The following is a 135,370-nucleotide window of genomic DNA, read 5'->3' as shown; positions in this document are numbered from 1 at the left end:
GTCAGAAAGACAATTGCTGTGAATGCAACTAGCAAGGGATGGGGCAAATCCACCATGCTATCTGCAGCCCACAGGTCTGGTGACAGAACCCTCAGAGATGATCATCAGAGATCCTCTGGACAAATTAAATCTGGCAGCTGTGAATCTCAGGTGCTAGAAGGTCTGACATCTGAAAGGGAAGAAATCAATGTGGTTTTATTCCCCCTATCTATAAAAACGGATGACATTTTATTTTTATGAGCAGATAGTTCTGTTTATTTGAAGGGCAACAAAGACACACTTTTTCCAGTACTTTATTCTATTTGGATGGAAACACAGATTTCCCATCTATTAACATATTGCTCTTTTTATGTCCATGGAAACATAATCTTCTACCTCCCTTTTCTTTCCTTGCACAAATGGACCTCTGCGTTTCCACATACTCACCAATGATCCGGAACAGTGATATGGCAAAATCTGTAGCTGATACAAACTTACTCAAGATAGTTTAGTCCAAAGCTGATTGCAAAGATATATAAAGGGATCTCACAAAACTGGGTGACTGGGTCACAAAATGGCAGATGACCTTCAGGGTTGATAAGTACAAAGTAATGCACACGGGAAAAAAATAATCCCATCTATATATACAAAATGATATAATTAATTAATAGGCTGCAGGTTTAACACAAACAAAAGGAAGTACTTCTTCATACACCTCACAGTCAACTGTGGAATTCACTGTCAGGGGATGTTGTAAAAGACTAGTTCCTCTTGACTTACCTGTTCTTAAAATCAGAAGAAATCTGTTTTTAGACGATCATTAAAAGGTGTTATACAATTCACTTAGAAACTCACACGTCCCGTTGGTCTTCTCACTTTGCAAACTTAATGCACGCTCCAATATTTTGGTATTGTCTCCATCTACAAGTCCTTTCTGGAGTGGACTAGTCCTGTGTGGTCGCTTTGCTGTAGCGAACTAGTGTTATGGGGCTACCAACCTCCTCCACAGAAAACTTGGGTCTGAAAATAGGTTTTATAGCAGGTTGTCAATTTCCTTTGGGTCTGAGGCACTGAAACTGTGTCCAAAGAAGGTTGGAAAATTCCACTTGTAAACCTTGCTTTTCCTCTCCAGAGCAAGCTGCCAAAAGGACATTTTTCTAGCATTATTTTTTCAATTATGCTAATTAACAAACCTGACCCTGAACCCTGCTGTTCTCATACTTATCCGATTAAATTGAGGTCTGATCTGAGATTAATCCTAACCTTGGAGGTTTTTAGTTCCATTATGTATTTTCCCCATGTCTTTGGGTTCCCATTAATTTTCCAATGTCTATATTTTTATATGGGGGTATAAGATAGGAAAATGCATTTTTTTCACTGAGCCTGTTTAGAATTTGAGACCCTGATCCTCCTGCAGCCACATGCACATGTGCTTTACTTTACTCACATGGGCAATCTCATTCAAGTTTGCAGGATCCAGGACCACAAGTGCAAATAATTGCTCTGATGCTGAAACCACTACTAACTATTCTGTTCTATGCTGTATAGGTTCGTATACCATGATCAGCATTGTAGTGTCTTGAGTGCCTTCCAATAGTGCATTCAGCCACATGATGCTCAGATGCTGTTTGTTCTCTCATCCTTTCCCCAGGAGGAGAAGTGTGTGCAGTGGAGTGTGTTGGTTTGGAACTGATTTTTTTGATGTATATACACAGAGGTTGCTCTGTGTTTATTGGAGAAGGCAAAGTCAAAAAAATGCACCCTTACATTTGGAGTGGAAGGTGGTGAGCTTTGTGACAGTTTTTAGTTCCTGCGGGAGTTCATTCCATAATCTCGGACCAGCTCCTGAGAATGCTCTGTCTCTTGCACAGATGAGTTTTACCATTATGGTAGGAAGTTTCATTGTGCTTGAGGAGCAGAGTTGTTGAATGCACTTTTTAATCCCAAAACTTTAGGTGATCTTTTGGATACTCTGGTGCCAGGCCATTGAGCACCTGAAGAAAAGTCCCAAGCCTAGACTAGGGTCTAGTCTTTGTACTTGTTTTGTCACAGAATTCTTTAATATATCAAGGTGCCATTTATGGACCCAAAGTAAACATGAGATCAGGCTCCCCTCACAGTATTTCAGTTCCTGGCTGGAGTATATATTAGAAGAAGACCACATGGATCTCATGCTATTTTGGCTCCACCCGTGACTCCCTGTAGAATTAAAAATGCCCCATGAAAAACATAACCACAAGCAAATATAACCAAGATATTTGGGTTAATTGACTGCTGCTGTGATTGGCTTGAATGAGCATAAGTCCTATTTTCAAAACTGATTTAGGCAATTAGGAACCTAAAGACCAGATTGTTAAAGGTATTTAGGTGCCTAAAGATGCAGATAGATGCTTGATTTCAATGGATGTTAAGCACATAGGTGCTTCTGAAAATTCCACTAAGTATTTATCTGCATTTAGGCTCCTAACTACCTTTAAAAATCTAGCCCTAAGTCTCTTTGAAAATAAACAAGGACTTAGGCTCCTAAATCAGTTAGGCACTTTTGAAAGGTTTACCCTATTGGTTTTTAATATTAAATCCTCAAGCCAGGCTAAAGTATTTATAATAAGAAGGGAGGGTTTTAATAAACTGAAAATATAAATTCTGGAACCCGTCTCAAAATACGTGAGCAGCACATTCATGTTTACTGCGCTCTTAACCACACTACTTTTTGCAGTGGCTGACCTCTGAGTTCAAGAAAGCTAGATATTATTGTATAGCCAGCATGTTTCAGCACCCATGTTTTAGCGGTCCTTGTGTATAAATTGCATATCCGTGTATTTAGCTTATTTTTTGTAATGCATTGGCATCAAAGACACTGTGTAGATATGCGGCCCGAGTCCAGGCTGCTTCAGCAGCAGCAGCAGTAGCAGTGGGAACTACAAGTTATGGACTACAAGTTGTGGCATGTTGGGAGAACTTCCTGCCAGGAAGCACCCTCTGCCCTCCCCAGCAAGGCGTTCCAGCTGGGCGCACGTGGCAGACAAGTAGAGAGGAGGCCAATGGACTGTAATCCTGTTCTATGTTTCCTTGCAGAATAAAACCCTCTTCCTGGTGGTTGCTCCCAGTGGGTCTGGTCTGCGATGAATACACATAATGCAGAGCACACAGAGGAGCCTCAGGCCCAGTTTCCCAAAGCTGTGTAAAAAGTCACAAGGCAGACGACTTTCCCTATCTTGAACACCGTCATGCTGAGCTAGTAGACAGGAGGGGCTACACATAGAATCATAGGACTGGAAGGGACCCCGAGAGGTCATCTAGTCCAGTCCCCTGCATTCCAGGCATGACTAAGTATTATTTAAATCATCCCTGACAAGTGTTTCTCTAGCCTGTTCATAAAAATCTCCAGTGATGGAGATTCCACAACCTCCCTAGGCAATTTATTCCCTGAGAGTTAGGAAGTTTTTCCTAATGTCCAATCTAAGCCACCCTTGCTGCAATTTAAGCCCATTGCTTCTTGTCCTATCCTCAGAGGTTAACGAGAACATTTTTTCTCCCTCCTTCTTATAAAACCCTTTATGTGTAAGCAGGGTCTGAATGAGCTCTCCCCTGGCATCTAGTGAGGAGTGGGGAAGAGGACTTCAGAAGCCAACCTTGTTTACATGGGTACACCCACCCTGCCTAGGTGCTCAGCAGGATGGGACTGCTCTGCCCAAAAGACCACTTTTGGCTGGGGTGGGATCACAAGTCACTCGGGCAGAGGTACTAAAGGGTCGTTATCCTTATTGTGTGAATCAAGGGCAACAGAAATGTGCTTAGCCTACCCTGACTGCGGGACTCACCCTCAACTAGACAGCACTCGCCAAAGTTCAGTCAGTGGAGTTGAGAGAGGGTGGAGACAGGTACTTGTACCTGGTTGTGTGGGCTCTGCCCAAGGGTCCCAGGCATCACTTGACTCTATCTCTCTCCAGTGTGTATTAACAGAGTTGATTAAGACTCAATTGGGAGCCTTGTTACATATCCCAGAGCTGCAACCACTGATAACCAGGTCTAGGCATTAGCTGTGTGTTGGAACAGTGTCTTGGACGCCCAGTGTGTATCAGCGGTGAGGCTCCCCCACTAAGAGCTGAAATCACTGGGAGCTGTGTTAAGTGGTGGGACCTCAATACACTCAGCCGGAAGAACAGAGTACTGTCGGCAGGGGAGAGCAAGGAGCCGTCTCTCCCTCGTCCCCAGCCAGGGTGGGAGCTGAACACCACAGGTGCGGCTGTGAACTCTGAGTCGTCTCTGACCAAGGACAACCATTGTGAGTGGGATGCGATGAAGGGAGGAGCACATTAAAGGAATGTCTGGCTGCCGGTCTTCAGAACCCGAGACAAAAGGAACATACTCCCAACACACCCTCAGGTGGGTGTTTTGCTCGAGTTTTTATGCTTATGGACCCTGCTTGGGGGGCATTTTCCCGAGTTAATGCCGAGTTACTTTCCCCTTTTATTAAAAGTTTCTTTCCTATATTGAGTCTCTGTGCGTGCGAGAAGGGACGTATTGCCTCTAGAGGCACCCAGGGGTGGTGTGTAATTGTCCCTGGTTATTGGGTGAGGGCTCAAGCCAGTTTTGTGTTGTACTGTTGAAAAGGAACCCCTAGATATTGAACCCAGCCCTTGTTCCTGCCGACTCCAACTGGCAGAAGGGTTACATATATACCTGAAAACTGTTACCATGTCCCCTCTGAGTCTTCTCTTCTTCAGAGTAAATAAACCTAGCTTTTTCAATCTTCCCTCATAGGGCATGGTTTCTAGACTTTTAATCATTTTTGTTGCTCTTCTATGAACTTTAACCAATTTGTCCACATCGTTCCTGAAAGGTGACACTAAGAACTGGATACAATACTCCAGTTGAGGTCTAATCAGCGCAGAGTAGAGTGAAAGAATTACTTCATGTGTCTTGATTACAATACTCCCGCTAATTGATCCAGGAGTGATATTTGCTTTTTTTCCAACAATATTACCCTATTGACTCATACTTAGCTTGTGATTCACTATGACGCCCAGATCCCTTTCTGCAGTACTCCTCCCTAGACTGTCATTTCCCAGTCTGTATGTGTGCAACTGATTGTTCCTTCCTAAGTGGGGTACTTTGCATTAGTCCTTATTGAATTTCATCCTATTTACTTCAGACATTTCTCCAGTTTGTGAAGATCATTTTGAATTTTAATCCTATCCTTCAAAGCACTTGCAACCCTGCCCAGCTTGGTATTGTCCACAAACTTTATAAGAGTACTCTCTCTGTCATTATCTAAATCATTATGAAGATATTGAACAGAACCGGGCTAAGAACTGATCCCCACGGGACCCTATTTGATATGCCTTTCCAGCCTGACTGTGAACCACTGATAACCACTCTCTGGGAAGGCTTTTTTCCAACCAGTTATGCACCCACCTTATAGTAGCTCCATCGCACTTGTATTTCTTCTTCTTCAATGCTTAGCCAAACAGTTGGCTGTAGTGATCATTCACCATTTGGTCCGTTCCTGTGCGGCTGCAAGGGCTTGACGGGCCGAGAGTCCAACATCAGAACAGACTTAATGAACCCAGGTAAAGTAGGTTTGCCTCTCGGTCGCCTCCATCCCGTGTTTGGTGAAATTTTATCCCAGCTGTTACCAGTCACCCAGAGAACGTCTGGGTGACATGTCTAAAAAGCATAAGACACCATCTACAGACAATGGTTCCAACTTGTATTTCCCTAGTTTGTGTTTGAGAAGGTCACGCGAGACAGTATCAGAAGTCAAGATATACCACTTCCTCCCTATCCACAAGGCTTGTTACGCTGTCAAAGACAGATATTAGGTGCATTAATATTATTATTATCTTCTTCACAGAGTTTAGTTAAACAGTGTCTAAGATCATCTGAGCTCGTTGTATGAAAATAAGTGCACTTTATGGCTCTGATTCTGCAACCCTCACTCAGGGGAGTCGTATTTCTTCACCTGACTAGCCCCACTGACTTTAAGGGATATCAAGCTGACAGGCATCTTATAAATAGCTAAATTAGATGGATTATTTTTGGTACAGAGCTGTAGTGCCCATAGGTCCTACCCACATTACAATTGCAGGAGGCAGGACTTAGATTGCTCCTCAAGGCATGGAGAGGGACCATGTCTTCCTGTCTGTTTGTACAGCTGTTTTTATTGCACAGTAGAGCAATACCACTACAAAGCCTCAGTTGCCCAGCCTTGTTCCTCTGCTCAATTACCTCCCTCACATCAGCCCTTTACCCATTCTCCTCCCTTACTCCAACAATCCCTTACACATCCTCACCTTAACTCTAAATATCCACCCAGCACTCTCCCTCACCTTTCAACTCCCCAAACCACATAGTTTAACAAGTATGTCTCACATACCAAGACTTTAAAGGATGATGCCTTGTGCCTAACTCCCCTGGGCACTGTGCTAGTTTGTTGTAGCCTCTTCTGTCACCCCTTCTTCAGCAGAGACTTTTCAGATTGCAGGTTCTAAAGGGCAGGGACCATGTCTTCATAGGTGTTTATACAGCACCTAGCACAGTGGGGCTTCAACCCTGACACGGCCTAGCATTAAGGCTGCAAGTCTGTCACGGTGGTCATGGACTTTCTGCCACCTCCATGATTTCCACAGCTGCAGCAGCTGGTGTGGCTGACTTCAGAGCTGCATGAACAGCTGGCCCTGGTGCCAGCCGCTGAGGAAGTTCTGGGGCCAGCCATACCAGCTGCTGCTGGAACAACTGGTCCCGGGGACTGCCTGAACAGTGGGCTCAGAGACGACCCCGGTGACCACTGGGACAGCAGTGGTCTTGAGGGTGGTCGGAGCAGCAGCTGGCCCTGGGGTGGCCCCAGTGGCCGTCAGAGAGTGGTCCCTGGGGGGGCCTCAGGGCAGCCGTTAGCCAAGGGCGGTCAGCCCCCGATGCCAGAGCAGGGGCCAGCTGTCAGCCTCCGGACCCACCAGAGCAGAAATGCTCAGCTAGGATTTAGTCAGGGGTATTTATAGTAAAAGTCACACACCGTGAATTTTTGTTTATTGCCTGTGACCCATCTGTGACTTTTACTACAAATACCCCTGATGAAATGTTAGCCTTAACTGCCATGCACGCTGTCTCTCGACAATAACAATCGCTTGTTACCACACAAGCAAAGCCAGTGTTGTCATGAGTGACGTTTCAGGAGTCCCATTTCTGCCCCACGCTGTCATCGCTCTGCAGTATTCCTACCTCTTATTTCCCCATTCTTGTAGCTCCTACTTCCCCCCCCCCCCGCCCCACTTTTTTGCTCTTTGCTTATAGCTTCATTGGTTTTTTTTTTTTTAAGTCCAGAAGGGACCAGTCTGATCATCTCGTCTGAGCACCTGAACAACGAACCACAGCACTTCCCTGATACAGTTCCTGCTTGACCAAGAGCAGAGCGTTTAGAAAACACCTCCACCTTGAGTTAAAGTTCTCCATTAATGGAGGTCCTGCTAACCTCCTTCAGTGACAGCTCTGTGTCCCGCCAGTGACTGCATGGGCCAGCAATGATGTCCTGGTTGGTGGCCGCTCGCTGAACCAGGCCCTTTGTTTGGTTAGCTGACTTTATTGGCGTAAGTAATGTGAAACCGCCTGGGCTGCCAGGGCAGTCCCCGTGGCCTTTCCTCTACAGCCTTTCTCAGGAATGAACTGAGTGATCAGTTCCTCGGTAACAGGTGTGACTTTCCTGCAAGACTTTAATGCCACAATAGGTCAAATCAGAGGTGACGTTCGCTTGGGGGGGGGAGGGGAGGGGTACACAGGGCACGTGATATTTCTCTGCCCACTCTCCCCCCCGAGTTGCTGCTTGGCTGGTACTGAGCATGCTTGCATGGACTGGGCAGGCTCAGTAACATCTGCAGCTGCTACCCTCATCCGCCACTACTGGCAGCTAAGGGTCATCTCTGGGTCAAATCAAAATCCCTGCCGCAAACAGCCACGAGCTCTGGGGACCGGTGTGATCTGGCTCGACACGCAGTGGCTTGGGCAGATGGCTAATGAATCAGGGTCTGTGCTTTAGCCGCCAAAGCCGTGTGTCAACACAGAACCCAGGCTAAGAGGCAGGGATGGTGCGTCTTAAACCATGTTTGTGTTGTGTCGAGTCTCACACCTCTGCCTTTTTTCCAGCGGTTCAGCACTTGGGATGTTCGAGGAAGCCTCATTGGTTTAGACGTTCTGGTGGCCTTGTATTATGAACTCATGCCCCCCCCCTCTGGATTAAATCCACCCCCCCCCAACTGATGGGGAGCGTGTACGCCACCCCTGTCCATCCAGCAGAGCCTCCGTGGTACCTGGGCACTGAGTAGCCATGTAGGCTATGCAAGGACCCAGGAGACTGGGGGGAAGGAATGTCTCCACTGGAGCATTCCTTACACAACTCCAGTGCCCGGGAACCACCTGATAACTGGAACAAAGCAGCAGCTACTTCATCTCTCCGGCTGGAATAGCCGTCCTCAAGGGCTGCACTGTCAAAGACCATGTCTGCATTGCACCCACGTTTCATCATCCCAGCCTTCTGAGTCCTTGCGCTCGGTGCAGGAGTTGCATGTGCCTCCCCTTTTCAGTAGTGCTGCGAAGAGCCCGTTATGCCCTGAGTATTTCAGCTGTGCTTTTACTGGGCGTTTTGCACCAGGAGGCGCTGCAGGATCAGGCCCACATGGGCTGGTTGATAAAGCTGGGGCAATGGGTGGACTACAGGTAAGAACCACGTTGAGCTTGCGCAAAGGAACTGGGTTGTAGCCCGACCAATACTGCTTCCTCTGTCGGTCTGCGGGGGGGGTGTCCATCCATCTCTGGAGAAATTGCTGCCCTCCCCCCCATAATCCTACAGTGGAGTGGCTACAATACAGACGGGTCAGCTCTGGCCCCAGCCGCCTGGCCTGGTGAGGGAGTGGGCAAACAGGGGCGCTGGGACGAGAGAGGATAGGAAAGCAATACCACTCCCCGAGGTCTTGCTGCCCCTTAGCGGGGAGAAATGGCTCGCCAAGACAAGGCGAGGGCACTAGCTGGGTTAATTGGCTGGGTCCGGGAGTGGGCTAGCGCGTGAACATGGATGCGAAGGCCTGAGACCCCTGCAGCGAGGAGATGGGCCGAGGGAACAGGCCAGGGGCACGGCTGCAACACAGGCATCCTGACCCCCAGGTGACCATGGGGGGAGGAGGACAGTCAATGCAGCATGGCCCAGGCCTCAGCACACTGAGCAAGCACCACCCGGGCTGCTGGCCTGCGCCGTTGTATCGCGAGAGACACGGTTTTGGTTGGGGCCTATCTTGCGATGACATGAGCGGCTCCAGTCCACTGGCGACTCTGAGCCCGCTGATTGGCTGCCCACCCTGCTGGCCTGCCTCCAGGGGCAGAGGCTGTGAGCAGAGCTGCGGGAGGAAGGGCTGGCGCCCCACAGAAATTCGAAGTCACGCTCAGAGGAGGGAGCAGAAATTGCCTCGCAGCTGAGCGGGTCTGCTCCTCCCCCCTTGAGCACCAGGGATAGGACGGTTCTTCTGCTCCTGCCCCTCACTGCAACACCCACCCAGGAAGGGGGGTGATGACCCTTGGAGCTGCCCCCTGCCTGGACGGGGAGAGGGGGCCCTACTGCACCTGAGAAAAGGGGCTGAAGAACATCCGGAGGAGCAGAGGCGGGGAGGGGGGGACTGGATGGCTATGGTGGGGCCTATGCCTGAGCTTATCTGGATGGAGGCAGAGTTATTTGCTGGGTAAGGGATGGGCAGAGGTGGGGGGGTCAGCGCACCTTCAGCAGGAGCTGAAAAATGCCTTGACTCATACAGCTGGGGCCTGGGCACCATGACTGGCAGCCAAACCCTTCAGGCCGGGGCAGAGGGGAGGGTAAAAATGAAAAGCCAGACGGAAACAAATGCAAGTTCTTTTCTTTTTTGTTTAACCCAAACTCAGGATTTGTGGGGTCTGGCTCATGAGTTTTGAGTGCTTGAGGTTGCCAACACTGCGTCCGTGGTCAGTGCCAGGGCAAACGTTAGAGACTCAGAGACACTGAGGTCAGAGGGGCCCTATATGATCATTTTGTCTGACCTCCGGCACAACGCAGGCCACAGCACCTCACCCACCCACTCCTGTAATAGACCCCCCCAACCTGTCACTGAAGTCCTCATATCATGGTTTAAAGTACAGAGAGTCTACCAGCAAGTGACCCCCATGCCCCATGCTGCAGAGGATGGTGAAAAACTCCCAGCGCCTCTGCCAATCTGCCCTGGGGGAAAATTCCTTCCTGACCCCAAATAGAGCCATCAGCTAAACCCTGAGCATGTGGGGAAGATTCACCAGCCAGACACCCAAGAAAGCATTCTCTGTAATAACTCAGCACCCACCCCATCAAACATTCCCATCACAAGCCATTGGCGTATCTACCATGCGTAGTCAAAGATCAGTCACTAGGCTGTCCATCATGCCATACATTTATCAAGCTCCATGTTGAAGCCAGTTAGGTTTTTTTTGCCCCCACTGCTCCTCTTGGAAGGCTATTCCAGAAACTCACTCCTCTGATGGTTAGAAACCTGCATCTCATTTCAAGGCTAAACTTCCTGCTGGTCAGTCTTGTGTCCACATTGGCCCTGAACTTAAATAATTCCTCTCTCTCCCTGGTATTTATCCCTCTGATGTATTAGTTGCCCTGTTTGGGGCTGAAAGGCTGGGCTGATGGCAATATGGACTCCTGTGACAATCAGGGTCCAGACATCCCAAAGAAAGAACCCCAGGAATAAACAGTTAAAGCAGCGGATTACATGTGGTGCTATTGTGTTATAAAAATACATCAAGTAAGGTCCTTTGTGAAAGCTTGCAATGTTCTGACCTGGCTGGTCCGGCTGAGTACAGCCCATGGTTAGGAACTGTTGAGAGAGCATTAAACCTGTGTATTTAGGCACTGGAGACTGGGTGCATTGCGCTATCTCTGGAGGGGGTGTGTGTGCGCCTCCCCATAGGGGATCCCTGAATCATCCCTCACCTCATCTCTGTTCCGATGAAACTGTTATTTTATTATTGAGGGCAGCTTTTGTTTCTAGGGTTTATTCCTGCCTCCCCACGGGAGGGGACTGTGGAAGGGACTTACTGGGTTTCAGCCTACTCGGAGGGCAGTGGAGTTTTCTCAGGATCTGGGAACCGCTTAACTAACCTGGGAGATTATGCATTTGCCAAGGGGTAGATTCTTCCCTCCGCAGGCAGAACGAGCTGCTACCTCCCACCTCCCTCAGCATGCAAAGGGCTGGAACGCTACCGCAACACTGGTCCCTGTGTTTTCAGGTTAAGCCACGTTCCCTGCCGACTGTGTACCCACTCATGCTTATCATAGAATATTAGAGTTGGAAGGGACCTCAGGAGGTCAAAGCAGGACTAACCTCAGCTATATCATCCCAGCCAGGGCTTTGTCTAGGCCTAGGTAACCCATTCCAGTGCTTCACCACCCTCCTAGTGAAAAACTTTTTCCTAATGTCCAACCTAGACCTCCCGCCCTGCAACTTGAGACCGTTGCTCCTTGTTCTGTCATCTGCCACCACCGAGAACAGCCTAGTCCCATCCTCCCTGGAACCCCCTTTCAGGTAGTTAAAGGCCGCTATCAAATCCCCCCTCATTCTTCTCTTTTGCAGACTAAACAAGCCCAGTTCCCTCAGCCTCTCCTCATAAGTCCTGTGCTCCAGCCCCTTAATCATTTTGGTTGCCCTCCGCTGGACTCTCTCCAACTTGTCCACATCCTTTTGGTAGTGGGGGGCCCAAAACTGGACACAATATTCTAAATGCGGCCTCACCAATGCCAAATAGAGGGGAATAATCACTTCCCGTGACCTGCTGGCACTGCCCCTCCTAATGCAGCCCAATATGCTATTAGCCTTCTTGACAACCAGGGCACACTGCTGACTCATATCCAGTCACTGTTTTATCCACTGTTACCCCCAGGTCCTTTTCTGCTTGATGACTCGCAACACCTTCCCCTTCCTCTTGAGCTTCGGAGTAAAGGAAGAAGTATCTCCCCCTCTCCTCAGGGAGATGGAGGGTTGTTGAAGAACCAGCAACTCGCAGAAGGAACAGCGACTCTGCAGGTGACAGATGCAGGTTGGGGTGGGGGGGGGGGGGTGTCACAAATTTAATTGATGTGCGGCCATTGTCCAGGAGACGCAGAGGTACTTGATGTGGGGTTGGGTACAGCCTGAGGGCACAGCGGTTACTCATCGGATAGTGCAGGGGTGCAGAATTAAACCGTTGTAGGACTAGAGCCAGAGAAACCTATGAGTGAGGTGAGATATTCATTAATTTGCATCTTTTTTTTTTCCAGGAGACGGGAATTCTTGTGTCATCAAGCAGAACTTTAAGTTAAAATTAGAGCTTTAAAAACTGCTGGTGTTTTTGTGACATAATGTTGACGCTAGGAGGGGGATGTGTAAGAAAAAGGACAGAAAATGCTGAATGAGGAGCTTCCTCATACTGGAGACATTTCTCATCATCCCCGAATTTCTCCTATTTCAGTGTCAAAAATGAGAATGTAAAAGGAAGGTAGAAAAGACACACTATTGGTGAACTCCGACTGTAGTGTATTTGGTATAAACGACACAGAGAAATGTAACAATGTAGCTTCAATAATAAGGTAAGTTACTTCTGTAAGCAAGGATGGAGCAGTTTACTATCTTGGCAAACATTGATAAAATTTGTACAGGTAGATACAAAAATAAATGGCAGAGATATTGGGATGATATTTCTGTGTTAACTTATCTGAAATTAAAGTCTATCTAATATGTACAGTGAGGAATAGATGACTTAGAGGGACATAGTAAGACAAGTACCAGTGCTGTATTTGAGATCTTGTCTAAAGGCACAATTCACTGTAAGTTACATACAGAATCTTATGAATGACTTCAGATGCACTTGATTTCTATTTTTTTCTGATTGACTTGCTTCAATATTGTTATAATGACCCTGATTTTCAGCTGGTGTAAATTCAGATAACTCCATCAAAGTCAATACAACTATGCTGATTTCTATTAGCCAAGGAGAGGGACTTAAAATGTATACTCCATAGAACTCTGTGGATTTTGCAATTTAAATGAAATCTGGTCTTTGCCTTTCCTCTGTGGCTTTTACCTTCTCTGGGAAACAGATTCCCTTGACAAGGTAGATTTCAGTTCAAACAGTGAAAGCTAACACTTCCCATAGGAATATAGATATACAGAGATACATAAACATATGTATCCTGAGGACAAAATAGGAGCCAATCCAATACTCATTGAAGGGACCTGTTGACTTCAAAGAGAATTGGATTGGACTCTTGCGATTGGATTTTAAGGATGTCATCCTGGCCTCCAGGTCTGCATCCACAATACTGTGCCTTCAGCTAACAGTGATCATAGCTGCAGATGTGAATGCTAGCCCTTGTGCATCTAATTGATTGATCTGTGTAGCATTGCTGTAATTTAGATGCAATTAATTGCACATGCAAATGTGCACAAGCAAAAATAGATGTGGAGTTGTAAAATCAAACCCTAAATACTGCTTCAGACTTGGGTTAGTCTCCTAAAAATCTGGAAAGTCACTGATTTTACTGTTGTTTATCTTCACATATAACTTACTTTTCCAATCTCTTTTTAATCTATTGCTATATTTAAGATTACTTAAACATGCGTCTTTGAAAAAACTCTGACTAAACAGAGAAGGAAAATGTATATATGACACCCAAAAACCTACACGTGCTATTATTTATTACCACCACCAAATGCTGTGAAGAACATTAACAAGTAAAACATGGCAAATGGTATCATATTCAAGTGATTTTTGAGGCATTGTTCATATTTAAATACTGCGGTTTAAAAAAAATCAACAAGAAATGTGCAGGAAAATACTGCCTGGTCACCCTGAATGTTTCTCTTTTGATGCTTGACTTGTGGAAGACTTCTTTTTCTTCCCCAATATAATGAATCAAGAGTGTATTTATTTAATCTTTATTGTAAGAGGCCCAGATTCTGATACCTTTACCTGATAGATGATACCCCACTGAGATATTTATCTTACTGATTTCAGTGGGATAAATCATAGATTAAGGTACCATTATATTAATTGAAAGGGTATCAGATTCTGGCCTTGATTCAACCATTTCTATAAAAGTCTCTTAAATGTGAGATCCCTTATCTGGAATTGCCATGGGTCCAGTCTCATCTCCTAATGTACAGGGATACATGGCTCTGTTCCTGTCACTGGACAGTGGGAGATTGCTATTTATAGCAGGGAATCTACATTGCAGTAATCCACCAGCCATACTTACTGGCATAGAGGTTGGAGTAGCAGCCAAGTTGTAGCTTTCTTTGGGGACTGGCAGGGGTGACTGGAGGGGACAGAAGATTCTTTCCTCCAGTCTGGGAGAAAGCTTGATGGGTGAAATAATTTAAATAATGTAATTACTGCTGTTGAGGACATGGACGGAAGAGAAGCACCCTATCAAATTGCAAAGGGGAAATAATGTTTCTGCTAGTTCCCTTCTCTCTAATCCACAATTGCTAACCCTGAATGTTCAAAAATCATGTCAGGATCCCCCCCAAAAAAAACAAAAAACACCCAAGAGATTGGCTTCAAAAATCAGGAGATTAACAATATAAACTTGGGGGTTTTTTAATTTGCTTTCTGGTTTGTGAGCCTTGGGACAAGTTTTTAAGCTTTTCTCTCAAACGGTGACATTTACTCGATTCTGCTACAAATGCTTATTTTTCAGTGAAAGCTGAGAACCTCATGCAATCACTTAACTCCAGTAGCTGGGGATTTCAGAAAAACCCTCTGTCTCTGGAGTTATTCGTAAGTGAGGGGTTGGTGACACAGCAAGCCATTAGCTCATACCAGGACTGCAAGATGACATCTCTTTGTGGATGTTGATATTGAAGCTTAACATGACTAAAACAGCTCTCAATCTCCTCCCAAGCCCTCCCTGCTACCTCTTTTCTTGATCACTATGGACACCACCATTATTCTGCTTGTCACTCGAGTCTGTAACCTGGGTGTCAACTTTGACTTGGACCACTCTCTAGATCCTCACATGTGGACTGTGTCTAAGTCTTGTAGATTCTTTCTGCATAACATCGGTAAGATATGGCCTTTCCTGTCCATCCACACAGCTAAAATTTTCATCCAGGTTGTAATCATCGTGTCATGATTCCTGTAACATCCCTTCCTCCGGCCTTGACAAATGTAGTTGTGTCCCATTCATAGTCATTCAGAATGAGGCTGCAGAGACCCTTTTCCTAGCCTGCTGCTTTGACCGTCACCCCTCTGAGGCCTGGTCTACTTTACCGAGTTTTGTCGGCCAAAGTCAGCTTTGGTCAACAAAACAGGAGAGGAATACACACTACAACGCTCTTCCCGCTGACAAAACTCTATTCCTTTGCCGACACAATAAAACCACCTCAATGAGAGATGTAGAGATTTTTTTGCAGCAAAGTTAGATCAATACAGCATCAGTGTAGACACGGCGTTCATTACATCTCTGTAAATGGCCTCTAGGAGGTACTCCGCACTGCCCACTATAACCACTGTGCTCAGTTTGAACTCTGCTGCCCTGCATCCAGCTACACAGGCACGAACCCCGCTTCTTTCAAAGGCCCAGGAAGTTCTGAAATTGCTCGACCTGGAGAGGTGACACAGCTACTGCCCAGCTGAGTAGGCCGGCTCCTGGCAGCAAAGGTGCTCCTGCCTGGACTACAGGGGTAGGGGTGGACCTCCTTGGTCTGTGGGGAGAGGAGGCTGTGGGGGAACTCGGACGGAATCAGAGAATCAAAACAACGCGGACTCCTGCTCTCCCCGGCACTAGGACCGTAGGGGCAGGTAGGCAGGGTGCGCTTCTGCTGGGGGTGGGTGGAAGAGACTCCTGATGTGCTGCACAGTGCCAGGGAGGGAGGTGGGGGTTGATTTTGGGGTGTCCCCCTCCCCTCGCTTGTTTACTGGTCTCCACTGAGCTGGAGGTGGGAAGACGGGGGGACACCAGCTATCTGTGCACCCGCTTCTGCCTCAGGATTGGTTGCTTCCGGCTGCTGGCTGAACTAAGAGAGACCGTGTGCGGACACACTCGTTCCTCTTCTCCCCTGCCCCCACACACCTCTGTGGGCCTCTTGTGTCAGTGTTCAGCAATGCCAGCTTGGTCATATGACCAAATGCTATTTTAAAAAGTGATTTAACATGTTTGTTACTTTTCGGGAACAGCCAGCAATCATTACAAGGTTCACAGCATGGTGCAAACAAACAATGCCCATCTCAGCACACACCACAGCAACACACCGTATTGTGGTTCAATGTTAATATGCTCCTTCGAGGAGCCAAATAGCCTCTTATAGCTGTGTGTTCAACACACACGGCCCAATACTGAGCAGCAGTGCAGGATCCAGGCTTTCTGACAGAGATGCAGGGTTGAAGGTTATCAGGGCAATTGAGAAGCAGCTGGCAATCTCGTAGGATGCCCATGGAACGAGGAGATTGAGCAACCCGCATCACGTGCTGCTATACCTGCCCCATGAAACATTCCCAAAGCGCCCTGCCAAAGGTTGCACAGTGGGATAGCTACCCTCAATGCGCTGCTTTGTGGATGCACTCCACTCACACAAGGAGCACAGCGTGGTCATGCAGCTGCAGTTTAATTACAGCGGTGGCTGTACGTCGGTGTGACGTCATCAAAACATCAACAAAGCTCTAGTGTAGACCAGGTCTTAGCATCCCTCCACTGGCTCCCCCTTCTCTACTGTACCAAACATAAGCTACTTGTGTTCACTTTCAAAGCCCTTCCCAGCGTATCTCCACCCTACCTACCATCTTTCATTCAGTTCCAAGAAGCTGACTCTTGCCTGCAATCAGCCCAAAGTCGAAGCCTCCATGGCTCTCTTCTTACATTTTCAAACAATCTTCATGCTCTCTCCCATGGTGCCCCTCACATTGGGGAGAAGCTCCTTATAAACATCCACAAAACTAACTCATACTCCTCCTGAAAACTCAGCTTTGCTGTGTGACCTACAAACAAACCAACCTTGACAATGGCTAGACTCTTGGTGCTTGGAGACCATTGCTGATCACGCTGACCATTACCGTCTCCTTGTTGCCTTTACTCCCCTGTCAGTCTGTCTGTATCCATCTCTCATTTCATGTCTTATACTTAGACCGTAAGATGTTTGGGCAGAGCCTCACGCCATGCTTTCTGGTCCATGACTGGGGCTCCTAGGTGATATGGGAATACAAAGCTTTTTATTTTATTTTTTTTAAACAATAATATAAATAATAAGGGTGGAACCCATAAACCTGGATACCTTGCAAATTGTCCCATCACTGTGGTATCTGGGCACCTGGCCCATTATTAGGAATCCCATAATGGACCCACAAGGACTCTTCTCTTCTGTGCTCTGGATTCAGCTGCCATTATTTGGATTTTATGACTACATTTCCTTCTCCCAAGCCATCTTCTAAATCATCCTACCCGATTTCAAAGTCAGCCATGTTTTCAAGCATACGCATTCTTAAGTTCGGTATGGATAGGGGGCTGTTGAGGGTTCTTCTAACACAGCATAATACTTATGGAGGATAGACTAAACATACAAAATGGAGGAAAAGTTTCTTTGTTCAAAAGCAATTGACTAATTTTCTTTTAGCATTATTGCACAACTGTTTACCTCTGCTGGGAATCATACTGTGCAGCTACCTTATTAGGCACGAAGTATATCTTTGCCTTCTTCTTTACAACTCACAGCTGGTCATATGCTGCTTTGTTGTGAGGTAATACAGTCGGTTGGCTTCTGGGTAAGTGACTTTGGAGAGAGGTAACTTGTAGATGGCAGAGTTGTTTGTGGTTAGTAGTAGAAAGGTTAGTGCAGACAAGCAGAAAGGCCAGGTAAATGACGGTAATCCGAACTGAAAAAAAGAGAATATTCCTCATTTTAATTGGGCTGTGATCCTCCTTCACTTAATCCTCCAGCCTTAAATGTAATTCAAAGCTAGAAGGCCTGCGATGAGCCTTCTCAAAGTAGTCTGAACGTGTTTCTCAAGTGTGTAGCTGCCTCTTTCCTCTTCACCAAAGCAGAGCCATTTGCTTGTGGGATGGTAACAACATTATATGGATCTGTCACATACAATCAGTACAGGCTGCACAGAGAACGGTATATGGCTAAATCCTTTCCTCTATTACACCTAAGCAACTACCATGAGGTCAAGTATGAAGCAAGGCACAATTTGGCCACTCAGCTATCGAGTTGAATGCAGGAGCAGAAGGCAGAAATGTTTTAGTTCTGCCCCAGGTTCTTGCACTGACACCCTTTGGGGAGCTGGGCAAGTTGTTGTCGTCATTAAGACAAAACCCAAAGGGACTTGGCCTCCTTGCAAATCCAGTGGCACCTGGATCAATCTCTGGCTAAGTTCTGAACGTGGTCTACCTGGGCAAGTCACTTAGGCTTATATCCTCAAAGGCATTCAGGTGCTTAACGGTGGGAGTTAAGTGCCTAAATACTTTTGACGAGTGGGGCCTTAACGTCTTCAGCTGTAATATGGCTAATGACCCCTACCTTGTAGCAGTACTGAGGGATGATTATTTAAGGTAAGGCCTGCACTTTGAAGAGGAAAGGTTCTAAGTGATTAACAATGTATTTTAATGAGCACTGCAACTGTCCCAGGTGGCAAAACCTGTTCCAACTCTGGAGGGGTTGAGGGATGCTCTCTCAATGGGATGGCTCTGTAAGTATAACCCGTTTACGTCACACTGGAGATTAGGACACTAAATATCAAGTATTTCAATCTGTCTTCAGAAACACATCCTCCTTCCCTGTTTAGTTGACCCTGAGTTGGAAAGAAACAAAAGCACCACCAAAAATACTTACCACAGAAAAGATATTGGCCACAGTTGCTCCCAGATAGGCACAGAAAAGTGCTGTGGAAAGACAGACAGACAATTCTTGGTAAATAAGATTACTCACATTTCTGAGAAAATGAATAAGAACAGCGGTCTTGGGCAAACCCTACCACTGCACTGTCCAGTCCCCTCCTCCTGTCCTAGCCTCGTCATTCGTGACAGTATAAGGATTATTTCCATTTTGAACTCTCCTTTTCCCAGAGTGCGTGCTCCTTCCCACCATATAGAAGGCGGACCAAAATGTGCATCGCACTAGAAATGAAACCATGAAGAGCTCTACTCTACCTGGATTTCAGTAAAGCAATTCCACATGGGGAAATATTAGCTAAATTGGAGAAAATGGGGATTAATAGGAGAATTGAAAGGTGGGTAAGGAACTGGTTAAATGGGAGTCTACAACAGGTCATGCTGAATAGTGAAATTGAGGCTGGAGGGAGGATACTAGTGGAGTTCCTCAGGGATCGGATTTGGCTAATTTTCATTAATGACCTTGGATCAGGGTCTAACTATTCACTGTATTTGGGATCGGGAAGGAATCTCCCCCTCACTCCCAGGTCAGGGACACCGGGGCTTTGTGCCTTCCTCTGCAGCGTGGGTCACTTGCTGGTTTGAACTACTGTAAATGGTGGTGTCTCTGTCATGATGTCTTTCAATCAAGATTTGAGGACTTCAGTCACTCAGCCATAGGTTACGGGCCTATTACAGGAGTGGGTGGGTGAAGTTCATGAGATGTGCAGAGGTCAGACTAGATGATCATGACCCTTTTGGCCTTACAGTCTATGAGTCTAAGAGTGTGACTGTGGAAACAGTCTTTGGAAATGTGTCTGCTGAAATTGCAAGGCTGCAGCTCGAAGGCTGGCATGAAATGGAAAGCTCCGTTTCCCTCGTATCTGTCGTCTGTCTCCAGGACTCAGCCAGACTAGAACGGGATCCAGCGAAGAAATCAATCTTATTTATGTGCTTATTGAATGAGCAAAGGTTCCACTCAGAGATCACGAAACCTGACACAGAATTGCTTTATAACGCATGTGTGAAAGAACTCTGTGCTGTCTAACTCACAATTCCGCTATCCATTGAAATAGGGATAGTAAGTTGTGCAATGTAGTTTCAGGTAGAAATGGAGCTGGAGCAGTCTGGTTCGGATTGTTTCCAGAGTTTAGGCATGTTCATATCTGGGGAAATAGTCTGGGTCCATGCCTAGTTTCAGCTATACCAACATGACATGTTGAAGAGCATTGAATAGATACATTTTATACATCAAATACAAAGAGTCCTGTAGCACCTTAAAGACTAACAAATTTCTGCGGGCATAAGCTTTCATGGGCTGCAACCCACTTTGTGATGTATACAGACTAACATGGCTACCCCTCTGGAATTTTATACATCAAAACATCTATCCATAAGTCATGGAGTCATTTGACAAATAGCTCTTGAAAGGTGTTTCCTTCGGCTTGGCTGAAGACAAATGTATTCTTTTCATTTTGGCAGCATAAATTAGAGGGATGGCCCATAATCAACCCCTCTGGCTGAAATAATTCTCAGCCTTGCCTAAGTTCATCCGCAGACCTAGATGGGACCTTTGTGGCTTCACGCCTCTCTAGTGTAAATGCCTCCTGTATTTTCATGTTCAGAAGGAGTCACTCCAGTAATGGACACCCATCAGGTACATACCACAGGCAATTGCTAGCAGGTGGGTCTGCCAGGTCAGAGCGTAGAACATGCCCCCGATGGCGATGCATGCGAGGCAGCTGTTGTAGCTCCACAAGCCAGCGTAGATACTGCCAAAAGGGGCTGCTAGGCTCAGTGCTGTAAAAGAAGTCAGAGAAATGTCACCGCTGGGCTTAAGGGATAAAAAGCAGAGAACTGGAATGAATCAGATTTGTAAAGGGCTCAGTTCTGCCTTCAGGATAGCAGGCATCACTCCCAGTGGGCCAAGCTTTATTTTCACTCACACTGGTGCAAATCCAGAGCAACCCCACCAAAGCCAGTGGAGTTACACTGGACTTTCCCTGGGGTGGCAGAGGACCTCACTGGAAGTTGACGAATGAAGGCAGATTTGGACTGTAAGACCCAGATTCACAAAGGTATTTAGGTACCTAACTCCCATTGATTTCAGGGGAAGTTACCCATCTATGTACCTTTGTGAATCTGGGCCTAAATGCTTTCTCAGCACCCCCACATTTCAGAACCACAGAAATCTCTCATTCTTCGTAGAGCTGGTCAAAAAGGTCAGAATATTTTTTTGTTTTAATTGGACCTTTATCAGGGAATAACACTCATGTTTTGAATGAAAGAATTGTTCTAAACAAAATTAAAAAAAGAAATTTGAAAAAATTTGTTTCGTTTTGGTGGGAAAAAATCATTTGCTTTCTCTCTCTCTACTGTTTGCTGGGGAAGATGGGAACTAAAAAAAATATGAAAGTGGCTTCCCTTCCCCTCCCCCACTGCAATGAAATGATATTTTTAAAAAAAGAAAGAACTCTTGAAATTTTTCATCACAAAAGGAAAACTTTAACCTAAATGTTTTTTCATTTTTTGTCCAAAAAGCCATTTTCACCAGAAAAAACTGATTATAGATTGCAAATGTGTCCACCGCCTTTAATTCTTTTCATTCAAAGTGATCATATAGGATATCTCTGAGAGAGAAATAGTTTGTAATACCTGCCAGCATCCCCACCGCTGATCCGATTGCAGCGTGCAAACAAATGAGAGGAGAGGAGATGACTAAAGCAATCAAGAAGATGCCACCGGTCCAGGGGTTATCACAGCCATACACCTGACCGACGCCGACTGGAATGGATTGTAGTAGCTACAGACATTTTTAAAAGACAGGTTAGCATATATTGTTTGCAATGGTGTGGTAGCCATGTTGATCCCAGACTCTGAAAGAGACAATGTGGGTGAGGTAATATCTTTTGCTGGACCAAGTTCTGTCGAGGTGTTAATGCCCACTTCATTTTAAATAGTTTCTTGCAACGTGTGTTAACATCTTATGCTTAACAATCAGTTCTACCTTGTATTTAGCTGTGATGCTTGGTATGTCTACATTTCAATTAAACACCCCTGGCTGGCCTGGGTCAGCTGGCTTGGGTTTGTGGGGCTGTAAAAATGCAGTGCAGATGTTCAGGCTTTGGCTGGAATCCGAGCTCCGGGATCCTGTGAGCTGGGAGGATTTCAGAGCCCAAACGTCTACACGGCAATTAAACAGCCCTGCAGCCTGAATCAGCTGGCTGGGGTCAGCCATAGGTGGTTAATTAAGGTGTAGACATAGCCTCTGATTACCTTTCCCAGATCTGAGGAAGAGCATGGTGGAGCTTGAAAGCTTCTCTCTTTTACCAACAGAAATTGATTCAATACAATATATTATCTCACTCGTCTTGTCTCACAGCTTGTTATATAATTTATTTTATTTTTCTGAGCATACAAACAAAATGGGGATATCCCACTGTAATTACACAGGTGTTAGGAGGAAATTCTCACTTCTAGGGCCTCATGCATCTGTGAGGATGGCATTACTAGTGCTTATGGAATGGAGTAGCAGATATGGTCCACTCTCATTTGGTGGTTCCATGAATCCACAGTGGACTTGTACCCCCACTTATGGAAAGGTCCTGTGCAATTCAACAGGGATGAAGCCAATGGGATTCAGTAGAAAGCCCTCCAAATACCTATAGAATTTAATAAAAATGCCAAGCTGTTTCTATGCTGTGTAGCTGTAACCATGTTGGGTCACAAGATATTAGAAAGACAAGTCGGGTGAGGAAGAAGCTGCTCTGTGTGGCTCGAAAGCTCGTGTCTTTCACAAACCGAAGTTGGCCCAATAAAAGATATTATCTCATGCAACTTGTCTAATAACCTGTTTATAGTTTGCTTAAAAAAAAATCAGCCTACAAAAATCTATAGCCTGGATATAGTTTTCTACTGAATTCCATAGTAGGATCCAAAACACCTGTAAAAATGTATCTTAAATTCTACAGGGATTTTCCATAGTGAACGGCAACACGCCTCCCCCATCTTCTTCCTTTAATCCCTGTGATGAGCCGTGTTAATTGCACCACTGAAATTTTTAATCAGGAGGCACAGACGATCAGATTTTGAGTCTGTGATGGGTCTTCCTTTATGCAGCAGATCTTCATAGAGCCATAGATTTTAAGACCAGAAGGGACCATTATATCATCTAGTCTGCAATCCTCTCTTTCACAGGCCATAGAATTTCATCCAGTTACTGCTGTATTGAGCCCATTAACTTGTGTTTGACTAAACACGGTCTTTAGGAAAGGCCTCCACTCATGATCTGAAGCACTTTCCTTAGTAGTTTGTTGCAATGATCAATCAACCTCACTGTTAAGAATTTGTGCCTCATTTGTAAGTTGAATTTGTCTAGGTTTAACTTCCCGCCATTGATTCTTATTATGCCTTTCTCCCTGTTAAAGAGCCCTTTATTATCTGACATTTTCTCCCCGGGAAGTGACATACATCACAATCAAGCCATCTCTGGATTTTCTTTTTGATGAGCTAGATGGAGTGAGTTTCCTAAGTCTCACTGCAAGGCATGTTTCCCAGGTAGGTCACCTGCTGCTCTCAGTCCTAATGCAACTGCTTAAATACACACTGTGCTGTTGTAGAAAAAACACCAGAAATACACAAATTCCATGTAAAAGTCTATGGAAGAGTTTAATCAAAGTGGAGCTAAACAGTGGAGTATTTCAAAGCCGGTCTCAGGCTTTTCCAGTGCTTACCACCAGTGTGTGTTCTGAGGTGGTCATCCCCTGGCTCTCTCAGGGATTTTAAATTGCATCTGGTAGCCTGGGGCCTGATCTAAATCCCATTCAAGTCCATGGGCGTCTTTCCATTGACCACGATGGGAGTCGGATCATGCCCAGGGTCCCTAGAGTTGAACAAGGCTGTTTGTTGTTAATCCCTCCCCTGCCCTTGCATTTCAACATTCTGGATCAGCATCTCAACATTCTTTGGCCTTTTGTTTCACCTGCACAGGAGAGAAATTAGCCTAGAGTATATAACCCAAAGCTCCTTTCAGACCCCCTGTCAACTTCAGGCTCTGCAACTTCATACTTATCAGCCTCCTTTCACTTTGCGACAATGCAATTATTTGAGGAATTCTATTCAAGATTCAGCCTTCTGGCGTGTCTTGACACTGCTGATCATAACTCTCCCTCACTTACTCATGTTCCTCTTATTATCCCACAGCGTCTTTTGCTCCGTGCAAACCTAATCAAGGGAAGTGTTAATAAGTAATCCAGAAGCAAGCCACACAGATGGTGAGCTTTGGTAGTCACTGGTTCAAAAGCACTGACAACTTTCACGTTTTTCTGCTTCAGTCTCCGGATTTCCTTTTATGTATTAGATATTGTAAGGCAAAGTCTCCAGCCTAACACTTTTTCCACGGCTGATATCATGTTCAGATATTGATAACAGAATCAACTGAAATCTGATACTTTGGCCTAAAAAAAAAAAAAAAGCGGGGGGGGGGCGGGGGGGGAGGCACCTCATTTTAATGAACATTAGTTCTATGGAAACTATTCTTTCAGTCTGTTGGCAGAAAGTTTATAGTTTTGGGTAGCCAGCAGGCATTTCCAGATGATCTTCTCTTTCACCTTGCAAGTCACGTTGTGAAGATAAGAAAATGCTTCTAATTCCTTCCTTTAAAATTAATAAATCTCCACTGAAGTAGGGTTTATGTGGTCTCTAATGAAGATATTTTCCAAGTAAAGGCCCCAGGCCAAATTTCCGGCTGTGGTAAATGGGCCTCAGGCCATTCACTTCAAAGGAGCTTTGCTCATTTCCATCAGCAGAGAATCTGTCCCTACTCTTATCGTCCTTGTGCACCCCGAACTCTCTTTGGAGTCAATAGGTGTTTGAAGGGTGCAGGGAATGCAGTGTTGGGGAGGTAACTAGCCACGTAGTGTAATTTGCAGTTTAGATCTGGTTCCATGGCTCTCATTTGATAATGTGCCCTGACGTGTACTTCATTTTATTACTCCACATATATTTTACATTCTTGTTAGTTAGAAGCTTATAAATACCATCTATTATCATTGGGTTATTTTTTTCTTCTCCACTTGACAAAAGGTTGATTTCCTTCTCCCATCTGTCCTAACTTTAAAATTGAAATGGCCATTTCTACAAACTTTTTTTGTACATTGGCATTAATTAATGATGGCAGCACAACTTTGAAAAGAGCACTTGGTTAATAGTAGAGAGACCACAAGAGTATAAAACATTGTTTTTGTGTATTGTCTATAAAAATATCTGCATATTTGCCTGTATATGAGCTTCTAATGATCCCATCATGGTTATGTCTGTGCCAATTTCTTAACAGAAAGGTGATTTTTTTAAACTTAATACATTATATCAATCATACTCAATACAGAGGTTTAATCCTTGCATTACATGAAAATTTGAACATAACTATGGAGCCATGACCAGTGTCTCCATGGAAAAGGATAATTAGAATCCAGAGAGTTTCACTGACGATTATAGCACATACATTCAGGTCCAATTGTAGCCTAAAATACTTGGCAACTTATGAAAACAGAGAGTTGCCATAGTACAGTACTGCATATCTGTTACTTGTTACCATATAAATACAGAGTTGTATTATGGGGCTGTGTCTTTGTCACGTAAAATAGAAGGAGAAGGCTCTTTATTGGCTTACAGTGTAAGTGGAGTGGAATGTTTCTTTAGTGATTCTTACCTTTGGCACATCAATGTTGGACCAGGTGATATTAGGCACGGATGTTGCAGGTTGAAAGAGGATTGTAGGGAAGAAGAGATTGTAGTGTCCAGTGGCAGCCGAGTATAAAGTCAGTGCCAAGTTGAAAGGCAGGGTGAAAACAGGAAGATCCCACCTACTGAAGATTGAGCCTAAAGCACTGGCGAAAACCGGGCTGAAAGAGAAGAACAAAATGATCTCATTAGAGGCTTCTGAAGACGAATTCCTCAGATCACTCAGCGGAGCAAAAACTATCCATTATTCTGACAAATAATTTAGGAAATGCAGAGTCTTCATGCCCTGTGGTTTTTGTTAGGAACTGTTTGAGTTCCAGAGGTCCTTCTGATACAAATCGGATTTATTTTAGGTGACCTTGCATGTCCCACATCCATACCGGTACATTGCAATCAGCAGTATACAGATTTCCTCCCCACTTTCATTCCCCTAAAAATATTTAGGGACAGCTCTTCAGTTTGTGTGAACTGGCAAAGCTCTGTTGACTTTGATGAAGCTGATTTACACCGGCTGAGGAAGTGTCCCTTAATTTATTAGATCTAGGGAGAGGCCCATATCAGACCAGACCCAAAACTTGAGCTGTGAGAAAGCTTGGATTCTATCCAAGCTTATGCGTTGGGATCTATAATTAAAACAGACAAAGCCTATGACTATTTGAGTTACAACAACAAAACAGGTTATAATTCTCCACCTGATCTTCTTTTCACAAGAAAATCTAGGTGTTTCTGCTCTTTCCAGCAAAATGTTCTGGGTTCAAAAGACTGATTACCAATTTGCCTGGGCAGTTCATTGTTTGACAGGCAGGTAAAATATCATTAATCATTTTCATTATCGTCAGTCATCATGGCTAAAGGCAGGTGAGTAAATTTTGTGCCTGGGCTGGTAAATTTTTTATACCATTTTTACAATTCCCATTTATACGAGTAAAATAATAAATGAAACAATTGTGGTTTACAACGCCAGGCAAAGGGTGAAAAATGATATTGCTGTTCACATTACAAGGAGCAATTGACATACAACCATATGGTTAACATTAGGACATTGAATTCATTTCAGTTAAACATGAAATTTACATGTAAATTGTGAATTTATTTTTAAAAGGATTAATTTAAAATGTATAAGGATAAATGATGGTAAAAATGCATAGCTTTGGAAGACAATACATGTGTACTATACTCCTAAGGGAATTCTGTGCCAAACCCCTCCCTCCTTCCCCCCAAAAAACAACAAACAAACAAAAAACCCCAACAAAATTCTGAACACAATATTTTAAAATTCTGCAAATGTTGTCAGTAAATAAATGTGGAGGCTCCAGGGGAGCACAGGCCACTGGCCACATGGAGGTGGGAGATCATCCTGCAGCTCCCCCACCTTGGATGTGGACTCAGCAGTGAGGCTGCAGCTGACATGCCTGACCCAGAAACACCCCGGGACCCTGCCCCAGGCACACCAGGTGCAGGCTCCGCCTGGCAGGATCCAAGTGTGGAGGGATCCAGGCGTGGGGTGAGACGGTTCTGGATGGGGCAATATGAATGTGGCTGGCTCAGTAGGGGATCTGGTGCAGGGGGGATCTGGATGCAAGGGCAATGGGGCTCTGCAGGGGAGTCTGGGTGTGGGGGGAGTGGAACTTGGTGGGCTGGGTGCAGGTGACTTGTCGGCACGGTCCAGGTGCAGAGAGGGAGAGGCTGGGTGGGGTTGGGGTCCAGCACTGATGACTGGACAATAAAAATCTGCCATAGAGAAGTGGGAAGAGCAGCAGGTACTGCTGGAACCTGAAAGAGCACTCAGGAATGGCTCTGGGGGAAAACGGTACTGGTGGCTCCCCCACCCTGCCCCAGTCACCCCTTGAAGTGTGGCCCCCCCGTCCCCCAGTCAGCCTCCCAACCTTGAATCCCTGCTCAGCTGGCAAGGGGATGGAGGTGGAGAGAGCAGCAAAGCAAAGCAATCCGCAGGGGACATGAATTCTGCATGCTCACAGTGATGCAGAATTCCCCCAGGAGTAGTAGTTGTAGTGTGATTTTATAAGTTTAAAATCTATGCAAGACAAAATATAAACAATCAATGTCTCTGGAAGAGAAGGAATCAGAATCGAAGGTGCACCTCAGTTCCTTGTATTCTGCCTGGGGCACATAGGAGTCTAGTCTCCTGGGGTGGAATACCTTGGTTTCATTTCCGTTGTTGGGCTAGTGTGTGGGTGTTGGCAGCCAGTGATATGCAGGAGGTCAGACTAGATGACCTGGTGGTCCCTTCTGGCCTTAAACTCTAGGACACAGAACCGTTTAGCTTTTCAGAGAAGACTAAAAGTGTGTGACTTACCACGTCATGGATACAAGAGCAACAGGCAGTAGAAGCCACCAATAGAAGTTTCCTTTGTCAGAGAATACTGCTATGAGCAATCCCACCAGGACCCCGTTATAGCCATGCAGTCCTGCTGCTATGGCCGATCTGTGGGAGAAAGACAATAGATTTGAAGGGTTTTTTGGGGGGTGAAGACCTTGTAAATGCATCACCACCTAACCCTGTCCCTTCACCTGCAGTGAATTGCTGCTCCCTGTGCCGGAATGTAACTTCCAGGTGTGCTGTGGAATTATACCAATGTAAAACCAGCGTGAGAATCATCAGGCCCTAAAAGTCCTGGTTCCCAGGCCCTTACTATAATCGCTTTAGTCTTGTGGTTAAGGTACTGGACTGATTCTTGGGAGACCTGGATTCAAGTCCCATCTACGATACAGGCTTGCAGGTGACTAGGGGGAAGTCAAATAACTTCCCTGGGCTTCTACTTCCCCATTTGTAAAGGGGAAAGTGATACTTTCTTTCTCCCACCCTTTGATGGTCATGTTGAGTGAGAACATAAGCTCTTTGGGGCACAGATTGTCTCTTATTATGTACAATGCCTAGCACAACAGGCACTTGATCTTGATTGGAGCCTTAGGTGCTACTTGTGATGGATTGGCTGAGCAGTGATAGGGCAGCGTTGTGACTTTTCCCCCTCCTGTTGAGGAGAGGGGTACGTCATCAGCAGGGAAAGATTCTGCAGTCGTGAGAAGGGGTGGGTCACAGAGGCATTGGGAGGAGCCTGCTGCTGGAGGCACTTAGGGAGAGGTATTGAGACCCACCAGGTGTTAGGGCCCAGAGTATGAGCAGCTGAAGTGCCTATAGTATGAGCTGCAGTGCAAGTACAGCTTTGGTACCCCAGCACTCCAAGCCTTCACTGGGGGCCAGCATTGCCATCTGCTCACACATACTATTCAATAATAGCGGCAGCCCTTTGGTACAGTTGTGAGCAACCACAAAGAATAAGTTAGGACAGATCCTTAAAGTATATTCATTTCTTTAGAGCTCATTAATCCCCAATGCAATAAAATCAAAAGATGCATACCGCGTAGCACCTGCAAAACCAAATACAGACTAAAACAAGATTTGCCCCAAATAATAACCCCCCCTTCCCCTCTTAGGCTGAACAGCCCCATGCTTTTCAAAGCTTCCCTGTAGTAAAACCCCAAGAAGTGCTGTTCCCTGGGTGAACATATCAGGTCTCTGTCACATTGAACATGCATCTGCGCTGAGACAGGACTAGCTAACACGGACCACAACAGCAGTGAAGCCATAGCAACATGGCTCGTACAGCCCCACCCAGAACTCTGAAGCCAGAGCAGTTAGTTTTTTACTGTTAGTTATTCAAGCTGGCTAGATCAACGCTAGAATTATCGAAGATTAGGGTTGGAAGGGACCTCAGGAGGTCATCTAGTCCAACCCCCTGTTCAAAGCAGGACCAACCCCAACTAAATCACCCCAGCCAGGGTTTTGTCAAGCCAGGATTTAAAAACCTCTAAGGATGGAGGTTCCACCACCTCCCTAGATAACCCATCCCAGTGCTTTACCATCCTTATTGAAAAGGTTTTTCCTAATATCCAACCTAGACCTCCCCCACTGCAACTTGAGACCATTGCTCCTTGTTCTGTCATCTGCCACCACTGAGAACAGCCTAGCTCCATCCTCCCTGGAACCCCTCTTCAGGTAGTTGAAGGCTGCTACAAGTCCCCCTTCATTCTTCTCTTCTGCAGACTAAACAAGCCTAGTTCCCTCAGCCTCTCCTTGTAAGTCATGTGCTCCAGCCCCCTAATCATTTTCATGGCCCACTGCAGGACTCTTTCCAATTTGTCCACACCCTTTCTGTAATGGGGGGCCCAAAACTGGATACAGTAATGTGGCCTCACCAATGCTGAAGAGAGGAGAATACTAATGCTCCTGCTAATGCATCTCAATATTCTGTTAGCCTTCTTGGCAAGAAGGGCACATGGTTGACTCATATCCAGGTTCTTGTCCATTGTAATCCCCAGGTCCTTTTCTGCAGAACTGCTGCCATCTAGCTAGTCAGACCCCAGTCTGTAGCTGTGCATGGGATTTTTCCGTCCTAAGTGCAGGACTCTGCACTTGTCCTTGCTGAACCTCATCAGATTTCTTTTGGCCCAATCCTCCAATTTGTCTGGGTTACTTTGTATCCTATCCCTACCCTCCAGCTTATCTACCACTTCCTCCATTTTAGTGTCATCTGCAAACTTGCTGAGGGTGCAATCCATCCTCCAGATCATTAATGAAGATGTTGAACAAAACCAGCCCCAGCACCGACCCTTGGGGCACTCTGCTTGTTACTGGCTGCCAACTAGACATCAAGGCGTTGATCACTACCTGTTGAATCTGATGATCTAGCCAGCTCTCTATCCATATTATAGTCCATTCATCCCACCCCTACTTTGACTTGCTGGCAGCTAGCTCAGGTTTGTCTCTACGTGCTGCAGTCATGGCTCTGATTGCAGTGTGCACATATCCTAACTCCAGGGCTTGTTTTGCCTCAGTCAGGATTTCAGGAGCACGGGCCCTGAAGTTGTAGGAAAAAAATTATATCTTGGTAAAGACAGCATTCTCCAGAGGTTATGTTTTAGAGTATAAGAACCTATATAAGAATAGATTAGGATACACATTTTTCTTTCTATGGATACGTTAAGCAAAGACAGTACTAGCTACTGAGCACATCAAAAGGGCAAATGTTTGAATGTAGATCTTATTTCTCACTTACCACAATATTTTAAATATCAATTGATTTTCAGGGGACACAGGCCCAACCTACCTGTCCTGGCTCAGAAGAAGCGCTGTTAATGTTGAGACAGCTGTTCCTAAACAGCCTGTGAGAGTCCACCAAGTATTCTGGACAAGGAACCCAACGATCATGATAAGCCCACTGAGTGGGTTATTGACGAACATCACCTGGGATGTCCCTCGCAGGACCCAGTCGACAAACTGAAACGGGAGCGGCTTATCTGAAAGAGATCACATTGTAAACACTTGGTGAATGAGATGTTCTGTCCAGGGTGGTTTTCTTGAAACACGGAGAAATGCAAGGACATCACACTGCTTGGCAGCAAAACTGAGGCATGCATCAGCGAGGTTGCAAAACCTGACTCAGATTTTATGATTGACTGTACAATGGGTTGCAGCTGGAAAGCTAATGGATGAGTAGTGCAGCTGGTAGCATTCCCTATTCTAAAGCATATGAGGCCAGATTCATGCAAACTGGCTTACTTATGATTTCTACATCTTGGGTGGCAGATTAGATATCTCACTGCTGATTTTTCGAGGGATATAAACCCATGGATGCAGGATTTAACTTCACACAGGTATTTAGGCATGATCAACATTAGTCTGTGGAAAGGAAGAGGAGCATGATAAGGAATTATCCAACATTGAAATAAACATCCTATGTTAGGCTCACAGGATGATAGGCACTTCTCTGTAGAGGGGCCAGCACAAGGGGATGAATTTCAGCTTATGCACCCTCTGGACTTGGGTGGTGGATGAGCCTCCTGCTGGCTCTTTGCACCAGGGTGCATTTTCCCTACATTGTAGGAATGGTTCAGTATTATCATTTCTGTTCTGCGGTTTGTTGAACCAGATCATCCTTGAATTGCTTAACACAAGTGGAACATGCTGGTCGCTGTTTATTAGCTACAGTGCTTTTCTGATGTACTCGGATTGGCTCAGCTGAAACGGGCTTACCTTGAAGCCACTCTCCAAATTCTTTCATGTCTCCTGTGAGATATCCAAGGGCTTTGCACACTCGCCTCCCACTTTTCCTTACTGGATTCTGCTTTTTTGTCTTCTTTTCCTCCTTCGGGTCTACCTTAACTTCAACACTGTGCTCCATGGTTGCTTTCAGAGCCTTTGGAAGAATTCAGGAAAGATAACAATACATTATAATGCCCCAGTATGTCTGTTGTTTATTCCTTTTGCTACATAGTATTTACTGCGCACTGACACTGGGAACATTTAGAGAGAAGGTGGCCTGTTATGGAAATATCTGCTCTTCATTAAAGTATCGCTATACATTGGATGAGAAGGTCATCTCCTTTTTCCTTGTTAGGTTCTCTGCGGTGTCCCCCACCACAATACCTGAAGTTAAGGTTTTCATAGATTCATAAATTTGAAGGTCAGAAGGAGCCATGGTCACCTACAATGACCGGAGGTGTAATCCAGGCCATAGGTTGTAGCTGAACCATAGATTACTCCTGAGTGAAATACTATATTCTAGAAAGAAATCAATTCTTGATTTAAAAGGGTGAAATCATGGCCCTATTGAAGCCAATGGGAGTTTTACCACTGACATCCATGGAGCCAAGATTTCATCCAAAGACTCCATGGGATGGGGAAATCCTCCACATTCCCGGGGAAGCCGTTCCAATGGATATGTACACTCACTGTTAAACGTTTTTTCCACCTTATTTCTGGTTTGAATTGGTCTAGCTGTTTCTTCCAGGCATCAAAAGTGAGTGCTTAAAGTTAGGCGCACATGTCCGTATTTAATCACTTAAATGAAGTCAAATTCAGCGAAGCACAAAACACATGCTTAACTTTAAACATGGGCATAGTCCCTCACTCTACTACTCCCTTGCTTAAATATCAGCTTGTGCTTATCTGATTGGCTGAATTAGGGTTTTAGGTGCAGATTCTCAAAGATACGTAGGTGCCCAATTCCCATGGAGATCAACGGGAGTTAGACATCTAAATACTGGTGTGTTCTGGGCCTGAGTGCCTGCTCAGCACTTAAAGAGCCCAGGGGCTGAAGTCGTTGGATCCTAACCACACACACCATTTTTGAAAATCTTGGCTGAAGTGCTTAGGGAGCAATTCCCCATTTAGCACCATGGGCTCAAAATCCGCAGCGCTTTCACTGGAATTCTCTCACTGTTTGGAGGGATAGGACCAATCCAGGCCAATTGAATAGACATTGGCAAACTAAAGCAATATCTGTTCCGTTCACGCAATTGGTGAATTATTGCCTACCTAGGAAGCAAAATGTAGTAGTGCACCCTTAGTGGTGAGACTGAGTAGATTGCATCATATTTAAACTATATTTCACACACAAATATTGTAATGAATCCATAGACACTTGGGGCTGAACAGTCAGCGTTATGTTACACTTGGTACTTCATGGCCACAGCGGGGATAGAACTAACGCTTCAAAAAGTACAGGCCCCTATTAGTTCTGCTAAAGGAGAATCTCCCTTAGCTGTAGCGGTTTGGGGCCTATAATACACAGTTGAGCAATTCTGACACAGTCTGGAGGAACACACGGTTACATGCGCACACTGGCCGTTTACTGCCATATGCTACTGCACAACTTTGAAAAAAATATGAACATCAATTTTTGCAGACAAAAATTTGCTTTATTTAAAAAAAAAAAAAATCAAAGCTATGCTAGCGTAGGTGCCTCTCCAAAACAAGTGCAGACGTGATCCCTGCCCAGAAGAGCGTACAATCTTTCTTCAGGTGCATGGCCCAGTAAATAAGGGGTATCAACAAACAAGTAGGGAGAATGAAAAGGAAGAAAAACGATGACAATAAGATGATCTGGTTGCTCAGTGCAGCGCGGCCTGTACATACATATCTCCATGGTTCCATTACTCTTTTTTGTTTAGCCTTCCTCACTTTCTTAGGCATAACAACTGCAGCAAATGCTTTATGTGTATTTAAATCTTTCACTTCAGAATGGGGGGTGTATATATAAATAAAGTATCAGAATTTTCCACCCGAGAAAAGCGCTTGTCTGCCCTGGTTGAATGTACTGGCAAATGACTCAGCATTTAAAACAAAAGAATGATTTTTTTCCTGTTAATTATTATGAAAAAAATTGGCTAATTCATAAAACCAATAGAAAGTGTGTTTTGGGTTTGGCAGAAAAATGTAATCTGTATTCAGTGCTTAGCATTCCTCAAATGCTTCCTTGCATTCTGATTGAGTAACTAGGTATTTGCTTATATGATAAACCTACTGATAGGGTTATTGATGAACATCACCTGGGATGTCCCTTGCAGGACCCAGTCCACAAACTGAAACGCGAGAGGCTTATCTGAAAGAGATCATCTCATTTACAAAGTGTTTACAACGTGATCTGTACAGGACGGCTTTCTTGAAACACATGGAGAAATGCAAAGACGCGACACTGCTTGGCAGCAAAACCGAGGCATATATCAACGAGGCTGTAAAACCTGACTCGGATTTTATGATTGCCTATCCAATGGTTTGCAGCTGGAAAGTTAACTGAGACGTAATCTGGAGATGTTACACAGTAGGGAACCTGGTCAGGTAAGTTGTACAGTATAGATGAAAACAGTACATGCTTAAGACCTTAATTCAGCAGATCACATGCTCAACTCTCTGTACATGCACAAGTCCATTCCTATTCAGTAAGGAATTTAAGAATGGGCTTATTCCATTTAAGTCCCTTTTTTTGGCTTCAGTGTTTTGCTGAATAGGGGCCTAAATTAATTGTGAAATTTAAAACGTTATTGGTGCTTACAGTCTATGCAGAACCTACCCCATGATGAAAAACATGAGCGGAACAGCTTCCACTAGTTCAGCAATGTTTCCTCTCTTTGTTCAAAGAGCACTTGCCCTGGGATCTAGATTAATGCTGGCATATTAATGCTTTAGTCTTTGTGAGAGGTGACATGCTAAACAGAAGAAAGTGGGCGTGGATGCTAAGAGGACCAGGTCATTATGGCATTAGTTAAGTTGTGTGTTCTGAAACTTTTAAGGGGACAGTCCACTAGTTTTAAATACAGTTATCATCTTATAGGACAAGTTCTGCTCTCCACTCCACAGGTGTAAATCTGGAGGACTTCATTGAATTGAGCAGAGTCGCTCTGGATTTTCATGGGCCCAATGGAGAGCAAAAATAGGCCCAATTCTCTGTGTGGGGCACTGAGGCAAAGGGAAAATGAGAGGGTGGACGTTTGTTTGGATGTGCACCTCCACCATCCTAGCCTGAACCTCGTCCTCGGAAGAAGGCTGCATTAAAGCTATGCCTACCTGTTCTTCCAGAATATCCAAGAGCGGCACTCTTGCTGGGAGATCTGGCGAGTGTGATGGCCAAAGATGGTGCTTACACTCAGATTCGTTAGGCCTGGGTCCAACAAGAGAAGAGTCTGTCGAGAGCGGACTACTGGAGAGGTCACAAATATCGCTCAGAGAACATCCGTTCATTCTTCCTAGCATTTCATGTGTGATAAAGGGCAAGCATAAGGAAATCAATAGGAAACATGCCCACAGCAGCATGGCATGTCAGAGGCAGAGTTCATGCTTAATCTCAGGAAGGATCATGGGATTATTAAGGGCCACATCCTGCTCTCATTGATTTAAATGATGCATGATCACTGCCTGGGTTCCAAATTTCTGGTTTATTCTTGTCTAATGGCTCATCTATCAAAATAGCTACGTAATGTAGTCTGGCTTTCTTGCCAGGATATTAGCAGTATGCTTGCTGCTGGAGGATAGGGAAAACAGCTCGTTTTGCCCAAGAGTCTTTTATGATTTGGTCTTTATATTGTTATAAATAAATATATTAAATGAAGAAGAAGAAGAAGAAGGAGGAGTATCCCTCCTTCCCCATCAGCAAACACCCCTGACTTAAAGGACAGAGCTCTGTACAACCTGAAAAGGTGTAAACTAAATTGTTATGGCTCCATCTGGTGCTCAAAGGAAAGCTGAAGTGAGATCTGACTCATTGAAAAATTGAGGCTGAGAGACCAGAGGTTTTTGAATCTTTTTAATGAAACTGAAGACTTACAGAGGTGTTCATTGTGGTCAGATACTATAAAGGTAATTACATGAAATTTTATCCTGAAAAAGGTACGCGTGGGGTCACATTCTGATGCAGGTTACATGGGGGTAAATCTGGAGTAAGTCTCTTGAATTCATTAGTCCAGCAGTTGTTCCTTTAATAGCATATTTATTTATTAAAGTTAAATACATAATTTCTACTCTTCAAAAGATTTTAAAAGTTAGAAGTGGGGGAGGAACTGGAAAATGTACATCGGGGTACAATTCTGCAGTGACATGTGACTGGAATAATTGGCTTCAATTTCTTGTGTCTCTGAATGTCATGATTCTGTGAAAATTTTGTTTTTTCCAGTTAAGGGTTAAATTCTATTCACAGTTATACCACTGTAAATCCAGAGTAATGCCATTAGTCTCTATGGATTTACCACATGTGCTCCCTATTGGTTTGGTATGAAGTCATTTAAAAAAAAATCTGCTGGTTGATCTAAAATAAAAGTAGATGAGCTAAGGAATATTCCTGAAGCGTATTTCGTGGGAGTTTCATTTTGAACATGATACAACTCCACCTATGGGTCTGCTGCACCTCTTATTCCTCCTGGTATGCAGCTCAAGAGTGATAGTGCATTTACAAAGCCATCAGGATGCAAGGAACTTACTACATCAAATTCTGATCTGTCATCACAGAGTTACTCTATTTACTGCTGATTAACACCTGAGAATGAAATCTGGTGCATTACCCAGTGATTCCAACTGGTTATTTAAAAAGACTCCCCTTGCCTTGAGATTTTTGAGCTGTCAGATAAAATCTCACTGTAGCCCTGAGGAAGTTATAGCTTTTAGAAGAGCAATACTGTTTAGTTAAAATATTTCACAGTTGTAATGTGGAGCCTATTGGAAGAAAAACCTACAGGGAGTTTCTGACGTACAAAAATTAAGCTGTAGCAGTGATGCTTCTGCAGTGAATGAGAAGCCAAATTGATTGCTCTGTCTCTCATCTATCTAGAGCCAGTAGGTCTTACAATGCACAACGTTTATCACCATCTTCCAAAATCAGGCCAATTCCATTCTGCTGTACTTTGGAACCATAGCATTCTGCTGCCACCGCACCTATGCCACTAAAGCTGAAGAGCAGTGAAGTGGATGGTGGGGTTTGAATCCTGCAACATCTGGCCTGAGCTGTAAATCTTGTTTCACATATTGAAATAAAATGGTACATCTAGTAATCCATTCATTAGAAAAGGGACATTATAAACACACTAGCACAAGCGCTACTTGCAGCTGGTAAAGGACCAGAGACTTTCATTAGAAGGATTAGCTTAATACTCACAGAGAATGCTGATTTCCAGCTTCTCTCCTGTGAACTGGGTGGAGTTCGATCTTCCCCTGCCACTCTGCAGATAGAAAAGTGATCAGATATTCTCTTCCCTACGGTAGAATTTCTCCTGTTCCTGAAGTGACCCTGAGGCTATTTCTAGTTTCTGTAAAATGTTAAGAGGATTTAAAGTCCCATGTGGTCCTTGTGTATTCCAGCAGATTCCACTATGCAGTTACATTCATTACATCTCACTTCCTTCAGGACTGTTATTGTGAAAGATTTCCAGCTGGTATAAATGAAGGTAGCTCCTTTGGCGCTGATTAAGATCTGTTCCAATATATCTCAGTTCATGTTGCTCAATATTAAGTACAAAATGCAGAACTGTGAGGGGAGGTGCACGTGTGCACACACACAATCCCAAATGTCCAGCAAGCACAATTAATGCATTAGAAGCTTGCTAAGATGTTCCATTGCGTAGGATAAAGATGCAATTAGAAAGTTAGAGTTTGCTTCGGTGTGGTTAAAAAACAACATATTTGCTTTATAGTTTGTGGCTAGCAGGAAGAAGGCCCCAATCAGCAAGTAAAAGAAGGCTGTGAGAATAAGAAGTAGTGTTACTTGTAGCGTGGGAAGGATGCATGGTTCCAAAACTAACGAAATAAAAGAGCTGCAGTAACAAGACAAAGGGAAATTGTATTCAAAGAAACAAGACCAAACCTTCCCCCTGTTCTGCTGGTAAGCAAGGATGCAGGGGGAGAAGATAAGAAAGGCAGGCCTTGGATGAAGGGAAGTAGCAAGGATAAACTGCTAGTTTTAGCAAAAACCCAGTTCGAAGCAAGTTACCTGAAGGGTATAAAGAGAGCCATGAATCTGTAGGTTCTTGGTCAGATCCTACCTGATCATGCTGGAGTACACCAGAATGAGATGGTCATCCCTAGGTCTGGCCTATTTGTAAGTATTCAGTTCATATGCTTATGAATACTCTGTTTCTTTACAGAGTATAGTGAATGCTTATTTTTAGGCTATTAGCCATATTTAAAGCAACTGCATAAAGTACCATGTGGTCTTTGGATTTAATAAAGGAATTTATGGTTAAATTGGTGTTTGGTGATTTCCCGTATTATTATAATAATTCCAACATTTTGATGACCCACAAATGGACCCCAGACACTAATTTCAGTTGCTCTAAACCCCTAGAGCAAAGGGGTAATGACCAGTCCTCTGGGGCCAGTATAGAATTCTCTCCAAAGAGAAATTCAGTAACATCAGGGGACTAGAAAGAGGGAGGTTCTTTGGATACTTCTGTAAAAGAATGCCTGGCAAAGCCCGGTTGAGGTCTGGGGAAAGCGGCTGAAATTTTAAAGAAGACGATCTTTGCGTGACCAGTGAGACAAATATCAATACTGCCTTCTTTAACAATCCCAAGGTAAAGAAAGCACAGACTAAGGTAGCTGTGTTTAAGGAATTGTATGTAGTAGCTAAATCTGTCCAGGCAAAGAGCACCACCTTGATGGAGGGCCAAAAAGCACAGAAATAAGTTCAGTGCCAGGGAGAGAAATCAATTGATGAATGTTTCTCTTTCCTTAAATCATTTACTTATCTCTGAAAGTGAGTGAGGAGTCAAAAGGAGCCTTCGCCCAAATTAACACTACAGAGTTTGGAAGAAATTAAACAGTCGGGGGTTGTGCAAATGTTAGAGTGAAAATGTTAGAAGAAGAGAAGGGTTGGTTTGATGATAAAACCCATTGATGGCAACCCAACTCAATACAGTCACGCTGTGTGGAACCCTGACAATCAAACAAATTATATGGGGGGGGGGGGGAGAGGGGGATTCAGGGGGTGGCAACTTCCACCACTATGCTTTTGTCCCCAGGAATCTTTACAGCTGTTCCATTTGGAAAAGAGCCCATTTCCCATCAGAGCGGTCTGTAAATGATCAATTATAAATGATGGCTGCAGGCAGAGAGAATCTGATTTACATCAGTTGACTATGGACAATTCACTTGACATCGCTAACTGCAAATAAGGGTGCACCATTGGAGCTGGACTGCCTCCGAGTGTACCAGAAGGGCACATGATCGGAGTACAGTTGTGTAAAAGTTAGACCAGAGCAAGGGATGTTAAGCAAAAATGTTCTTTTTTTAATTTTAAAACATGCAACTATGTAAGGTTTTAAGGACCTAAAGCAAACACTTCTGGTTTGTAAAACCCTATTTTGTAAGTTTAAGATGAACTGGCTTTTTTAAAATTGCCACTAAAATCCATTTTAATCCTTCATTCAAAGTTGACAGACACTTGTTGCCAAACACCGGTAGCTAGTGTTATTTAACATTTAACCCCCTGGGTATCTCAAGATTTTTATAAAAGTTCAATGTCTTTTTAAATAAAACCCAGAGGATTTTGTCGTGGCTGTGGCTGCCAGAACCAGGAGAGCAGGGAAGAGACTCTGGATCCTTTTTCAGTAATAGAACAGCAGCTAAAAGCTGCAGGTGGAGAATGAAAAATTAAACAGACAGTGCCTCTCTGGAGAAAGGGCAGGCAGGGGTGAGATGCACAAGAGAAGAAATGTTAGGAACACTGGGCCATAAGGTGGCCCTGAGTAATCAGACAGTCACTTTGAAAAGGAGGCATGGAAACTCTGTAAGAACGTAATACCTATACTTCCTGCATAAATGGATGTGGTTAACAATATTCTAGCAAATGAAAAGTGGAAGGAATGTGCATTTCCCCATAGCATATGCAGTCTCTACTGTAAAAGGGATAAAAAATTTAAACAAAACATGCTACTTATACAAAATCCTATAAGGCAGTGGTGCCCAAACTTTTTGGGTCCATGCTCCCCTTTACCTGGTCCACACCATGCCCCCAGGAATGGGGGGCACAGAGCTGCGGCCCAGCCGTGAGTGAGACCATGACTGCAGCCTGAGGCGGGGGCCAGAAGCACAGTGGGAATTAGGGTCAGGGGCCGGGACCTAGGGCTGGGAGTGTGGTAGGAGGCGGGGCCAGGCATGGGGGGCGGGCCTGGAGCAGAAATGGGGCCAGGAGCTGGTGCAGAGCGGGACTGGGTGGTGCTCCCTCCCTGTCCCATGAGAGGGCTGGCCTGGGCACTTCCGTGCCCTCTCCCCAATGTTCTTCTGTGCCCCTCCTCCTCGCACTTTGGGGACCACTGCTATTTAAATAAAAAAAAAAAAAGGACTCCAAAGCAGAGCCAGAAGAGGTTGTGTTTTTCCCCCCTCCTGCCCCACCCCAGATCGTTGTGCGCTTTGGAAGCACAACCCACCACCCAGAAAGATCAGTGAATATATACTTTAAAAACAAACAACAACAAAAAAACCCCCAAAAAGTTGCGTAACATTTTATCTAAAAGTTATGATCAACTGTGGTATAAAGTCAATGTTTTGTGGAGTGAAAACCTCTGTGGTGGTGTTTTGTGAGTGAAAAAGAACTACTGAAACTAAAGCAATTGTATAAAAGATTAAGTTGCCCTAGACCAAAAACACCTCCAGGTAATGGTTCAGGGTTAAACCCACGAGGAAAATGTTGTGCAATATGTAAATGACCTTCTGGGGACATACTGCTGACAGGGAAAGCCACGTAAAGAATGTTTAAGGTTTTGACGAAAGCTGGACTGAAGCTAAACCCAGAAAAAGGCCCAGTGAGTGAAGCAGGAGTTTTCCATCCTGGGACGATCCCAGCCAGCAAACTCTAGACAAACAAAAGGTTTAAGTGATTTGGGAGCTGCCCCCCAGCTCAGAAACGGCACTGTGGTTGGAATTTCGTCCCCGAGCGCTCAGCCAGAGCTGCGCCCCTCGACCAGGTGGGGCAGAAAAAGGTAGAGTGGGAAGGGAGCCTCCAGCATATCCAGGTAGTGTATCATTTAAGAGGTTCTGACACAAGCCCAAGTCCCTGGCACTCTAAGTTACACAAAAATCTTTTGGACTGTTTGTAGCAACCAGGAACGCAGCCATTTCAGCTCTGATAACTCAGAGCGATGAGGACAGAGGGGGGAGAAAAAAAAAAAACAACCCCTATTGCTTATGCTGTCAGCGTACTGGCTGGAGTTGAAACGCTGTATAGCCCCTGTGAAAAACATGGATTGGCGGGGTGGTGGGCCGGGACACAGTTCGGATGTCTGGGGTGGTGGGGACATGTCAAAGTGTCAAGATGGTCCAGGGGCTAGTCCTTGTTTAACAGGGAGGCGCTGGCTGTTGGGAGAGCAGCCAACTGCAGTCTGTTCTAAACAACCCTGCCTTGGCCAGCACGACTGTTAATTGAAGGTGCTCCAGATCAGTGTCCCGGAGATATTCCTTCAAGAAGGGCCCCCAAGCCTTTTATCCCAAGTGCAGTACCCCATCTACGTTCTGAAAGTCTGCATCCTGTGGGTCTGATGATGTGTGTTGATGGCTCAGCCTCTCCCCCCGAAAGGGACCCAGTCGCAGGATTTGCTCAGTGCTTAATTTGTTATGAAAGAGGTGCCGGGGATCAAGCAATTTTTTTGCTTTCATAACTGATGCGACACGCCCAGAGGCGCCGGGGCCATGAACCGCCAAGCCTAGAGGTACCAAGGCTCAGTCCTGGCCAACCCTGTCACAGATTAAGCACAGGATTTGCTGTTCGGACTCTCTCGGTTCGGGCCAAAGCCGCACCGTTCAGGTGTAGCACATGCTGGCCCTGAATGCCGCACTGGCTTCTGTGGCAGAGGCAGTATCAGGCTGTAATAAAGGACAAGTGTTGGCTGGGGTGATGTGTTCAACCGCTCGGTGGGTCTGCGATGCCTTGACAATGTATCTTCCCTGGTGGTGCATGAGTTCGTTTTGCAGCACAGATCACAAGCCTTTACACCACCCAGCACTTTTGTGCAATGTAGGGGAACTAGGAAATAAATGGGCTAGTTTAGGGATACAGGTGATTAGGGTAAAAGCTCCTTTCAGATGGGGACGACAGGGCTGCTGGAACAATTTGTATAGTGGGGGAGCTGAGAGCCATTGAACCCAACTGTCAACCCTTTATTTAGTGGAAACCATTTCAAGCCAGGGATGCTGCTGCACTCTGGTTCCAGCACTATGGGAAGCAAGCAAGAAAAGCAACGGAGAAGCAGCTGCTGCTAGCGAGGCTCCGGTGTGGGTCCCTCCCCCTAACTCACCAAGCCTCACTGTTACCAGCTGAGCACAGGCAGAAAAGATTGATCTGCACTGCGAGAATCTGATCCAGATCTATCTGCTCTTACACAAAAAGTAACACTGGGCAAGTCAAACCAGCTACATGGGCAATCGCGCCTTGTCAGGGAAAACTGGTGGCTCAGTGGAGGGGATGGTTTACATTAGCCGACCTGGATTCCACCCCAGCCCTTGAAAAAGAGAAATGTTAAGACTGGCGCACGATCTGCCACCAGGGGCCCACCAAAATGCTGATGCCACGTATCAGCGACTAAGCAGGATAGCCTGGTGGCCCGACTGTAAAGCAGATGTAAAAAATCATGTTAGCAGTTTCCTGGTTTGGGCTAAAAGACAATCCAGCAGGAAAAAGCAAAAGCATGGATTCCTCTAGGCACAGCATTTCCAGCTCCTTGGAAAGATCGCCGATGGACTACGCAGGGGAGTTACCACTTACAAGAAGAGGCGACCAATATTTACCTGTGGCTATGTACACACAACGACAGCTTAGGGCTGTACCAGTTAGGTCGCTCAGGGGTGTCGCTCACACCCCCAGGAGACAAAACTTCCATCGACATAAGCATTCTTGTGGAGAGCGCTATGTCAGCGGGAGAGCTTCTCTAGCCCACCTTGCTGCTGCCGCTCTGGGGAACTGGAGCAATTAAGCCGATGGGGGAGCTCTCTCTAGCTGGCTTATAGCATCCACACCAGCAGTGCAACAGCAGCCCAGCTGTGGGCTCTGTAGTGCAGCCATAACCTCTCTGTGTTGATGCCTTTACTACATGGGTAGCAGCCTTGCATACTGGAAAAGCCACTGCACCTGTTACAGCAAGACAACTGGTGAAGCGGGGCTTTTCTAGGTGGCCACATCCCAGACCATAGACAGTGATGAAGGAATGGAATGAAAGGTGCTTGCATCATGCTGGGAATAGAGCAAAACTTTCCCATAGTCTACCACCCCCGGGCTTCTGGCTTGGAGGAAAGGACAACCCGAACAATCAAAACAAGGAGGTGCATGGATCAGGCAAAGCCTGGGATGAAAAATTGCCTTTGATCTTTATGGCTTTAAGCGGGAAGCCAAAATAAACCAGCGGATGTCGCTCCTTTTACTGCCATGACAGGCAGAGAAATGAGACTCTTAGAACAAATGGCCACTGTCCCCATGCCAAGCCAAATGAAGGAAGGGTTGGTCACAGAACAACCGGTAAGACAGCTGGGGAAAATTGGCAAGACGTGTATATGTCTATCACAGAGCAGCAGGGGCTGGATCCTGCCAAAATGAGGGCAGGTAGGGGACAGAGCGATGGTGCCATTAACCTCAGAAATCACCCCCCATTCCGGCATCTGGATGGGAAGACTCTTCCTATAGAATAAGCTGCAGGCCTGCAGCTTATTATATTTGGTAGAAATAGAAGCAGGACCCAAAAAGCAAGGATCAAAGGCTACATGCTACTCAGTTAAAGTTGCTCAAAAGTTCTCAGTGAGTGAACACCAGAAATTGTTTCAGGCTTTTGGCAGTGTAAGGAGAAGCTGGCGTCATAAGAAGTCTACCACTGCGGTACATGGAGAACGCAACTCAGTAAACGCAGAAGTAACAATGTAAGTTTGAGGATGTGAGGAAGCCTCTGTCACTGAAGTGCGAGCCAGAAGCCCTGGTCAGTCGTGGTGTGAAATAAACAAGGCCACTGGATACTAAATACAATTCTGTAAGTGGTCTAAGAACAAGCTAAACCGTGGTAATGGTGTAAGACTTGACAATGGTCGCAGCAATCTCTATTTAGGGAGTGGTACACCTTGAATTTTCCATATGGATATACTCAGCCTGAGGGGCACTATATACGTTGTGTGTTTCCTGTAACGTTTATGCAAACAAAGGCTTGTTATGCAAACAAGGGCTTATCAATATGTACCCTTCTGGGGTCAGGAAGGGTCGAAATAAGGGTGACAAATACTGTACACTGAAAAGAAAATCCCAGCATGCCTCATGGTGGAGGCAGGACCTGCTAATGGACCAGCATCAAGGCCCTTTAAAGAAGGTCTGTACAATGATGTTCGGTGCATACACCTACCTCTGTTGTTTAAGTTTGATTTCACTGCATTTGCCAAAAGGATGACGTCCGCCGGAGCTTGGCCAATTGTATGGCAAAATGATAAAGGACCATGAGAAAGCCTTGGTTGATACAAATGCAGAAGTAAAGGCTTCCAAATCAATTTAAAGGCGAAGCCGACGGAGCCTATCTGCTAATGATGTAGCAGGGTGGTTTGGAACCAGAGCATCAATCTGAAACCAGGTGGAGATTGAGACCTTGTGGGAACACGACCAAGCATTCCAATGCAAGGACATCCTGAGCCCAAAGAATGAACAAAGCCAAGAACTCAGTAATGAAGGACTTTTGAAAGTCTAGAATATGCCATTTGTTTAAAGGAAGCACAGCACACAGTGAATGAAATAGTTAACCAAACCAATAAAGGTTATCAACATGAGGTAATGTCCAGGGCCATAACATGTCCTGTCTGGAGGGAATGTGCTATACATAAATCAAGGCCACACACTCTGATACAGAACAAGGTAAATTGACCTCCTTTATCACCACACAGACTGAAAATGTCGTCTGGCAAGGATCAGACTGATTGGTGTGAAACAACACCACCACTGCCACCTCTCAAGGGTCCAATACCAGGGGACATAATTGAGGAAAGGATACACGGCTCCTTATCCCACTCAGGCTATCCATCCCAGTAATTGCAGAACATCAGGTCATTCAAACCATTGTTAAAGTACTAAGCACTAGGAGTACTGGAAGGTACTGCAACTCACAAGGTTTGAAAAGAGTTTGTTTCTCCTCCTCAAATACCGTTGCAAGATAATGACAAGGTCTGGAAAGCCCCGGTCTTATCCTGTTGCTTGCACCTGGGAGACACCCACATATACAGGTGGAATGTCTTACGGACAGAATTGCTGGCATGCAGGTTCACTCTGTGGGAGCAGTCACCGGACTGCCTCGTACAGTTGAGTTGCTGGGGAGCTGATGAAGTTAGACAGCTTATGTGGGGAATGATAAATATCGTGTGGTGGCTGGAAATAACCGCTTGTGGTACAGATCCAAAGATTGGCCAATCAGAACAACAATGGTTTGTTTCACACCAAAATTCACTGCAGTTTTAAATGGAATGACTTTACATCCCATTCCCATTTTTCATAAGGTAACTGTAGTACAGGCTGAATTCAGACGACAGGAGATGCTTTTAAAGCAGTACCCAAGTTTGGTCATCCTATCCCTCCCTTGAGCCTGGATCTTAAAAGCTTAATAGCCAGGAACAGAGAATTTGGGCGCTAACTAGCCCCACCTGGTGGGAACAAGCGTACAAAGTGGAATTACATCCATAGTGAAGATCATCATTCAAAGCTGTAGTAATCATCAACATGACTGTGGTAATTGTAATAATAATTTTGTGAAGTTTATTAGTTGTACAGTATGTTGCAAAGTTATAGATGTTTAAAATGCTTAAAATAGTAAAACCCATATAGTATGTAGAGTTTTAAGGTGGGAAATGTAGGATAATTAAGAAAATAAAGAATTAGAGTTAGCTTAAGTTGGGTTAAGACAATGACATTTGCTTTATAGTTTGTGGCTAGTAGGGAAAAGGGCTCCAATAAGCAAATAAAAGAAGGTTGTGAGAATAATAAGTAGTGTTACTTGTAGTGTGGAAAGGATGCATGGTTCCAAAACAAACAGCTGCAGCAACAAGACAAAGGGAAATTGTCTTCAAAGAAACAAGTCTAAACCTTCTCACTGTTCTGCTGGAATGCAAGGATGTGGGGGAAAAGATACAAAAGGAAGACTTCTGAAGAAGGAAAGTGGCAAGAATAAACTGCTTCAAACTGGGTTTTTGTTAAAGCTAGGAAGTTAGCTGAAGGGTATAAAGAGAGCCATGAATCTGAAAGTTCTTGGTTAGAGTCTGCCTGATCATGCTGGAATATACTAGAATAAGAGCGTCATCCCTAGATCTGGCCTATTTGTAAGTATATTGATCACATGCCTATAAATACTTTGTTACTGCATGGGGTATAGTGACTGCTAGCCATGTTTAGAGCTACTGCATAAAGTACCATTTGGCCTTTGGATTTAATAAAGGAATTTATGCTTAAATTGGTGTTCGGTGGTTTCTCATAAGAACGGCCATACTGGATCAGGCCAATGGTTCATCTAGCCCCCATCCTGTCTTCCAAAAGCGGCCAATCTCACGTGCTTCAGAGGGAATGAGCAGAACAGGCAATCATTGAGTGATCTGTCCCATCATCCACTCCTAGCTGCTGGCAATCTGAGGCCAGGAACACTCAGAACATGGAGTTGAATCCCTGAGTATCTTGGCTAGTTGCCATTGATGGACCTACATACATACTTAACAGGTATGTAACTTATTTAAATGGGCTTCTGTACCAGATGACTGGAGGATATCCCAGCTATTACAGGCCTAACTTCAGTACCAAGCAAATTGGTTGAAACTATAGTAAAAAGCCAGAATTATCAGACCCACAGATGAACACCATTTGTCGAGGAAGAGTCAACATGGTTTTTGTAAAGAAAAATCATGCCTCACCAATCTACTAGAATTCTTTGAGGGGGTCAACAAGCACATGGACAAGGGTGATTCAATGTATATAATGTACTTAGATTTTCAGAAAGCCTTTGACAAAGTCCCTCACCAAAGTCTCTTAAGCTGTCATGGGATAAAAGGGAAGATCCTCTCCTGGATCAGTAGCTGGTTAAAAGATAGGAAACCCAGAGTAGGAACTGGTCAGTTTTCAGAATGCAGAGAGGTAAATAGCGGTGTCCTTCAGGGGGTCTGTACTGAGACCAGTACTGTTCAACATATTCATAAATGATCTGGAAAAAGGGGTAAACAATCAGGGGGCAAAATTTGCAAATGACACAAACTGCTCAAGATAATTAAATCCAAAGCAGACTGTGAAGAGTTACAAAGGGATCTCAAAACTGGGTGACTGGGCAACAAAATGGCAGAGGAAATTCACGGCTGATAAATGCAAAGTAATGCACACTGGAAAACATAACCCCAACAATACATATAAAATGATGAGATCTAATTTAGCTGTTACCACTTGAGAAAGGTCTTGGAGTCATTGTGAATAGTTCTCTGAAAACATCCACTCAATATGCAACGGCAGTCAAAAAAGCTAACAGAATGTTGGGATTTCATACCCCTGAGTGACAAAAGTTGCACCAGCATAAAGTACTGGCATAGACAAGGCCTTAAACCTGCTGCCTATTAATAATTCCAGCATATTGTTCATAGATATATGCCTTCTTAAAAACACTCATTTCAAATATAACAACTGTGACAGCCAAACATCCATTAAATCCATCCATATTTCAACTTTCAGAGATCTGTCCCTTATTAGACTATCTCTTGCTTTGCTATCAAAGTTGATCCTCATCCATTTCGACTGGTCATTTTTCATTTGCGAAATAAAAAGGCAACAAACAGAGAAGATCAGCGAGAAGCAGTGCATTTATCAACCGTACTGCCAGCTGGGTTAATAAGTGCAATTCCAGTGCCGGGTAGAAAACTGCTGGTAATTAATATGCTTGAGGCAGTCCCCGGATGCCATTTCACTTACTCTAATCTACTTTCATTCAAGAGTTTAACTGTTTTGGATTTTCCTATTCTGGGGGGAGGGCGGGGGGGGGGGGGGGGGAGAAATACGAAAATTCAAGCGCTGCATTAAAACAAACCCTTCTTACCTTCCAGCTGATTCCAGCAAGGCAGCAGTTGCTATGCAGTATACAACTATCTATTAAAAAAAAAGAGTGTGCACCACGCTAGAGATAGTAGACCAAGTGCCTCACCAGTTTATATAACTAGAACAGCTCCTATCATAACTATTAATTAGAGTACTCCTCCTACCACTGCATGTACACAACGGACTGTAAAAAATGCCTAGAAGCTACTTCACTTGCTTTGCCTTGGTTTCCTGCCAAGTATCTTACTAAGCCTCATCCTTCCTGCTGCTTTTCTGCATTTTCACTAAGCCTGTGCCTCCCTCCACATTAAAATTCAATTCTTTAATTGTGGAACTTTGTCTTTTAAGCCACTGAAGAAGAATCCTGAGGAATCTGACCTGGCTATTTCTATGTTAACTCTTGACCCAAGAAATAAACGATCATCCCTTTTAATGACTCAACACACACATCGGTGTAAATGGTTTCTTAGCAGAGAGGGGACCCAACTGCAAAAATTTGCACCATCCCACACCTCCATACCAGAGAAGGGATTTTGCTTCAGCCAATTCCAAAGCTAAGGACCAGTTACAATATATGGATTTGGCTTTTGAAACAACCCCCCCTTCAAATTCTAAGGCTGTATGAAACCTGCTTTGGGCTCATATCTGCTTCTCAGCAGTATTCCAGGAGCCCAATTCTGCATCACGCGGAGCTTCTGCTTCAGGTGCTGAGCACACTTATGACCTTTAGTTTGTGAATTGGGTTTTTCCTAGTCACTTGAGAAATTCAAGTTATTTTTTTCACTCGGACCCCCTGGCCTGTGGGAGGAATCTAGCTCTGTAGAACTTTGGCATATTTGAGACATTTATAAGGCAAACATACATAGTTGGGGAAGGAAGAAAGAGGGGAATCTAAGAAAGGTGAATAGTGCAAAAAAGGACAGCAAAAACCCTATGAACACTGATATAGAGCTGGCCAAAATGCAGGATTTTTAGTTCACAGGAAATTTTGCTTTGGCTCAGCTCCAAACGGGAATAATTTTTTTTTTTTTTTAAACATTTCCTGCAAACTGGAAATCTCAAAAACAAATTCATTTAGGAAACACTGACACATGGTGCTACTGAAACAAAATTCACTCCCTACAGCTGCTGATTGAAACTTACCTTCCTATGAATTTCACCCTTGCTATTAACCTGGGGCAGTCTGCATGGTGTACCTGCCCCAGAAGAGCTGATTCTGGAAGCCCACCCAAGGGAAGTCCCCCTAGAGCTGAATACCCTGGAAAACTGAAGCCCTGAGCACGGCGGTGAGCTAGCAGGTTTTCCAGGGAACCCTGCTTTTGATTAACTAAAGGTTTCAGGGTCGATGAATCAGCATTTTCTGACAATCCTGTTTGGTTGGTAAAATTCTGACCCTCTGCTTAGCTCTCTCTATCACTAATTTAAAACCACAGTTTCATAGATTTTTAAGGTCACAAGAGACTATTGTGATTATCTAGTCTGAAGAACACAGGTCCTAGCTTCTCACCCAGGGATTCCCACAGTGAGTCCACTAATTTGTAGTTGAATTATAGACCACTCTGGTTTTGTGGCTTTGCTTCCTACCCTTGTAGAAATACAAGCTCTTGCTCTGCATAAACTAAAAGGTTATTATATTTAATTATAGTAGATGCCCATTCCTGGGATGCCACTGAATCACATGCATTGTATTCTGATCAAGATATTTTTAACAGTAGAATGCTCTTACTTTTTCTTAGCTGGGTGTAGGTAGCAGTTGTCCGCTTCAATTCATCAGTGTGAACTGGTCTCCAACCAGTCTCACAGTCACCACCCTTGGGAGATAGCCAGACTGTACGATAAACTGAAGCTGCCTCTCACAGCATGTGTTACATAAGATAGCGTGATAGTCTTTTGGGAAGCGCTCAGTAATAATTTTGTTTGCCTTTTCTCATTGTTTATGACTCTTGGGGAGCTCTTTACTTTTCTTTCCTGTACAACAAACACATGGAGCTCACAGGAAAAGGAAAAGGAAAAGCTCAAACTACAATTTGGGTGGACAATCCTCATATAAAGAGTTTGACCCTAGTTCCTCTGTTCCCTGACCCAAAAGCTGGACTCTAAACTACCTTTGCACCTCCCACATTTTGGGGCTGTTCAGGTGCAAACTCAGTGCCTGGTGGAATGTAAAGCAACCTCTCTTTTACTCTCTTTGTACTGCCCCAGGCCTCCTAGGTGCTATGCATAGCACAGAATAGCTAGCACACAATGGTGCTGTACTCCCCCACCCTTATTCCTCTGGACTGCCTGACCCCTCACGAATGACCCCAGAACACCCCCTATGCTACTAGAGAGCTAATTAGCATTAAGGCTAATCAAGGAGGAAATGCACTTCTCAGGAAAATGTTCAAACAGCCTGGTAAAGTTCACCTGAACAAAAATCTCTGGGGGCTAATTCAGGAATACCAGGTCCACCCTTTAAAAAGGAGACTGACACACGGGAAAGGGTTCAAAAGAGAACTACGAGGAAGATCAGATGTCTGGAATACATGTCTTAGAGAGACTCCAGCTAGTTAGTTTAACACACAGAAGATTAAGAGGTAGTTTGATCACAGTCTGTAAATTCCTTCCGAGAGATTTCTCACAGTAGATGGCTCTTCAATCTAGCAGACTAAAGATATAACAAGATCCAGTGGCTGGAAGTTTAACACATTTAGACTAGAGACATGGCACACAGTACGAGTCATTAACCACTGGAACAATTTACCTAGGATTTTCTTTGTCACATGGGGTCTTTAAAGCAAGACTGGGTGTCTTCTGAAAAGACAGGTTTTTCCTCGACCAGACAGCAGAGACTTGATGCAGGAAACACATGTGCCCAAATCCAGAAAGTAATCAATCTGCCTCTAGGCACCTAAATCCACCATTGCAAAGCAATTGGAGTGCTGGTACACCCCACAGCTAATGAGCTCCTTAGAGCTCTCCCTACACCTGAACCCCCCAAGACATGTTGAAACTAGGAGTGGAACAGCTATCTCACCAGCAGGGCCTGGACTGTGGGCAGGCTGTGATCATGTCTGGCACCTGGTCCCAATCAGAGCTGGCTGCAGGAAGGCCACTGATTGGCAGGGAGGGGGGAGAGAGCCCAGCACCCACAGGAAAGACAGCTGTAGGAACAGGGAAATGTAGGGTGCCCATGGCAGAGATGAGAGTAGGAGGGAAAAGAGAGATGGGGGGGAGAGAGAGAAAGAGAAAAAAAAAGAAACATTTCTGCTGGCAGGACATGGGCTACCTAAGTTGCAGACCTGGTTTAGTTGCCTAACTCCAGGAGAGGGTTCACAGCTGAGAATCCTGAGTAGAAGGAGATGCCTATCTCTGGCCCATCAGCTGGGTAGGTACGGGAGCCCCTCTCCTCAGCATTGCACTCCTGCTACCTTAGGTGGCTCCTGGCTCCGCTGGCTGGCGTCTGAGAAGCCCTGCCTTGTGGGCTAATTCTCCCCAGGCAGTGAATGGGAGCCTGGGCACCAACTCTGGGCTGAAAACTCCAGTGGGCAGCAGACTGTGCTTTAAGATGCCGGGCCTTGGTGAAATTCTGCGGCCTGGGTTATGCAGGAGGTCAGACGAGCTGATCATAATGGTCCCTTCTGGCTTTAAAAAGCCATGAAATCTGTGAATGCTGATCTCACGTGTGCCACTGCTGTAGACCCGTGTAAGGGAGATCAAAACTAGGGGGGAACTGCCCATCCTAACCCCAGTCCCAGGAGCCATCGGCGTACGGCACAGAGGATGTTCTACATTCCCACTATCTCCCAGTTACCTGGCAGCGGTAGGGTCAGCAAGGGCAAAGGGGTGACTGGCTTTACTTGAAATTACAAGTGCTCAGCCTCTTTTGGAAGGAGGAGGTGGAATCCCCTGCTCTCAAAGACCCATTCTAACAATAAAGTCTGGACCTACCCTCCCGGACACCATCCAAGCTTTCCTCCAGGTGGTCAGAGGGACTCGTTCACGTCTGCCTTGAGCTGTTCCCCTCCAAAGGGCTGAGTGCTTTGCCCCCACATCTCCCCTAGATCCCAAGAGCTCTGAGAGGCGCAGGTGAAACTGGGCGGCAGTCAGTGGCCGCAGGACTGCTGGGGTGACTTCACATTTTGGCTGTGTTACTATATGAGCCATGTAGTGGGACTTAGCCTAATGCACAACCCATGTGTCCCAGATGGGGTCAGACTCCTGCCTCCCCCTGCCCTCAGGACATGGAATGCTGAGTAACGCCGCACCATAGACCTGGATGGTAATGTTCAGTGGCCACAGGGTAATATCAGATCTGAAGGGGCAGATCAGGCTGCTACAACCAGTGCTGCAACGTGCGGGAAGAGGAGTGTGCATCAACATATCTGTACATCACCATGCCCTCTAGGCTGTATCACTGCAAGCCATTTTAGTTCATGAGCACAGCAGAGACAGCGTGGGAATCTGCTACAACACCCAGTGCACACTACAGCTCTGGCCTAATCCTGCCTGTGTTTGTTGAGGGGAACATTTCTTTATTTATATAAAGTGGGAATAATATAAGATAGGCCAAGGATGGCTTCTTACACCAGTGCCAAGAATCTGGTGTTAAGCAGGGGTGGGAATCCATCCCTGGCCCATAATAAAATTCTCTTTGGAAATCTGCTGGATCCTTGGATGTCTGGAGTGTACAGGTGCTATATTGACCCCAGTGGCAGCAGTCTCAGGAAAGGATGGTCACAGAGGGCTGAGATAAGGCAAGGAGAAGGCAGTGTGGCGGCTGGGGTCATAGAATCATAGAATCATAGAATATTAGAGTTGGAAGGGACCTCAGGAGGTCATCTAGTCCAACCCCCTGCTCAAAGCAGGACTAACCTCAGCTATATCATCCCAACCAGGGCTTTGTCAAGCCTCAGCTTAAAAACCTCTAAAGATGGAGATTCCACCACCTCCCTAGGTAACCCATTCCAGTGCTTCACCACCCTCCTAGTAAAAAACGTTTTCCTAATGTCCAACCTAGACCTCCCGCCCTGCAACTTGAGACCGTTGCTCCTTGTTCTGTCATCTGCCACCACCGAGAACAGCCTAGCCCCATCCTCCCTAGAACCCCCTTTCAGGTAGTTAAAGGCTGCTATCAAATCCCCCCTCACTCTTCTCTTTTGCAGACTAAACAAGCCCAGTTCCCTCAGCCTCTCCTCATAAGTCCTGTGCTCCAGCCCCCTAATCATTTTGGTTGCCCTCCGCTGCACTCTCTCTAACTTGTCCACATCCTTTTTGTAGTGGGGGGCCCAAAACTGGACACAATATTCTAAATGCGGCCTCACCAATGCCGAATAGAGGGGAATAATCACTTCCCGTGACCTGCTGGCAATGCCCCTCCTAATGCAGCCCAATATGCTATTAGCCTTCTTGACAACCAGGGCACACTGCTGACTCATATCCAGCTTTTTATCCACCGTTACCCCCAGGTCCTTTTCTGCAGAGCTGCTGCCCAGCTCGTCAGTCCCCAGTCTATAGCTGTGCATGGGATTCTTCCTTCCTAAGTGGAGGACTCTGCACTTGTCCTTGTTGAACCTCATGAGATTTATTTTGGCCCAATCCTCCAGTTTGTTTAGGTCACTCTGTATCCTATCCCTACCTTCCAGGGTATCTACCACTCCCCCCAGCTTAGTGTCGTCCGCAAACTTGCTGAGGGTGCTATCTACCCCATCCTCCAGATCATTAATAAAGATGTTGAACAAAACCGGCCCCAGGACCGACCCCTGGGGCACTCCGCTTGTGACCGGTTGCCAGCTAGACATGGAGCCATTGATCACTACTCGTTGAGCCCTATGCTCTAGCCAGTTCTCTATCCATTTTATAGTCCATTCATCCAACCCATACTTCTTTATCTTGCTGATAAGAATACTGTGTGAGACAGTATCAAAAGCTTTGCTAAAGTCAAGGTATATCACATCCACCGCCTTCCCTACATCCACAGAGCCAGTCACCTCATCATAGAAAGCAATCAGGTTGGTCAGGCATGACTTTCCCTTAGTGAATCCGTGTTGACTGTTCCTGATCACCTTCCTCTCCTCCAAGTGCCTTAAAATGGATTCCTTAAGGACCTGCTCCATGATTTTTCCAGGGATTGAGGTGAGGCTGACCGGTCTGTAGTTCCCTGGATCCTCTTTCCTCCCTTTTTTGAAGATGGGCACTATATTTGCTTTTTTCCAGTCGTCAGGGACCTCCCCCTGTTGCCACGAGCTTTCAAAGATAATAGCCAACGGCTCTGAAATCACCTCAGCCAACTCCCTCAGCACCCTCGGGTGCATTGCATCTGGCCCCATGGACTTGTGAATGTCCAATACTTCTAAATAGTCTTGGACCCATTCCTTCAGCACTGTGGGATGTTCGCCTCCTTCCCATTCTGTGCCACCCAGTGCAGCAGTCTTAGAGCTGATCTTGTCTGTGAAGAGGGGAGGGCAGGGTTGCACTGCTGGGGTCTAGACTGTATCCGCATTCAAAGACTGCAAATCTGGCATTTTTATTAATCAATACAGTCACCACAATAACACTAAAGAAATAAAATGTTCAACGATAGCTCATCCCCCACAGTCCCTCAGTCCCATTAGTCCATACTGCCAGTTGGGGGCATTAGCCGCCTTCTATGGGCACAGGGGGTCCTGGTTTGGGGATTTTAGTGCCTTTCTCTCTGCAGCGTAAAGTTTATGCAGCTGGATCCTCAGTGCTGCTTGATGTGCCATGGGGCCGGACACCTCGTATTAAAACAACCTGCTTCTGCTGCACGCAGGGAGGGCGTCAAGGACCGTGGAAACCCTGGAGGTCATTTTTTTTTTTTTACTTTTTAGTGCAGAATCGCACTTTAATTTTTTCTGTAGTTAAAAAAATATAAGCCTCCATGAAGCCTGGACAGAACTGGCATTTGTTTTGCTCTGATGTTCTGGCTCCCTCTGGTGGCATATTCTGAAAATAGCAACATGAGCCATTGCATAACTCCTTCCCTCGCCTACTCGTGAGTGGGCCGGAAACGCTGCTAAAGCTGCTCCCAGCACAGCCACAGTTCCCATGCAGACATAGCCCTAGGCACAGGCCTTACCGAACTGTAGTAGCTTTGTGTAAGCGCCCCGTGAACATGGTATCATATTGCTCCTTTTTACCAAACCCAGCGAAACGACTCATGTGGCTGGTAGTGAGATCTGGAGTGACATCTTTGAAAGGGCCTAAGCACATGTTTACACCAGTGGTTCTCAGCCAGAGGGTATCTGGAACCCTGGGGGTATGCAGACGTCTTCTAGGGGGTACATCAACTCATCTAGATATCTGCCTAGGTTTACAACTGGCTATGTAAAAAGCACTAGCGAAGCCAGGACAAACTAAAATTCCATACAGACGTATCACCTGTTTATACTGCTGTATATGCTATACACTGAAATGTACGTGGAATATTTCTATTCCCGTTGATTTATTTTATAAGGATGTGGTAAAAATGAGACTGTGAGCCGTTTTTCAGTAATAGTGTGCTGTGACATGGTTTTATTTAGCAAGCAGTTTTCAAGTGAGGTGAAACTTGGTGGTACACAAGACAAATCAGACTCTGGAAAGGGATGCAGTAATCGGGAACGGCTGACAGCTGCTGGGCTACACTACAAAATTAATTGACCTAACTTACGTCGGCGTACAGCTGCCGCAGAAATCACATCACTTGGGCTTGTCTACGCTTTGTTTCCTGTGTCAGCGGTGGGCATCCGCACCCAGAGCGCTTACACTGATTGACCTGTCAGTGCCATTGCGGGTTGGCTTCTGAAAGCCAGCAACAGTGGATGTCAGCAATGCAGAGTCTACACTGAGGCCTGATCTATACTACAGAATTAGGTCGGTGTAAGACAGCCTACGTCGGCTTAACTCTGTAAGCGTCTACACTAAAATGTAGCTCCCACTGATGTAACTCGCCCACTACACTGGCTTAATAATGCCCCCTCTGTGAGAGGCATAGAGCTTAGGCTGATGTAGTTAGGTTGCCGCAGTGTCAGTAGGTACACCGCGTTGCTTACCTCGATTGTTGCTGCCTTTCAGAAACCGTCCCACGATGCCCCACGCTGGCAGTTAAATCGGTGCAAGCACTCCTGGCGAGGACGTGCGTCGCTGACACAAGGAGTGTAGCGTGGCCGTATAAAACTGAGTCAATTACTTCGACGCAACTCAGGTCGACTTCATTTTGTAGTGTAGACCTGCCCTGACATCTCCTCGACCAGCGGCATTGATTCTACGCCGGTCGTGGCGGTGTAGTTATCAACTTGGCATAGCAGACGAATTACATGGACAGGAGCAAAATTTGAGCATAGACGCTTAGGCCATGTCTATGGTGGTAACACTTGTGTGAATATGCCTCCCTCCTGGGAGTTACCCTGGCATAAATGATAGTGTAGACGGCACTGTGTTGGCGGGAGAAGCTCTCCCACCAACATAGCGACAGCCACTCGTTGGGGGTGCTTTAATTATGCCGACTGGAGAGCTCTCCCCCGTGGGCACAGAGCGGCTACACAAGAGATCTTGCAGTGGTGCAGCTGGAGCGGTACAGCTGTGCCACTCTAAGCTCTCTACGTGTAGACATGGCCTTACAGAGGTAGGCTCTGTCTCATCTACAGCTGCGAGTGATTGGGATAATGGGCATCATGAGCAAAGGAAAGTGATACTAACAATACACTGGCTCCTGAGACTAGCATTCCTGAAATGAAGACATGCCTGATCTGAGGTCATGTTGGTTGAGCTGGTGCTCAGTACACAGACAGCCTGGAAAGGGAGGTGAAAAGAGGGTGAGAATGGGGTTTTAAGGAATCTGAGGGAAAATGGCATGATACCCAGGCCCGATGCATTCCAGCCCAAAGATCACTTGGTAACAATGTCCCATCCTGCTACCTGGAAAGTAAGAGTGTTATGAACTGGGACCAAAAAGGCAAAGAGAGACACTTTTCAAGGGGAGGGTCTCAGCAGCTGGGTGTAGTCAGACTCTGATCTCTCTCACATTAGTTTCAATATGGAGTAAGTCTATTGACAGTGGTGGAGTTACTCTGGATTAACACTGGTGGAAATGAGATCAGACTCCAACCCGAAGTTTCTATGTTGAAGACAATGGCTCATGCTGGTGTGAACCGGTCAAAAGAAAGCTGTGATCCACAGGTGTTTCTGAATGGTTTCACGTTTCTTTTCTTTCTTTTTCTGTAAGACACATTTTTACAGTGGTCCTACTTGACCTTGCAAGAGACCTGAATCCTAAAAAAATCCTTCTGGTGTTTTGGGGACTGACTTAGATACAGGTGAAACTCCATTGAGATCAGTGGAGTTACGCCAACAGGAAGCTGATGTGATGGAGGCAGGATCAGGCCCTGCATGTTTTCCCTGCTGAATTTTAAAAGCAGTAAATACCTCATTTGTCTTATCGAGTGTCAAGTTAATCATCCAGTTGTCCATGGGGAAATCCTGTCACCATTCCTGGACTGTGTGTTCCTTGCTTGTCTATGCTGCTTTAGATGGTATAGAGAAAGAGGGACTAAGGCACCTAACTCCCAGACAAGACCAACCCCATGGAAATTGTCTCAGGAAAGTGCAGGGGCTCAGACTGCCTGGTTCCTGCTACACCATTCCCATACCCTCCCGTTAGCTGCTTGACCTGCTGTCCCTTCCCTTTGAGATGTAAATTACAAACAGCCGGGCCACTGAACAGCTTAGCCCTGGTCTACGCTACAGAGCGAGGTCCACAGATTCAAACATCCCCAAACATAGAGGGGCAGTGGAAACACCAAAAGCTGGAACTGGATCCATGTGTTTAATCTGGAGCTGTTATTTATTTATTTTTTTTAAACCCAAGAACGGGACCAAACCAGGAACAACAACTCAAGCAACTCTGAATTGTGAATGCAATCTCCTCTCTCTCTTCCTATATAGTTGGCCATAGATGCATCCAGCATCACCTTCTTCGCCTATCTCTACACATAACACAGACAGGCTGTTCTGGGCCAGCAATTAATCAGCATTCCAATAAAGCAGCCATTCTTACAGCTCTCTGTGTTGTATGAAATGAGTGTGTAAAAGTCTCAGCTAAGAACAAGACAGCTTAATTCTAAAATGAAATCCATTACAAGTCAGAACTTCCAGAACATCCATTTTGTAATACACCAAAGAAAATCATCATCTTCAGTGGGCATCTAAATATGGTTTTGTTTAGAAATGTCCCAAGTAGGATTTAATTCACATGATTGGAGCAGAGCTGTGCAGCTGCATTAGGAAGCAATGTCAGACTGATATTTTGCCATCGCTGTTGCCTTCCTGTTTCTTTCCACTGTCAGGTAATAGACATGGTTGGCTTCTGGGTAAGTGACTTTGCAGAGTGGCAGCTTGTAGATGGCAGAGTTGTCTGTCGTTAGGAGCAGGAAGAGAAGCGCCGAGAAGCAGAAAGGCCAGGTGCAGGCTGGCAACCCAAACTGAAAGAAAAAGGATCTTGGATCATTCTACTCAAAGTTTTGACTGGTCTGTTTGCTTAGTTCTTCAACCATAGATAGATACAAAACAAAGAACCATGGAGCTTCAAAACCAGCCCTTTGTTAAACAGGTGTGTGTGTGTTTGCATGGCTTGTAGCATGCAAGCTGTCTGATGGGCTTCAGAGACTTTCAGAAAGCCAGCTGGTGGCCAAACGGCTGCTGAGTGTCCAATGTGAAATGGGTCACCTGTATCATCAAGTTCCTACTACGCTGGTGTCCACATGTTGTATGAAACTGGATGTGTGGCTCACTACAACAACCTGTAACCACTAATCCCCGTTTTGATCCTATAACCACAGGGGTGTTAATGGACCACTTCACCGTGAATGGTTTCTTAGAACAGGTGCTAACTCCTTGTGCTGAACTATCTGTTTGAATTTGTATTTAGCCCTGACACTCTGAGGCCTGGACTACACTACAAAATTACTTTGGTATCGCTACATCGCTCAGGGATGGGAATAATCCACACCCCTGAGTGATACCATTAAACCGACCTCCATGTCAGTGTAGACGGCGCTATGTTGATGAGAGAATTTTTCCCATTGACATAGCTTATGTCGGTGTGAATTATGTTGCTGAGGGGGTGGAATATTATCACCCTCTCTATTCTCCTTGCATGGAGGAGATTAACTAAACCAATAGGAGACGCTCTCTCCCATCGACTTAGAGTGCCTTCATGAAAGCTTTGTAGCTGTGCCGATGCAGCGTTTGAAGTGTAGCCCTGCTCTGAGTACCTTCCCCAGACCTGAGGAACAGCTCTGTGTAGTTCGAAAGCTCGTCTCTCTCACCAACTGACGCTGGCCCAATAAAAGATATTATCTCACCACCATTGTCTCTCTAGTGGCCATAGCGCATTCTTGGTGGCCGTCTCAGAACAGTCATGGGAACTTTGAAAACTAGAAAACAACAGTAAAAAAAAGACCTACCACAGAAAGGCAATTAGCAAGTGCTGGTGACAGATAGGCACCAAAGAAGGCTGTGAGAAGGACAAAAGAAACTTCAGGTTAAAACGTCTTTGCTCAGCGCATTAGACAGCTAGCAAAGCTCCATAATCCCAGATCCCACGAATGCCCCTCTGGCTACTCTTCCTGATAGATTCACAGACACACCCCCTTGTTTTGTCTATGGATCAGTGCCTGGTACAAATGTTTGGTATTCAGAGCTTTTAAGGAAATGTCCATACGTACAGCACCGTGGCGGCACAGCTCTGCCCGTACAGCTGCACCACTGAGCGTGGCTGGTGAGGGAAGCGCCATGTCGACGGGAGAGAGCTCAGCCGTTGGCATTAAAAAAACCCACCTCCGCCAACGGCAGAAGCTATGTGGTGGGAGAAGCTCTCCTGCCCACACGAGCGCTTATGTTGGTGTAACTTATGTCACTCGGGAGGAGTGGAATATTCACACCCTTGAGTGACACAAATTTTGCCGACATGAGCTGTAGATGTAGCCTCAGGCCTGAAGGGACCATTATGATCATCTAGTCTAACCTCCTGAATACCCAGCCCTAGAGTGTCACCACGTGATTCCTGCCTCACGCCCATAACTTCTGACCATCACTGATGGAGGACACATTCCCGTGCATACCTTGTGACCTGCCAGGGTGCGTCTGAGCATGAAAGGGAGTTTGCAGAACAAAAAGCTGGTTTAAAATGGCTCGGGGTATGAATTTCTCCCAAAAGGGATGGGGAGGTAGGCCCATAACTCTGCCCCCTCCCTCTGCACCCCCCTATCGATGAAGCTGATTAAAAGTTTTCTGTTGAAAGTCTTCTGCGAAAGAAATTTGGGTTTTTGACTCAATGAATTTTTTTGTGAGAAAACATCTGCTTCGTGTGGGAAATCTCGACACTTCATCGAAAAACTGAATGCCTAAAACCAGAAGAGCTTAGAGTTTTCACTGAAAATGGACATTTTTTTATTCAAAATGGCACTGCTCTGCCTAATAGAAACTGTCACGTGGGTGCTTTTTGCTCTCATGCCCCTCTCTGGGCTCGGCTCTTGTGGGGACTATGTCTTCCATGACGTGTCACCACCCCGATGATGCACCTTCTCCCCTCACACACCTGGGAGAAAGTGGTGCCTCATAATCTAGCCAGAGAGCTCAGCCTATAGAGGAGAATGGGAACCTGAGGCACCCAAACTACCACTCTTACGGGGCACTGTGGTACTATTTTGAATTAAAATATTTCAGTTCTCAGCCAAAATATTTGGGTTTTTTGATATTTCACTGACAATTCAACATTTTCTGAGGAAACAACCTTGTTTTCTGACCAGCGCTACCCCTGCAGCCCGCTGGGCATGCTCTGGGAGCAGGCGGCTGGGCACACGCACACTGTGCATTGGGGGACAGCATGAGATTGTACTTCCCTGAGGCACTGTCCCTTCCTAAGTTCCCTTTTCAGTGCGTGGTGGTTCTGTCCTCCCACCGAAAAACATGGGCTGGTGCCTAAATGGCAGATTTTAGCTCTAACTAAGTTTGCGTTTATACTGACTCTAATTCGATTTAAGCGCTACACCACTTGCAGAGGTGGTCTTATTAGGTCGATTTTACAGGCACCTTAATTCGAATTAACAGTGGCGTCAGTGTAGACGCGGGTGTAATTAATTCGAATTAAGAGACCTTAAGTCGACCTAAGTCACCAGTGTAGACCAGGCCTAATCAATCTTTCTCTGGGGTCGCACATCTAGCACCTTTCACAAGCACTAGGTGCATTGACAATGACGGGTGATAGCAGGCATACCGCAGGCAACTGCTAGCAAGTGGGTCTGCCAGGTGGGCGCATAGAACGTGCCTGCTATTGCAACGCAGGATAGAATGCTATTATAGTCCCAAAAGCCAGAGTAGATCTCCGCAAAGGGCGCCGCAGTGGTCAAGCCTGTAAAGCAAGCGAGACACATCAAGGGAAACTCACGTAAAAAAAAAAAAAAATCACAGGTTATTAACAGAACACGTTTCTTTCTCTTTATCACTAGTCCTGACATCGAACCTCCTAATGTTCCCTCCGTCCTTTCTACTGCTTGTTTACTCCTTGCATTACACTTTGCATAGGCAATTAAAATAGACTGATCAGTTTCACTTTCTGCTATGAGCAGAGGCGCTAAGGACAATCATGAATTCCATCTCCAACATCACCAGCCTTCACGCCGAAGGTGCACCGCTTCAAGCAGCCTTCTCTGACATCAACGCAGAGCAGCGTGGACCTTTACAAAACAAAAGATTTCACACAGTTCTCCCCCGGCGGAGGAGAGAGAGCTGAATTCTACCTGACCTATATTAGCCATGTCACTTAATGCATTACTGAAAGGTGTGCAAACACTACAGCGATGACGGTGGTATAGGAACCTATACAGAATACAAGGCTGCACTATATGGGTTGCAAACGCTGCAGGAGGATTTTTAAATGCAAGTGATGCATTGGTTTAGTATCATTGGATGCGGGGGGCGTGAGCGCTATGGCGGATACTTGTAATTTTTGCATTCATTCCACAGGAGCATTTCTGCTGATCACAGGTTTTCTGAGCACCAAAGACCTGAAGATTCCCCACGCCTCTTGCATGTGGCATTAATCTGGAACCCTTTCGCAGTGCACAACAATGGCTTTATTGAACCTACAAATGTATGAACGATGCTACCTCATCTTCCATGCTGCTAGATGGAATTTTTACATTAGCTACCTACCATATACGCCCATATACAGAACTCCAGTATCAGGTTGGCGATTTGTCCCAGGGCAAAGTGAGTGTAAACTGTGAGCAAAGAGAGATATTTGATCCGAGAAGCACAGGCGTCACCATCTATGCAAATTGTAAGGTAGGGCTGAGCCAAACCCTAGGTCAGATCATGTAGTCAGTGGGCTTCCATGCTGGTATAAGTGTCTGCACTAGCAAATGCTTGTGCAGCATTAAGACCTGATTTTAGACGTGACACAATGACAAGAGATGATAAATGTTAATGATGGAATGCGGAGGAAGAAGAAGGGTTAAAGCATGAAGACCACAGAGTTTCTCTGTGTGCATTGCTTGATGGTTCAGGTAACCGTTGAATAGACCAATGACTACCGCACTGATGTAATGCACACGCTTTAGACTGCAGCGTTTGAATTTCTTTGGCACACAGAAAGGGAGAGAAGCAATCGTGAGGCGACATGGACCTTTGCTGACATGGATCATTATCCAGAGCTCCAAGCCACAGTGGGTGCTGGACCTTCTGCAGCAGGGCTGGGGCTCTTATTCCCCCCTGCTCGGGCTTCAGTCCTTCCTCCGGCAGCCCCATTTTGTCACCGTTATTTTAGTACAAGTCAGGGACAGGTCCTGGGCTTCCATGAATGTTTGTGTACTGCCCAGGACCTGTCCTTGACTTTTACTAGAAATAACCATGACAAAATCTCAACCTTCCTAGAACCTGAGGCAAAAGACACTGCCCAACGTACTCTGGGGTGCATGTTTCGCTCATGGCTTTATGTTTATGAATCCTGCTTGCAGTGTTTTCCCAAATTAATGCCAGGTGACTCCTTTCATTAAAAATTTCTTTTCTACATTCTGACTCTGCGCTTGCAAGAGGGGAAGCATTGCCCCTTAGAGGCGCACAGGGGTGGTGTATAATTTTCTCAGGTTACTGGGTGGAGACTCGAGCCAGTTCTGTCTTGTACTGTTGAAAAGGTTGCTGATGACTCCAGCCAGCAGAAGGGTTACAGTCGAATAGCTGTAACAATAACAAAGGATTAGGTTCTAGGAGGCACACAATTCGATTTACTGTAGCTTTTGTTTACAAGTTATTTATCGTAATACAAACACTATTTTCAATTAAGGACAAGATTCTGTGACTTTCACAGGCCTCCAGGGCATTTTCTGCTTCAGCCCCGGGGTGGCGGGCCAGAGCTGTCAGCTGGCGGGGGGCCCTGGAGCGCCGAGCTGTTGCAAGCAGCTCCTGCAGCTCTCAGCCACGGTGGATAGCAGGGGGACCCGGAGCCTTCAGCCACGCCGGGTGGCGGGGGTTGCCGGGAGCTCTGAACCAAGGCTGGGGGCGGGGGGAGGAACTGGGAATTCAGAACTGCAGAAGCAGCGGGTGCTGGACTCCCACCACTTCTGCAGTGGGGCAGGCACTCTCATCCCCCTACTCAAGCATCATTCTTCCACCCCCCCTCAAACCCCATTTTGTTACAGTTAGTGTAGTAAAGTCAGGGATAAGTCACGGGCTTTTATGACTTTTTGCCCATGGCCTGTCCTTGACTTTACCAAAAAGAACCGTGACAAAATCTTAAACTTACTCATAGTTGAATAGCTGTAGCAGTGACAAAGAGTTAGTTTCTGTGCGGGAAACCACTAGCTTCACTGTCAAATAGCTTTTGTGTGCAAGTTATTCATTGCAATCCAACCCTATTCATTATGTGTTATACTATTTACAATTCACTGATGCAAAACTTCAGTAATGCAGAGTTAAACCGATTTGATGGTTTCTTGTGCCCAACCAAAACGCTGAGGTTAGCAAAACAAACTTCTGAAAACCAAGAAAGGACTTAAAGTGGCTTCCCCTCCGAGCAAGCATTCCCACGTGTGTTATTTTCTTTTCAAATACAGCTTGAGCACCTGTTGCATTTATCTGTTCTATTCAGATTACATTTTCTCCAAATAATAATCCCTTTCCCAGAGGCAGATTGGATTTATGGACTCCACAGTGCATGCCAGTGCTGGAGAAGACACACTACATCCTAAACCTGGGTTTACAATTGCCCGCCATGCTAAGGCAGCCATACTGCACTATGCAGATTTTCTGACTTGGATCTGGGGCTTGAGCTGTGTCCACATTGCAAAATGACAGAGCTTGGACCAGCAGATTCCAGCTCTGACCCATCCTTCAGCAGGGACCTAGAACCTGAGTCCAGAGTGCTTGCTGACCCGAGTCAGACTGACGTGTGTGGACAGAAAAGGGGTTTGGGCTCAAACCTCAGTCAGATCCCAGGGTTAGTGTGCAGTGCAGGTGTACCCAGTGAGGTAGGGGGAGAGATGGACGGTGTGGGGAGAGACAGGGGTGGATCCACATCTGTACACAGCCTGCTCCCTAGCGCCCCCTACAGCCAGCTCAGCTCTGTGGCATAGAAACTGCAGCAGAATCTCTCAGCTGCTTCCAGGGTCCAAGCCAGCTGATGTCAAAACTGCCCCAGAGCCTCTGCCCTGCACAAGCTGTGTCACCCTTCCCTGAGACTCCCCCACCGGCATGAGGCAGAGCAGGACAAAGGCTGTCAGGAGCAGAGCCTGGGCCATGCTGGGCTCCACTGGGTAACAGGCAGATGCTGGGCCAGGGAATGGAAGATTGCTCTGTGCAGAGAGAGCAGCTTCCTGGCTTAAAGAGTGTTTGGGAGGCAGCAACTCCACTTCTGGCCGGGGATCTCCCCGAGCAGGACTTTCCCAGAGGGGAATCCCGCCGGGAAAGTGACCAGCAGCTTGTTTGGATCAACAGGCGAATAAACAGGAGGGGGATAAATTAAAGTAGCCACAAGCAAAAAAAAACAAAAACAAGTACTTAATTCGCTTATCACCTTACGCAAGCAGAAACAACAGAACCCCTATTGGAAGAGGACTATGATGAAGTGCCCCAGGGACCTCTGGGCTATTTCAAACTCACCCTCCAGGAGCAGCAAGCATGCCCAGAGGTGGCAATGAGGATTATAAGTAAGGGTGAGGTTTTGTCATGGCTATTTTTAGTAAAAGTCATGGACAGGTCATGGGCAATACATACAAATTCATGGAAGCCTGGGACCTGTCTGTGACTTACTAAAAACAAGAGGGTGGCAGCTAAGAGCTGCCCAGTGGGAAGAGGAGGTGTAGCTGGGAGCGGGGGTGGGTGCAGTGGCTGGGAGGGGTCTTGGCTTGCATCCCTCACTGTGGCTTGTGGTTGCGGGGTCCCCTCGCTGTGACTGGGAGCTCCAAAGTCCCTCCACTGCCCAGAGTTGCAGGGCCGCCGCCGGCACCGGCTTGGGGCTGCGGGGTTCTTCCATGGTGGCTTGGGGCTTCGGGGTCCCCTGGCTGCCCACGCTGGCTCCAAGCCCTGGGGTCCCTACTGCCCACTGCAGCTGAGGCCCCCGCTGCCAGGAGCCGCGTGGTCCCTGCCGCTCGCCCCGGCAGACAGCAGCGGGCGGGAGGGCTGGGTGCCATGGCATTCCTGCCATTAGCCCAGGAACTGGGGATCCCCGTAGCTGCCGAGAGCTGCTGCCCTCTGAGAACTCCGCAGCTCCCAGAAGCTGACAGCTTCCCCCCTGCGGCCCGAGGTCACAGGGCGGAAGCTGACAGGGCTAATTTCAGGGAGGTTTCTGGAAGGCACAGAATCCGTGACTTCCATGACCTCCGTGATAAAGCCTTATCCCCAATTATAAGCCAACCGCATGCTCCCAGAGGCAGGAGCTCACCGGGCACGGATCTAAGCAGGTTCTGGTACGTGCGGGGTTTAGAAAGCCTGCAGGTGGTTCAGAGAGTGGGGTAGCGGCGGCGCCCGTCACAGTCAGTGCTGATCCTAGGGCCTCAGCCCGGCGCTAGGGGATGCTGTGCTGAAGGGAACAGAGTGGGGTCCCTGTGCCACGACTGTGCTGCCAACTGTGGGCTCAGTAGGAGGCGCTCTCCCTCCATCAATGCTGACCCCAGAGCTGCAGCCTGGTGCTGGGCTGCAGTAAGTGCGGACTTGCCTGTCAGAAATAGCATCACTTTCTCTCAGAGGTGGGGTATGAACCCTGGTCTCTTAGCTAAAGCCTCCCTCCAGCTATTCCATTCTGTCCCCGCCCCTAAAACTCACCCATGACTGCATTAGGACACAGGCTTCCCATTTACTGCACGTCAATGACCACAGCCCATCGGTAGCTGGAAAACACAGGCTGTTTACTGAACCGGGTCTCCATTTCCCAAGCCCTTGTTCCCTGTCCAAGTGTCCCATCCAGCTGGCCCATACCCCTCACCCCTCAGTGTGCCGAGCCTAACAAGGTCACTGGTCTCAGGACAAATAAGCCCCAGTGGTTGCTCTGGCTGGGATGCTCATCAGATGGGTCCCATCATAGCATCATGGAAGATGTGACTCTTAAGATGGAATAGGCAGGTGGACAGGGTAATACTAAGTGTGCTCCCTTATGGAAAAGACTTAAGCTAATACAACACCTCCTTCACTTTACACATTCATTTGCCAGTGTAACCCACTAACTATGAGTTACGTGTCCCCGCCTGTGTCTGAGCCAAGTCTGTTACTGTGCTGTTCGTTGTGGATGTTTAGAGCCGCTATTCAGGATGTCCTACAAAAACTGGAAACTGGGTCAAGTTACAAAGGATGAATATAAACAAACACCACAAGCATGTAGGGATAAAATTAGAAAGGCCAAGGCACAAAACAAGATTAAACCAGCTAAAGACAAAGGGTAACAAGAAAACGTCCTACAAATAGATCAGAAGCAAGAGGAAGACCAAGGACCGGGTAGGCCTGTTAAACAATGAGGGAGGGGAAACAGAAAATGTGGAAATGACTTTTTGTTTCAGTTTTCACCGAAATGTTTAGTAGTAATTGGATGTCTAACATAGTTAACAGTGAAAAAGAGGTAGGATCTGAGGCTAAAATAGGGAAAGAACACGTTAAAAATTACTTAGATAAGGTAGATGTCTTCAAGTTGCCAGGACCTGATGAATTACATCCTAGAACACTCAAGGAGCTGACTGAGGAGATATCGGAGCCATTAGCGATTATCTTTGAAAAGTCTTGGAAGACAGGAAAGATTCCAGAGGATTGGAAAAGGGCAAATATAGTGTCAATCTATAAAAAGGGGAATAAGGACAACCCGGGGAATTACAGATCAGTCAGCTTAACTTCATTACCCAGAGAGATAATGGAGTAAATAGCTGGCAATCAATTTGCAAACATCTAGAAGATAATAAGGTGATAAGTAACAGTCAGCATGGATTTGTCAAGAACAAATCACGTCAAACCAACCTAATAGCTTTCTTTGACAGGGTAACAAGCCTTGTGGCTCGAAGGAAGTGGTAGAAGTGGTATATCTTGACTTTAATAAGCCTTTTGATACTGTCTTGCATGACCTTCTCATAAACAAACTTGGGAAATACAAGCTAGAGGGAATTACTATAAGATGTGAATAACAGGTTGGAAAACCATTCTCAGAGAATAGTTATCAGTGGCTCACAGTCAAGCTGGAAGGGCATATTGAGTGGGGTCCCAGGTCCAGTTCTGTTCAATATCTTCATCAATGATTTAGATAATGGCATAGAAAGTACACTTATAAAGTTTGTGGACGATATCAAGCTGGGAGGGGTTGCAAGTGGACAAACTGGAGAAATGGTCTGAAGTAAATAGAATGAAATTCATTAAGGACAAATGCAAAGTACTCCAGTTAGGAAGGAACAATCGACTGCACACATTCAAAACGGGAAATGAATTCCTAGTGAGGAGTACTGCGGAAAGTGATCTGGGGGTCAGAGTGGATCACAAGCTGAATATGTTGCACTGTTGCAAAAAAAGCAAACATTCTGGGATGTATTAGCAAGGGTGTTGAAGCAAGAGAGGAGAAGTAATTCTTCTGCTCTACTCTGCACTGATATGGCCTCAGCTGGAATATTGTGTCCAGTTCTGGGCACTAAATTTAAAGAAAGATGTGAACAAATTGGAGAAAGTCCAGAGAAGAGCAACAAAAATGATTAAAGGTCTAGAAAATAGGACCCATGAGGGAAGATTGAACAAACCCAGTTTTTTCAGTTTGAAGAAAAGATGACTGAGGGGGACATGAGAACAGTTTTCAAGTACATAAAAGGTTGTTACAAGGAGGAGGGAGAAAAATTATTCTCCATAACCTTTGAGGCTAGGACTAGAAGCAATGGGCTTAAATTGCAGCAAGGGTGGTTTAGATTGGACATTAGGAAGAGCTTCCTAATGTCGGGGTAGTTAAGCACTGGAGTAAATTGCCTAGGGAGGTTGTGGAATCTCCATCATTGGACATTTTTAAGAGCAGGTTAGACAAACACCTGCCAGGGATGATCTAGATAATATTTAGTCCTTCCTTGAGTGCAGGGGACTGGACTAGAAGACCTCTCGAGGTCCCTTCCAGTCTTGCACTTCTATGATTATGATTCTATGGCTACTGGGGGGCATTTAGTAAGAAGGTAAGAGTCTGTGTAAACAGGAAATAAAAACAGTCTGGCATTCATACCAACAATTATGTCCTGTATCTCTGTAATCTCTACAGTTACTCACGTTAGCTACATCTCTTTATTCTTCACTCTAAACACAGTAACTCATGTTTTTCAGCTCCCAAAGTCCCCAGTTCAATCCTGGTGCCAGACAAAATGACAGCTATCACATCAGTACTCGTGTTTAGAGGAAATGCAGAGCATAAATATATAAGTACTATAACTGGCATAAGGTCAGACCAGACAGAGAACCCTGCTGGTTAAAATAGGCTGGTAGATTTATAGGACGACTTTAAAAAAAAAGTCAAACAGTTCTAAAGGTGTAGGACCAGATATCCAGCTGGGATAAATTGGCATAGTTCCACTGAAATCCAACACTTTACATTTACACCAGCTGAGGATCTTAGGGTAAAGTGTATATCATACCTGCTAGCATGCCCACTGCTGATCCAACTGCAGCGTACAAGCAGATGAGCGGTGATGCCACGAACAAAGAAAGCAGAAAAATGCCACCAGTCCAGGGACTGTCACAACAAAACACCTGACCAATTCCCACCGGAATGGATTTTAACAACTGCAAAATCAATTACAAAAAAAGTACATGCAAGAGTCAATGACAGTTAGGTTTGTAACAGGGGAGGTAGTCTAATACTTTATTAGAGCTAGTTGGAAGTCTTCCAATGGTACGTTTTCCACTGGAAAATGCTGTTCCATCAAAATCGAACATTTCCTTAGGAATGTGTCAATTTCAATGCCATTTTATTTTAGAAAAAAATTGGTGGTGGGGGGGAAACAAGTGTTGTGATAAGATTGAAACTTTCCCTTTATTGGAATGGAATGTTTTCATTTTTGTTTTGAAGGGACTTTTTGTTTTGAATTCCATTTTATTTTATATTTCATTATAAAATTTAAATTTTTTAAATTTTTTTTTTAAAAAAAAGTCCTTTCATGGGGAATTTAAAATATTTTGGGTTTTGTTCTGATTTTGGTGCTGTGGCACAGTAGTAAAGAAGTTTGCCACACTGGCCATGCTATACACCTATTCTGTAGGTAAAAATATTAGACATCAGTTTGCTTTGTCATCGGTTATGGAACCTTCCCTGCCATCATCCAAACCTATTCCAGTTCCCTTTTATGTAATTCTGTGCTCTATGTTTTGGATTATGCAGAATTTAATACCCTTCTTTCCTGGACACTATTTGTAATGGAGTGGAATGATTTTGCCTTCAGTGGACCTTACCAGTAACACTTTGATGTCAGATCAGGTGATGTTGGGCACCGATGTTACAGGCTGAATAAGCGCTGTTGGGAAGAAGAGGTTATAGTGCCCAGTGGCAGCCAAGTAGAGAGACACGGCCATGTTGAAAGGTAGAGTGAGAACAGGAAGGTCCCATTTACTGAAGACTGAGCCTAAAGCACTGGAAAGAATGGGGCTGAAAAGAGAAGAACAACAAGATCTATCAGACAACAATGATAAATTTCACAGAGTGGTGGAGAAACACCTTCTCCTGAAACTGGCTGAACCCAAAAAGAGAACAATCTGTGTGTAGATTTCTCTCTGTCCATCTCTTGTGATGGCATCTGTTACCTATGGTTGTTTTCTGTACCCTCCTTTTACCCTTAGGGTTTATAATGACTAGATTGAAGAGAAACCACATTACCTGTCTTTATACGTGACTGGTATTGCAAGTGATCACTTACACCAATCGGGATAGCCTCTAGTAGTAAGCAAAGCAACCAAAAGTATGGGACTTTGGCCCAGATCCTCAACCATATTTAGGCACCTAACTCCTAATGGGATGTTTAAAGATTTGCTCCTTATCCCCAAATTAACTAGCTATAATGTCCACTCATTTTCTAAAAGCATACTGGGACAATCTTGCTTCCGCTGAAGTCAATGGGAGTTTTGTCATGAACTTCATCAGGAATAGGACTGCACACACAAATTTAGGTGTCTAATGTGCAAACTGATTAGAAAGAGAGAAATTGTCCCAGGCTGTAAAAGTTCAGATCCAGAACTTGCCCCTAGTTCTAGGTCATTCAGATAATGGCAGAAGCCTTGGTTGATTATATTCCATTAATATAAGAGCAAGAAGTCTAATGATAATTTTGTCACCTCATTAACTATTTCACCGTTGAACGACACTCTTAGAAAAGGAAAAGGATGATCATATTGTGAAGATCTGCAGAATGTACTGGATCAGGCATCTATGCCCCACTAAGTTTGAGAATTCCAGTAGGGCATCCAAGATCTACTAAGGCCAGTCCTGAACCCACAGTCCCTAGTGGAACCCCATTGAAGACACAGGATCCTACACTGAACATCTTCACAAGCTATTGTGAGTGGTGTCATATTTTGACGTCTTAAGTGGGTGGAGCTTAGATTGTGGGTGGATCTTAGAAGACTCATTGCCTCCACCCCTCCCCCCACACACATTGACCTCTAGAGAACGTGAACAGAAAAAATGTGATGTTTTGAAAACTGAACATTAGTATTAGTAGAAATTTTTAGCTTTATTTGCCCAGCTGTAATTATGTTTTTTTTTCAAGTTGTATTGGTTAAAAATATAAGTAAGATACAGTATGTAACTGATGGGTCAGGAAAAGAAAAAAGATAAAACAGAGTAGAAAATGTTTAGGATTGCACATTAAAAACAGAGCAAAGGCAACTTACCATGCCATGGATGTAACAACAACAGGCAGTAGAAGCCACCAGTAATAGTCTCCTTTGTCAGAAAACACAGCCATGAGCAATCCCAATAAGGTTCCATTATAGCCATGAAGCCCTGTTGCTATGGCTGATCTGTGGAAGACAGATGAGACTTTATGTTCACTTGAAAATGTATTAGAAGATCCTGATTACACTATCCAGATAACGTCCCTTCAAGCCCCTGCGAAAGCGTGTGTGTGAACTGTAATGTAATTTATGGAAGTCCTGTGTCTCAAGGAGTGGAAAGCAATGATCAATATGGTGATTCTGACAGGTAAACAGCTGGGACTTTTAGCAAAACCTTGATCTACTCAAGGCTTGGTAGCAGTTGACCATGTTCGGAGGCCCTTCTAACAGGGACCAGCTACAGCAACAAAACCCAAGACCTACCTAAGTGTTTCCATAAAAATAAATTGAAAAATGCCAATGGAAACGGGTGGTAACTGGGTTCCCTAAATGCAATTGGGATTACAGTGCTGCTGGAACGTTCCCAAGCCGAGACAATAAAAAGGAAACCAACTGCTTAAACAGAGAAGAATAAATCAGATTTTTAAAGTTATTTCTATTTTTATAATAAGTGGTGTGAACAACAATATAAGTAACTATTAAAAGTATTATTTTTAACTTGAAAGATCTGGAGAGTTCAATTGGGAAACCAAAGTGTAGATGTGTTTGGCTCTGTGATTTTGATTTGAGTCCATATCTATTCTTTATTCCAGGTTCTTTGAGCTAAAGCCCTGCTGTTTGCTTAGCACAGCCAAAGAATGTTTGTTTTAAGTCATCAAAGTTCACATGTGAATTTGTTCAGTACAAAGAACAACCCACAAGAAATAAACTTACCTGTCCTGACTCAGGATAAGTGCTGCTAAAGTTGAGACAGATGTTCCCAAACAGCCGGTGAGTGCCCACCAGGGATTTTGGATCAGGAGCCCAGCAATCATAATACACCCACTGAGAGGGTTATTGACACACATCACCTGGGATGTCCCGCGCAAGACCCAGTCAATAAACTGAAACAAGAGAGGTTTACCTGAAAGAGGAAAGATGATCAGAATGAAGAAGCAGAGGGATATTCTTATTTTATTTGTGTTGCAGTAGCATGGATTCCTAGAGTTTAAGGCCAGAAGAGCCCATTAAAGCATGTAGTCCTTTCACAGCCGTTTAGATTTCATCCAGTTACCCCTACACAGAGCGCAATGACATGTTTTACTAAAATATCTTAGAGAAAGGCATCCAGTCTTGACTTGAAGACATCAAAAGATGGAGAAGCCAAGCCATCATTTCCCTTGGTAAATTGTTCCAATCGCTGATCATCCTCACTGTTAAAAATCTGTGTCTTATTTCTAATTTGACTTTGTCTGACTTCTACTTCCAGCCATCGGTTTTTGTTCGGCCTTTCTCATAGTATTTTCTTCCTATGAAAGACACTGTAAGCAAGTCTCCTCTCATTCTTCTTTTTGATAAGCTAACCAGATGGATTTCTTCAAGTCTCTCATGTAAGGAATTTTCTCCAGCCCTCTTAGCATCTAGAAATCCAATCAGGATTGGAGCCACATTGTGCTAGGTGCTGTACATTCATATACGGGTTAAGTTTCCAGTGACAAGAAACCTAATGAAAAGATGATCCCTGCCCCAAAGAGCTGGCAAGCTAAGTAACTGACCCAACCAATCCTGGGATTCTTTTTCAAAATACTCTGAACAATTATTGCAGCCAGCTGTGGAACTGGGACAATGTATCAACAAGTCTGTAAAAACCATCTCAGATTTATCACATTCTAGGAAAACTTTTAGATCTGGCGTGTGAAAAGCTAACTGCTGTAGTGTGTAGTTGGCAGAGTTCCCTATTATAAAACACATTGGATTATACTAGTACAAACTGGCTTATTTTATGATGCTCAAAAGTTGCACAGCAAATGGTGGTGAGAATGTTGCTCATTATGGGTCATTCAGCCACACACCAAAATTTAGGTGGAAATAAAACAAGTCTCTCTAGGAAAACATAAGAAAGCAAAACCCTTTTGCAATGAAAGAAAGAAGGAAATGTATCAGGTCTGGTCTACACTACAGGGTTAAGCTGATGTAAGGTAGCTTACGTTGACCTAACTGTAAGCATCTAAACTAGAATGTAGCTCACCTCGATGTAACTTACCTATTACACCGACTGAACTCCACCTCTGTGAGAGGCGTAGTGCTTAAGTCGATGTAATTAGGTAGACGCAGTGTCAGTGTAGACACTGCATTGCTTACATTGACTGTTGCTGCATTTTAGAAACCAGCCCACCATGCCCCACAATGGCAGTTAAATTGGTGCAAGCTGCTCAAATTCCCTGTTTCTCCATGGCCCGCACCACCTTCACCCTTGCCTCAGGGCCTTGTCTTTGTGCAGTCTCAGCAACCGGCCCAGAGCTCCTTCTTTCTCTCCCAGGCTTCTGTCTACACTGGCTTGTTTGAGGTCCTTCTGGTTGCTCTCTCAATCAGCCAGACACACCAACCACACTCCTTCAGCTCCTGCAAGGAACTGCTTGTCCCCTGGCTCTGCAGCTCCTTTTTATAGGGCCCTCCTAGTCCCTGACTGGCTGCTCCCTGCAGCCTCTCTGGTTGGCTGCTTCCCCTGCAGCCACTCTAGCCTGCTTGGAGGACTTCTCCCCTGCTTCTCTCCTGGGACAAGTGTGACAGGACCCTGAGGCCTCCAGCAGGGTCCTTTGGACCTAGTCCCCCATCCCAAGGTGGCTGATTCCTGATGGCTGAAAAGAGTGTTGCAAATTATTCCGTGCTGCAAGTCCCAATCCTGGGGCTCTATAAGGTGCAATGGCTGCTGGTGCTCCCCCTAGAGACTTGCACCAACATATCTCCCCTTATTTAGAGCATGCTAAATGTATGATCTAGCCAATGAGAAGATACCAATTAACACTCACAGCTTTCGAAGTATAATGATTGTATTTGCCAATGCATATATGTTCGGTGTAATATACACCACCTTAATAGATATTATGTGGATGGTATTTATGTAATATACATGACATATACTGGTGTTGGAAAGTTACATTAATTAAATGCATTACGCTCTTCCCACAATTTCTGTTTGCTCAGGTCAAGCATCCCACAACACTTTGCAAAGCTGAAGTCAGCTTTGGCATTAGAAAATAGGAAACTTGTCACAGTAAAGATTCCTGAATACTTTGTACCAAGCACAGGTCAGGAGCACTGTTATGGCTCATCAACACTTGGAACGTAGTATTCAAATGAGAGGTGGGAAAGTACAGGGAGGTACCAAGGACAAAGCTGGCACCACTAGTGGGTTAAACTTAAAGTTCAAGTGATGTGTAAAGTGTTTGGTAACTTGTAAAGCCATACTGTAAGTACTACTAACGGAAATGCGTGTCTTTGAAGCACATTTTCTACATAAGGTGAATGTGCTGTATACCTCCTTTTCCTATTGTACTGTTTTGTCTTTAGATAACAAATCTGGTGCTTATTTGATCTCTTGAACACTTTTAAGAATGAACCGCAACGGTAGTCAAACAACTGGCTACACTGTTTATTCAATAGTTATCACCGGTAATTGCTTTACCTTCAGAACCATCTCCGGACCCGTTCATTCCTCCCATGATATAGGAAACAGTTCTGCTGATGCTTTTCACACCTGCTGTCCCTCTGTTCTGGTTTTTAGTGCTTTTCTCATCAGTGGTTTTGGTTTCAGGAGCCAGGTTGCTCTTCAGATCCTTTTTTTTTTTTAGGATTTCAGGAAAGGCGAGAATGTTATTACAGTTCTCAAAATGCAAGTTGTTTTGCTTTCAAAGCCATGGAAGAGTTTTTTATTTATTTTTAATGATGATGATGGCTGGAGTCATTGGGTTGTGCTGATATATATAGCGTTGTCTAAGTTCTTTTTCTTTGTATGTGGGCAAGTTTTGGCTTGTGGGAAAACATACCGTGTTGTTAGTTTCAGGTTATGCAAAGTTAGGTTTAAAGGCATCTTCAGGGGACGGGGGAGCTGTGTGAGCATCAAGAGAGTTTTCTCGCTGTGACTGCAGTCAATCCTTCAGACAGAGATGCTTGCTGGGGACCAGACATTGGTGCTGGGCTGAGATTCCTGGAAGAAGGGATTGCCCTGCATGCTGTTTGACCATCTCATTTCAGGACTGAGGTGTCTATTACACTTTGGCTTTGTCTACACTATGCTCTAGGGTGTGATTCCCACCTCGTGTACGTAAGTCGTAATGCAACCATGGTAGCACGGGAAGCGTATCTGTGTGGTCCAGGCAGATTTGTACTTGGCATGGCTAAGCTATGCTGCTGCCCATGATACCACGGCTATTTATACTTGAGTTAGCATGAGTATGTTTATGTGAGCTGCCAACCACACCCCTAGCTCATAGTGTAGAGGTAGCCAGTGACCCCACGTCACTGGTTTGTGCTCCACTGGGAAGCTGATCTGCAAGTCCCTGGATATCTGCTACTGCTTGGCAGAGGGATGACACTGATGTCAGAATGGGATACAAGTGTCAGAAGAAAAGGCAAAAATATGCTCTAAACTTGGAAATGACCGAGCATCGGTGTTAGCCAGGGCATTGTGAAATTGAAAAGCGTTTTTTAAAGTAAATATCATTGAAGTTTCTTTTTAGATTATTTCATGCCCACATAATACATTTTTAACCACAAATAAATCTGCACTAATTTTATTTGGGTTTAATAAGCAGGCAAGTGTCAGCTCCAGTACTTACAACTTATTCATTCTCTTGTTGTTGGTGTGGAGGGGAAGAATGATCCTGATTTTGTCTATCCAGATGTTCAACTTTTCCAAAAACTGTAGGTACAGAAGAAAGAGGGATCATCTGTGATTTGCTCACTGCACCTCAAATTCCTCCCTCTCATGGTGGATGGGTATTGACTGCACACCTTAAGAGTAACTCAGGACCATTATGTACTATTGCTTCTTAAACTACTGTCATATCACAATAGCATTTCCATTATAACTTTCCTTCAGAATTGTTGTTGTAAAATATTTCATTTTCCAGGGAGGATACTCCTGATCTTGAACTTTTAAATCACCTTTGCACTTAAATAGCAGAGAGTATCTCTAGGATCATATAAATCTTTACATCAGGTCAGCATTTTTTCATCAAATCATTTTTTCAGTCTCAACAACAAAAATAGACTTTTCAACCAGAACCAAGAAAATTCACAGAAAGCTTTCAGTTTGGTTGAAATTTTCTAATTTTTCAGTGAAAAAACAGAGCCCCAAATTGAAAAAAACTTTGCTTTGATTTCAGTAAAAAATTTTGGTTTCTAAAAACTGAAAATATTTAGCAAAACCCTTCCCCCCCCAAGTTTTTGAACACGGAAAACATCAGAGGTGTTGGTTTCAAGGTTGCATCAAAAGACTGATTTTTTTGGTAACCAAAAGACACAAATGCAGAGAAACCGTTAGAGTGTGGTGGTGTGAGGGAGGAAGCGAGCAAAAGTAACATGCAACAAACAGACAAAAGCAGAAGAGAGGTGTGGTCTTGCGGCTGAAGTAGAGTTTCAATCCCATCTCCTGCACTCAGTCCCTCGTTGGTCTTGTGGGAAAGTCACTGACCTTCCTGACTCAGTTTTTGTCTTCTGCAGAATAGGTGTCTCGGTCCCTCTCTCCTAGAGGTGTTGTGAGGACTGACTAGTTAATTCTTTTCAAGTGCTTTGAGGATGGAAAGAGACAGGTACAATTCCAGTCCAGTTCAGTTCAATGATGCTTTGTTGGGATGACAAGCTGTGCAAGTGTCCAAAGTACAAGGAAAAAGACAGGCCCCTTAGGTGTCGGTCTTGACCTGCTCAGGGGAGGGTTACTCCAGGGTCCGGTTGTTATGTGTGTCCTGTGGATGACCCAAGGGATATATTTTCAAGGGTACAAGACTTTAAGTGGGAGTTAGTTGCCTAAGTGCCACTTAAGTCTTTGGAAACCTACCCTTCATTTTCCAAGCATCTCCATCTACAGCTCTAAACTGAGACAATCCCTTCCCTCTGCTCTTGACTGGAAGAACACAATTCCATTGTAACGCATCCCCCTGGCATTGAGACTGAGATTGGCTTTTCCCCCAATCTCCAAGAGGATTCAACCCTCTTTCTCCTATAGTTCGGCCTTTAGTCCAACACGCTCTGTCAGACTGTTGCCTCGCGCCCCTCTACTCCCAACAGCTTCTTCATCACTTCCCTGTCAGCCTCTGAAACCTCAGCCAGTTGACTCGGTAGCTTTCTTCATAGGCAGTGCAATGTCACTCTTCCCTGTTGTAATTCTCCCTCTGTGCTGGCATCCCCAGATGGTGTGGGCCTATTTCAGTTCCCATCTGAAGGAAGCATCATCTTGTCCTGTCTTAACAACTCCTGGTGCAAGAATCACCTTATCTTTAGCTTCTGAAACCTGGAATGTCCTCCCCGTCATTCATTCCTGCATCATCTCTCTATCACCTTTCAAATCGCAGCTGAAGACAGGTTCCTTTCCTCCCTTGCCTGCAGCTCTTAACTTCCCTCTTGGTTTTGCTGTCGCTTTCTTTTAAATTCCCATAGCTGCGTTTTTTAACCTTTAGCAAAGCAGCTTGGAATACAAGGCTCAGCCAGAGACAGGTGCACTGTGTTGGTGCTGTGAGATCGTGGGGAGACGTCATAGCATTTGGGGAGCAATGGCAACAAATGTTTATACATGAAGTTATTGATGGCTAATCAGCACATTAGCCCAGAGATGTACTCTTCATAAAACTTACCTCTTATAGTCTTAATTTTCAATTACCAAACAAGCTGTACTAAAACAGATGTTGGGTTAATTCTTCGACTCCTCTAATCAGGTAATTCCTCTCAGTGATTCCGGTGCCATCATTCGTCTTTGAGGCAATTATCTGGGATTTTCCTCTCAAGAGGCTTATTTACTTTCCTCAGACCTCTTTCTGTCTCAGGAGGCTCTTTCATTATTCTTTCTTCTTTTTACCCTTTAATGAGCGATTTGCTGAGTTAATCAGTTTGCTGAGCTGCTTTGTTTCTCTCCTCATTCTGAGTCACCTTTAAGTTTCATCTGAGTACCAAGTGCTCTGTGTGTGTGTGTATCTGAGGTCTAAACTGGGATCACATTACGCACCTGGAGTCAAAGGAGTTTCTTGGAATAGGCCGAATCCCATCATTGGCCATATCCAACCTCGGTGAAATTCCATTGACTTTAAGGGACTGGCAACCTCTTACCCCAGGACTGAATTCTCCATTTCTCACGGTGGCTTTGCAGATAGTAGCCACCGTGCTATATTCTGTGTGGATGCCACTCCCCCGGCAGGACAGTCTTCTTACTGAATCAGTTAGCCTGCCATTGGACTGCGATCCAGAACATTTGAGGGCATAGGAGTACTGGAAAGAATCACAAATATTCTTCTGGGTCGGGGCCGCAGAGAAGGAGATGCTACTGGTTTATTAAATATATTTTATACATAATTCACTATGATAAGTGAGCTTTGTGCTCTTCAGCGCTGCTATCAAACAGGTGCCTTTCATACTCTACAGACCTAGTGGTGAAATTCTGGTTATTTTGGGTTTCTTCCATGCATAAGGGAATCTTGCAAGGTGCTGAGCTGAGAGCACTCTGAACCTTTCAGGAGCTGCCCAACATCCTGCTGTTCGGAAGCTCTCCTTTGTTACACAATTTTCCAGTGCTGTAGATATCAATTTAAATACTGGAAACTAACAGCTTTCATAGAAATGTAAATAAATTGCTCAATTGAACTGCTTTAACAACGTCCAAATCCTGGAAACCACCAATTTTCCTGACTGTTCAAGTGGGCTGCTGTAACCTCTATGTAATCTCTGGTACATCTCTTACTTGTTGATCTCTTTCTATTGTATGAAGTGTTGTTGTAGCCGTGTCAGTCCCGGGATATTCGCAACACAAGGTGGGTGAGATAATATCTTTTATTGGACCAACTTCTGTTGGTGAGAGAAACAAGCTTTCGAGGTTAGACAGATCTCTTCTTCTCTCATCAGCAGAAACTAGTTTAATAAAAGATATCACCTCACCCACCTCATCTCTCTGATCTCTTTCTAAGTCTATCTAATAGGTCTAAGCTTAGTCAACTTCAGAAATGTGGCTTCCGCTGAACTGAATGACTAAAGGAAACAAACATTTTCAAATGCAGACTTTTTAAGCTACAAACTACTGCACAGAAATACAGTTATCACAAAATGGTTCAAATGACACTGCAACATTTCATATTACAATACATGTCTGACAATCAAGTAAAAATAAAAACAATTATAGAAAAACATCACGGGCCAGGGCCAAGACCAAGCTCACTGTTAGAGTAAGTGGGGGGAAAGGGACATGATAGCCCCTTATTTACCCAGCCTTCTAGTGAGCTGAAGTTCTCCACTCAACATTTCATTTGCCCTCTGCTCTGTGGAGGTGGAGCATATGGAATTGTCTTGCATTTAGGCCACTGTGTTGTTTTGAGTGGGTTCTAGAAGGACTCCTTTCCACTTGCGTACAATAAATTGACTGAGCGGCTAAGCAAGGTTTGCAGTTTGCTCTGACTTTGCGAATCCTCATTTCCATCACTTCTTTCAAACGTATCTACCTGCAATCCCTTTCGTGAGTCCACCACTCAGAGAGAATTGTACAAGGAAGGTGGCTATGACTCCAGAGGCCCTTCCACAGTGCCTGTGGTGCAAACTGGGTTTCTTGTGATGTGCAAGTTCTCTCTGGAAGACTGTTTGAATTAGAGCCCGATGAAACTTGGGTGGGGATGAGGACACCTCAGGCATTGGGCAAAGGAAACAAAAATGATGTACCAGCAATGCTGAAATATCCCATGCAACCTAGGAAATAATGATGGTGACTAACTTGTTTTATTCTTATGGTGTTTATGAACTGAATGGATGGAGAAAGCAAACCCCTCTCCTCCATATTTTCCTAAATGTAGTTCTACTTTTTCGAGAGAGACAAGGTAGGTGAGGTAATATCTTTCATTGGCTCAACTTCTGTTGATGAGAGAGACAAGTTTTCAATCTCACATCAAGCTCTTTTCCAAACCTGAAGAAGCTTATCTTTCTCACTAACAGAAGTTGGTCAATAAAATATATTATCTCACCCCCCTTGTCTCTCTAATATCCTGGGACTAACCCAGCTACAGCAACGCTGCACTCTGCTCTTTGGCAGTTGAATGTCTCTGACAAGCATGTAGATGGTACTTGAGTCAAAAGGTCCTTAACCAAGAGTTTGAAAGCCCTGACTGATCACAGTTTCAGAGAAAACATTTCTTACAGTTATAAAGCAAAACTTAAACATGACCTTACAGCAGGTCATAAAAATATTAAAAGTGAGATTAATGCCGGCAGCAACTTACAAACATTTCATAAAGTCTTAACACGAAACGCATCGTTAGACGTTCAAGGCTATCTTCTTAACCGTACTAATGCACAGGTGAAACAGGGCTGGTATCCAGCAATGAATTGTCAGTGCTCGGCTCAGGCTCACGGCCTTGGCAAGTGTTGGACTCTGGTGTACCAGCGTCACAGTGGCACTCTGCCAGCTGAGTCGGTTGAACCTAGTCGGTATGAAACCTGGTGGTTCTGCCTTGTGGGTGAGATGTAAAACCAGAAGTCCGGACCTTTTGAAAACGTTAAATAGACAATGAAACTATTGCCACATGAACCCTAGTGTCCTGGCCAAGTTTCAGTATTGGTAATTATATTCCACCTATCTTATTACTGCTCTGTAATGTCAGTGGGAGGTATGTCAGGTTGTGTGGGTTCCAGCATGTCTTACTTCTTCCTAGATTGAGTGTGATCGAGGAGTTATGATTAACATTGTCAGAAATCTTCTGGGATTTTTCTTCTTTTTCCTTATCTTCAAGGATGTTTGGAGGTGTATGAGATCAGATCATTCTCTTCTTCATTTCACTTAAGACTTACGTTCCTTCAGTTCTTAGGTGAAGTCTGACCTTCTAGGATCTGACTTTAGTCTTTAAGCCCTCTGGGGTCCATCGTTATGCTTGGGGCAAAGTCTTTTTTAGCAGCTAGATTTTTTGGAACCCACCTGAGCAAAGTTGTTTTTACAGGTTCTGAGCCTTTAGGTCAGCCATTATCTAAAGGATACAGGACTCTGATGCTCTAACGAAGCAGCCTGTCTTTAGGGTAACAGGGCTGAATCTCCATTGCCTTGCACCTGGCAAAGAGCAAAGTGAGGGCAAAGCTGACATAAAATGCTGCCATTCTGCTCTGGTGGAGTTCTTGACTAGAGCTGGGCGGGGAATGGGTTTTCCCAACCCATGAAAGTTTTCAAGATAACGAAAAATTGAATCAGGACAAAAAGTCGAAATCTCAAAATTTCGTGAATGAAAAAATAGTTTTTTTCATAATTTCAAAACATTTTAGTTTTGACCATTTATTTAAAATATATATTTTTTTACTACAGTTACCATGCATTTGGAAACAAAGAACCAGAACACTGAAATTTTTCATCACAATGCTGAAACAAAACATTTTGACAATTTCAGGACTTCGCAAAATGTTGGAGTTGAAAAAGGCACCGAAAGAGAGCCCTTTTCTGCAACCAGTTTTGGTTATGAAGGATCGGCATTTTCCGACAAAAAATGTTGCATTGAAAAATTCCAGGCCAGCTCACTTATCGACTCCCTTGTGTAAATAACCAGTGCAACAGAGAGCCAGGCCCAGAGAAAGTCCCACAAGAGGCACTGACTAAGTCCAGTACTTCATCTGATGAAGCAGGCCAGACAGCTGTGGGGACCAGTCCAACTCTCATTAAATCAATGGGAATCTTTGACTTGTGTATCATTACCTCTGCTCTAATGTAGAGGGGCTGTCCTGATAAGATATAACAGTAATGGCATTTGTCACAATCTTCCTTCAAATCTCCATTCGTCTTCCCTTTGCTGCTCCCAACTGGACATGTCCGGTACAACACAGGTCAGACGGATACATACTTTTGTGGTTTTGGTTGAGAATTGTTATTTTTCTGTTTGCATGATGGGAGGAGATGGTGTTAATGGCCAACACAATTATCAGTAAGTCATTTTGCCAGGCTGACTACAGAGGGAAAATATGAATATCTTAACTACAATGTAAAATAAGGAAAAGGCAGAAGACTACAGAGAGAATGAATTTAAAAAAAGAATTTTAACAATGTATACTATGGATTTAGTGATGGAGTTTGAGGGATCTGTCAAGATTTATGTGATGCCAAAGGAGTAAATTAGTCATTGCATGCAGTCTGTTGCATTTCCTAACATACTTCTTGATTTTTAACCACAGCACTTTACAAGGGTTTTCAAAGTATTACTGTTATATTATGACAGCATCCAAAAATCCCAGTCAAGTAGTCCTTAAGATGGTACCATGCAAATATAAAATAAAAGTAAACGCCTACAATATTAATTCAAATTATTATCATATACATTCGTAAGACACCCATTATATCACCTGAATGCACTTTATGTGGCTTAGATAAGGAACAAACATTTCCTCCAAAATATGATACATATAACCTCAGCTCGCATAGCACAACAAATAGTTGCTGAATCGCTGACTTGTGTGTGTGTTGGACAGATAGCACCAACTTTTAATTCATATGCTTTTGAGATCAATACATGTAGCTGCATTGGGGATCACAAAGTGTCTCCCATTTGTATTTGCTAATCACCAGGGGGTTTCTGCACTCTTCTTTTCATTTGCAGGTAGTAGACTCAGTTGGCCTCTGGATAAGTGACTTTGCAGAGTGGCAGCTTGTAGATTGCAGAGTTATTTGTAGTTAGTAGCAAAAATAGAAGTGCAGAGAAGCAGAAAGGCCAGGTGCAGGCTGGTAATCCGATCTGGGAGGGAGAAAGAATGTGAGGACAGAATTTTATATCACATTTTTATTATTCCCTTTGCTTAACTCTCCAGCTTTAAGTCAGAAGCCTGAAAAGAATGTTCTTCTTCAAAGAACAGTTTTGACGATGCACTTTGGGGTTCCTTGCATCACCTTCCTGATATTCCCCCCAAACACACTCATATTCCTGCCTGCTGTTGGTGACACAGATAGCAATACAAAGCCAGGGGCAAGGTTACAAAGAAGAAAAGGGAGCAGGTTTCAGTGAGACTCCAAAAACCTAAAATTAAATTGATCACAAAAATGTATCTGACTCAGACTAATCTTGGTTCCTTGTGACGCTCCAACTCTATTCTTCTAAAAAATGACAACAGTGGGTCCAACCATCCTTTTTCTGATGCATCCTTAATTCAGGTGTAAGTAACAGAGACATCCTACCTGCACAGGCCTACTGTTCTAAACCGATCTAGACACAATGTGTTAATAAAGAAACCAGATGGGGACATTTGAATAGGTATATATATGAAGTTTCTTTCTTTAAACATTCATATATTTAAAGCTATCAAACCTATTTTCTTCAAACTTGGCTTTAGTTTTGATCCCCCGTGTGAGATCTAAAAAACAAGCACAGATTGAGGATTCTATTTTCAGCTATTTTCGAGTTATATGGGCACACATTTTCTATTTTTGACATATGAGAAAAGTTAGTCTTTCTGCATACTAACAATCCTCAAAAATGACTGCGACAAACTTAAAAAAAAAATCATTAGCTTGAGACAAAGCAAGAAAAAACTGGGAACAAGTAATGAAAATATCAGCCCAAAGGCATTTGTCTTTATATGCAACTGAAAAGGGGAGGGTAGAATAAATGTTGTAGCTCATTACACAACTGGTCTTTGGAATTCAACTCTACACAAACACACACACACACAGGATAGCATAGTTTGAAGTTCTCTGAACTCCTACTGTCAGCAATAGAGTCTGTAGTCTCACAATAACACCAAGCAAAATCAATACCAAAAATCTGCTAGCTGCAGAATGCTGACTCCAGTGCTATCAAAACTGTCATTGTTGTAATACAAAATTCTCTGTGTTCTGATATTATGACATAGCCAGAATACATACAAACTTACCACAGACAAGACATTAGCAAGAGCTGCTCCAGCATAGGCACAAAACAATGCTGTGAAAAGAACAAAGGGACAATGAGACAAGTTAAAAGTTGCTCAGTGAAATGAGCAGAGGTAGCCTCTCTCTGCAGGAGGGCCACTAAATAGGCTGGCCAAAACCCCTGTGCAGGTGTTTTATATTTGCTCCTGTGGGAACTTTGGGCTTAGAGTGTGAAGTCGCTGTGACATCGAGCGAGGCCTCATTGCTCTAGTTGGATGATGAGCAGCACTTTAGCTCAACCAGCACATTTGCAAGGGCATCATTTCAGAAAAGTTCTGGTGTGGGCAAAGCTGTGTTTAGGACCTTATATGTGCTTATATATTTTACCCTGCAAAGCCTGATGACCGCACAAAGCGTCTGACATAACGGATCGTATAGACCGGCGGTTCTCAACCTTTTTTTCCCCGAGTACCACTCGGGTCAGGTACAGTCAGGTCAAGTACCACTCGGGAAAAAAAAGGGGTGGGGGGACTTGCGGCGGCGGCGTTTCGCGGCGGCGGGGGGGGGGAGGGGCGGACTTTCGGTGGCGGCGCGTTACATGCGGGGAACAATGCCCTCCACCAAAACCCATCCGCCGTTTGCCCCTTTTCAGCGGCAGGGTTTCGCAGGGGTGGGTGGGAGGGCACTTCCGGCGCCAGATTCGGCAGCGCGGTACAGCTCACGTACCACCCAGCCTTCTCCGAAGTACCACCGGTGGTACACGTACCACCGGTTGAGAACCACTGGTATAGACTATGAAAAGCCTTGGGGAAATGGGGAATTAAGGTCAGGGGCAACAGCCCCACTTGCTCCATAGCAAGTGACACTCCTGGATATATGTAGCTTATGAAGCTGTGATACCTCTGATTGCTATGTATTGAAAGCTTACATTTGCCACTTCGTTCTTGCAGTTGCTGCAGCTCGTTACAGAGGATGCGCATATACTCGGCTCTCTCATGGAGCATTTACCTTTGTTCTTTCTTGCTTTTGTTTTCCTCCGTCTAAAATGAAAGTGTGCGAATGGACTTGTGTGCACAGATCAGTTGCTTGAACATCTGACTGTGGGTATAATTACACAGATGATGCCTGCAGATTCTCTGTTTGCAAGGGCGAATACAAGAGCAGTGGGTGGTGTGTGTGTGTGCTTTTGCCAGCACAGCCATAGCTCGGACACTAAATCTGCAGAAGTCACAGCTATTCGGTGTGCTTTAGATTTCTGCTTTCCCTGTCCCATAGGATACATACCACAGGCAAGTGCCAGCAAGTGTGTCTGCCAGGTGAGAGCATAGAACATGCCCCCGATTGCCATGCAGGCAAGCACGCAATTGTAACTCCCCAAGCCAAAGGAGACACTGTCAAATGGCGTGGCAATTGTCAGTGCTGTAAGGCAAAAGGTCCAGTTTATTTGACAAGTTTCAGCTATCAGATAACATTCTTTACGAGCTCCTTGGCATCAGCACGGAATTATTCTCCTGTGACAGCTACACTCAAAGATAACTGTGTTCTCCGTCACACCAGTGTCAATATGGAGAAAATAGGCTGAAGTTGATGACTGTACTTATTCCATATTTATGATGATGAGGCCAGAATTTGGCCAGTCCTCAACTTCTCATCCAGGCAAAACTCTTTCTGACCTCAGGGGCCTTCTGGCTTGATAAAATTAACACAGTCCCAGTGCACTAGTAGCCAAGGCAACAGCAGGGAAGTAAGCAGGACCTTCTAGCCAATCTCCCATGGCCCCAAGCTGCCAGGGGATGCTGGTACTCAATAACTCCTCCACCTATATGGGCCTTCTCTACTAGGACAGTAACTCAGGGTCTTTTCCAGGGTTGGCCTTACAAGAGCTCCTGGAGGATTTCTCACTGGCCTCAGCACCACCAGCAAACAGGGCAGCACAACCTCCAGTGACCAGGCCATCCAGCTCTTCTTACTTGGATTTGGATGCTCATATCACCATCTGTTTGGACTAATCCATTTCCCACTGTGATGCCTCCATTCGCTTTCTTGTTCATCATTCCCCTTCTCCCACCCCTTCCTCTCCATGCCCACCCATCCGCTCTTCACCTTCCTCTGTAGGAAAACCTACTGAATCATTTGGGTTAAATACCAGACCTGTGCAAAACTTGGCAACCATCCCAAACCACATGAAATATGGAAAAAAAAAATGACCTGAGTCTTCGGCAAAACACAGCTGGGTACAAGACACAACACAAAACTTACTGCTGTCGCAGGATCAGCACAAATTTTCCAAGATGGGTGTCGTGGCTTAGTCTAGGTTTCATAACATAACTAGCAACAACTGGTCATGTAGCTACAGCAGGTCTCTTTGGTAGATCACAAAATCTTGCAAACCCATACACAGTACAGAGAGTTTTGTGGAACTCTACTCTTGTTCTGAGTTTTGCCTTCACCGTGCTGGGTTTGAATAAAACCCAAAATTTATATCCAAGCTCAAGGATGCGAATGTAAATCAAAACCATGTCCAGACCCATGCAAACGGAATCCAAACAGCGTTGGACAGAACTATGTAATAACTGGAGTCAAGGCACCGGTAGATGTAAGAAATTACAAAAATAACTTTGGTAACTCATGGTCATTGGTTCGCACCTGCCAGCATCCCCACTGCTGATCCGATTGCAGCGTGCAAGCAAATGAGCGGAGAGGAGATGAGTAGAGCAACCAGGAAGAGGCCACCAGTCCAGGGGTTATCACAGCCGTACACCTGACCAACACCAACTGGAATGGATTGCAGCAGCTGCAGCATTGGTTTGAAAAGCACACATTATTATATCATTATACTCAAGACAAAATGACAGCTATTTCACAGTGTCTATTTGTTAGAAAGCAAGGGGGTCAAAGTGTCAAGCTGTTGCATTACAACACAAGCAGGAGACACTTTGACCTAGAAAAAAGGGTAAGATGTTTCAGTCAGTACTCAGTAGCTGCTGCCCTTAGTTATTTTAAAAATAAAATAAAACAAAAATAGACTTTTTAAACTATTACCTGATGTCAATCTTTAGCATATTATACACTACTACTATTCACATGTTGTGAAATGATGTAAAAATAATATCAAACTAGAAAAACCCATAAAATAAAATTTGAAATGAAATTTTGGAACGCCCCTCTCCCCTCCAAACAAGAATGTTTAAAAATGAAGAAATTCCTTTCTGAATAATTATTTTCCGCTGGGAATGTTCATCAAGAACCAAAAACGTTTTTTCAAAACATTTTTATTTAGATGAAGATGGCATTTTATTTGTTGAAAAAATATTTCGACAGAACATTTCCAACCAGCTCTAGTGCACTTATTCCGCAAAACCAGTGATAAGGTGCCTCATGGTCTAGTCATCAGCAACTTTGCCATGGTCCTCCTGCGATGATTCTTTCTGCAAAATAGTCCCACTCCAGGATGCATAGAAAACAACCAGTTCTTGAGAAGTAGCCCTATAAGCATGCAGGCCACACGAGTGACCATTCATCCCTGCCTCTCCATAGCTCATAACAATGGGTAGCCTACAGCCTGGTATCTCTTTCATTTTAAGGAAGAACCAAAAATTGCAGCAGATAATTTTTAGTTCATGCGCCTGTGATGGAATGCACCCCTGTATTCACACTCTACACGGTGCTGTAATAATCTTTGTACAAACTATGCCTTGGGAGGTATCATTGAAAACTAATAACTTGCTGGGCAATAATACCATGGTGAAATGGGTTTTACCAGACAAGTCGGGGGAGTGGATAAACCTGTTTTTCAAAGACAAAGGACAAGCTGATGCTTCTAACCAGGTGTCATCAAAACTGATGGCAATCACCTATCAAGTGGCCATTCTTTGGCAAGGAAGGGGAGGAAGAACAAACAGATCTGCATCTTAGCGAACAACAGCATGGAACCTCTTTCACCTGCAGACTCCTGGAATCCAACCTCAAAGTGGAAATTAACTTTATCTAGGGGTAATCCTCAAGAAAACGCATCTCAAAGGGTGACTGAACCTGAACTGACTGAAGTAAAAGTGAGGGGCAAAAAAATCTCTCTCCCTATCCGTCTCTCTCCTTTTCATTTAAGATGACAAAAGAAACAGCTGTTGGATTTTGGGAGCAGATCCAGACCTGAGAGTTTGCTCAACAGTGTTACTGGAGATATGTGGTAAGGGATGTCACCTTGAACTAAGTCTAGTTTGTTAGGTTTAGTACTAGGAAGCGTTTTCTCTTTATTTCTATTGTAACCATTTCTGACTTTAATGCCTTATACTTGTACTCACTTACAACCTGTCTCCTTGTAGTTAAATACACTTGTTTCATTCTTTAATTAAAACTAATACAGTGCTGTGAATTGTCTAGGTAACTTCATTTATGGTAGCAGACTGTTATATATTTATTCTCTTGGAGGGGCAATGGATGTAATATTTCTGGACAGTTCAGGAGAGGGCTAGACAGTGCAGAACAAATGTTTTGGGGAAAAATCCGGGACTGGGAGTGTGTTGGGGTCACCCTGTAAGTGGAAACCCAGGCTGGGTGGAAGCCAGAATGTGACTGATGTGTGGCTGGCAGGCTGCAGCAATACAGAGACACTCAAGGTGTGAACTGCTTGCTGGCAGGCTGTTTGTGAAGGGCCCAGCTGGGAGCTACAGAGCAAAGCATTGTGCGGTACCTGAGTTTGCAGGGCAGGGTGACACAGCCCCTCACTGGTCTGAATTGCACCCTGGAATGTTAGAGCTCCCTCTGCTGAGTGTGGGTTTCCTGCCAGTACGTATGTTCAGTGTCCTTCTAGAATTTGGAGCATGGTACTAGATACAGTAATAATCCCTCGGACTTTTAATTAAATAAAACAGGCACATTTGGAAGGAAAAAAAAAAAAAAAAGAAAAGAAAAATACCCAGAGCTTCATCATGTTGCTACTGAGTCAGCATAGCTTTACTAGTTCCCCCTCAAATCGCCTGGAATCCTGGCTCACAAATACACCTTGCACATATGAAACCAGAGAGCATTCTTATCTCTGAGCCTGAACCCTAAAGCAGACACATGCAAGAAATGAAGGCTAGATGTATAATCCTTTTCATTTAATAAGCAGAAGGCCTGTGAATTTCTGAGTCTAAACCATGAATCATGGAAAATAACGAGAGTGTGGATTCACTTTAGTATAAATTAACTCGTAATTCAATCTGGTCTACTCCTCTTCAATTTGAGTCCACAACCACCTAGAATTCCTGCCTAGAACATCACGGCCCTGATTCTGATTTACACTAAGGCCTCTTTATGCCACTTTGACAGTGTAAATGCAGTTTACTACCACTTTATGGTCCCTTTACGCTGCCAGAGTAGTATAAAGGTGCCTGAGTGTTAATGAGTTTCAGGTTCTTTGTGGTCACTTTTTTTCTTCTTTTTTTTTTCAGTGATTCAAGTAGACGCATAGACTTCACAGCCAGACGGGACCATCATGATCATCTAGTCTGACCTCCGGCACACTGCAGGCCACAGAACCTCACCCACCCACTCCTGTAATAGACCCCTAACCTCTGGCTGAGTTACTGATGTCCTTAAATCATGATTTGAAGACATCAACTTACAGTGAATCCACCATTTACACTAGTTTAAAGGTGCAAGTGACCTGTGCCCCATACTGCAGAGGAAGGTGAAAACCCCCCAGGCTCTCTGTCAGTCGGGAAGAGGAAGGGGAAAATGCCTTCCTGACCCCAAACATGGTGGTCAGCTGCTGTGAAAGGTGTCAGACTGGCAGTGTCCATTGAACCTTGGGACAAGCACAGCTGAAGTGCAAGGTTTCCCCAAGCTGCCCCATCAACTTGCCCTAGGTCTGGTTGAGTGTGAGGCCCGCCACCAAGTAGAAGGAGTAGTTCAAAGTCCAGGGGTGATCTCAGTCCTTAGCCTTTGCACTGAAACCACAAGCAGTAGAGCAACTCTTTATGCCAGTAATGGAGGAGTTCTTTGTGAAGTGGCTACTCCTCCATTAAGAACTGGGCGGAGGTTACCTATTCATTTCATATGATTGTGTTAGATGCTCTCGAGGTTCAAATGCTGATCATCTCGACTGTATTTGAACCCGTTACCTAGAGGCGAGAGCCTCCCTATTTATCTTTTGTAATGGTGTGGAATATTTTTCCTTTCTTTAGTGGACCTTACCAGTGGCACTTTGATTTCAGACCAGGTGATGTTGGGCACCGATGTTACAGGCTGAATGAGCATTGTAGGGAAAAAGGGGTTGTAGCATCCAGTGGCAGCCAAGTAGAGAGACACGGCCATGTTGAAAGGCAGGGTGAAAATAGGAAAGTCCCATTTACTGAAGACTGAGCCTAAAGCACTGGAAAGAATGGGGCTGAAAAGAGAAGAATAAAAAGAAACAGTTCTATCTTGTTCCTCTCAGCTGGAATGGTGAAAGACATCTCGACCATTTCAGTCCAAAATCCTGGTGAAATTCAGAAAACTCTAATCTCTTTAGGAAACTCCAATCAGTGAATCTCTTACATAACTTTAACCTGCATGAGCTAAGCAGTCACAAAAAGCTACTCGGTACTCTCCAAAGGCAGGATCCTCAGAGGTGATGGGCACCTGTTACCTCTGTTGATTTCAATGAGAACTGATGTTACTTAGCACCACTTCAATCAGGCCATGTGAATTCTTAGAGTTTTATTTGAAGTCCAAGTTTCCTTTTTAATAAAAGAGAAATAAATTAGATTTATTACTGGCATGTAAAGCAGTGGTGAGTGAGCCACAAATAGGGTGACCAGATAGCAAGTGTGAAAAATCAGGACAAAGAGTGGGAGTAATAGGTGCCCATATAAGAAAAAAGCTCCAAATATCGGGACTGTCCCTATGAAATCAGGACATCTGGTCACCCTAGCCAGAAAAGATTCAGAGATCCTTTACTAAGAAGCACCCAAAAGTTTGGATGCTAAATATAACCTTGTCCAAACCTCTTGGCTTAGGAAATTGGGCTACAAGTCTCACAAGAACAGGTTTTCTTGGGAGATTTCCAGACCTCCTGGTTTCCAATCTAGATGAATATATCGCACAAACAGTCTTTCTTGTGGCAAATTGACAATTCACCTTCAATAAATCCAAAAGCATATGGAAATGAAAAAAGTCTAGACCAGTCAGATCCTCCCTGGTGGAAATTAGTGTTTCTCTACTGGATTCAGAGCTATGCCAATTTATACTAGCTAAGGACCTAACAGAGTCAATTTCTGCTCTCAACTATACCTGTGCAAATCCACTGAAGTTAGCAGAAAGATCAATGCAGCCCATATTTTACACAATAGTTAACAGAACTTTTGACTACCTAAAAGAAGGTGAGTTTGGGTGTCAGAGGGATGTTCAGTTGGTGCTGATTTTAACCAAACACATCTGGCGTTTCTAATACAATGTCCCATGTCCCTTTTGTTGCTATAATCAGTAGAAAAGATGCACTGTATTATAATCCCTATTTAATCTCAGATCAAGCCTTTTCTCTTTAAAGGATTTCAGTTATGAGAGCAGTGTTCAGAAGATTCCTTTGCTGGAGCTGGTAGAAAAATGGGTCAGTACTTTTGTGAAAATTTTGTTTTGTTTTCTCTGTTGAAATGTAAAATTTTGAATTTTTCTCCAGAGCTCTGTAACCAAGTGAAAAGCATGCCAGCCTTTTCACAAAAAGTTTTGCTCTTTTTCAAATGGAACTTCAAAATTTCAACAAAAATGTCACTGAAATATCAAATTTTAAAACCTTCCAAATAGCTTCGTGGCAGATATCGCAACCCAGTATCTTTGGGGACCATTGTATTCTATTAATGAATGGTTTCTACTCTATGGGGCAGGGTTACCACAGCTCCTCTGGGAACTAAACACAGTAAGGGATGATGAAACTGTGAAACTCCAGTGGGGTAAGTTGCATACACTGGTTCAAACTGGGTTCTCTATAGACCAGCAGACAAAGAAAGGGCTTTTGGCATAACAAGGCTGATTTTAAACTGACACAGGGCCACATCTTTGATCTAGCATACAGACAGGACATTCTGTCCAAGGGAGCTCCAATCCTGTTGAAGATTTGGAAGGCCTTCATCCTACTTGGGCCCCATAAGACTGATGTGTGTTTCCTTGCATAGTTAGTGTGTGTTTAAATTGTTTGTTGTGTTTTATATGTTTTTTCTGTAATGTTTTTACCTTAAGAATAAATGTGCTCTGCAGATACTGTAACTTGCAATTGCTGTCACTTGTAACTGCTGGCAATACACTGTTCGTAGCCCTCAGAGAGAAAGCAATGCACAGACACTGGCGGTTAGACAGCCTGGCTTGCTGGGGATATCACAGTGTAAGCAAGGGGACTGTGCAGTCTTAAAACCCTTGATCAGAAGGGAGTAGGACAAGGATCCCTGCTTAGAGACAGGTGAGAGCTGGAATCCTGAGACTTGGCTGGGCACTCCTGAAGTGGAACATGGAGGGGAATACAGATGCAGTTAACCTGGAAACCGTGACAAGCTCTGTCCATGAACTTGGTGAATTTCAGCATCAGAAGCAGTTAGGATAACAAGCGCAATGCAATTTAGGAAGACAAGTGGGTCTACATATTCTGCAAAAAGTGCTGGATTTCAAGAGACTGATACAATGAGACCTTCATTTATGAAGTCTACAGAAATAAAATATGGAATAACTCTGCATTGTAAAAGGAGCACAAAGCAACAAAGATTTATGTCTTATTAAAACAAGCCATTATAATGCAAACCTTGAGTTCATTTTGGTTAAACACATTTATATTAAAATTGGTTTTGGTACTTTATTAAAAACCACAATTAAAAGCTAAATTTAATTTTAAAGAATACATTGCTTGGAATCAAATGCACTTACATCGTTTAATTTTGTGGAGTGTTAATTAAAGACCTAAGAGAGGCAGGCTCAAGTTCAGTCCTGTGTAAATCCACTGAGTCAAATTCAGTGGTGCAAGAGAGTACAGTTTTGCCAGCATGATTATACCAGCAGTGCATTCGGCCCATTGATCTCATGCACTTGTACAGGTTGTAAGTCCGGGAAGTGTTTTCCCCATTTGCTATAATCAATTGTATATGTTCACTAATAATAATTTAAATTTCATGCCAAAGCTCTCCACGAACTATGCACATACAGGAACGACTCCTCCTAGCACTGAAAGAAAAGTGCATCCAACTCTGAAGTGCAATGCAAAAGCAGTTCAACAGCCCACAGCAATATGGTACAACTGGTTAGGACAGAAAGTGGTGAACATCAGAACTACCATTGTACAGTTGGTTTTAACAGAAAGAACCTGACACCAAGTGCTTGACCTGGTTGCAGAATTCTCATTGGCATCCATAAGTGTTCACTGAGAGCCACGTATGAAAAGAAGAACTAGAAATGTTGAGTCCGGTCTACAGAAAATAAAGTAAGTGTGACTCACCAAGCCATGGATGTAACAACAACAGGCAGTAGAAGCCACCAGTAATAGTCTGCTTGGTCAGAGAACACAGCCATGAGTAGCCCCACCAGGACCCCGTTGTAGCCATATTGTTGGACTTGAAATGTTTACTGGAAGGCAGCCTTCACCGAAGGCCCTGTATGCACTAGACCTACATTCCCAGGAAGCCCTGTTCCTTGCACTGAAATACAATTTCCAGAAGTCCTACATCTGACACAGTGATAGTATTGAAATGATGAACGATGCAGCCATTCACATAATTCAGTAGCTGGGGTTAGCACAGTTGACGCCAGAGCAATGGGGTTGCCAGCTATCCTGTGTTTAGAGGCAGCTGAAAGTTTCTGGGGATACCCAGCACATTTCTAATACATCACAGGCTCTGCACTGTGACAACAACAGACAGTCTGAACTTAAAAGAAATCTGTTCTCAATCCCAGATAAGCAGAAAGTTACCACTCCCTGCTCTCAAAACTACTGGAGGCCCATAAACATAGACATGTTCCCTGGTGATTATTTTACTTGAATGCTGGGGTCACAATTCTGCCCCCATGTAACTGCAACCAAAGAGAGGAAGGCTGGCCCACTTGCTCAGGCGCTAGCCCGAGACCCAGGTTTAATTCCCCGCCCCACCTCAGACTTCCTATGTGAGCTCAGGCAAATCACTTAGTGTCTCTGTGCCTCAGTTCCCTATTTGTAAAATTGGGATAATGGCACTGCCCTACCTCAGACAGGTGTTGTGAGGATAAATACATTAAAGACTGTGAGGTGCTCAGATACTACAGCTGAGGGTAGCATTGGACCTCCAAGATAAAATACCAACAACCGCTTACAGTTATATAACATGCCCATCCACTTGCTTTCAAACTGCTCTTGTAGATTTAACCTCACAACCCTGTTACGGTGTTTATTATTATCTCCATTTGCCAGACGAGGCAATGGAGACGCAAAGGGACTTGCCACATAGTAAGACAGTGGCAAAGCCAAGACTAGAACCTGAGGTGCTTATTGTGCTTTAGTGTTCTAGACTGTACCTCTTCTGGATTACAGACTGCAGGGTACTCAGTGCAATCTATGGCTTATATAATGCGAGCAAAAGCTTGAACTCACTGTTCAGCACAACAAAAAAGCGGATCTGCTCAGACGTGGGCCTTAGACACCACTAATGGCTACCCCAATATTTTAAAGTTCAGTTACCAATTTATTTTAAAATTCCAAACACGAAGGCCATGCCTACCTGTCCTGGCTTAGAAGAAGTGCTGTTAACGTCGAGACAACTGTTTCTGAACAGCCTGTGAGCGTCCACCAAGGACTCTGGATCAACAGTCCAGCTAGAATAAACAGCTCACTGAGTGGGTTGTTGACAAACAACACCTGGGATATCCCTCGCAGGATCCAGTCAATAAACTGAACCACTAGAGGTTTATCTGAAAGAGATCAAATAAAAATTCCGGGGCTCAGACAGCATTCCAGCATGGCTTTCTTGAAACACACTTAGCTTTTCAGTGACAGCCTCCATTCTGTTGCCAGCAACGCATCAACGAGACTGTAAAAATCATCTCTGATTTATTGGTGCCTGGACATATTTTGTATCTGGCACATGAAAAGCTGAGATGTATGGCAGTTGGTAGACGTTAACCACTATAAAGCACTTGGCTGGATCACTAAAGAAGAGTTTATGAAAGTCACAACTGGTCTTTCTTGCATGGCAGATTGCATAAGGATTCCATTATAAATTTGATAAGAAAACGAAACCATTTCTGTGTATAACTCCATTGCAGAAAGGGTTTTAGGTAAGGCTGAAAATAATGTGTAGATGGACGAGGAAACATTATTAGGGAACAACCCTTTTACCATGAAAAAAATGCAGACACAGAATGCTGGGGTGCAGGGTTCATAGGATTTAGGGACAGATTTTTAAAGGTATTTAGGCACCTAAAGATGAAGACAGATGCCTAGAAGGAGTCTCCAAGAGTATCTAACTCTTTACTTCCCATTGAAATCAATGAAAGCTAGGCACCTAGGTGATTCTGAAAACCCCACTATCTCATAACACATCATTAGGTGCCTAAATATCTTTCAAAATCTGGCCTTTCATGACCAAGCAGATTATGTCCATCGGCACAAACAATACTGAAACAAATCTTTATCGCTGACATTTCGGTCCGGCTACAAGTTGGCCCACACAATCCTTTAGTTGCACATTTTCAGAAAAAGAAGCCTGAGGCCCAAGTGCAATAATGTGCAACACTGCTCTCCAAAAGAGTGCAGGGAGCTGCACAGAAAACGCCTACTCATTGTTTATGCCCTTACAGTGACTGTGTGTGCAAAGTGGGTGAGATAAGAGAATGATATATATCAACTCATCTAAAAATGAACTATTGAAAAAATGCCACAAAACGTCCAAGCTGTTCATGGATCTACTCTGCAACTTCATATTCCTATTAACGCTACCCTAGACGTCTGACTTCTGTCCTCCATTTTATTCTATACCCACTGGTTGTGTTTTGTCCCTATATGGATGGTAAGATCCTTGAGATAGGGACTGCTTTTTATTTTATGTTTACACAGCCCCCATCACAATTAACATTGTTGATTGATAACTGGTATTGCAGTAGCACCTAGCCTCTCCCAGTTAGGAATCAGGGCCCCATTGTTCTAGGTACTATAGCCGCTTGTTAACATGAAAAGACAGTCCCTGTCCCAAAGAGTTTACAATCTGGATTGGTTCCCCAATCCTGATGAGCGCTTCTTGTAATACAAATTATTGTAAAAATACATGGCTGTTTATGTGTCTAAATGCCTTTTTGTATGTGCAAATGCCCAATTTGTGTGGGCAGTCATGGTAACGGCAAGAGGACACATTAAACTTCCCTTTTTGAAAATTAGATGGCTTAGCCAAAAAAAAAAAAAAAAGTACACCCCAAACTCTTGACATGCTATTTTTTGCATATGCAAATAGCCTCCAAGTACACAAATCAGGGAGTTAGGTGGGTCAATGCCCAATATATGCACCTAGGAAATGGTGACATTGCTCTTGGTGTAACGAGCTAGTTATTATTTATTACCCAGGGTGCTTTTCAGATAAGCAAAGGGTTTACCTTTCAGCCAGTCTTCACACTCTTTCATTTCTCCCGTTAAATATCCAAGGGCTTTGCAGATTCTCTTTCTGTCTCTCCCCACTGGTCTCTTGTCTCTTGTGCTTTTTTCCTTGTACATCTTCCTTCCTCCGTTATTATCAGTTCTAACAACCTCACTGTTGTCCATCTCTTAAGGAATCAAGGAAAGTCAACAATGGATCACAACTCTCAAACTGTACTCAGATGTTATTTGTTTTCAACCTCCTCACTTGTACACCAGCAAATTTCTTCTGTACTTAGGAAAAGACTGTGATACTCTTATTCATAATGAGTAGTGATTTACCCCTTGAGAAATCCCATTAAAGTCAATGCAACCACTGGTGGAGTAAGGTGCTACCCAACATGAATATGGGTGAGGCAATCTGGTCCTTAAAGTGAAGGGACTGATTGGCTGGATGAATCTATCTTCCTTGGTAGATGGGCACATATGTCGCTTACTGTGCTTACTGGACTGTACAGAGTTGGAAGGTTGGGTGAGAATAAGCCCTTGAGATGTTGAAATGTGATGGAAAAGTTGAGTTCTTTTTGCTGACAGTGCAACTATGACAGGCAGTAGGTCAGGGGAAAGCAAGAAGGGAGAGGTGAAGGACACGCCCCACTTACTCTGGAGTGGGGTGGATTCTGCTCATTGAGTTCATGAATTCTGTTTGCACTGTTTTCCCAAACCAGTGCTTTGTTACTTCCTTCCTTTTATTAAAATGTTTACTTTCTACACTCAGACTCTGTGCTTGTGAGAGGGGAAGTATTGCCTTTTGGGGGTGCTTGGGGGATAGTGTGTAATTTCCCAGGTGACTGGGTGGGGGGCTCGAGCCAGTTTGGTATTGTATCATTGACAGGAACCCTTAGATATAGAACCCGGCCCTTGCTGCTGCTGACTGTCTGGCGGAAGGGTTACACCCCTCTCCCTCTCCCAAAACCTGTTTCCATCACCTTGGCTTGGCCTTACTTCATCCCCAGATGAAGTCTTAATGCCAGCTACGCATACCTGTTCTTCCAGCAGATCCCACAGAAGTGCACTTGGAGGGAGATCTTGGGTATGTGCTGGCAAGGCGTGGTGCTTAAACTCAGTGGTGGTGGAGCTTACTGCCAACTGGGGAAGTGCCTGTGAAGAAAAAGCTACTGGAGGCATCACAGCTATCGCTCAGAGAATATCTGTTCATCCTTCCTATCGTTTCACGTGATATAAGCCACGGATAAGGAAATCAGAGGGAAATGCACACTGTCTGCACAGCAGCGTGGCATGTAACAGAAAGGCAAAGTGCACGCTTAATTGCAGGCAGGATCATGGGATCATTAATTACCTAATTATGGCTGTAAAGCATCACACAGCAAAATGCCTGCATGTGCAACGTATTCTGATACGCCTGTTAGTGGAAAATACATTGCACTGCATGTAACATGCCTCCAGAATTATTCTTACCCTTGCATACAATCATACCGGATATTTGATAGCTAAAACCTGTGTAAGAAATGTGTGCAAAGATAGCTCCACAGCGTGGAATTCACACATTGGCTTCTGTGAGGCCCTCCATGCTGCGTATGTGGGACTCCTGAAGGGCTATGCAGGGAGTGGCAGGTGGGGTCTAAGTTGGCACATATTTTTGGTAAAAACCTAAGAACGACCACACTGGGTCAGATCAATGGTCCCTCTAGGCCAGTGTCCTGTCTTCCAACAGTGGCCAATGTCAGATGCTTCAGACGGAAAGAACAGAACAAGGCAATTTATCAAGTGATCCATCCCATGTCATCTAGTCCCAACTTCTGGCAGTCAGAGGCTTGGGGAGACCCAGAGCATGGGGTTGCATCCTTGACTATTTTGGCAAATAGCCGCTGATGAACCTATTCTCCATGAACTTATCTAATTCTTTTTTGAACCCAGTTATACTTTTGGCCTTCACAACATCCTCTGGTAATGAGTTCCACAGGTTGACTGTGCGTTGCGCGAAGAAATACTTCCTTTTGTTTCTTTTAAACCTGTTGCCTAGTAAGTTCATCGAGTGATCCCTGGTTCTTGTGTTATATGAAGGGGTAAATAATACTTTCTTATTCACATCCTCCACACCAGTCATGATTTTATAGACCTCCCCCATGTGCCCTCTTAGTTATCCCTTTTCCAAGCTGAACTATCCCAGTCTTTTTAATCTCTCCTCACATGGCAGCTGTTCCAGACCCCTAATAATTTTTGTTGCCCTTCTCTGTACCATGAAGGATAGGGATATTAAGGGCAGGACAAAGGAAGAGGCACTCCCCATCCGTTTGCACAGACCCAGTGGCTGGCAAACATTGCACAGTGGGCGCATAGGAAGCTGCCACTCTTGCCCATATGCATTAATACAGCACCTTTCACCCAAGAATCTCCAAGCTCTTCACTAGAACCTTGGTGACATTTTCATCTGAATTTTTTTTTTAAAGTGAAAAATGCAGATTTGGCAACCTCAAAGTGTTTTGCTATTTTATGGCAGTTTTGACAAATTGTTCATTTAAAAAAAGCCCCCCACACAAAATTCTGACTAAAATCTAAATGTTTTGTTTTGACAATTCTGAAATGAAATACGTTGAATTTTTCAGTTTGCAACAACTTTTCATTTAAAAATTTCCTTTAATTCTATATTTTTAAAAAAAAACCCCCAAAACATTACAATATGGTCAAAATTTGAAACAAAATTTTGTCAAAATGAAATGTTTTATTTGATTCAAAATGCAAATGTTGTAGACTTTGATTTGCCAACAGTTTGAAAATTCTCAATTTTGGTCTGCCTGAAAACATTTTTTTAAAAAAACTTTTCAAAATTGCCAATGAACCAGAAAACCCATTATTTGCCCAGCTGTACTCTTTGCCACCATTTGCTATCAAAGCCCGTTGTGATAATTGGGCCTATGAATTTACTGTAATTGTGAGCTCAACTGTAAAAAGCATGTGGAAGTTCACACGATATTAGGGAAAATTCATATTAACCAGTGTGGATGGGAAGAGATTAGAAAAGGAGACAGAAAAACTGAGTTTAAAAAAAAAAAAGGTCGACTGATGTAACCCAAGGACTGTGTTAAAATCATACATAGTAAATACAGAAGCCGTAAAGCCGGAAATTAATGACCCAAAATTGGTGTGTCAGATATAAGGCCTAATTGGTGGACAAAATAATGAGAGGAAGGGCTACTCCACCCACCATTCTCTTTGTGGGTTTTTAAGGGAAAAGCCTTGGAGGGGTGGGGAGAGAGGACAGTGAAGAACAGAGGAAGGCTACAAGGCAGGCTGCCTACAGCACTTTTTAATGCTGGATTTTTGTGCCCCTATAAGTGCTTTCTCACATGTCATCATGGAGATATCATACTTTGTCCTTTCTTTATTGGGCGGCAAGATTTCCAATTATTGAACAAGATTATTTTCTCTGAAATTCTCTGAATGCTTGTCATAGGCTTGGTGGGGGTTTTGGCACCAGCAACGGGTGCAAACATAGACTTTGATACTTATGCACTTAGCATGCAAGAGGATGATTTATTTTTCGCACTGCCATCAGCAAACAGGTGTGTGTCTAGATAAGGAGGAAGTCAGGCCACAGAAGCTGTTGGAGGAAAAGATGCTGTGTGGGAAGGGGAAATAGTAAATGACAGAAATATTTGTGGGTCTGCATGTGCAAATAATAGGGCCTAGGAATGTGAACAGCATCTGAATATCAGCCTATTCATCCATCGCTAAAAAAATGCCAGTGTTCAGTGTAGTATTGGAAGTTCTCTGCAAAGGTCCATCTCTGATGCGCTGGCTCCCTCTCGTGACAGCTCGCAAACATAGCATCAGGACTGTGCCTGCTAATGACCTTCATTCGGCCTTGGGCATGACTGACTTGCAAGCCACGTAATTAAATGACCGTAGAACGTGTTAAAACAGCAAAACAACGCTCAGTGTGCAGAAAGGCTCATCTACCTGCCTCAGCAGCTTTTCAAGGTATATGCAGATCAGGCAGATTGGAAAACGAGCCGTGCGATGTGGAAAAAGAAGCTGGCAAGTGAGTGGCAGGCACACCCAAATCCTATTCCTACTTTACAGCTACTTGCTGCCTGGAAGAGTTTAAGGCTTTATTCCCGGGTCCAGCCAAACTCCACTTAGCACAAGGCCTGGGAGGGGAGAGAGGGAGTGGCTCTCTGTAATCTGGGGCTGGTTTGGGATTGAGTCGACCCGTAGTATAAATTAGAGCATCAACCACTGTAATCTGCGGTTGGCTGTTTATGGAGCCAATAGCTAGAATAATCTGACAGACAGAAACAGCTGTCAATTAGAGACGGTCCCCTTTTCTCCAGCCACATCCTCGACATGTCCCTTATGCTGAGGGAATGTGTTGGTGGCAGATCTGCTGTGTTTACATCCCAGAAGAGTGCAGAGGGGTCAAACCCCTATAGAGAATCAGTCTCGCTGTCTAGAAGGCAGCGGCAGAGAAGAGACACTGGAGAATCCAAAGGAAGGCGTATCACAGAGGTTTCCCCCCCCACACCATAATTATTAATAGAGGTTTGTGTCCTGTAGGCATTGCACATATCAAAGATAAATATCTATCCATTTTTTTGTTGTTGTTGCTAATGTCTTTTCTCAGAAGAGTCCTCCAGTGAGTCTAACTATTAGGGAGAGGTCATCATAAGGTGACCAGCTAGCAAGTGTGGAAAATCGAGATGGGATGGGGGAGTAATAGGGCGCCTATATAAGAAAAAGCCCCAAATTTCGGGACTGTCCCTATAAAATCAGGACATCTGGTCACCCTAGCCCAGGAGGTCTAGCTCAAACAGTGGTTATCCAAAGCCATTGCCCACACACACACCAAATCTTTTGCAAAGTTTCAAGAGCGTCAGTTCATTTTTTCCACCCCTCATTATTGCTCAGATTTGCATGTCTTTGCCCAGCATGGTTCCAACGGCAGTAGAAATGTCACAGTTCATGCTGCATTTGCAATATTGCCAGTCCATCCAGAAGCAGGAAGTGTCAGAAATCTCTGGACAAGGCTGTTCTGTCCAGACTTTCCAGCCATGTTTTGCACGCTTAAATGTTTCAGCTAAGCCTCCAGGTCCTTAATCCAGAGAGAATGGAACTTCTGAGGCTTGCTAGGCCTTATGATATATCATAGTGAAGGGTTTACTACAAGCAATTCACAAATCTCGCTACTACTAATACAGTTGCACCATCTGGAATGCACACATCTCCAGTCTATGGAGCCAGTGAATACTGACCTGTCACATCTAACCCGGCCTGTTACCATAGTATCTGAGCACCTCTCAACTAGTCTAAGCTATTTAGCCTCACAACACCACCCTAAGGGCAATGCTATTAGTCTCATTTTACAACTGAGAAACAGCAGAACTCAGACTTTAAGTAACTGGCCCAAGGTCACAGAAGAAGTCAGTAGCAGGGTCAGGAATGGAACCTGAGTCACCAAAGTCCCAGGCTAGTGGCCAAACCATCAGACCATCCTATCCTCCTGCTCTGTAACCAGGGTATAACCCTATGTCAGGTGAATAAGGCCAGGAAATAAAAATGACTCTCTTTTCTGCGCTCCTGTGTGTCATCTCATTATTACATGTCAGAGGGAAACAAAATGCCCAAATACAGCAAACGAAATCACCTGAATCCCCTAGGAATGGATTCTAGGACAGAATTGGAAGAGATGGCTGCAGAGCTTCTAACTTTTCCTGGAAGCAAATGGTGCTAAAGAGAACTCAAAAAGTGTGAAATTCTCCATAGTACAACACAGGGCAGCCCCAGAGACATTGACAAACTACAGTATATTGCAGCAGAAGCATCCCAGGGGATAAATTATTCACAACTAGATAAATTATTCACATATTTAAATACTGTGGCCCATGCAAGAATGTCACTGTTTCCTCCCAACAAGCCAGCTGCCAGGTGAGATGCTTGAACATTATGCCACAGACCTAATACGTAATAAAGCTAAGTCATGAGGAATTTGAACAGTTAACAAAGGGGCTAATTAGAGACGGAATCATTTGTGGTGTAAACAATTACCAGGTCAAAGTGGGAGCTATTGAGAGACTTTGCAGAGAACAGCAGGCTATTTGGAAAGCGAACGAAAACTGGGTTTCCCCCAAAAAAGTGTTAACAAGCAGTAAAAGAAATGAAGAGTAAAAATACATACCAAGGCACTAAGAAAGAATACAAGAACAAACAAATGGCTTTTCTTTGCAACAAACAGTACTGCCAATCCTGAGCTTTCAACAATCATGAGTCAGGACTCCTAAAAATCACGAGATTGGCCCTTAACCATGAGATTTTACAAATTAATAAATGCTCAGTTCTTTTTATTCACCTTACATTTGTCTTTAGAGATCATGTTTTTCAAGTTTTTCTTTGCACCCAGGAGAGCTAGAAAACACTAGATGTTGAATGAGATTCTTGTGAAATCATCTGACTCCAGGAGCTGGGGCTTTAAAAACTATCATGAGACTCACGATAAAATCACGGGAGTTGGTAACTCAGGGGAGGAAATCACACCATGACACAAAAGTGTTGAGTTCAAGGGAAATAGTGAATGGAAGCATTCTGTAACAGGGTGTTGCTGTCAGCACAAATTACAAAGGAAACCAGAAAGCAAACTAAATTCATGCATGCACAGCTGGAAGGCAACGTTTTGGTACAGCAACAGAGTGCTTGGCTGAGTCATAATGAATCTACCAAGCCAGGCTCTGCAACAGATTGGTTTGTGACACTGGAAATAAATGAACAAAAAAGCGACTTTCAAAATAGCTACTGGAACTGAGTGCAATGCAATCACAGCAAGAGGGTACAAAATTATTAGTGACAGCTCTTAATCTAAAACACTAAGCTTGTTTCCTACAAAAGGCATTCAATAAATCCATGTAGCAAAGCTCCCCTGGCATGCCTGTAGAAGGACAAATGCCACCTGTCAGAGTCTGGAATCAGGCCATTTTAACTTGGGTGGGTAAATATGGCCTCGACATTTGATTTTTGTGAACACTTCGGGAAAAAACGGAGACATTTCAAAATGTTTTATGCAAAAAATAAGACACACAGCGAAGCAAATAGCCTGAGTGTTAAGGCATTCACCAGGGATGTGGGAGACCCGGGGTGGTGGCTCTGCTCCGATTCAAGTCCTGGCTCTGCCTGAATCAGAGCAAGGCCTTGGACTTGGGTTTCCCACAGACCACACGAGTGCCCTAACCACTGGATCACAGAGGGGACAGCCACACAGCACACCAATCAGACGCCAGTGGCTGGCCCGAGTCAGCTGATTCACGTGCATGGGGGTCTGACTGCAAGGCTGTAAAATGGCTGTGAAGACGTTCCCTGGGAGCCCATGATGGGTGAGGATCCCAGAGCCTGGGCTTCAGTCTGAGCCTGAACATCTACACAGCAATATTTAGCCCCACAGCCTGAATAGGGTAACCAGATATCCCGATTTTATAGGGACAAGCCTGCTATTTGGGGCTTTTTCTTATATAGGTGCCTATTACCCCTCACCCCCGTCCTGATTTTTCATACTTGCTATCTGGTCACCGACTCAGCTGACCCAGGCCAGCCATGGTCATGTTGCTTTTATTCCAGTGTAGACGTACAGAGAGTCAGTCTTTCGAGCCCAATGAATATTTAGTTATTTATACAAACTGGAACAGCTCCAACAGGGGAGACTGACTCCATAAAGTGGTGTTAGGATAAAAACATTGGTGGTGAGCGTGTGAGATGCTGCAGTAGCGGGGCCATATCATAGATAGATAAACTAAATTTCTTTGTTGAGATTAGGACCCTCATAGCCTGCTGAGGGGCAGGGACGTGAACTTAGGTCTCCTACAGCCGGGCGGGGGCTCTAACAAGCAGACTATTGAATATTCTGAGGTGGACTGGTCAGTCTGTCCATCTGCCCCCCGTCCTCATGCTTGGACCTGACTTTTCTCAACAAAGAAATTTAGTTTTAATGCTAAAAGTTTTGGTTTTGATGCATCAACATTTTCTGGTTTGTTGAAAAATCCCAAACTAGCCATATCTAGAATCCTACCTTGAGAAACCCAGGTTTGAAAATTTTGCCGGTGGGTCTTTCTGTGTCTTCATTTCCCAGGCTATAAAATGGAGTCAATCATATAGACCTGCCCCACTGGAGTATTCTTTCTACCTCTCTATCTATCTATGATATGGCCCCGCTACTGCAGCATCTCACACGCTCACAACTTAGCTTCCCAACCCTTTAATGTTTTTATCCTAACACCACTTCTAAGAGGTAAGAAAGTTCCATTATCTTCATTTACAGATGGGGAATGGAGGCCCAGAGAAACGAAGTGGCTTGCCCAAGGTCAGGGCAGGAAGCAGAGACAAGAACAAGGCTTAATTAGTTACTATTTGAACAGATCTTTGAAAGGATAAAGTTTTTTCTAACTGCTAGATATTCTTTATTAATAAAATAGCAGGGCCAAATGGATATCTGAAGGTACAAAGATCCTGTTTTCTGCATATGGTCTTAGTTATAAAACCAAAGGGAAAACAAATAGAGAAAATATGAAATATAAACAGTATCACTGCTGGATAGAATGTTTTTCAGCATTTTCCATGAGGTGTCGACTGCTCTGCAAGGCGGATTGTAAAACAACTTCACAAGCCGCATTTATACGAAGAGCTACACTTATTGAAGTCCATTTCAAACATTTGTTCTGCTGGCCAAATTCCATAAATTAAACACTTGTCCAGTAATGCATACCTCTCCACTTGGAGTCTGTATTTTATTTTTGGCTTCATATGTCTCTCTCTTTTTTTTTTTTTTAAATCCATTGAGAATACTAATGAAAAAGGCCTGCTTATTTGAGACATGAACCTTAAGAAATAAACCAGCAAAAATAAAATCGAAATAAAAAGAGACAGAGAGAAAACAGTGCAACCTTTCAGCCGTTTATTGCCACTTACGAAAGTAAGACGTTTGTTCCATTATTTTACATGTTGATGCCACTGATAAAGGCCAAATGATTGAAGCACAGAATCTTCTCACAAGAGCCATTTCGACAGGACAACACACAGACACGCCCGTCAGTTCTAAACAAAATCAAAGCCTTTCTTAATCCAAAGCGATGCACTAAAATGACAAGGGGGGGGGGGAATAAGGTCTGTTAGAGCAATGGGCTAGTAGTCACAAATGGGTTCTCTCTTCAACTCACAAGGAAAGTGTGGGTAAGTCACTTAACAGTGACACCTCTCTGCCTCAGTTTACCCATCCATTAAACGGAGATAATACTTTTTACCTGCCTAAATGAGTGATTTGAGACTTAATCCATGGCCTGATTGTGACTTGACCTACAAGAGCGGGAGAACGCCCTTTGATTGCTACATGGGCTACCTACACTCTTAGTTCAGGGATGCAGGAGTCAGTGGGGCTATGAGGTTTTTCCCCCCTCCGTAGGGCAGGTGAGAGGGGAATGGGTGGAGACTTGGTTCCACTCTCTCACTTGCCAGCCAATGCGGCTGAGCTGGTGTGAGGGATGTTGTAATTTCCTTTAGGTAAAAGCTAGCAGTAACTTGCTACTCCCTGGAGCAAGGGGAAATCCAGGGAGGGATTTTACCTGAAGGAGGTATCACTGAGGTCTTGTCTGAGCTAGGAAGGGCTTGTTGATATAGCTATCCTGGCAAACCCTCTTAGTGCAGACACAGCGTACACCGGCCAAACAAACTAGACCAGGAAAAGGACTTTATTTTGCTAGGATGAGTGTGTCTGCGCTTGGGCTTTTGCTAGCCTAGCCGTGTTAGTCAGGATGGGGGGAAAATTACACTGCTGACTGACATGGCTTTGCCAACAAAAGTTTTAATCTTAGGCCAGACCACAGTCACATGGTGGCTGCTTCCAGGGCTACTCCTGGCGTGGTTCAGTTCAACGCACCACCGGTTGCTCATGCCTAGCAGTGCAGTCTAAATTGTGAAAGGTTAGATTCTGCCAGCCCTACTCACCCTGAGGAATATTCTACTTCACCAGCAGTAAGATGCTACTTACTGAATCTGGCTAGAAAGCGCTTTGTGCTCCTTGGAGTTGGATGAAAGTAACTAGATAAGTACAGTGTTTTAGCAGGATAACTGTCCAGACACCTCTTCTTTTAGTTCACCATCACCTGCCTTTTAAAAGAAAGTCAATAGGAATTTAGATTGCAACAATTAACATATGTTGCCTGGGTAACTCCAACACCAAGAGCCTTCCCTAAAACCCCAGTGGGCTACAGAAACGTAACAGAAAACTGCAAAGGGCAAATATAAAGCAAACCCATTGAATCGCTTTATTTTAAATTCTGGCAGAGACGTAATTTTCTATGAGTTCCTAAACATTTACAAAAAGGAGTTTACATATAGAAAAACGGTTGTTTTTATCACTCAGATCAAAGGATGCATTTATCTTGATGTATTGGGTGCAGTCTCAGCAAGCTTTCGAGACACCCAGGTGACAATATTTAAGAAGCTACAGAAGCTAATATTTGAACCTTTGAAGTCTGCAGCATTGATCCCCTTAAAACACAGACATTGCTTTTCCTCTATATTTCCTATGCAACTGAGGCTCATACTTCAAAGATTGTAGACAATGGGTCAAATTCCCCAGCTGCGCTACCAGTTACAGACTTGTGTAAATGGAAAAAAGTACTATAACTTGCACAAGCTCTTTTGTCACTGACCCAACCATCTGTCTATCAGGTTTTGATCTGCCAAGGCACCTGTGGTCATCTCTGAACCATTTTCGAACAGGACAGGGCAACTGTACAGCCAATCTCTTTAAATGGGGTTTTTTCTCATGACCCACAATGCAGCTGAGGTCAACTCCAGATTCCGCCGCATATTATTGTCATGTGCCCACTGACTTATTTCAACAGTGGGCTACCAGCTCTCCTCCTGGCTGATGACGACACCATTAAATGGCGGGCACACTGCACATACGCTGATAATCTTCTGATACCAGTGTGAAGTGTGGTATAAAAACCCAGATAGGGAATTTTGCCATTCATTGAAAGAGCAAAGTACATAGAACTTATATACTCAGCTCTTGTCTTGAATTCAGTGGAGAGACTCCCATTTACTTCAATGGGCTTTGCACCAAACCCTAAAATGGAGGAAGCGGGGAAGAGCAAGAAGAGGGTGTAAAAAGAGTAAGCGCCAGTTTAGCTGACGGCACAGTTGCCACACCCCCGACATAAACTGACATGATTCTACTGGCCCATAACTTTGTTATATCAGTGTAAATCTCGAGTAATTCAATAAAGGCCAATTTTCATCTCGTTTATATCAATGCATATCAGGAATTATTCCTCGGAAATGAATGTTGTTACGTTAATGTAAGTTAATTACCTTGGGAGGTGGTGGAAGCTCCATCCTTAAAGGTTTTTTAAGGTGCAGCTTGACAAAGTTGGGCTTGGTCCTGTTTGAGTAGGGGGTTGGACTAGATGACCTCCTGAGGTCCCTTCCAAGCTTTCGTCTATGATTCTATGATTCTAAGTGAGAGAAGGATATTATCCACTAACATCAATAGAGATACAGTGGATTTTCTCTGATGTACTTGCAAGCTGAGTTTGGCCCCTTTGCTGGGAAGTAGGCCTGCTTATACCAGGTGTGAATTTGGTCTCTACCGAGTACCAAATCAGTGCAAGTAACAGGACATGGGTAGGCCACTGATACTCACTGTAACTGGCAGATAACTTACCCACATTTTGCATTATTGTTGCATTGGCTCATATAGTGAGGCAGAGCAAAAACGCAGCATTCTGAAACCTTTGAACTTTCCACTGTCCAGAATGTTTACACATTGCTCTCAAAGACCTGGGTGCAAGAGGGACCATTTCAGGAGGGATCTCAACATATTGCTTTGTTCTGAACTGGAGCAAAACCTGAAAACGTTGAAATTTTCCGCAAAGGAAAGTTCTGGGGCAGGGGCAGGGAATCCTTTCAGTTCCTTTGAAACATTCTGTTTTGACAACATCAAAAGGTTTTGTTTCAATTTTGACTTTTTATTTTGCATTTTAACATATAATACAATAAAAATACAATTTGAAAGAAAGGGAAAAATAACTAATGCAAGGATTAGTTAATCTGTAATTTTAATGTGAATGAGAACGTGGAGTCTTCCTAACAAGGAGGGCTAGCTTTACGCTATTAAGCTTTAGCCCTGCATAAAGCACAATGCAGATTACTGTTGTTCCAGCAGAAGCACTGAGGAGGCGGTAACTTGGACTGTAAATTGTAGCAGAGGTTTTAGCAGGCCTATGCTCATAAAGCACCTTGACATACTTGGCTACAAAGAACTCCACTAACATGCAGTAATCAAAATGAAACATCAGTGTGTAAATTACCCATTAGGTTTTTGTAGGTGCAATTTAAGAGGTTCCTTCGAAAAGTCCTAAAGGCTGGATCTGCAGTTGGTGTAAATCAAAGGAACTTCTTTGACTTCAGCGAGCTATCCCAATTTACACCAGCTGAGCATTTAGCCCTGAAAGTTTAGTTCCTTATCAAAACCTGTGCACATTCCCCAGGGGTAACCAGGTCTACTGCCACTTCTGTGATCGATTTTCTTGGGAACAAAGAGGACCTGGGAAATTACAGGCCAATCAGCCTGACTGTGAAACCTGGAAAGATACTGGAACAAATAATTAAACAATCAATTTGTCATCACTTAGATAATAGGATTATAAGGAATAGCCAGCATGGATTTGTCAAGAACAAAGCACAGCAAACTAGCTGTATTTCCTTCTTTGACAGGGTTCCTAGCCTAGTGGATGGGGAGGTGGAAAGATGATGTAAAGTCACCTATGTCCCTCTGTGCTTGGGTACACTGAGCACTGCCACAGTGCATCTGGCCTTTACACAGGCATTAGTATTGTGATACGAGGGGGTATGTATATCCCAACAACAAGGACACTAAAGAGAAAAACTGATTCTGATTAGTCTTACTGGAGTGGAGTAAGTATCTTGGAATTCATAATTTTTTGCTTTCTGGATAGTTTTACTGTGTGGGTGTAACTTGCCTTCAGATAGTTCATATTCAAAATCAGATATTGAAAGAGATTTCAAGGAAAGAGCTGGTTTAAACTTGAGACAAACAAGGAGGTTTAGGATTTCATCCAGCCACAATAAGATTCCACCCTGTAGTTCCTCTGGAGACTGAAGACATGATGCATGGTCCCTAAAATTCAATCAGCTGGTTCTGTTGAAATGACTAGGTGAAATCTGACATATTTTCTCTCTTTTTAAAGGCCATTTGGAAAACCTAAAAGTCATTTAACAAAATAGGCAGTAATTTTTCTGAAGTGTTACAATATTTATTTTGTTACTGAATCTCTGCGTCAGAGCTCACAGCCGCAAGGTGTATCTGTGAATCATTTAACCCTTGCTTTTGATTAGGTCACAGGAAATGCAGTTACTGGCCTACAGCCTGATTTAGCTCCCTTTAAAGTCAATGGAGAGACTTCTGCGTTCTTTGGGAACTGGATTGATCCCATAATGCTTTGGGAAAAGGAAGCTGGAAGCTAAATATTTTTAATCTGAATACATGTTATGTGTCCGACAAGGACTGGAATTCCTTACGACGGGCCTGGTCCCTTTGGAGTCGGTAGGAATTTTCCCATTGACTTCAATGAGCTCGGGATCAGGCCAAGACAATCTCATTTCACAGCAGACTGACATAGGGTCTGCTCTGTGGGGTCAAGGTTAAATAATTCTTCTACTTCAAGCCACTGAGTGGGTGCTCCATCTTAAGGACTCTATGGTGATGTGTGCACTGCAATTAAAACCCCATGGCTGGCCATGCCAGCTGACTTGGACTCAGACTCAGGGGCTGTTTAATTGCAGTGTAGGTATTTGGGCTGAGGCTCTAGGACCCTGCGAGGTAGGAGGCTCCAGGAGGTCAGGTCCAGAGGATCTGTAGAGTGTCAGACCTTCTGCTCCACCCTGCCACAGCCTGCCCCCATCTGCACAGCAGTGTGCTCTGTGACATGCATGGCATGCATGCTGCGCGTGGAGACTCCCCAGTGCCTGCCCTTGCTTCATGGAACTGCACCAGGCCTGCTGCCAGAGGAGGGGGGATTTGTCGCTAATTAAATAAAAGACATGAAAAAAATCAGTGGGTCTAATTCATCCCTGGTGTAACTCCACTTAGGTCAAAGATCGGACACCAGGGGTGGGGCTGGACCCGCCTCAAATCAGTCGGGCAAGGAACCAGATTAATTCCTGATGAAACGCCAGGTGCATCAGGGCCAGAGGAATCTGGCCCAGAGACCTAAGTCAGCATCATGTGCATAGATCCAAAGTCAGCATTTGGCTCTGCCTACACAGCAGTGCATCCTCTGAGGGTGGAGTTTGGGTTGGATGCGAAAGAATCTGAAAGCCTTTCCCAGAGGATGGTCTTATGAGAGGGGAAGGCCTGCCTGTTGCAGGGGAGAAGAACGGATTAGTAACATTAAAGAACCGAAGAGCTATCTCTACAAAGGTCTATAATAGGGGAGCTACATGCACAAACAACATTTTTGCCCAGGCTTTTCCCAAAATATTCACTCCCGGCAGGTCTTCTCCAAACCCCATTAAAAGTCAGTGGAAATCTTTCTGCTGAGGATCACGCCGGTGCAATATTTTTACATTTGAACAAACAAAGAAATATCCACCTAAATCTTGCCAGCAGGGAACATGGAGCAATATTGATAATATCCAATGTTTATGAAACCCTCTGCGGCAGTCGATCTCAAAGGGCTGAACAAAAGTATGATTCCCATATTACAGATGGGGGGGAACTGAACAAGGCCGCCTAACCGAACTAGGACTAGAAATCCAGGTTAGCAGCAGCCCACCCCAGTGCTTCAGCCACTAGACAACACTGCTTTCTACACTTGCGAAGTGCTCAGACACTACAGAGAAGTTTTACTCTTTGAGAAGTGCTCGGACACTACAGAGATGGGGTCAGCATAAAATATGGCTACACAGAAAAGTATCCGGAGGCACCAGAGATCACAGATTTGAGGGATTGCTCTTATTTTTTCACCCAGATCTTTTAATTTTACCATACAAATGAAATGCGGTAAATGAGCCCTGGGGTTAGCAGATAAGGAGTGCGCTTTAGTGCACAGTAGCCTCATTCTTCAATGGTTAATAACTGTATTGGTTACCAATTAAAACTAATGTAACGAGCTGGGGATAATCAGGCTCTAGTCCCAGAATCAGACACAACAGAATTAAAATGGACAAGTTCAATATCTTGTGGGGAAGCCCAACATGTACAGCAAAGACATACACACCGAGGGCAAAGAAAAGCCTTAGCCACTTTTATTAACGCAATCAGCAAAGGCAAGAAAGCTCCAAACCACATAAATAGGAGTAGTCTAGTATTAGCGATAGCTTGGGTATCATTCCTTGCATATGCTCATATACTTATATACTCAGACCCTGCCTTGGGGATCTGGTGGTAAGAGGCAAAGGACCAGCCCTGGCATGCCAAATGAGTCTGGCGGTTCAGACCCCAGTGCCTGTAAGTCAGTGATAGATGATGACAATGAAGAGCTGAAGGGTCAATGATGAAATGCTCACCTGGTGGCCTGGCCTATTACAGAGCCTGGGGGACTGTCATGAATGTTCATTCGGATGCCCAGACTCCCATGTCCATATCTAACTTCCTCGCCCTCATAATGTTGGGCTGCCTTTATCCTATGGGTTAACATATTAATGCCGTTTAGCTCAGTACCATGTATGTCAAGTATGGCTAAAGTTTGTGGTTAAACACCTGCCAATGATTTTACCCTGAAAGACCCCAGACTAATATCAGTTCAGTATTCCTGCGGTTGCCTGGTACCGTTATGTGCCAACTCCCCTCGTAAGCGAGCTATCCCCAGTTCCCCAAAACCTAGGGTAATTGTCGGGACGTTTTATCTGTGTTAAGGGTCAAGGTAAGGCTGCGAGTCTGTCACGGAGGTCACGGAAGCCACAGATTCCATGACTTCCAGAGAGCTCCGTGAAATTATTTTCTTCAGCTTCTGCCCCGTGCCTTGGGACAGTGAAGCTTAAGCTGTCAGCTTCTGGGGGCCACAGGGAGCCTCAGGAGCTCTCAGCTGCCACAGTGGGGGAGGAGGGCAGCTCTCAGCCGCTGCAGAGGGCACCCAGCTTTGAGCCGCTTCCGGCAGGGGCCCCCCAGCTCTGAGCCACCACGGGCGGCAAGGACCCGGTGGCCGTAGGCACCTAGCGGCTCTGAGCCTCCGCAGGTGGCGGGGATCTCCCCAACCCCTAGCCGTGGCAGACAGCGGGGACCCCTGCAACTCCCAACCACCATGGGGGACCTCAGAGCCCCCAGCCACAGCTCATCCCAGACCCATCACAGGTTGGGGGGGATCCCACAGGCTTCAGCCACGGGCAGGGATGGACCCCAGAGCCCGAAGCCAGCAAAGGGGAGCTCAGACCCCCCAGCATTGTGGGGACCAGGCTGGCGGCGATTGCTGGAACCTCCCCCTCCTGCAATGGGGCTAGAGCTCTCATCCCCCCCCCCCCTTGGGCTTCAGTAATGCCCTGCCACTGTCCCCCATTCATTTTTAGTAAAAGTCACAGACAGGTCACAGGCTTCCGTGAATTTTTGCGTATTGCCTGTGACCTGTCCGTGACTTTTACTAAAAATAACTGTGGCAAAATCTTAGCCTTAGTCATAGGCCTATGCTTCACTTATTTTAACCTGCTTAAGCCAATGTTTTACCGCACACAGGCCTGTGGCTTCCTCGCATTACTGCTAAGTACAATAAAATGCTAAGCTAGCTACCGCAGGGAGCAGACTCTTGGGACATGTCGGTTCTATTCCCTCCTTGCTCGCTGTCTCACTCTGAGACACAGGGCAAGTCACTTAGTCCTCTGAGCCTGAGTTGGCCCATAGGGAAGATAATGTGTCACCTACCCCCAAAGGGTTGTTGTGAGAATTAATTTATGATTGTGAAGCACTTTGGATGAGACATGCCAGGAAAGCGCATGTGCAATAGGCATTAGGGAAAAAAAAAATAAAAAATCAGAGGATGGTCCGGCAGCCTCTTGGGGCATCCATTGACTTCAGTGGTGTTGGATCAGGCCATTAGTGTCCGTCAATCAGTGTCATCAGAGAAAGCCAGATATTTGAGAATTACGAGGCAAATAACAAAAACCGATCGGGGAACGTCTGAGTAATAAATGCCCCAACGAGCACATGTGAGAGCAATGTGACCTGGATGGCTTGTTCTCATTTAGTCCCATTCGGTGAATGCTCACTGAGGGCCAACACTTTTAATGCTCAGGGGGAAAGATGTTTGGGCGGCAGAAGCTGACTTGGAAGCTGTTAAGTGATTTGTTTCCATTTCCCTAAATCAATTTGCAAAGTCAGGTCAGCTTTACAGCCCTGCAATAAACCCAATCAGAGTTTATGTGAGTTCAGCATGGTGTAATCTGTATGTTTTGGATGCACTAGGAGAAGAAGAAATATTTGCAGCCAACTTGCCAGCATGTTTCTCATTTGACATATCAACAAGCTGGTTGAGGTAATGGGAGAGAGAAGTGTTTAGGTTGAAAATATTAAGAAGAGGAGAATCTGGAAACAGGAGTTAGTTTTGGAGTTCTGGTACATTAGAACCTGATCCAAACCCCATTGAAGGCAATGGAAAGATTCATTGACTTCAACATCCAGCCACCGGAGTATCATTTATCTAAAACAACTGGCTTTTTGTCAGTTTTCAAAATCAACTGGAACAATAATTAATAATAATAATAAATAATAATAATAACTATTATATTACTGATTGATTGATTTGTATATATATTAACTTAAGCACGCTTCAGAGCACTTTACTGAATTACAGTCTATTGATACCTACTATATGTAGATAAAGTGATCTAACACAGAAATCTCTATGCTTTGCAGTTACCTCTGTGTTAGCCATTATGGGCCTGATCCAAAGCCTAGTGAACTCCGAGGGACTGTATATTAGGCTAATTTTATCTGGTTCTCCCTAAATATTTTAATGATACTTTGCTTCTTTCATCTGAGGATATTGAATAATACTTTTTGCTTCCGCTGTCCATTTAAGATCTCAAAGTGCTCTCCAAATAATAATAAATTATCCCTGAAACACCCTCTGAGATTGGTACTATCATTGACATTTTATAGATGGGGAAACTGAGCCATGGAGCATTTAAGGCTGAAATGTTCAAATGTGAACACCTAAACAAGTGATCTGATATCTGGAGGTGCTGGCAGACAGCACCTTCCACTGAAGTCAGTGGGAAATACTGGCACTCTGCACTAAAGATGGCTGAGAACTTTTCAACAATACATTTTTTCATCGGAAAATGCTGATTTGCCAAGACGGAAACATATTTCCTGGAAACATATGGGTTTCGACAAAACTTTTGTCAGGAAAATTGGACCAGGATGGGATTTTTGGTCAAAACTACAGACATTTTGCGCCACCCCAGAATAACCAATAGACCTATGGGTAGGCAAGCACCTGGCCTATGGGAATCCACTTTCAAGTCCTTTCTCTGCCTGATTCAGGCCAGAGATTTGAACCTGGGTCAGCCACATCCCACGTGAGGGCCCCAGCCACCAGGCTGTTGGCTTTCCAAGCATGTCTGCTTGCTCTCTCTCAAGTTTTAAAAGACCTCACATTTCTTCTGCATCAGAATGGAAAAAAATTTCAAACCAAATTTCAGGAAACAGAATTCTTCTTTTCTGGCCAGCTGTTCTCAACAGCTAGAGACCACTTATTTTGGTACCTATCAGAGGATTTAGGTTCCTGCATTTAGACCATATTTGAAAATGTTGATCATAACCTTTCTGAGCTTCAATTTTTCCATGCAAAATGGAATAATAATACTTACCTGCCTCAAAGGCATCTTGTAAGGATTTATAAATTAAGGCCCAGTTCTGACACCCCCACTGAGCAGCATATTGAGTAGCACGGCCCACAACCTATGGATTGCTTAAGCCCTTAAATACAGTTTACGTGGGATTTAAGCAGTGCATAGAACATGTGTTGAGCCCTCTACATGGGGGTGAATTTCACCTTTACTGTGCAATTAACCAAACTGATGTTACACTCGCACAGCAAGGACTTAAAACAGCAAAGTACTTAAGCATGTGCTTAATTATAGACATGTGAATAATCCCATTGACTACAGTAGCACTACTCCCATGTTTAATGTGTATTGCTGAATCAGGGTCTACCGGTAACTGGTGAAATTTGCCTCTGTACAGTGGGACTAGCACAAGGTCTATGCAGCACGACATCACACTTAAACTCTATTTAGATGGCTCAAGTGGGACTTAAGTGAGGTATCATTTCAAACAGAGAGTTGCTGGGATTCCCACTGTTATGACTGGTGGCCTGGGTTTCAGGGCTTTTTTTATGCACTCAGAATACTTGAATCACCACTTGAACTAAATGAACACTTATTGCACAGGTATATAATTGTTTTCCTGTCTATCTATTACTTGATTGGGGTTAGGTAAGGTGAGTAGCAGAATTAAATTAATTTTCTTTGAAAGCTATGCACTGCAAAGTAAGAGGTATAAAAGTTACATTATGCATTGCAAATGTCTCCAGGGCTGGGTTTATAGACCTGTTTATATTTCCATTTTAATGTTTATTTTCTTCCTCTGTGTCATTTCTACTTTTGCATCTTGAGACTCATTACAGTTTTATCATCTTTTTTTTCCTATATAAAATCAATGGCTGCAAAGCAGAGAATTATGTTTTTGGCATAAAAAAGTCTAAAACCGCCCCATGAATAGAAATTAAACATTGTGGCTGTGAAAAGGGCTTTTCTGAAGCCACTAAAACCTAAACAGTAGCCAATTAATAGCTGACCTTTTATTTTTATGGATCATGGCATACGGGAAATCCATCTGACTTGGCAGGACTGAAAGGATCTGGGTGATAGCTGAACTGCATTAAAAAAAGAAATGAGTAAAATTAGTGTTCATGAAAGGGGACATCCTGACAACCCAGAAATGGAGTCCTCATGATCCAAAACCCACTGAAGTTAAGGAAAGTTTTTTCCGTGACTTCAGTGGGCTTTAGATCAGATCTTTTATCCACAATGCCAGTACAGTGTTGTTGTGGGACTTAGTTAATTTATGTCTCTAGGTGTGCTTTGACCTCTGTGCATGGAAAGTGCGATAGAAGTGCAGAGGAATATTTAGATTTGGATGCTGTTCAAATGCTTTTCATGGAGCAAGAGATTTCTAATACAAAGAAGGCAGGCAAATGATGGTGAGCAACTGCGATGCATAAAACAAGTTGAACTGCGGAGGCAGTGGGCAATTTGAGGTCAGCAATTGGTAAGAAAGAGAATGTTGTATCACTTAAGGTACCACTAAGAACAGTCAAAAAAATTCATCAATGGAGAAATTTTGCACATAGTCATGAATCTACCAGTATTTTTTTACTGTTCATATTAGAATTAGATTCAGTGGTTACTGAGGGGTGGAGGGAAGCAGGCCAGGGGTGCTTATAAAAGACATTCTTGCTTTACTACAGTGGCACATAAAAAATTCTTTAGAGGACGGTGGCTGCCTACCGCAATGAAAGACCTATGGGAAAATGTTCAAAGCACCTAAGTGACTTAGGAGCCTAAATCCTATTTTCAAAAGTGAATTTTAATGAAAGGCTCCTTTAGGTGCTTTTGGAAATGATTATCCCTACTTAATTAAGTATTTTTTTTAGCTGGAGAGACAGGGATTTCTTTTCGATCCCTGTAGGTATCACCAGCTATAAAGGTATTCCCGTACAGGTACTCTGGCAGTTCTCATCAGCTTTTACCCGAGTATGAGTTTTGTTTACACTTATCACCAATAGGTCCCAATCCTGCAGGCCCTTAAACTTGTCCTTCACTTTAAGCATGTGAGTCATCTTCTTGACTTCACTGGGACGAATAATATGTGTAAAGTTTAATGTGCTTATGTAATTGCAGGATCAGGGCTTTAACTTGCATTGCTAAAGCACGAATGCTATTAATATTCATACAAGACTCCAGTGTTTTTCAGCCACAGGGTGGTCTCTATTCTCTGTAAAGAAATATTTTCTTATGTGGGTTCTATTTCTTCTGCCCTTTAATTTCTTTGTATCCACCTGTTCTTTTATTCCAGGAAATGGGCACAAAGGAAGAACCGATGATCGGCTTGCCGCCATTTGTAACTACTGTTGTTATTATTCTTATTTCTTTGCATTATACTAGTACCTGGCTGTCCCAGTCAAGGATCAGGGTCCCATGGTGCAAGGCTCTCTTCAGATAAGACAGCCCCAGCTCCAGAGGACGTATATTAAATATATTTATGAAAGGACACAACAGGTCAATGAAACAGACAAAAAGAGGCTGAGGGAACATTGAAAAGACTGCAGTAAACAAGCAGGTTTTTGGCACAGTCAGCAGTAACCTCGGCTTGCCATTTGACTAGTCATTGTCCCACGGCAATCGACTATGGGCATCGCAGCGGAGGTGTGACTCTGAATAGCTCGTCAAGTCTCATGTGACTCTTCTAGTTTTTAGCTCCTCCTCTTCCTTCTGGATCCAATTGCTTTCTAGGCTCTATGGGTGAATTCACCCTTGGTGATGAAATGTTATTGCCCCAAGTGGACGCAAGCCAGGGATAAATTTAGCCCAACGTTCTAATAGCCACAAAAATGTAAATCTAAGCAATGGTTAGGCTGCTGGTGTGTGGTGACCTCTGCCTAGCACGCTGATCAGTAGTGTACTCGTTGGTTCCTTGTACTCCTCTGCCTAGCACGCTGATCAGTCGTGTACTTGTTGGTTCCTTGTACTCCTCTGCCTAGCACGCTGATCAATAGTGTACTCGTTGGTTCCTAGTACTCCTCTGCCTAGCACGCCGATCAATAGTGTACTCGTTGGTTCCTTGTACTCCTCTGCCTAGCACGCTGATCAGTAGTGTACTCGTTGGTTCCTAGTACTCCTCTGCCTAGCACGCCGACCAGTAGTGTACTCGTTGGTTCCTAGTACTCCTCTGCCTAGCACGCCGACCAGTAGTGTACTCGTTGGTTCCTTGTACTCCTCTGCCTAACACGCTGATCAGTAGTGTACTCGTTGGTTCCTAGTACTCCTCTGCCTAGCACGCCGATCAGTAGTGTCTCGTTGGTTCCTTGTACTCCTCTGCCTAGCACGCTGATCAGTCGTGTACTCATTGGTTCCTAGTACTCCTCTGCCTAGCACGCCGACCAGTAGTGTACTCGTTGGTTCCTAGTACTCCTCTGCCTAGCACGCCGACCAGTAGTGTACTCGTTGGTTCCTAGTACTCCTCTGCCTAGCACGCTGATCAGTAGTGTACTCGTTGGTTCCTTGTACTCCTCTGCCTAGCACGCCGATCAGTCGTGTACTCGTTGGTTCCTTGTACTCCTCTGCCTAGCACGCCGATCAGTAGTGTACTCGTTGGTTCCTAGTACTCCTCTGCCTAGCACGCCGATCAGTAGTGTACTCGTTGGTTCCTTGTACTCCTCTGCCTAGCACGCCGATCAGTAGTGTACTCGTTCGTTCCTTGTACTCCTCTGCCTAGCACGCTGATCAGTCGTGTACTCGTTGGTTCCTAGTACTCCTCTGCCTAGCACGCCGATCAGTAGTGTACTCGTTGGTTCCTAGTACTCCTCTGCCTAGCACGCTGATCAGTAGTGTACTCGTTGGTTCCTAGTACTCCTCTGCCTAACACGCTGATCAGTAGTGTACTCGTTGGTTCCTTGTACTCCTCTGCCTAGCACGCCGATCAGTAGTGTACTCGTTGGTTCCTTGTACTCCTCTGCCTAGCACGCTGATCAGTAGTGTCTCGTTGGTTCCTTGTACTCCTCTGCCTAGCACGCCGATCAGTAGTGTACTCGTTGGTTCCTTGTACTCCTCTGCCTAGCACGCCGATCAGTAGTGTACTCGTTGGTTCCTAGTACTCCTCTGCCTAGCACGCTGATCAGTAGTGTACTCGTTGGTTCCTTGTACTCCTCTGCCTAGCACGCTGATCAGTAGTGTACTCGTTGGTTCCTAGTACTCCTCTGCCTAGCACGCCGACCAGTAGTGTACTCGTTGGTTCCTAGTACTCCTCTGCCTAGCACGCCGACCAGTAGTGTACTCGTTGGTTCGTTGTACTCCTCTGCCTAACACGCTGATCAGTAGTGTACTCGTTGGTTCCTAGTACTCCTCTGCCTAGCACGCCGATCAGTAGTGTCTCGTTGGTTCCTTGTACTCCTCTGCCTAGCACGCTGATCAGTCGTGTACTCGTTGGTTCCTAGTACTCCTCTGCCTAGCACGCCGACCAGTAGTGTACTCGTTGGTTCCTTGTACTCCTCTGCCTAACACGCTGATCAGTAGTGTACTCGTTGGTTCCTAGTACTCCTCTGCCTAGCACGCCGATCAGTAGTGTCTCGTTGGTTCCTAGTACTCCTCTGCCTAGCACGCCGATCAGTCGTGTACTCGTTGGTTCCTAGTACTCCTCTGCCTAGCAAGCCGACCAGTAGTGTACTCGTTGGTTCCTAGTACTCCTCTGCCTAGCACGCCGACCAGTAGTGTACTCGTTGGTTCCTAGTACTCCTCTGCCTAGCACGCTGATCAGTAGTGTACTCGTTGGTTCCTTGTACTCCTCTGCCTAGCACGCCGATTAGTAGTGTACTCGTTGGTTCCTTGTACTCCTCTGCCTAGCACGCCGATCAGTCGTGTACTCGTTGGTTCCTTGTACTCCGCTGCCTAGCACGCCGATCAGTAGTGTACTCGTTGGTTCCTAGTACTCCTCTGCCTAGCACGCCGATCAGTAGTGTACTCGTTGGTTCCTTGTACTCCTCTGCCTAGCACGCCGATTAGTAGTGTACTCGTTGGTTCCTTGTACTCCTCTGCCTAGCATGCTGATCAGTCGTGTACTCGTTGGTTCCTTGTACTCCTCTGCCTAGCACGCCGATCAGTAGTGTACTCGTTGGTTCCTAGTACTCCTCTGCCTAGCACGCTGATCAGTAGTGTACTCGTTGGTTCCTAGTACTCCTCTGCCTAACACGCTGATCAGTAGTGTACTCGTTGGTTCCTTGTACTCCTCTGCCTAGCACGCCGATCAGTAGTGTACTCGTTGGTTCCTTGTACTCCTCTGCCTAGCACGCTGATCAGTAGTGTCTCGTTGGTTCCTTGTACTCCTCTGCCTAGCACGCCGATCAGTAGTGTACTCGTTGGTTCCTTGTACTCCTCTGCCTAGCACGCCGACCAGTAGTGTACTCGTTGGTTCCTAGTACTCCTCTGCCTAGCACGCTGATCAGTAGTGTACTCGTTGGTTCCTAGTACTCCTCTGCCTAGCACGCCGATCAGTAGTGTACTCGTTGGTTCCTAGTACTCCTCTGCCTAGCACGCCGATCAGTAGTGTCTCGTTGGTTCCTTGTACTCCTCTGCCTAGCACGCTGATCAGTAGTGTACTCGTTGGTTCCTAGTACTCCTCTGCCTAGCACGCCGATCAGTAGTGTACTCGTTGGTTCCTAGTACTCCTCTGCCTAGCACGCCGATCAGTAGTGTCTCGTTGGTTCCTTGTACTCCTCTGCCTAGCACGCCGATCAGTAGTGTACTCGTTGGTTCCTTGTACTCCTCTGCCTAGCACGCCGATCAGTAATGTACTCATTGGTTCCTTGTACTCCTCTGCCTAGCACGCCGATCAGTAGTGTACTCGTTGGTTCCTTGTACTCCTCTGCCTAGCACGCCGATCAGTAGTGTACTCATTGGTTCCTTGTACTCCTCTGCCTAGCACGCCGATCAGTAGTGTCTCATTGTTTCCTGTTTGTATCCATCTGCCGGCTTTTGTCTTGTATTTGGATTGTAAGCAGTTTGGCCTATCTTTTTTGTTCTGTTTTTTATATGTACAGCGTTTAGCACAATGAGGTGCTGGTGCATAGCAAAGACTCCAAGGCATGATGGTAACACAAAATCCTCCTCCTCCTGGCCATTGAGCATGTAAAGCAGTTCTTACTCCTGCCAATAGAGCTTTGAGAACCATACAGAAATTCCAAATAATTCCAGATGAACCGTTATAATTATTATTATTACTTTTTTTGTCCCTGGGCTTTGCCACGGGCCTGGGAAACTCCACTCGACCTGACGACTGATTTTATTAAAAAAAATTCCAAGTGGGATTTTGCTGACACCACTGGCTATGTGCACATACATTCCTGCCACCCTTTTGCAGTGCCCTAAGCAGAGGGCGATTCAGAATAAATTGTCGTGGAATTTTTTGTGTGGCAATACACCCGTACACCCAAATATCTAGGGGAGCTTTGCCTGGGTAAAGCTTTGGCCCATTGTGCCTAGGACAAAGCACTCTCCTGAGTTTAACTGGTGGGCACGATGTTCTATTTTGATATTTCATTCTCCCTGGGGAGGAAGAGAGAAGACAAGAAGATGTCAGTCTACAAGAGATGAGATTAAAAAAAATCAGTTTCAACATTAGCATGTGCCTGGGTATGGGGCTGGGGGCAATAAATAACTCAGGATACTGGCAACAGGGAGTTCTGAGCCTTTCACTACAGCCAAGGGGAGATCAATAATGGCCAGCAATCATCATTATTATTATAGTTTTTTATTAAAGTCTATTATTATAGTTTGTACTACCAGGAGCAAAGAGGTAAGGAGGAACGAGGTTGTGTGCAGTTTTGAAAGCAAAGAAAATTAGCTTTCACTGGATATTGAGGATAACTGGCAGTCAGTGAACGGATTTGAAGAGAGGCTGGTTATGGTCACAATGGCAGGCTAGGTGACTGAGTGCAGCTACATTTTGGACACACTGAACGGATGGGTTGAGAAGAAGGAGAATCGTGAACCTGCAAGGCCAGAACCATGGAATAAAAAGTGGGGAAAGGCACCGAGGGAGGGGGAAGGAAGACGAAAGAAAGCTGTTTGCACAAGACACATGAAACATCCCCAGAGTGTCTCTTGAAAGTTTTCCTTTGAACACAAAACCTCTGCCACACAGCGGAAAGCAATAAATTGGAATAACCATGTGCATACGGTAGCTGTCACTCTGTATATCAAATTAGTAAAGCCTAATAATTATTTAGTTGCACTATGGAGAATACAGGTGCCTTTATGCATAACGTTTTCACGCAACCCAGCAGGAGTTGCACTTTAAGCCTAAATGGCATGCACTTCGTTATCTAATTTTTGCATGTTAATCCACTCAAGATGTCTGTTAACGTAAACCTCATTAATTAATGCTCCTTTGGCATCTGGCAGCGTATGATGCACTGTTTTAAGAAAATGAAGACAGCAGCATAGGCTTATTATCATGAATCATACCATCAATGCCACTTTGTGGGCCTTAAATTATTTCACTTAACCCACGACAACCGCGTCCAGCAAAGCAGAGATGCACCGCTCTATCATTCTTCTTGTTGCATTTTCTTTAAGGCCAGATGATCCTAATATGGATATTCAGGAGGGTGAAAGGAGTCTTCTTTCAACCTTACACATCCCATGGAAAGAGTGAAGGATATTTGCATCCTTGGGCTCAATGGAGAAAAAAAAACAGCTAATGGGTCATCATGGAAATAGGTCCTTGGTCTCAATTGAAAAGGACCCCTGACCCTAGTTTGTGGCTATGCGTAATATGCACCTTGTAAGAGGGTGCTGGGTGGCGACCCCCTGGCCAGCCCCCTGTCACGCTAGCCTAAATAGCTGCGGGCAGTAGAGCTGGTTAGCTGGACTGTTGCCTGATTGCCTGAGGGGAGGCAGCTGTCAGCATACGCAGGCTGAGCAGTTGCCCGGCTTGATTAGGCAAGGGGCAGCAGCTGACCCAGGAGGATTTATATGCTGGCCAAGAAGGGAAGAGGAGGTCAGAGGGGAAGGGAGTACGAAGGCTTTGCCTGTCTCCCCAGGCCCTGAACAGCCCCAGAGACTGCTGGCCCAAGCAAAGCACTGTAGGGTGGTGGGGAATTCACGTGCACCTTGTAAATAAAGCACAGGTTACTGCAAGCTGGAGGGTCTTTGTTCGCCAGAGGGGGATGGAAGCAGAGGGGCTCTGGTGGAGAAACCCCTTACACACCTCTAACTCCGACTCAGACGCCAGTTCCAGAATATGTCCTGGTTCAACATATCAGTAAACATAGTAAACATTAAAAAAAAAGGAAAGAAGTGACTCCACATTCCTCCACATGTCTTATTTATGGACCGAAAGTGAAAATACCACAGCAAAGGCTGTTCTCACGTTGTCTCCATTCTGACACATCTGGAATTAACTAGTACCTGAGATCTGGAGACGGATCCTGAAATTTCACGCCTGGTTTCCATACTAAAGCGTATTGGGGCTGGATCTACACAGGCGTTTAGACACTTAATTGCCACTTTGTGCACGCAGCTGAATCCAAATCCTCAGAACCCCCACTCAGCTGCTACCTAACCTTGTAGGTGCCTAAAGTTTCTGATGGTCAAGTCCCCTGGGTGTGTTAATTTCTACTGGTGGAAATGCACAAAGCTGCTTCAGTCTTGAAAGCTGGCATCTAGTTCACACGTAAACCCGTAACTAGGCCAGGGAATGCTTATCTTGCCTGTGGGGTCTGATCTGATAGGTGTGCTCTGAGAATGCCTACTGGATCAGTCCTTGGAGAAGGGGCTGGGAGCTGGGTTTCCCAGGAAAGTGCTTTAACCACTCAGCTATAGTCACTCACACACTCTCTGGCCTATTGAATATTTAAATGTGTCATCCAAAGAGGAACAGCTTCAACAGGAGGGATTGAGAGCCACCCCCCTGACTACCCTCTATCCCAGTGGTTAGGGCGCTCAATGGGGAGGTGGAAGCGCTGAGTTCAAAATACCCCCACTGCTTGTAGAGGGAAAAGACAGACAGACATGGCTTAGGTGCAAGATAAGTGGAATGCTTTCATGATAAACAGATGCCCAGACAATGTAAGGGACAGCTATAAAAATCCCTGGTAAGACCAGCTCTTCTGTACCAATCAGAGTCCTGGGCAACCAAAGAGAAGCACTTGAGAACACCTGAAGCCATTGAAATGGGACGTTTGAGGGCAGTGAGCGGGGTGATGACGTTGCTGGGCTACATGTGCAGTGATGTCATCAGGAGTGAGCCCAAGGACCTGCGATGTCAGAGAGAAGCTGCAAGAGAGGAGGCTGGGAATGGAAGAGGGGAATCCTGTGAGGGAGGCATGTGAGACTAGAGCTCACAGGAGAAGAATAAAAGAGAGAGCCAAGCAGACAGGGGCTAGACGGTGTAGGGGAGGACAGAGTGGATATGGAGCAAGCGTTGGACTGGCAAGCCTGGAAAAGACTGATGCATCAACCTGACCCCAGTTATTGGGAAAAGGGGAAGAAGATTAGAAGTACAACATATTTTTATAGGTGGGCTCTGTCTGGCTTATTCAGCGGTAAAGAAAACCTCACACAAAGACAGCAGTGGTATACTGAGCATGTGTACATTTCATTAACCTGGTTACAACTTTCACTCCATTGAGTGCCCAGACGCACGGATAAACAAGGCCAGACTAGTCTTCCTGAAATACATACTTATCTCACCCTGCCGTGCATTATACACCGTGGCCTACGCACGTGAGAGGCTGCAATTGCCTGTGTCTCGGGGACAATTTTAACCACAAAATGATTCACCTCAGGGGACTTCTCTCACTTTTCCATTAGAAAAAAAAACAGCCCAAACGCAAACATGTGATGTTTTTATGATGTGAATTATAGCCCAATAGGAAATGAACTAAGAATATCAAACTGCTTTCAGATGGGTAGTTTCCGAAGAAAGGGATTCTTCATTCCCCCTTCTTGGAAGGTGCAATTGCCTATTCTACAGTCAAAGGGCAGGCAGCTAGAATGCCGCATTCCCACAGGTCAAAGGCTGATTTTCATTCACCAAAACATTGGGGGCCCTTTTGGATTTTAATTGCAGAGAGGTCATTTGCACATCCAAGTGACACAGAGAGTACAATGGACTCAGACAGAGCTATGCCCAGAGAACTTAGGTCAGGTTCTGCTGTGGTTCAGAAAGGACGACGCAAGCCTAAGACTGGAGAAAAAGAGTGCTTTCAGCAACTCCTGACATGTCTGTTGGTTTGTTGTTTATAGATATACGCATTAGCTATATAAGGAAGCCAGCTAAATTCCATCCTCATGGACAGTTCAATGGAAAGTTAGCTTGAACATACAGTATATCATATTTCATGAATTTAATAGGGTTTTCATGATTTTACAAAGTGCTTTAACCAGACACTCACAGCTGGAGGCTGCACAGCAGGGGACCTAAAACACTGCATCTGTGTTTTTCAACTCTTGCCAGAACCCATTGAATTTGATCCGGAATGACTATGCATCTTTGGAATGTACATTCACTTTTCTCTTGCCATATCCAAATAAAAAAGGGGTGGGGGGGGGGGGGGGAAGAGTCCTATGAGAATTCCATATGGAAACACTAAACCAGCATTATAAGGGATTTCCTATAAACAAAATTATGGTCACAAATTTTGGACTCCAACCACATTTAAAACAAAGGACCCTTTTGTGTCTCTTTTTAAATATATAAATACGTACACACACACACACACGTTTATATATAATCATTTAAGGTTCATTTTCAGTCTCTCTCTATTTTTAAAATATTGCAGAATTCGTAACAAGAGCAAACTTTAATCGCTCTGCACACTAAATCCCCTGAAAATAAATAACCAGGACAACTTCAAAAGCCCATAATTAGAAGCACATGTGCGGTGTTACAAATTTCTGGCTGAGGCGGCTGGGTTGTAATTTAATGTTATGATCTGCCATAAATATTATCCATAATGAGCAGACTTCATGTTACACTTCTGTACGTCAGATAGCTGCAATATTTTTTGTCTGCTTTTGTTCAATCATCAAACTTTAAGTGAAGTTAAAAAAAAATAATAACCAGGTCTCCAATCAAGCAGATGACTGTTCTTTGCTCTCCTGGCTCTAAAAAAAATGACTGATTTTATTTTATTTTTACTGTTTAAAATATGGTAAACAGATAATAGGAGGTGATGGGACTGGGGAAACGAGCAACCGAGCTTGGGAAAATGGTTGTTTGAATGAATTTCCTGTAACAGCTTCTTGGGAGGAGTTCTATACTTACCAGAGCATCCTCACAGCTCACTCCCATGAAGGTATCTAGATAATTTCTTTCCCTATGTTATAGCTGGTTAATTATGCCAGAGAAATTGAACTTGAGGGGAGGGTTTTTTACATGTCACCCCAAGAAGCTGTTTTTGATACTGCTTCCAAGTCCCAGGATACTCTGTGGAGCGAAGCGCCAGGTGGGAAATTTACAAATATATAGCTGTAAAGATGATGCTTTAGTTTTCCAAATGCATGTGATATGATGCAGAAATAACTTGGGGCCGTGGAAAAAGTCCACAGTCTCATTACTCGAGCAAAATAAATTGTGTTGTTTTGGATTTTAATCAAATGGAAAGGGTACATGGATTTCCCACTTTGTGCCATGGGACCCCCAAAACCTCTTTTTGGTGACAGTACTACGTACCACCTGGTCAGGGGGTCCCTTAAATCACAGTACCATGCACAAGTCTTTCTTTGGTATGGTTTCTTGGTAGATACAGCCACACTGCTTAGCCTCAGAGGAACAGGTACATGCCATGCAGTCTTGTGTGAGATCTGTGTCCTAGACATAAGACAGTTTAATGCTCTCACTCAATATCTGCCTTGGTATAACAGTCACACCTCCTATATTTTTCATACTCAAAGAACAGCCGTTTTGTCCCAAGACTTTTATGTTAGATCCAGGAAAACAATGTCGGTGTGAGCATTTCCTCTGCACAGGTTGCAGCAACTCAACAACCCCAACAAAAATGGCAATTGTAGTTCCACATTGGTAGAGCTCTTTGAAATGTGAAGGCATTACACAAAGGCATAACAATTTCGAGCTACATACAGAACAAGATCCAACTCACATCAGAGCAAACTAATTGTGGGCCAAATTCATCCCTTGTGCTAACTTTGCACACCCCAGCAGGGTTATATGCCTAGGGACAAATTTGATCCTTTTTTCCTTGTAAGTAACAGCAGAGCAAACAGAAAATATGAGACTGTAAACATTTCAAGTCTGCCAGATTATCTCTGGAAAGGCTCTGCAAGATGCTCTCTAAACCTCAGAGACATAGGAAAGAAGATAAAGGCTATAAAGGTGCCCATCGGTTCCCAGGATGGATAACCTGCTCCCTTTTCCCTTCAACTATACTGAATTGCTTTTACTAAGGCTCTGGAATGATGTTTTTTCACTTCCAGTTTCTGGAACCAAAATATGGGGAGAAGGGCTATTGTCAAGGCATTCCTAGCCAGAAGCGAGGTAAATGCTCTTTCTACTTAGACTTCCAGCATAAATTTGCAGATTCAGGGCATTCAGATAATGTCTAGAGAACAACTGAACTTTTGGGTGCTTCTCTGAACCTAACAGGGCTCATACTCTTGAAGCACATTCAGCATGGATAAACAGTCAAAGGGGTAGAATCAAATGTGTCCAGGCCACATATTAAATTGACCATGAACACTGCATATCTTTTGAGAAATGCTTTTTAAATTTGAAATACCTGGTTTTATAATAATACTTAATGTGACCTCAGGTGCCTAGGGTAGCTCCCACTGAAAATCCCAACATCAGATCAGGCTGCAAAAAGGAGAGCAGATTCCCTCAAAACTGATGGTTAACACCGCAGTTAGATTCACCAATGAGTCACGAATTGTGCTTCTCATCCCCCACACCAGTTATCCTAAAACTCGAGGGGAGGGGGAGGAGGGAGGGAAGAAATCACAAAGCCCCCTTTATTGCATTCCAGTCTCTGGCTTCCAATCAGTAAATAGATCTAAGAAGGTGAGAAGTAACTTAACATTCTATTCACTATATAAAATGTTCTTCTGATCCCCAAAGGGTCAGCCACATTACCAGATCAATACTAGTTTGGATCTTACCCAAAACACCATGCTGCCAGCCAATCTCTTAGTATCTAAAACCAAAAGTGTGAAGAAAAGAAAAGGATGAGAAGAGAGTTGTTAAATGGTCAAAGCAATCAGGTACATACCTATGACTTCAAAGTCCATATATCAGGTGCGTTTGATGACTTACAAAGTTCCTCTGGCGCACATCCAAAGCTTGGATGGGTTTATCAGTCCTTTCTTCAAAACTGCAGTTTGTCGAGAAGTTACTCCAGAGGTGAGAAGCAGGCTTGAAGAGAAAATGGAGGCGATGGAGCTGCCTTTTTAGGTTCTTTGCCATGTGGCTTGTACATCCTTTGTCCCAAACACAAGCTCACAGAACTTGGGCATGGAAAAGCACTTGGAGTCCCCTGTCCACTGGCATGTCCCTACATTTCCTGCTGAGTCATAGGGATAGCCCCTGGCTTCTCTCGTTGTACAGCTGATTGCCCCTGATGGGCCATCAATGAGCCTGGGTAGTGCTGATGCAAAGCTGTCTAGTCATGTCACCCAGATGCACAGTCCAAGTTTGAGATATCACTATACCACACACGGCTAAAACTCATGATATAAAGACGTTACATATAAACACATTTATCATATTTAGCAAAGCAGAATTGTTCCACTGATACCTTACATGGCATATCTTATATAAGATTGATTTCAATTTTGTAATATTGCTATCGATAATATTATAAATGGTCACCCATATTCCATATAGTGTCACACTTAGCACCTCACTAGAGTCTTCCAGCCAAAGTGCTTTAAAAACAATGGCTTATGTCTCCAGATAAATCTAGAGCACCTGCCACACCTGGCTGAAAATTTGGCCCTCAGTGACTTTCCCAACGTTGTATAAGAATCTGTAGCAAAGCCAGAGTTAATGCAGTTCTTCCGACTCCCAGATTTATGCATTTGTTTAAGACTGTTCTTAAAGCACTGGACTGGATCCATTGTGCTAGGTACTGTATGAACAGAGTCCAATGGACAGTCTGAAGAGAAAAGGCAGATCGCAGATGGGAGGGGAAAGTGAGGTACAGAGAGGTGAACTGCCTTGCCCAGGGTCACAGAACAGATCAGTGGCAGAGTCAAGAATTGAAATTAGTGCCCTGACTCACAGTCCAGGGCACTAGCCATTGGACCATGTTGATTCCCTGCCCACTTGTATACCTTCTACTGGATGTTCAGCAGAAAAGCTGACTTACCAGAAGACGCAGATATGTTGGGTTGAATTTCTCTAACACTTCTTTTAACCAACAGTTACTCTGTACTGCAAATGCACTGCTGCAGCCCAGCTTTGGTGCACCAGCATCCACGCCTCATAAAAGGAACGTGGCTCAGTGAATCTGGGAGGCTAAGCGGACTCTGTGGAATGCTGTTATGCATATTGTAACAATTCTGCAGCCACTGACGTTGCACGGGTGTCAAAGTGCCACACACCATGACAACTCAGAATGTCACCGCAGTGACAGGGAAGATATTATTAACAGAGATCCCAGAAGTGAGTTAGGCATTTTACAGAGATGTAACTAGATAAATCTTTGCCACAAAGATCTTACAAACTAAGCACACAAAAGCGAAGGTCAGGGAAGGAAAACTATAGAAATCAAGTGACTCAGTAATGCTTGGTGCTCACCTTGTAGGGTCCTCACTCTTTATAGCCTTTTTCTTGCCATCTTTCCCTGGTGATGCTGTCACATTTTCCTTCAAACCCTCACTCACTTCTGTCAATGCAGCTCTGAGGTGTTTTAAATTCTCACCCGTTACCTATCCACATAGTCTGTCTTATCCCTCACTTCAGTCTATATAGCCACTTTCCCAATTGCTTCCATTGACTTCTGTGGACTTTGGATCAGGCCCCAAACCTGGAATTGTTGACTCCTATGGGAGTAATGGTGCCCCCTGTGTAGCTCCCTGGTAGCTACTGGGCCAAATATAATTCACAACCTCCTGCTCCAAAAGCACAGACTTCTACCACTTCATCTAAAGGAGTATCTCCATTAGATGTAGCAGTATAGGGCCTATGACACACAGATCAGAAGTTCTGATCCCATCTGGTAGAAGGCAGTGGTTAGCCATAAACACCAGCCAGTTACAATTACAGTATTGTAAGGGAAATGAGTTAATGACTTACTGATAATTGGTTAAACATTTAAGTATCTGACAGAGAATAAGACAGTCCCGGCCCAGAAAAGTTTATAATCTAAGACAGAATAGACAGGGTGCTCTGGAAATACCACAGTAGGCATTTAATATGTCAGTGGGATCTATCTATCTATCTATCTATCTAATCTATCTATCAACATATTTGTTCAAGTGACACGGGCAAGAATGAGGAGAAGGTGATGGCATACTGAAGTGGGCTTGCCAGGGGACAGGGGGTGGTGCGGAAAAAGGTCAGAAGAGGGGTTGAGAGCAGAAATGAGACGTACGCTTTCTTCTGGGGCAAAAATAAAATTCTACACTCATGTGCTGTATGTCTTTGCCGAGGACATTTGTCATTAGCTCCACATGTGGGATTCTTACTTAGGTCAAAGGAAGTTCCACTCGCAGAACATAAAAAAACCCCCATATCCTTGCTTATCTTGGTAAATCACCGGCAGAACAGAGCCGAGCAGAGAATTTTGACTTTCTTGTTAAGAACAGACAATCAGTCAAAGGTATGGCGTGTCAGCGACCTCCCCCTTGAGGTGATCTAGATCTCAACTACAGCAGGTTGGATAAGCTGCAAGTGTTCCCGTCGTGAAATAAATCACCTTGTGAAAAGGAGCCTTAGAGTTCTATGTAAATAAGGATTCTCGTGTCATGGTTTGCTTAGTCTGCTAATCAAAACGTGTAGCTCTGAGCGCTTCCTATTTACCACAGCTTATGAAAATCAAGCTTCATTATTGCTGCCTGATACATTATCACTAGCAGTCAGATAATGGGCAAAATGTTCCCGGTTTGGAACGAGTGCAATTTATGATTCTAAATTGTTGTGCATAAAGAAGGAAAAGTGCAGCTGGGTATTCATTAGACGCATTCAATTTAATGTATCGAACACAGTAAAGAATATGTTTTAATTAATAAGCCGAGTGCACGTGGCATGGAATGCATAAAAAGAATGCGCGGTAGAGTGTTTATTGGTATGTGAAGTAGCCAGGGAGCGCCTATAACTCCAGGGAGCTGAGTTTGTATGCAGGCACCGTACGAAGTTTGCTCAGTTCAAATGGCTGTGCTTTATAGAGAGCGTTCAACTGATTCCATGCTCTGTGTTTTAGACACCTTGGATGAAAGATGGCTCTGGCTTTTGGGTACCTCAGTGTTTGGACACTCAACTTGCGACCCATTAAAGGGGCTTAATTTGCAGTGGGTCGGTGTTCAGCGCTTTCTGAAAACCAGGGCCCCTTCCCATGGTGTCACGTTGGACAACCAAAAACTAGTCATTTGTGGCAGCCACGCTAAGGAGTGTTTGCCTGCTCACACACTGTAAGGTTGGAAGGAGTGACAAGGAAAAAGCAGACCATGCATAGCCTCAGAGGCTACCTCAGAGATTAAAAGGAAAGCACTGGAAATTCTCCAATGAGTCTTAAAAGACACATAGGGGATGCCTCCGATCCAAGGGCTCTCTATTCTACAGCATCGCTGTGCTGACAGAGCCCCCTAGTGATGACATAGCTACATCACCTCCCCAACCACATTAGCTAAACCACCGGAAGCACTCTTTTGGCAGCACACTTGCATCTACAACGCGGGTTTTCCTGGCATAGCTATGTCGGGGAGGGGGTGTGACTTTTTCATACTCCTAGCTATGATGGCAAAAGTTAGCAGTGTAGACTAAGCCTAAGGCTATGTCTACACCGCACGGTAGTGTGGACTACAGTGGTGTGAATTCCAGAGCGCACCAAAGAGTTGCATTCTAACTCTCCCATGTGGATGCTCCTGGCGCAAACTAAGAAGTATCTCACTTGCATTAATGTAGTCCAGTTTGAAGAGAACTATGTTAACATGAACTGGGTAGTGTTTAGCTTGCACCAGCAGTGTCCATGTGGAGCAGTTGGAGCGCAACACTTTGGTGTGGTCTTCAGTTCACACCCGCGTAGTTCCCACTGCAGGCAGTGTAGATAAACCTATAGAGTCTATATAAGAGTCAGTTGGCAAGGGTTATAACAGAAATGGGGTAGCACACACTATTGTTAAGGTTGCCACTGGGAATATGACTTTCATTATAACCCCCCGTACTCATGTGCTCTTAACATTTTTTTGATGGAATTTTTTTGGGGACTGAAATTTGCCACAATTGGTTTCAGCCAGGAGAGGAGTCATTCAGGAAAGTCTGAACAAAATCTCTTCAGCTGTTTTTGCATTACGGAAGGGTGAACAAAAATGACTTTCCCAGTGCAAGACAGTTTTAAAGGGTGAGTGTGTGTGTGTTGTGTTTAAAGCTCACAAAAGCTAACACAGAAACTGCTGATATTTACAATTTGAAATAATCAGGATGGTTACTTTTCTCCTGTGTCATTTACAAGAGAGAGTTAAAAGGAGGGTTACAGTATAAAACTATTTACACTGTCGTAGCGCATAAAAGACTCCTTTCAGAAGCCCATTGTGCTATGCACTGCACAAATGGGGAAAACCAAAAGTGTTCCTGCCCTAAAGAGCTCACAATCTAGGTGTGAAATGTGGGGGTACTCTTTAATAAATACTGAATCTGGCCATGTCACCATTGTGGGACATGTAGGGTAATGGGGTCGATATTTCACATAAGTGACCAGAAAAGTTAGCCATCAGACAGCTTACACTTAAGTGTCATTAAAAGATAATATCAGAGTGAGTAGCCTTAATGGTGCTAGCCCGCTTTCCTTGGGGAGCACAGAAACCAGTCTAAACAAGGTGGATCAGAGTGAGAGAACTGGACTACAGCAACTTCAGGGTCTGGCTTCATCGCAGAGTTAAGATGGCTGACTGGCACCCAGGTTTGGGCACCCGGGTTGGCCTATCCCAGGTCTGAGTGGCCCCACTATGAAGCCACACTCGAGTTACTGCGCTCTCACTGCTGCTGCACTCACCCATCGGCGGCACTAGGACGTCTGGGGGAACATTCCGTGGTTCTTTGTGCAGCAGGAAACTGAGCCGCTCTATCATTCTTTGCCAGTGAATTTTGGGAGAATTGTCTTTCCTGTCGGGCACCCAGGGGCAATTGCAGGAAGGCATTGGAGGACTATCAGCACTCCAGTTATGTAGCCTGCATCCTCACTCCAAAGTGGGCCATGAAGGGGCCACAAGTGCATCTAGCCGTGTTATTGTGACCCTAGGATAACGACCAGGTGCAACAGATTTTGTCACAGAGAAACGGGAACGCTTGCATGAGTAACAGTGAAGATAGATGTATGCAGTGTTTTTGTAGCCAGGTCGATTAGAGAGACAAGATGGGAGAGAGAATATTTTATCGAACCAACTTCTGTTGGTGAGAGAGAGAGAAGCTTTTGAGCTTACACAGAGCTCTTCTTCAGGTCTGGGAAACATGACCAGTCCTAACAAAGAGCTCTGTGTGAGTTCGAAAACTTGTCTCTCTGACCAAGAGAAGTTGGTCCCATACAAGACATTACCTCACCCACCTTGTCTCAGTGAAGATAGATACATTTGCATAAATAAGTAGTTCCCAATAGCCACCAGACAATAAGCATTTAAAATACTTGATTTCTTAAATGTAGAGCAATCATTTGTACTAATTTTGGGAACTACAGTACTAATTGTAGCATTAAATTGGCATCATAGATCTACACAGAAAGTGGTTAACAAACAAAATACTCTCTTCAGAAAGATTTCAGTGCATGCCAAAACAGGCTGTTTATGGAAATACTTGTGATCCTGCCCAATTTATACCCTCTGCAGCAGGGAGTCTCCTCTGTGCATCTTATTACTGTCACAGCAGAGACTCTTTTAAAGGTGACCCACAAAGGATTTAAATAAAAATGTGCCCTTTCCCCCCCATTATAATGTAAAAGGGCGGCCCAAAAGGAGTTTTGTTTGTTTATTTATTTTTAAGGGTTTTACTCCTTGCTCTTTTTTGCTTTTGCTGGAGGACCGGTGGGAGGCCTCAGGCATGTTTTGTGTGTCAGCTGAAGGTGGGTGAGGGTTTGAAACTTTAACAAAGGCTTTCCTTATCCAAACGGTTAAATAGGCATTGCAAAAATAAACAAAACCAGTGAGCAAAACCAGAGTTCTAAACTCAGAAGCCTTTCCCTTTTCACTTGCTCAACTTTTACTCACTTGACTCTTGTGATGTTGCTATTTTAGTAGTATTTGAATTGTCCCAGAGTGTTCCAGTCGACACACAACCTAAATTTCTAATGTGAAATACAAGCAGAATTTTGAAAAAGAAAGAAAAAGAGGCCTCCTTTATATAGCAAAAAGAAGCCACCCCCATCTTCCCCCCAGCAGATTACCTTTAAATTCTTTCTTTCTTGAAGGGTCAGTAAACACTCTGGATGAGATGTTCAAAACCGCCGAAGGGATGGGTCATCTACGTCATTTAGGTGGTTCTGAACATCTCAACCACAAAGCTCAGTGGTTCTGGTTCA

General features: G+C 44.5%; 2 protein-coding genes and 1 pseudogene across 4 annotated transcripts; all 3 read right to left on the bottom strand.

Moving 5' to 3' along the window:
- Positions 1-17,203: 17,203 nt before the first annotated feature.
- SLC14A1 (solute carrier family 14 member 1 (Kidd blood group)) lies at positions 17,204-50,922 on the bottom strand. 3 transcript variants are annotated; one of them, XM_067545625.1, is made up of 10 exons: positions 50,705-50,922; positions 49,688-49,929; positions 31,668-31,830; positions 30,742-30,931; positions 27,930-28,058; positions 25,581-25,773; positions 21,527-21,674; positions 20,537-20,671; positions 18,834-18,883; positions 17,204-17,874 (listed from the first exon to the last, which is right to left on the bottom strand). In XM_067545625.1, exons 3-10 carry the CDS (start codon positions 31,813-31,815, stop codon positions 17,701-17,703), a joined length of 1,167 nt encoding a protein of 388 aa, XP_067401726.1. In that variant the 5' UTR covers positions 31,816-31,830; positions 49,688-49,929; positions 50,705-50,922; the 3' UTR covers positions 17,204-17,700. The 3 variants fall into 3 exon arrangements, with proteins under 3 accessions (XP_067401726.1, XP_067401728.1, XP_067401727.1); XM_067545627.1 differs by having other exon boundaries at positions 49,688-49,772; XM_067545626.1 differs by lacking the exon at positions 49,688-49,929.
- Positions 50,923-58,220: 7,298 nt separating this feature from the next.
- LOC137151122 (urea transporter 2-like) lies at positions 58,221-74,960 on the bottom strand (annotated as a pseudogene).
- Positions 74,961-83,063: 8,103 nt separating this feature from the next.
- On the bottom strand, positions 83,064-96,878 carry LOC137151264 (urea transporter 2-like). The gene is made up of 9 exons (XM_067545624.1): positions 96,851-96,878; positions 94,987-95,176; positions 94,594-94,619; positions 93,735-93,849; positions 90,476-90,668; positions 86,945-87,092; positions 85,583-85,717; positions 84,322-84,371; positions 83,064-83,189 (listed from the first exon to the last, which is right to left on the bottom strand). The coding sequence occupies exons 1-9, from the start codon at positions 96,876-96,878 to the stop codon at positions 83,064-83,066; spliced, it is 1,011 nt and encodes a 336-aa protein (XP_067401725.1).
- Between the last annotated feature and the right edge of the window lie 38,492 nt (positions 96,879-135,370).

The sequence above is a fragment of the Emydura macquarii genome, unplaced genomic scaffold (assembly GCF_026122565.2).
Source record: "Emydura macquarii macquarii isolate MOO-44397 ecotype Brisbane River unplaced genomic scaffold, CSIRO-AGI_Emac_v2 contig_1045, whole genome shotgun sequence".
Classification (NCBI taxonomy): Eukaryota; Metazoa; Chordata; order Testudines; family Chelidae; genus Emydura; species Emydura macquarii.
Note: the sequence above shows the minus strand (reverse complement) of the source record. Positions and strands in the feature narration are given on the sequence as shown.

Coding starts and splice junctions, on each gene's coding strand:
- SLC14A1 (XM_067545625.1), bottom strand. CDS start 31,815: ATGGAGCACAGTGTTGAAGTTAAGGTAGACCCGAAGGAGGAAAAGAAG. Junction 21,675..25,580: donor CCAACATTGATGTGCCAAAG/GTAAGAATCACT, acceptor AAATGTCTGTAG/CTACTACAATCCATTCCAGT. Junction 18,884..20,536: donor CCTGCTAGCAATTGCCTGTG/GTATGTACCTGA, acceptor GTCTTTCCACAG/CACTTTTCTGTGCCTATCTG.
- LOC137151264 (XM_067545624.1), bottom strand. CDS start 96,878: ATGAAAGAGTGTGAAGACTGGCTGAAAG. Junction 93,850..94,593: donor GAAAGCAAGTGGATGGGCAT/GTTATATAACTG, acceptor AAACATTTCAAG/TCCAACAATATGGCTACAAC. Junction 83,190..84,321: donor TTGCTAATGTCTTGTCTGTG/GTAAGTTTGTAT, acceptor TCTCCCTCCCAG/ATCGGATTACCAGCCTGCAC.